The sequence below is a fragment of the Melitaea cinxia genome, chromosome 9 (genome assembly GCF_905220565.1).
Source record: "Melitaea cinxia chromosome 9, ilMelCinx1.1, whole genome shotgun sequence".
In the NCBI taxonomy this organism is placed as follows: domain Eukaryota; kingdom Metazoa; phylum Arthropoda; class Insecta; order Lepidoptera; family Nymphalidae; genus Melitaea; species Melitaea cinxia.
The window spans coordinates 3,893,366-4,037,544 of record NC_059402.1 but is presented as its reverse complement, the minus strand read 5'-3'; the positions used below and the strand labels follow the sequence as shown (position 1 = coordinate 4,037,544).

At 32.7% G+C, this 144,179-nt stretch overlaps 6 protein-coding genes, 1 long non-coding RNA gene and 1 other non-coding gene across 8 annotated transcripts; 3 read left to right on the top strand and 5 right to left on the bottom strand.

The window, feature by feature from the left end:
• Positions 1-57,725: 57,725 nt before the first annotated feature.
• On the bottom strand, positions 57,726-62,287 carry LOC123656559. The gene is made up of 4 exons (XM_045592228.1): positions 62,125-62,287; positions 59,809-60,413; positions 59,464-59,611; positions 57,726-57,942 (listed from the first exon to the last, which is right to left on the bottom strand). Exons 1-4 carry the CDS (start codon positions 62,285-62,287, stop codon positions 57,755-57,757), a joined length of 1,104 nt encoding a protein of 367 aa, XP_045448184.1. The 3' UTR covers positions 57,726-57,754.
• Positions 62,288-66,735: 4,448 nt separating this feature from the next.
• On the top strand, positions 66,736-80,772 carry LOC123656441 (ubiquitin carboxyl-terminal hydrolase 5). Its single transcript, XM_045592126.1, has 17 exons — positions 66,736-66,947; positions 69,236-69,361; positions 69,456-69,641; positions 69,920-70,026; positions 71,960-72,125; positions 72,630-72,797; positions 73,229-73,390; positions 73,540-73,643; positions 73,918-74,104; positions 74,570-74,781; positions 75,528-75,650; positions 76,364-76,478; positions 77,014-77,127; positions 78,255-78,405; positions 79,105-79,320; positions 79,959-80,068; positions 80,234-80,772. The coding sequence occupies exons 1-17, from the start codon at positions 66,843-66,845 to the stop codon at positions 80,294-80,296; spliced, it is 2,415 nt and encodes an 804-aa protein (XP_045448082.1). The 5' UTR covers positions 66,736-66,842; the 3' UTR covers positions 80,297-80,772.
• Positions 80,773-83,267: 2,495 nt separating this feature from the next.
• LOC123656218 (28S ribosomal protein S18a, mitochondrial) lies at positions 83,268-84,075 on the bottom strand. The gene is made up of 3 exons (XM_045591921.1): positions 83,901-84,075; positions 83,541-83,825; positions 83,268-83,457 (listed from the first exon to the last, which is right to left on the bottom strand). The coding sequence occupies exons 1-3, from the start codon at positions 84,001-84,003 to the stop codon at positions 83,315-83,317; spliced, it is 531 nt and encodes a 176-aa protein (XP_045447877.1). The 5' UTR covers positions 84,004-84,075; the 3' UTR covers positions 83,268-83,314.
• Positions 84,076-86,351: 2,276 nt separating this feature from the next.
• Positions 86,352-124,095, bottom strand: LOC123656425 (perilipin-4). Its single transcript, XM_045592112.1, has 26 exons — positions 123,819-124,095; positions 97,732-97,890; positions 94,899-95,033; positions 94,631-94,696; positions 94,322-94,420; positions 94,160-94,246; positions 93,978-94,076; positions 93,805-93,903; positions 92,600-92,698; positions 92,437-92,523; positions 92,264-92,362; positions 92,078-92,176; positions 91,904-92,002; positions 91,354-91,440; positions 90,942-91,040; positions 90,644-90,742; positions 90,474-90,560; positions 90,298-90,396; positions 90,045-90,143; positions 89,867-89,953; positions 89,685-89,783; positions 89,518-89,604; positions 89,253-89,351; positions 88,974-89,045; positions 86,883-87,172; positions 86,352-86,527 (listed from the first exon to the last, which is right to left on the bottom strand). The coding sequence occupies exons 1-26, from the start codon at positions 123,835-123,837 to the stop codon at positions 86,438-86,440; spliced, it is 2,640 nt and encodes an 879-aa protein (XP_045448068.1). The 5' UTR covers positions 123,838-124,095; the 3' UTR covers positions 86,352-86,437.
• Positions 124,096-125,382: 1,287 nt separating this feature from the next.
• Positions 125,383-127,549, bottom strand: LOC123656558. The gene is made up of 3 exons (XM_045592227.1): positions 127,463-127,549; positions 126,023-127,059; positions 125,383-125,394 (listed from the first exon to the last, which is right to left on the bottom strand). Exons 1-3 carry the CDS (start codon positions 127,509-127,511, stop codon positions 125,383-125,385), a joined length of 1,098 nt encoding a protein of 365 aa, XP_045448183.1. The 5' UTR covers positions 127,512-127,549.
• An 825-nt stretch (positions 127,550-128,374) lies between these two features.
• LOC123656689 lies at positions 128,375-128,607 on the bottom strand. Its single transcript, XR_006743579.1, has 2 exons — positions 128,532-128,607; positions 128,375-128,417 (listed from the first exon to the last, which is right to left on the bottom strand). It is a non-coding gene; the product is annotated as an uncharacterized LOC123656689 (long non-coding RNA).
• A 442-nt stretch (positions 128,608-129,049) lies between these two features.
• Positions 129,050-143,314, top strand: LOC123656688 (centrosomal protein of 131 kDa). The gene is made up of 16 exons (XM_045592345.1): positions 129,050-129,217; positions 129,735-129,846; positions 130,189-132,295; positions 132,365-132,454; positions 132,663-132,792; positions 133,497-133,604; positions 133,959-134,117; positions 136,102-136,146; positions 136,898-137,103; positions 138,300-138,436; positions 139,178-139,266; positions 140,250-140,461; positions 140,828-140,940; positions 141,481-141,539; positions 141,876-142,018; positions 143,179-143,314. The coding sequence occupies exons 1-16, from the start codon at positions 129,086-129,088 to the stop codon at positions 143,312-143,314; spliced, it is 3,978 nt and encodes a 1,325-aa protein (XP_045448301.1). The 5' UTR covers positions 129,050-129,085.
• On the top strand, positions 135,768-135,839 carry Trnae-uuc. Its single transcript has one exon. It is a non-coding gene; the product is annotated as a tRNA-Glu (tRNA).
• Positions 143,315-144,179: the final 865 nt, after the last annotated feature.

Sequence of the window (144,179 nt, the reverse complement as noted above, 5' to 3'; positions counted from 1 at the left end):
CATGAAACAAAATCATATCCGCCGGTCAATAGCACCCCAACTTATGTGTCCAGATCAAAAAGGGTGCATCTCTGTGTGTGTGTGTAATAAAATGATTAAATAAGCTCTCCAGACTAAATACACCCGAATCAATGATAGGCATCCCGCAACGACCTAGTTGTATCTATAGATTCGAAGCATCCTACTAAATGCACGTTGTAATAATGTAGTGTTCGGATTCCATTAGGCAAGTGAGCGTTTTAAACTTAACAAAAAAATTTATACAATGAGTTTTTTGATAAGTATTACGCAGTAAATAACTGAAGCCCATCAATGCCGAATTAAATTTTAAATGAAAGGATAATAAAGAAATAAAATAATTCTCTAAAAACTGAGACAAAACTTTAAAATGTAGAAAACCGAAGTTTATTTTTGTTGATTATATAGAAATGATGGAATATTCTGACAAAAGAAAAAGTTTACACAGCTACAATAATTGCATATTTTGAGTAGTAGGCGTAAAATAAAGGAAGGTGCTGAAGTTCTTACTTTCAAACCAACTAATACGTTGTTTTCAGTTTTAATGAGCGGTATCTCAAACACGAGATATGTGGTGGATTTATATCACGTAATATATTTACGATCGTTTGCGGCTGCTGTTATAAGAAATCAAAAACTCTTTACTTGTACACACACGAGAATGTTTAAAAACACATTTTCGCTCGCTCAATCAGTTGAACTGAGTCATGGAGTAATTTAAAGATACTTAATACCTAACCTCGATGCTCCAAGATGATTTACATAAGTTAGGAATGGGAACTGAGCTTTATGTTTGAAGGCATATATGTTTGTTATACAAATATCAAGGCTATCGCTTCTAATCGATTGCAATATCGTTCTATAATGTAATATGACGTGACCAAACTAACCGCACGAACTAGATATACATATAATAGTCTTCGCTTAATAATATTGAACTATTTTTAATTGAAATGTGTGTAGTTGAGATAACGTAGTAAAAAAATTTGCCAACAAAAATAATTTTTGGTCTTTGTATAATTTTTAATATAACCTTACGCATCTGTATCCATATGCTTTACGTATCCGCTCCCTTATTAAAGCACAAAAAGAATGCAGACAATCTGCCCGGCGGTAGATCATGTTTATTTGTATTATGCATCAAAACACTAATATCTAGAACAATCAGAGCCGTGTACTAGCATTCAAATACCAAATTACGAATATTTTGGATATGAACATACAAGGTAAGTATTTCATCATTGGCCTTGCTCCGTCTGCTGCAGACGATTTAGACAGTGTCAGACAGACACTGTGTCGCCTAGGACACTCTTCAGGACAACGCAGAGTTGCCTAAGCTCTGCGCCACCCTCTCGACCTCACAGGCTAGGCCCACAAGTACAACGAGTCGATACGTGTGGAGCCAGTTCGGCTGTAGGAGTCTTTCGCATTTTAGAGCTATGACGGAGACCCCAATCCGGGTTTCGAATGAAGTTTTCTTTCTGCAGGACCCTAATGATTTTGAGCCAGGTTTATCCCTCGGTCGCCTTTTACGACCCCCACGCAAAAAAAGGGGGTGGTGCTATTCTACTCGGCCGACACCACACGGCATAGGTAAGTATTTAAAACCATGAAAATATAATAACATTTTCATTTATGTAATATAATATTCAACTCCTCTCGCTTATAAAGACTGGTCTTAATTCAACTATTTATACACAGTTAAAATAACAGATAAAATATTCCTTACCAAATACGTATGCTTACTAGATACGAATAATAATCAGCTTAAAAACAACAATGCGCCAAGCTATAACTAAACGCAACAAAACTTCAAGTCTTCTACCTCACCCAGGGTCCTTCTTCCTAAGCCCTTTTTTTCTAATTTCAGTTACTTTCAAAGGCGTGAAGTATGATTAATATATAATTTTATTAATAAAAAAAAAATCCCGTCACTGAATAAGGAAATTATTTTCGAGTAACCACTATAAAACTCCGATACTTCTTATATACGTTGACGCGTTGGCGAAACGGTCACAGCACTGGTTTGCGGCTGTTGCGCTGACGGTTGCACGTTCGATCCCCACACATGACAAACATTTATTTTGGTCATACAGATATTTGCCATGGTCGGGCTGTTTGTGCAGTCCTTGTGGGTTTCACCACCGTGCCTCGCAGAGAACGTTAAGCCGTCGATCCCGGTTGTTATCATGTACACCCGATAGCGATCGTTATTCATAGTAGGGAATATATCCACCAACCCGCATTGGAGCAGCGTGGTGGATTAACTTCTTCTCCAAAAGCGACCTATGCCCATCAGTGGGATATTACAGGCTGAAGCGTACTTCTTATATATGGAGTCAGATACAAAAAATTTTGATTTAGATTTAAAATAACCGATATACACCGAGACCCTTCAAATGAAAACTTGTCTAAGTCGTATTTTTTTCTTAAATAACTGCACAGCAATAAATTAATGCAGACATAAAATATCGCATACTTTATGAAGTTCAAAAAGAGCTTTAAACGAATATAATAGAAAAAAAATAGCAAAAAACAAAGAAAACTTGCAAGGCTTGGATTACACGGACCGAGTGCTTATAAAATATATCGCTCTAGGTATTATCTTAAAAATAGACAGGAATTTAATTTTCTCTCTGCCTTTGATTGCATTTACAATTAACTCGTAAGAGAATAACTCTAATACTGCATCTAAGGACTGCGATACAATTTCCTGTATTATTCTATTTCGCCTCTTTGAAATTCATTATTTTTTTTAATGAGATTTGAAATTTTTAATTAAAATTACATCATGTTTTTATCTTTGTCTATTGTTTTAATTAGAAAGAATATTGCAGTTACAGACATACCTATGATCTACGCATTTGGTTCGTCCGTAGGTTGCACGATATTTGAGATCATACTTATACATGTTAATCAACATGTACTTTTTATTAAGTTTTATTGATTTTCCTAAATAACCATACTAAAAACGGCGAAGGACTTTTTAAGTGCCGTATAACTATATCTACATCTATACATCTGTACTTTCATTATAATTGTGGTAATGATGAGAGGCAATATTGACTTGTATTACAATTTTAAAATATATTTAACAAACGCGCCAGCGTAGAACTTGATATATAGAAGTGTAACATGATATTGCCTGTTCTGTTTTCTTTCTTTAAGATATAGTCTATGCCACTCAGCGACAACATAGAATTCTACTACACATAGAATTTTCAAAATTGGTCCAATAGATTTTGAGCTTGTCTATTACAAACCACCAAAAAAATTAAATAATTTCTTATTACCATATTAGTATAGATAAAGACAAATAAACAACATATGTACTAAGAGCTTTGGCGTCAAAATAATTATAATGATTTTTGTACGTCTAGACATTATAAAAGTGTAATTCAAACCTTGTTGTTTGATAATACGAGTATGACGTCTTAAAATGTTTAGGTCATTCTCTAGCGTGTCTTCGAGACAGGTATCGTTGACGGTAAATTAATACCTCTAATAAAGTAAAAGCACTCGTAGCGGGGTTATAATATCGCTTTTACGTTGCCGTGATCTATGAAACAGAACGGTCAAAGGGTGTAAGATGAAAGATGTTTTCTATTGTGTAGAAAATTAGCCTTTGTTCACTTTATTAGAAAGCGATGTCTAGAAAATAATAATGAAAACAGGTTTTGAAATTTAATGGCTATGTTGTGTCTATACTTTAGTTATTAGTATTTAAATTAAAGCTTTATATTTCGAAGTCGAGATATCTATTCAGTATAAAGAATATTATTCACTAGCCGACCCGTGCCCACTTTGTTGGGCGTTACTTATTATTTTTGTGAAACAAATATATAGTAAATTTTCATCTCACTCGCATTTCTCCGACTTAATTTACCTATATTATTATTTATCACTGAATTTTTTGTTCAATAACAATAAAATATAGCCTATAACGCCTGAATAGTGTAGCTTTGTTCTTATACTTCTGAATAGGCTAGTTTGTTAGTGAAAGAATTTTTATCATCGGATCAATATTTGCGAAGATTACCCCCTACAAACAAACAAAGTTAGAAACTTTACCTCTTTATAATATTAGTAAAGATAAAGTAATGTTAAAGTTAAACGGTTGAAACGGCGAACGATACCTACATAATTATCCATTTAAGTGGGGGAGAGAAGAGAAAGAACAAGAGCTTCAGCCGTCATCCACAATACGGATTGACAGATAATTTCCCTACTTACTCTTTCTCTAATCAGAGTAAGGACTATTATTAGGTGCTTAGGATAACAATTACGAATATTGGTGAAAAAAAGAATTCGTTGCAAGCGAGTCTTGCTAATGGAACTTTCGGTTTTCATCCAAATGGTCATCATACACACAAATATAGAGATATTGAAAAAGCATCGGACCGGGCATCGATCATTATACGCGCTGTCAGGCATTGCGTTAGATATACGTATAAAAGATTGATTTGGTTTTAATAAACGTATTACTATTTGAAACTAAAATTAAATAATTTGATTCGGAAAACCCAAAACGTTGACTTCATAATATGTAGAATTAGCTTAGGATAATTTTACTAATATATATATTTAAAAATTGTGAACATAATTTAAAGTTTCACTTTGTTTTTATTTCAATAAATTCATATTATAAAAATATATAATAAAAAATAATGAATATGAAAATACAAAATTTAAACAAGTAAAACAGCGACAAAAAGACGCCGTAGTTAAGTACGCCGGAAATTCCCATGAAATGTAACATCCTAAATATAAAAATCAATGTGGTTGACAAGGAAATAGAAACTGTTGCTACCAAACAAGACAAAATAATTGATACTAATTAGTAGCGAAAATCGTTAGAATTGTAAGCTAATATCTGCTATTGATCGTGATTATAAGCGGATACCGTCGCGTCTTATTATTTTATATGTAGATAAAAATTATTTTTGACATGACGACTAATTGTAATCATTGTAACTTAGACTTCGGTTAGAAACAAACTATGCTAATTTTTAAATATAATTACATTTAAAAAAAAAAACAAAGTTTATAAATACCATGTATGTACGCATATTAGGATTTCTAATACTAAAATATAATAAAATAATGGGAAATAGTATGCGTATAAATAAATACATATTTGAGTGTGCTCTTGAGAAACCGTCTTCAAAAGATTTGGCGGAGCCCATTTTAGATCGGTAATCGTTTACAGTAGCATCCCTTACACACCACTAGAACACAATACTCACGTTGTAACTTATAAGATATGATTTTCTGGATGGTTTCGGTACTTTTCCACATAATCTATTCAGATAAGCTATTTCTTTTGAGCAAAACATTTCTTGCCGTCCCCTACTTCAATTTAACTTTATATTTAGTTTCATTTTAATGTGATAACATTGGACACCAAGGAAAACTGCACTTTCAAGGTGCAATTACATACTTAATAAGACCTTTAATATGAGTATATACAAGTTCGTTTACTTTTCATTTTTAAAGCTTTCTTTCTTAGCCTGTTTCATTCTTTTAAATGGTCCGAAAGAGTTTACTACCAGAGTTTATTATTTTTACCCGACTGCCAAGGAAGGGTTATGTTTTTCGCGCGTATCTTGTATGTATGTATATTTGTATGTAATATTCTTTACTACCTCATATTTCCAGAACCACTGAACGGATTTACATAATTGAGGTATCGTTAGGTTCGTCTTAGCTGCCCAAGTGTTCTTAGATAGGTGACATTAAAAAAAATCAAACATGGCGGCTGCGCGAAGCCATTGTAGTTAATGAAAAAAAATTTTTTTTCTCGAATACTACAATATGGGTATCAAATTGAAGGGCACAATACAAGGCTTTTAAAAAGGTATATCATGATTATTTAAGATTCCCTTGTGAATTGGCTGTTAGTGAAAAAAGTCTTATACCACTTCAAAAGCGTTGGTAACATTCGCGAATATAATAAGACAATTTCGTATTGATACACCGACGGCTATTCCAATTAGACACGCCGTCATTATTCACGAATATTGAATGTCATTCATGGCGGCTCTATTATGGCCTGCTGTTAACTGACAGCAAACCCGATACAACAGATGTCTTGTTACCTCAACATCGAGGGTATCACTACTCGATGCATTGATTGTGTAATTATTTTATAAAGATTAAGATATGCTTTAAAGGGAGTTTATCTTTTAATAAACTTTTGCATTAGTACAATCAAAAGCCCCTGCAAATTTTACCTTACATCGTTATGTATGTGTGAGATACTTGTGCCAACCTTGTGTGAAATTATTAATTAAAGCATTACGCCATCGAATTAAGCTTGCATTAAAATTTCAACATGAAAATTTATTAACAATTTTTGAATATAAAAAATATTATTGATATTTATTAAAGTATCAACCTAAACGTAAAAACACACTACATATTAAAATACACTAATTAAACATTTAATTTTCATATGATCCGCCATTAATTATTTGTAAAAAGTCCTCTGCAGTAATTATAAAAACCACTAAGGGTGATGGTCAATTAACATAAACAACTAAGTAGAGTCACGGTGATTGTCAATTAACATAATCGAACTGCATTGGACTAAACTTCGATTACACTATTCCAAGAACTGTGTATTGTTTATTTTAAATAGCAGTTATATTTGTTATAGTAATTAATTTTGAAAAGTGTCCATTAAGGTTAAACTTTTCATCTATATCATTGAGCTATGTAACTTTACAAATAAAACTTAAAGTATATCAGATAATATGTACGTCGTATTTTAAAGTAAATAATATCACAGAATGCCTCAGTTAAAAATGATTTCGAGAGGTTACCACCATTTACAATTATTATTGATATCATTTTTAAGTCACCGTTCATCGTAATGAGTATTATAAATGAAATCAACATAGCATTTGATCTTCTTTGAAAAGTTTTAAAGTTATAAATATATGTGACGACACGCGCCTCGGAAAGCCAAAAGCAATAGTAAAATTAAACGTTGAAAAATTACCTGTAACATTTTACATACATATATAATTCTATTCGCCTATAATACGGACGGCACTTTTAACTTTTTTTAAATCTTATTAATTTTTATGTAAATATAATGTACTTTACGTTGGGGTTGCCAAATAAAAAAATAAACATCAAAGTGAATAAAACAATGAGTAAACATTTAGTCAAATATCTCGACTTAATCATGGCGTATTGTTTAATTAATTTTAGGCTATTGGCAAGGAGTATAGAGCGTTGGTGGCACGACACAATGTTCTTGCACATAGTTACACGCTGAACAAAGGACGTCAAGTCAACTGTTTGCAGTTTACTATCAGTGGCTATTCGTACTGGAAGCATTACGCAGAAAGCCTACTACGTTATACGCATACAATTTAAGTTCAGAATGCTTGCCTGCTTTACAATGGATTCGAACTGCCTTTAGGGCAAGTAGGTTAATTGAACGAACGACAGACGATTTTAAAGTCATCACGGAAAAGTCAACAGCTTCAGTGTTTATTGATTCCTGAATAAATACCATATATTTTGTATAAGTAGGTACTTTAATTAGTTTATAAATTAGATAAAAAATATTACAGATAATAGAAGTAACAATAAAGTATATATTTACTGCTACAATAGTTGTTATTATAAAGTAAAATGTTTTAAACAGAACATTGTATCTTATTAAATTTAGAATGCTTTTTAATTCACCAGAATATCGATAAATTTTCTCTTTATTCTATTATGCTTTTCTTTAGCATGGCTTCACTAGACTAATAAATTGTGTACTTTGTAAGATCAAATTTAAAGTTGATAATTTGTGATCATCAGATTTACTTTATTACAACATAATTGTAGCTAATATGTATATAATTAACTAAGGGTTGTTGATTGATTCTTATAAAAATTAAAATCGTTTTAATTCAATTAATATGTAATTTGGAATGGAAATAAATTTAAAATTCACTCCTGGGTATTATCTTCGACTAGAGGAAACTACAACTAAGTGACGCAATTCAGTGATAATCTCTCTCACTGAAATATGTATAAATTCTGTTCTATGATTATAACATCTTATGATTTTATTTAGTTAAATGATACATCGAGCCACATCAATTATTAAAGTTCGTCGTCTCTATCAATTCATCTAAGTTATCAAAATATTTATGTTTAATTAACGGTAAAGATAAATTACATATTTTTATAAAATATACTAGAAAGTATAAAACTTCTAAATAAAAATAAAAATATAATATCTAAATAAAAATAGCGGAAGTAAAAAACTTCTGTAAAACGTGCTGATAATAAATATTAACTCTTTCTCCCTTTGTGTATTGATATCTTTATTAGTAATGCTAACTTAGAGGGAAATCGATACTAGAATGGATAATAGTTGTAGCCTACAGTGTTTTGACTTTTTCTGACCTAGTGTCCCACTAGAACGTAGTGACATAATACGGTAATTACAACAATAACATTTATGACAAGAATTTCGAAAATATAAATCAAAATTGAAAAGGCCAAAAATGTGATATATTTTATTTTCCTTTTTTCCTAAAGAACCGTGGGCTCTCTTTTGTGGCTATATCGGTCTACGATTGATGTAAACACATTTTCCTTACAACGCGGCCTCTATTTCTAAAAGGAATCTGAATTCAAATAACACTTATTATATATTTAAATCATCACTTAACTTAAATTTTTATAACTATACAGATTGTGTAAGACAATCAGGTCTCTATCAGATTTATTAGAAATATCAAAAAGTTATTGTCGTTAATATAATAGTTGTTACATGGTCAAGAGAGCTAATGTGTTTTTCAGCTACATAAAAATGAGATTCACGGTGGCTAAATTTCTTATAATAAAAATAATATATAAAATATCCAACTGCTGATTCAGGGTAGAATTTTTAATTTCCCATTTCACAATCGAAAGGATTTTCACAATCAAAGTTCAGAATACGCCGGAACAGAGATCTGTTTTTTACCAATTGTAAAAAAAAAGTTTCACACTTCTAGTTTACATGCGTCGGACATTCAATTTAACTTTCATACTCTACTCACCTTAGGGTTACAACATTTTAATATAATTTATCTATTATTCACTTTGGTGTAGTGGTGCGAGTCGCTTGTCTCCCTCCACAGTGGATGGAAAAAGGGAGATACGCACCAAATTAAATGGCAAAAATCAGTTATACTCTATCTACACTATACATTTACGGTATAAGTACTCAAGCTATAACATCCGCTCTAGTGTAGACGTGCGAGTACCCTTCGTGCGTCGTCTAAAACACCGAGGATTCGCGGGTTCGATTCCCGCGCGGGATGGATATTTATATTTGTACAAATATTTCTTTTCGGTTTGGATGTCTCTCCTTATGCGTTTCGCCACCTCGTGTCTCGGAAAGCACGTTAAGCCATCGGTCCTGTTTGTGATCATAAATAGCTTATAGCGATCATTACTCATACTAGAGAACATATCCGTAATCCACCACGCTCCAATCCTTTTCCTATATGCAGAAAGCCTATGGCAGTGAGATGTTACAAGCTGAATGCCAGCTTGCTTGACTTAAAATCAATAAAAACATTAATATATTCACACAAGCAAAAGCTCTTAAATCGTCCGCTACATGCATACCTAACCAATAAAACTACGTAGTAATATAAAGAAGCATTGAGTGTATTTTCATAAAACAACGCTTTCGCAGTCGACATCAAAGGTTGTTTACAATTTTATTACACGAGCTCGCCCCGGGCCACCGGAGATCCCAGCGGTTGCCATGACAACTCCGGGGGCCGCTGCAGCCCTGATACCTGTACCTAGCTTACAGTCTAGACCGAAATATATGATGAATTACATCATCACTATCCAACGTTTATGAACTCTAGTGTGTTTGAAATAAAGTTGAAATTAGCTTACGTTAATATTGTTTGTAGAGAGAGTCGCTTAGGTCCGGAGGTTGAAAATTATTACTCGTTTATAGGATATGAAACGGGACACTAACAAAGGCGTCTTGTTGGAGCGTTTAGGGATTAGGTTTGAAGGGTTTATTAATTTGATGTGGAACCGTGCGTGCTGATTTTATATCCTTTTGTTAGGGTTTAAATTTAGTGCTTATTAAATTTTTAATATATTACTGGTTTGTACTTCTGTAGTTATTTAATTTAATATGCATTGAATTCTTACTGTCACGAAAAAGTTAGTTTTTCACATAATTACTAATTATATTTCTTAAGTTTCGCGATGTATGTTTTATACATTTTAATAAATCAATAGATATTGGCATCAACTCTAAAATTCAGTAAAAATTCACAACAAAGAAACAAAAGACTGATAGTCAGAAATAATATGATAATTTGAAAATTTTAAATTCACAGAAAGAAAATATTTTAATTACTAACTTTCCGCTCACGGCTTTACTCGCGTTCATCACACGATTTTAGCTGTTCAGTTTTTTCCAGAGAGGGGACAGACTACTCAGTTATAGCCCAGACTTCTACGAGTAAAGAGAATCTAAAGTCAATATCCAGTATGTTTTTGTTTATCTAACGCAAAAGGAAAAATCAAACTTTATTATCAAAAATTGATGTCTCTTCGTAATATATTCTCTGATTCCATTAACAATTGCGAATTATTAATTACGACACAAAATAACCAAAAAATAAAAATCAAATCATTTTTTAAATTAGATAGAAAATATTACAGATAAAACTTAATTTTTAGTAAAACTTAATTTTTAGTCTCAATAAAAATAAAAATACGCTCATGCGACTATACAACCAAGTAGTTTTCTATCGTCAGTAAACTCAACACGTGAACTTATACAAAGACGTAGCACTAGACCTTGCTACGAGGCACTCTTAGTGCTACGAAATCTACGAAAATCAAACTTGTTTTTCTCATTGCTATTGAATTGTTTACTTTACCTTCTAATCTAATTAATTAGTAAAAAAAAAAAACAATTAATTAATCTGTAAATAATTAACATTTTTCCCTCCTTATTTTGACATTTTTAATTTAATTTTTAAAACATTTTTAAAGTAATTAGTTAACGCTGTCTGTATCTAATTGGATAACCAAATAACAAATACAGCAAAAAATACTCTGAAAATTTTCCACTAATTAACAAAAAATAAAACATCTTACTGATAAAACAAACCTTAAAAAATAGAGTATCTTCGAAATAAACAAATTAAAAGAATCAATGTCTGAGAATTTAAATGGTAACAATATGGAAGTAAATAATTATAATATTTACTAGCTGACCCGACAAACTTTATACTACCATACAATTTTTTTATATTTATCTATTATTATTATTTTTTTTTTTTTTTTTTTTTTTTTTAAAAACGCTTGTAAAGCACAAGGAAACTGACAATAACCAAAATAAAAAAAGACATCCAATTTCGTGTAGTCGCTCAGAAGATATACACATACGTACAATTCTCAGGCAAATCAAAGTTAAATTAAGTTAATAATGTTACAAAAAATATTTTTTATACTACACCGTGATAAGAAACCCGATGATCTGTTCCAGAAGCAGGTAACTTAAGGCCTGTGTTAGAACAGGGGACATTAAATATATCTTTACATCTGTCATGTTCGGTAAGTAGGTTCTTATTACCTCCAAATGGGGCTAGTAGGTGACTAATTAGTGTTCTAGGGTAATAATGTAGCTGGAAAAGCCCTAAGGCGGAAAGTAATTTAAAAAAACACTTCTTTCTTTCAAAAAGTTCGCGTACATCTAATCATCATACTGGCAATAGACATCATGCATTCAGCCCAATGACCAAAGAGGTCGCTTTGCTATTTAGCCTTGTCTTCGTATGAGTATAATAGTCATCAATTTTAAATATCGAACGGCGAAGCTCAATTTCGATCTTGAAAAAAAATTAAAAAGTTCTTTACTTGATTCTTTTTAATGTACTATTTTTTTACTTACCTCACAATCGAGATGTAAAACAGAATAGTTAGCTCGGGTGTAAGCATCAATTGCTACCCCGAACTATAGGCTCGGGGGTGCAATTGATGCTTAGGCTTTAGGCCCTCGCTGCGCTCGTGCGCCTAAATGTCTCGGGCTGCAATTGATGCCTTACAGCCCTCGGCTACTAATCTACTATTAAAAATTGTACACATAAATAAATATGCATGTAATGAAAACACCATACCAATTTCATTGTTTTTCTTAAGATTGAACCTTTTTGTTAATCTATTGTCAAGACATAATAATAATATAAAACAACATTATTCGCATTTATTTCGAATAAAATATGGAAAAATTAAGATTTGATTTCGCTGTTAAAATAGCAGCACATGGAAAATCAAAATTTCATATGCATAACCTCAATACACGTGATAGTTGTTATAAATATTATCAGAACTTGAGGCTTTTACAAATCTAAGAAGTCTTGTGTTTCTGTGTTGAGCTTAGCATCTAAACAATTAACGCAGGTGTACTTGCATATAGGTCTAATTAATTTGTAACTTGAGCAAATTTCTTTAGGAAATACCTGAATATGTTGTAGTACGTTATCTGTAGACGAGATTCTTTGAAATTTAAGACTATGATTACGAATCCATCATCACCACATCACTTCAGCCTATCGCAGTCCACTGCTGGACATAGGCCTCACCAAATTCACACCAAACATCCCGGTTTTCCGCAATCCTCATCCAGCCACCATCAGCAATTTTACGAAGATCGTCGGTCCAGCGAGCCGGAGGGCGTATTAACCCCCGGATCCTGTGACACAAGTGACCAGCTCACTGCAACTTCATCTTACTAATTCTGTGGGCTATATGGATAGTTTTATTTCTGATCCTATCTTTGAAAGAGACCCCAAGCATAGCCCGTCCCATTGCACGTTGAGCGACTTTAAACTTGTGGACTAGTCCCTTCGTCAGTGTCCACGTCTCGTCACCATGCACAAAGACTTTTGTCTTCAAGCATTGCGGAATCTTCTAAGTGAAGACTCGACGAAGCCTACCAAACGCCGCCTGGCCCAACCAAATCCTCCTATCAGCTTCCTTCTCGAAGTTGTTTCGACCTATTTGAATGTGTGGTATTAGTGGACATAATCCTGAACAACTTAGAGAACGATACCGTTGCTCGATACCGGTCTCGGTATGACTTAGTTGTTAAACATAACTTTCGTTTTGTCCAAATTCATATCGAGAGTTCAAGTGTCTGTATGCTCATCGGAAAACCAAAATGAGAACCTTATAACGTCACCAAACTTAGACAAACGGTAAACTGCAAAATAAAAGAGAACGATATGCTACACTGTACCTGTACTCTCAACCGATCCAGTGCTCGTCCCCGCTCTATTATTGTCCAGCTTACTTCGCTAAGAGTTCCCGATTCACTTCTAGAATCGATCACCAAGTATAATCAAAATAATCCCGAAGAAAAACTAAATTAGAAGAATTCAGTTTTTCCTCGCGATTCAGTCACTTCGGATTTACTGTACGCAAATCTCCGATTTTTGTTACTGAACATCTTTCACTTACTAACAAAGCTCTTTATGCAGCAGCTATGAAGCTATATAAGCAGCTATATAAGCCAAGGATAACAACTATCAGTACGTGTGGGTTAGAAATGGTAGAATTTTTGTAAGAAAAATGGAAAACGGTGAATAGATATTAATTAAGAACATGAATAGTCTTGGTAAACTGTTCAATAATTTTTATTTGCTATTAATCTCCTCTTTATGTAAATAATATATTACCTGAAATGTAAAGTGTAATAATATATTACCTGAAATGTAAAGTGTAGTAATGTGTAATAAATCTCTTTCTAATGATGGTTGCGGGCCAGATCATCTCTTCCTCGAAATTTCGTTATCACGTACCAAGATTCTTCTGGGTGTGTATTACAACCCCTCATTGACTGTTGACTATTTCTCGTCTCTTGAAAATCTTTTAGAGTTGTTTACTCCTTTATATAGTCATACTGTAATCATGGGGGATTTTAATACGTGCCTTCTAAAATTCGACGGGAGATCTTCAGGTCTACGCTCCGTCATTAATTCTGCCAATATGCACATCCTCCCCCTTCAAGCCACTCACTCCTTTCCTAACTGTGTTCCATCTCTTCTTGACCTTATTCTTGTCTCCTCACCTGACCACGTTGAAAAACATGGCCAGTGTTCTGCGGATGCATTCTCATACCATGATCTTATTTTTGTTTCTTATAAAATAAAACCCCCTAAAGCTAGGTCGAGAATCCTCCTGCAACGCAATTTTAGTGGTATGGACATGAACAGACTATGCGAAGATGCTGCTAAGATTGACTGGTCTTCAGTACTTGGTGCGTCTAGTGTGGATGATAAAATTGCCATTTTTAACTCCCTACTTACCCATCTTTTTGACACTCACGCCCCGGTACGTCCCGTGCGTGTTAAGCATCTTCCAGCTCCATGGCTTACAGCTGATATTAAAGCTCTGCAAGACCAGAAAAACAGGGCCAAAGCGAAATACAAGTCCAATACAAGTTCATCTAATTGGGAAAGGTATAAGATAGCTCGTAATCGCTGCAACAGGGCATGTAGAGACGCACAACGACGCCATATTCATAAATCTGTACTCGAAGAAACAGACCCTGCTAAGGTATGGAAATTTTTAAAATCGCTTGGGGTTGGCAAAATCAAAGAGACTGTACCTTTTAATTCTTTCGACCTCAATGGTCTTAATAATCATTTCACAAATTCGTGTACTATCGATGGTACCACCAAGTCAAACACTATTGCACACCTTTCAGCCATACAAACTCCATTTGAATTTTCTCCCTTTAATTTCTATCAATTATCCGAGTGTGATGTTAAAGAGAACGTACTAGCAGTCTGTTCTAGCGCAGTGGGCTGTGACTCCGTTAGTCGTAAAATGATTATCCCTATCATTGATCACATCATTCCTATCATAACACACATATTTAACGAATCCCTCTCTTCCAGTACTTTTCCTTCCTGCTGGAAAGACGCTCTAGTAATCCCTTTACCCAAAAAACCTAATCCATCTGAGTTTTCCGAATTTCGCCCCATCTCCATCCTACCTTTCTTGTCCAAGGTTTTAGAGCGTCTTGTACATCAACAGCTAACATCATTCCTTTCCTCGAACAACCTCTTAAATCCTTTCCAATCCGGCTTTCGGAGGGGTCACAGCACGGTTACTGCTCTTGTCAAAATTACTGATGACATTAGACATGCTATGGATAACCGAAGTCTTACAGTGTTGGCATTACTTGACTTCAGTAATGCCTTCAACACTGTGGATTTCGATATTTTGCTTTCTGTCTTGCGTTCCTTTAATATATCTCCACCGGTTATTGATTGGTTTCACAGTTACTTGTATGAGCGCCGGCAACGGTTACGAGTTCAAGATACTTTCTCTGACTGGGCTAACGTCGTTGCCGGCGTACCGCAAGGTGGCGTGTTGTCTCCTCTCTTATTTTCTTTATTTATTAATTCAATCAGCAAAAACATTTCTTCTCTCTACCACCTGTATGCGGACGATCTTCAAATTTATACCCATTCTAAGCTGGCTGACTTACCCTCAGGTATCAATCAACTCAATAATGACTTAAATAACATTTATAAATGGAGCAACTCGTTCGGGTTAAAAGTCAATCCTTCAAAGTCCCAGGTCATTATCGTGGGTAGTCCAAAGCTAATTAGTTGTATAGACTGGTCACTTATACCACCTTTAGTATTTAACAATACAACTCTGAACTACAGCAAGAATGTTAAGAATTTGGGAGTAACGCTAGATCAGTTTCTCTCCTGGTCACCTCAATTAACTGAACTTAGTAGAAAGATATTTGCAGCCGTCGGGTCACTTCGTCGTCTTCAGTTCTTTCTTCCTTTGCCTACTAAAATTGCACTAGCCCAATCACTCCTTTTGCCGATTCTTGACTATGCAGATGCATGCTTCTTAGATCTTACAGAGGAGCAACTGAATAAGCTTGAGCGACTCCAGAATCTTTGTATAAGGTTCGTATTTGGCCTTCGCAAATACGACCACGTCTCCGATTTCCGTAAGAAACTCAAGTGGCTCCCGATTCGTTTTCGCAGGAATACTCATGTACTTTCCCTACTTTACTGTGTACTTTTCAATCCTGATGCCCCTCAATATCTTAAAGAACGGTTCACGTATCTTTGCAATTCCCATGAACGTTCCCTTAGATCTGATTCCAATTTACTTCTAAAAGTTCCTTCCCATAAATCCTCCTTCTATTCTAATTCCTTCACTGCTAAAGCTGTCCGCCTTTGGAATTCTCTTCCGCTTTCAATAAGACGTGCTTCTACTCCAGCCTGTTTTAAGCAACGTTTAAAGAAGTACTATATGTCCCTTAACATACAATAATATTCAGAATTTTAACATGCATATTTTATATTATCAATATATATTTTACAATTATACACGTATATTAATACTATTTTGATTATTTATGTATGGATATTTGTACTTGTATGTGTATGAATTAAGGAATCTATTATACACTATTTTTTTTTTTATTCATCCTTAAGGATATTGTACACTTCCTATCCGTCGCTACTATATCATGTCCTGTGCCCAAAGGTTATCTGGAAGAAATCGCTCTTCAGCGATAAGATCGCCTTTGTACATCTTTTTGTTGTAATTACTACTGTCTGTTTATATTTTGGTGTACAATAAAGTATATATTATTATTATTATTATTAAAGGTCTGCGTATCAAACCTAATACTTTTGACTGTAATCTGTAATGTAATGTTGTTTGAATTATGAATTATAATATTGTAATTTTGGAGGAAACTTTGTTTAACTGTAATATACTTACCAGTAACCTTTTTTACGATAGATATGTAATATATAGAAAAGACACACTAACAACCGGTTTTTATTATTATGTATTGATTCTTGGCACAGTAAAGGTGAACATTTTTGGACTACAAATGACTGTTCTGGTATGATACGAATTCATCTCACCGCGTCTTAGAACTTGTTTTGTCAACTGAATTGGATTTTTGAGTTGGCGAATCATGCTCCTTTTTGATTAATATCCACAAACATCCATTGGATATATAACGGTCTTTTGTTAAGAAAAATAATCTGCCGTAAAACCAACTTACTATAAAGTCAAATTACAAAGCAGATTATGAACAAAAACAATTTAAGAAAAAAAAAATAACTGGCATCAACTTTTTATGGGAAATGATGTAATGAGATGTTTGCGATATTCGATATGTTGTTGTGCGATATATGATGTGTTGTATAGAGTAATCAATGATTACATATCTATTAAAAGTAAAACATCAAATAGTAATTTAACAATTGGGTTTAATAAAACTAATGTGAAATTAATTAAAGAAAAAAAGAAACTCAGATTTGGGATATAGGAAATACAAGAACCTTTTGAACGAGATAGAATTGAGACTTCTTGCAAAAATAAGAATGGTGTAAAACAAAAAATATCAATTGCGTAATTATTTTTAGTGTCATGCCGTATCTAGTAGATTTTAATGCGTGTTTTATCCGCGACATTTGCGACATTCGCACTCGAACGATATTGTTTCATTTTTACCCACCTTGTTTTTGTCTTTAATATTATTTCTGTAAAATAACAATGGTTACTTTGTGAATAATATTCTATTTGTTAACGTTGTTGAATTTATTGTGTGATTTAAATTATTTATGAAATAAAATTTATGTAACCACGTGAAATGTTTTGAAAATCCTCAATTGTAAAGAATGATGTATTGTTGTTATGATGAACTGTTTTTCTTTTTTGTTACAATTTTATACCAATTTTAGGTACACTATTTTCTTCAATTTTGAAACTACTATAGAGTTATAATGATATATTGATTTCATTTGACTTAATTCTTAATTTTTTTATGATTTAATTAATTACATAATTAGTATTTGTTGTATTATATGGTCCATGATTTGTGTAAGTGTAGGCTTATAAGTGATTGTTAGTTTAAATGAGATTTATATATTTTAAATATTTTTTTTTTTTTTACTAAGTAATATCATGAATGAAAAAGTGTTATTTGTTATTTTGTTAGTAATGATATCATGATTTATTTTAATACGATTAGATTTAATTGAATTGAATCGAATTTCGTGTGATATTGATTATTTATTAGTAATTTGTTGTTATTACTTAGCGCAATCGTGATTTACGTATTTGGTGTTAGCCTATAAGTTACATTTGAATACGTTTTTTTTTTAATCAATATCAAATGTTTATAAATTGATGTAAAAATAAATCACTACATAGTATAAAACAAAGTCGCTTTTTCTGTCCCTGCATATGTATGTACGCTTAGATCTTTAAAACTACGCAACGGATTTTGATGCGGTTTTTTTTAATAGATAGATTGATTCAAGAGGAAGATTTATATGTATAATAACATCCATTAAATAGTGGAGAAATACTGTTATTTTTGAGTTTTCTAATGTTATGTCGTAAATAATAATTTTTTTTTCGCTTAAATTGCAAACGCAGGCTGAACCCTACGAGATTTATCAAAATAATGTACTAAGTATTGTACACATTGAAAAGGTCTACAGAAAACTCCGCGATGGTATATACCTATCTCTTATGGATATCCCACAATAACATTTTTTTGTCATTTACTTTTTACGACAAATAATGGCTAATTTTCGAAGCGATTTTAACCAATACAGCATTAATCCTTATCCAATTAAATACCTTAAATATGTTTTTTATTTAATATAGATCTATATGGCCTTTTACAGCATATGATTTAAATGAATATTTTCGAAGATATTACAGATTTAAAAATCGCGGTACGTAGCGTTTGCGGCGGTTCCAGCCGGCTTTTACTCTAAGTTAACGCGTGCGGGCCACGGGCAGTAATGAATAAATCAAAACTACTGGATCGATTTTAATCATTTTTTCAGTGAATGACATAGGCTATAATTATATTTTATACCCGTGCGAAGCCGGAGCGGGTCGCTAGTATGTAATAAAAATAATAAAAAAATAATAAAGTAAAACGCAGTTTTAAATGTGATTTCTGGCGCGGCAAATTTACTAAAAATCCGTACCGAAGACGCTGCTGCCCGCCTTCGGCCTGTGTGTATTTCAAGTTGGATGGTTATCCCGCTATCGGTCGGCTTTTTAAGTTCCAAGGTGGCAGTTGAACTGTGTTATCCCTTAGTCGCCTCTTACGATACCCAAGGGAAGAGAAGGGTGGCTGTATTCTTTACTACCGTAACCGCACAAAAAACTAAAAATAGTTAGCTCTTATCAAATTACTGTTGTCTAAACATCGAACCCAAAATAGTATACTAGATATGGCTACTTACACGGCTAACACGACTCTATGAGATCATTTCTTTCAAACCGAATATTTAGGAATAATTGACAGACGTCATTTACGATAATAACATACAATAAACGAAATAAATTTCTATGTGACATTGGTGAAATCATCTGTGCTCATTTGGCACTATTGAAAGCCATTAACCCTGAAGAAGAATAAGAAAAACGAAATAAAAAATAATCACATTTTTATTTCCGGTTATAATGGATCACAGAAACAAAATCGTGACAAATAATAGGATATATATTACATTTAATTATTTGCAACCACAATTCAAGGAAGGCTATGTATGATATGAACGTACAACATGTTAGTTCATTGCTAATATTTCTTTGATGTTTTTTAAATTTAAAACCTTTTGCATCTGACAGGCACGTCCGATGAAGCAAATTAAAAACTTGGTGAACGTAAAATCAAATACACATATATGTTGTGTGCAATTTAATTTTACAAAAAACTTAAAATCAATACGTTTCCCGGGATTTCTAGGAAATAGCTCGCGCCGGGCGAAGGACGGCGGATTAATTTCTATATTCAGCAGTGCATGGTTGATGTAAATACAACTATACGAGTACAACAGACGAGTATCTGTTATAACTGTTTAATGATCTATTCCTAGTAAAATATTTTTAAATAAATAAATAATCATTTATGTCTCTCACTATAACATTTTACATATAAAATGAAAAATTAAACTAGATAAAGAGTAAATAAAGTTGAGTCAAACAATAAATTAATGAAAACAATTTTATTTTTAATTTATACTACGATCAAATGTGTAAGAGTGCTCGAGAATGGGGATCACTATTGGTCAAAATGGTCAAAATGGTAACACACTGGTTTATATGCTTCTATTAAAATTAATGTTTATGTATTACATTTAACATTTGTAAAAAAACTATTTGTTGGTTTTTGGTTATTGATAGGTATACACGTGACTTCGCTCACAATAGCAGATCTTTACTTTTATTCTCTCTTCTAAGGGAACTATTTTTATAGAGGTAGGTGACATCAGGAAATTTCCTGCTCAAAATCTGGAGCAACCTCACTGGGGTAGCACCTCGACCTTACAGAAGATGACAGCTAAAAAATACTGCTTTGAAGCAATGTTGTATTCCTATGGTAAGTAAAGTGTTAACCAGACCTCCTGGTGGGATTGGGGACCCGACCTATAGTCGGCAACACGCTAGCGATACTTTTGGTGTTGCAAGCGTCTACAAGCTACGGTAATCGCTTATAATCAAGTGAGCCGTACGCTTGTTTGTCGACCTAGTTGTATTTAAAAAAAAAGATATCAAATAGTTATTTTCTTGACACAGAAAACAAAGCTTAAATCAGAATTATTTAATTAATGTATTTACATTACTGTACAAGTAAAAAAAAAAAACGTTACCGATGCCATTAACTAAAACGGAAAAGAAATATATCTATACACCGTTATAAAACTATGTGCTCAGTTAACATACTATTCCAAAGCAGAAATTAAATATGTATATGTGTATATTATGTACTTTTCATTAATTTACATATGAATAACAAATTTACTTTAAGCAAACGAGTAATGAAGTATTTGCTTAGTTCCTTAGTGTATCAGATCAAATTTGAAACGTTTCCATTTGGGTGAACCTCAGAGAGCTGTGTGTAAACTACACTACAGAACAGGTAAATATAAATATGAAGGGAGCGAACGCTTAATATCCCGGTTCGTTTTTCATTCCGACTTTGAAAAGATAATTTGATTTCGAAATATTGCTTGTCCAATATCGAATGTACCACATATTTATTATAATACTTGTAAGTAAGACCTGTATGATATTTTTTCAATTTTATAAAGGTTGACTCAAAATATCAATAAAATATAATTTTATGTTAGTATTAATTAGGTAAACATTCATTTCGTCGTTCGCGTCAAGTTTGTATTTCCTTCCTTCGAGACGACGAACGTACACCCTCGTCTGATGCCAGTGGTTGACTACCCCAGTGAGCAAGTTTTGCAAGTTCAATGTTCCAGATCGTCCAGCTCTTTCACACCCCTTAATTTTACAATCGTCTGTCTCTTTTTCACAATTTCCCTGTTTTTACCTCTACGACGGCTGATGTTAAGGATGTTGCTAAAGTTTGTTTTGATCCGCTTAGAAGCTTAGACAGCCTTGTACAATACAAGTAAAAATATAAATATATTTATTTGAATGAAGAATTTTTTGAAAATGTGTAGCGTTTGTAGAACTTTGTGTGCCAATTATGTGATAATGCGTGCCAAGAAGATGAGGATATAACAACATTGATCTTACGAGTATTTGGTAAGCAAAAAACCTTAATGTGAACAACCAGTAAATGAAGATAAAAATGTCCAACTTCTTTTAATTCTAGTACATAAAGGTCGTAGTTATAGCTCGCTCAACAAAATAAATATTGGCCTTAAGTCATTTATTTCTTATCAAAACCATCAAAACCATAATTTTACCAAACGTTATAGTACTAATAAAATGAAGAATGTGTGTAGGTTTGTAAGGACTATACTCTTGAACCGACTTGACCGTTGCGCTAAAGCGTCATCATCATCATCATCATTACAGCATATACAGTCCACTGCTGGACATAGGCCTCCATAAGTTTACGCCAAAAATAACGTGAACTCATGTGTTTTGCCCTTAGTCACCACGCTGGGCAGGCGGGTTGGTGACCGCAGGGCTGGTCACGCGTCGTAAAAACATTATTTCCCCACTTTATCCACTTACACTGACATTACGTTAATCGAAATGTTGAAGCAATAAAGTAGCATATTAGTATTTTTAAGACCATTCATTGTACGAAGGTATTATATTGGCCACAGCATCTGTTGCAGATGATTGTTGCAGCGCTAGTGTGTTGGTAGGATCCCACATCGTCGTTGATGGCTATAGAGCCCTATTGCCGCCCGGCACTTCTTGCCACAAGTGTACGAAGGTAAATTTTATATTAAAGAGCATGTTGTTTAGACGCATAGCTTAAGAGATATGGTAATATTAACATTAATGTAGTAGGGCACAGCAGGAAATATCCTCTTCAAAATTTGGGCCTGATCCACTGGTACCTCAAACTTACAAATGATCGCAGCCAAATAATACTGCGGTCAAGTAGCGTTTTTTTTTTTGTGAATAAGGTAGTCCTACTTCCTGGAGAGGATCAGTGTTAGAATTGTTAGGGTCGTCGAAGTACTTTCGATGCTTCTAGTCTTGGAGATGTCCATAGGCTACAGTAACCGGTAGGTCGTAAACTGTCATAAAAAAATCTGATAAAACGAAAGAAATGACGCCTGTAATTTTTAAATAGGGTTAAGTATATTTAAACCTTATATAATTCAGGCATATGCATTTTTATAAATGTTTGTGGAAAAATTAAAAGAAAGGATTAACAATAGATAACACATAACTGAGTTAGGGTACAGAAGAAATTCTCAAAATATGGAGCAGTCCCACTGGAGTAGTACCTTGACCTTACAGAAGATCACAGCTAAATAATGCTGTTTTCAAGCAGCGTTGTGTTCCTGTTGGTGAGTAAGGTGACCAGAGCTCCCATCACTTACCATCAGGTGAGCCGTACGTAAAAACAGCTATTTTCTTCACTATACAACAATGTTTGAAATCAGACAATTCATCATAGTACACATTTTATCTTCCATTGTTCTGCTAAGGGTAACTGGACTGCATACCATCGTTAACATATTTTTTCAAAAGTAAACCTCAAATTTTAATGCTGGATACTTCATTGTATGGAAACTAGCTATAATTTTTTTCTATAGTTATGTCTTTGGTTTTTTAGTGGTTTAGTGGGTTCCTGTGTGCCTTAGATTCAACCTCATCATTTCAGCCTATCACAGTCCACTGCTGGAAACAGGCCTCCAATAGTTTTCGCCAAAAATAGCGCGAACTCATGTGTTTGCCCATAGTCTCCACGCTGGGCAGACGGGTTGGTGACAGCAGGGCTAGCTTTGTCGCACCGAAGAAGCTGCTGCCCTTCGTCAGCCTGCGTAATAGATAGATTCAACCTATATCGATTTTATTAGTCTTTTATATAATTTTAACATATTTTAATGTAAGTTTCAACTGGATGCCAACATGTTACTGTCGAAAGTCTTTACCTTCGATTCCCGCTCAGTGGAAATTTGTTTTATTTATTATTATTTATTTATTACTTCTTGCATACATATAATATTACATATAATATTACTTTTACGTAGTAAAAAAAAGGAAAAAGAAACAACAGAACAGAAATAAAATTAAACAAATAGTAGTTACAATGACAACATGCAAAGGCGGTCTAATTGCTTTAAGCAATCTCTTCCAGACAACCTCAGGTAAAAGGAGATTATAAGTAACAAAGTGCGGGATTGTGCAAAAGTAGATAAATATAAATAGAATTATAAATTCATAAAAACATATAAACACATATAGAAGAATAAGATAAACATACAAAATCATGACAATAAATAAATTTACGTAAATCTTACTTAAGAATATCTTGTATATATTAGTACATGTACAAATATTTCTTTCTAGTCTAACTTTCATTGTTGGTCTCCCTACTATATCGGTAGATTGGAGAACACGTAAAGCTATCGGCCAGTTGTTAGAACATACTAGGTAACTATTGTTGCTCATTGTAAGAACGTTGTCCACTAACCTGCAGTAGCGCAGTTTGTAGACTAAACAACAACCCATTTAGTAAACGAAAAGCCTTTGCCAGGAGTTGATTATTTATAGGTTAATTCAGTTGATTGCAATTCATAACTATTTATAGTTAAATTAGTCTACAATTCTGCGGAACGAGTAACCACCCAAAAAATAACAATTCGATCCGTGCAGCTCGTTTTGAGGACACATCTCGCTCTCCGTATTTCAGATGTAACAAAACCCTTTCAAGAAATATGACAGACAAGTATAAGATAAAATTGTCTATTACCGCATATAAGGTGTAATAACTAAAATAAACATTTCTCAAATCAAAATCTCACCGACTCAGGAAGTGTCTTAATTCACGTAGAAGTATCACATCTAATAATAAATACTGCTCTCAAATAATATTGTGTTCTTGTTGTGAGTGAGGTAATCATACATCCTGAAAATGCCCTATATTGACAGCGGGGAAGTATTAGATCTGATTTTAACTGAAGTAGGGCACAGCAGGAAATTTCCTGCTCAAAATATGGATCAGTCCGACTGGGGTAGTACGTCTTACGGAAGACCACAGCTAAATAATACTGTTTTCAAGCAGTATTGTGTTCATTGTGGTGAGTAAGCTCCTGGGGGGATTGGGGATAGGGTCGGCAACGTGCTTGCGATGATTGCGTTGATGCAGGCGTCTATAAGCTATGATAATCGCTTACCATCAGGTGAGCTGAACGTTTGTTTGCCAATCTAGTTATAGCGCGTATCAGTATCGTATCATATATATATATATATATATATATATATATATATATATATATATATATATATATATATATCTGACAATTATATATGCTCTTATTCTTACAAGCTTCCATAGGCTATAATAGTACCGAAGGCACCCGCTTGTCTCACTCCATAGCAAAATTAATAGCAAAATTCAGTTGTACTCTAAAGTAAAAAATCTAATTTCATAAGTACTCAAGCTGTAAAAACCGCTCTGGTGTAGTCATGCGAGTAGTTGCCTAAAACACCGACAGTTGCGGGTTCGATTCCCACTTGGGAAGGATATTTATATATGTACCAATATTTCTTCCCGGTTTGGATATCTGTCCTTGTGGGTGTCCCCATCGTGCCTCGACGAGCACGTTAAGACGTCGGTCCCGGTTGTTGTCATAAATACCTTATAGCGATCGTTACTGATAGTAAGGAACATATCCGCCAATCTACAACGAGAAAGAAGCCTATGCTCAGCAGTAGGATGTTACAGAGTGAATGGTCTATCATTTACTGATAACAATTGAATAAAATGTATTTTCTATGATTAATCTGAAATATCTATCAGACTGTTTTGTTCGTAAATTGACAGAACTCGCAACTACAGTTGTATTTTAGAAGCGTTCAAACCTAACATCTCTAAGAGTTAATGTCTTCTGACTTTACATAACAAAATAAAAGTTTTTTCAAGGGTCAAGTGCTCTGTTTTGTAATTTTCCTTTTTTAATGCGTAATAATTATTTTTCATTTTACCTCATTCGATAATATATATTGATAATTATTTAAAATTACTATAACACGATTTTGTCGATATAAATGTATCACTAGTTTTCATGTATTCATTTCACAATTTCTTATTATATTTTAATCAAAAATAGAAAAAAAATAACTAGTAAATTGAGATCTAAGAATTATTTATCTATTAAAATTGCAATGAAGACCCAAATAATATTATTTAGTTTTTGATAGTAAATAATAAAATGCAATCGAAATAAAACCACTGTTTTTTTTTTTAATAAATTATATTAATTGTAACAATTAACATAACAATACTTATAATGTGATGTATACAATAACTTAAATACATACAACTGAACACATTTTTATACATTTCTTCTTCATTTTAGATTTCTTTGGTAAGTTCAGTAGACAGATCAGTTTGATATTTCAGAAGCCGCTTTTAGGAGATATTTAAAGCACTCTCAATAAAAGTGGTTCCTTAAAAACCTAACTGATACTTACTCGATTTATATATTCGTGTACATCTTCTCTTCCTTTAATTTTTCAGAACGTACGATGTAAATTTGTCACTGATTAGTGTTTGATAAAAATATTTAAAATATTTGAAATTGGAAAGATGATCCCTTTAAAAATTTTTACGAAGACAGTCAGTCATATTTTATACTATCTAGTTCAATGGTACCCATGAATACAGAGGACACAGAAAAATAGATAGCTGAATATCTGCCATACTTTATCAGCTAGTATCCTAATACTTCTCTGTCGTGCACAGGCCTTCTCTCCTGATAAGGAGCAATAGATATTATAGCTATAAAAATACAACACTGACGAATAGATTTACTATTAGAATACTAGTTATCAAAAGTTTTAGTTTAAAATACATATACGCAAAATATATTTCCTACAAACAACATAATTATGTACGTGTAATAAAAGCTTCAAGTAACAATCCATGTAAAAAGCATAACATAATAAACATGTATTATTACGAAATAATAATAATGGAACCTGTTCAGCTTTCAGAAGACTGCTTGTTTTTATATTACTTTTAAAAATCTCTTAGTTAAATATTTCCATCCCCTGTTTAAATTAAGTAATCCTGTATTTTCGTTATTTGCTTCATTATTGTAATTATCTTCGGAGATTAGTCAAACCATTGTCCATTTGATCCTATGGGATTATATTTATCAACTTTTTCAAATATTAAACATAGTATCAAATGATAGATGATTCGAACTACAAAACGTATTTATATCATTAATATTTTAATATAAGAAGTAATTAAATATAAATAAACGAAAATAAATATTACAGGTACGTACAGTACGCCTGAAGAGAATTCCCCAAAAATTATTTTACAACGCCACAAGCGACAACGATGCAAGTGGCGGCATCGGCATGCTAAAGTTTTACAAGTATCTAGACAAACTGCATAACTTCACCTGCATCAGCCCTGTGATATATACATTTCTTACACACTACTTAACATGTTCTAAGTTTAAGACCGTACACAAGCTAGGTACAAATAACTCTAAAAAATTCCTCAGCTTTCTATACTTAAATAAATATACAAAAAAGGGAGGTATACAAAAATATTTGTATATTTTACTTAATGGATTTATCCTTAGATCTGCTGAAAGTTCAGCTTTAAGCGTCTTCGCGTAAATCTCGTCTTACCCTTCACATTTTTGGAGAAATATCATTGAAAATAAAATTCGTTCCATCTTTCCTATTCAGACCCGTGAATAGAAATGGGAAACTATTTAAATCACAGTTACAACAACAACAATCAACAAACAGGACAACATACATAAATATTATTTTGAATACTCTTCATACTTCTTTCTTCTTTCATGAAAAGTCAGTCAGATTTTTGCCACCTAATTCTATGGTATGATAAAAAAAACCCACAGAAACAGGTGGCACATAACCTAATTGACATGGGTTCGTTAAGTGCTTGATTAAAATTTTTATTTTTTGTAATCTGTACATTATATATACGAAAACATTTTTACAATAAAAAATAAAAAATATGGCCATTAGGCTATTTATTTCATTCTAATTTTACTCTCTAGGTAAAATATTATAAAAATATTAGTTGTCTGTAAAGTTAGTAATAGTTTAACGTGACAACGTTATAACAAAAAATCTTTTCGGACGCATAGGCAAGCCTATCGAGTGATAGTAAATTCTATTAAATTATAATAATACAACAATACTCGTAGTTCTTCTAGTCCTTGTCTATGTTGTATTCTTGACACCGTTGTTGTTCTTGTTGTTGAAAATTAGATCAGCCAGATCATAATCAATATGAATCTATAAATTTTGACAAATTTAAATTGATAGAAACACATTGATGATGACCGAACCGACAAAATTTGATAAGAGACCTTGTAGTATTCCTACTCACACAAATACACAAAACTTATAATCAACAGTCAATCTTTATTACCTATATTCCTTTACTAATAAAATAAAAAAGTTAAACTATTATTTTATTTTATTTTATACGTGACTTTAACACAGATTATGACAACATTTACAAATATATAATTGTTATGTGTTTTAGATTGAGATCGGACACTTCATGAAAAGGATTGAAAGGACCAGTTCCATTGGATCGGTCGATTATTTAAATTTTAAAATAAATTGTCTTATTCATAACGCTTGGCGCTTTTAACATTCGTAAAATCTTCGTTCATAGGTAGGTAACAATTGTATTTGCTCGCAAACGAAAAAAAATCGATTTCAAATTACATCGACTGACATATAATAACGTAGTCCACAAAAAAATCAACAGAATAAGGATTATTAAGGATAACTCGAAGAGTACTCGTCAGATGTCGATCTAATTTAAATGTGATCACATGACACGCACAAGCTTACATTAAAATCAACAATCATAAAGATACAGTAAAAATCTATTAAATACACATAAAAATACAGTCATATTAAAAACCTCCTCCTTTTTCGAAGTCAGTTCGCAATACGTTTCATCGTCACAATATAAAATATAGGATATAAAAATTTATATTCATTGTCTTTTAGATAATTTATAACAAAGCTGATTTCAAATACATTTGAAACTCGAATAAAATTGTAGGTACTTACATATTTTCATAATATTGACAGACTTCATACAGGTATCCCGACGTTTTATAATTAAATCAATCGGATAATAAGTCATCCGTTTCTATGGTTATATAGAAGCGGATGATAAATTACCTAACTGACATAAATATTATATCTTTTTCTTTTTCTTTTGTGGCACAGCTGGAAATATCCTGCTCAAAAAAAAAAAAGACAGACAGACAATAATACAGCTAAGTAATAGTGCTTTCAAGCAGTGTTGTGTTCCTGTGGTGAGTAACGCACTTGCGATGCTTCTGGTGTTGCAAGCGTTTACAGGCTACGGTAATCGCTTACCATCAGATGATCTGTATGCTTCTTTGCCGACCTACGGTATAAAATATATATTTTTTTTTTTTTCGTTAGTAATAACGTAGTCCACAAAAAAATCAATAGAATAAGGATTATTAGGGATAACTCGAAGAGTACTCGTCAGATGTCGATCTAATTTAAATGTGATCACATGACACGCACAAGCTTACATTAAAATCAACAATTATAAAGATAGAGTAAAAATCTATGAGGTAACACACATAAAAATACAGTCATTTTAAAAACGGTTATTATGTACAATCGAGGAGTGTAATTTAACCCTAACCTATCTAACTTAAGAAGTACAACGTTAAACGACAGTTTCGTTTAAAAAAAAAAACCCTAACCTATCTAACTTAAAAAGTACAACGTTTAACGACAGTTTCGTTATACAAAAAAAAATAACCCTAACCTATCCATACATTCCTCGATTGTACATCATATCCTTAAAAACCTCCTCCTTTTTCGAAGTCAGTTCGCAATACGTTTCATCGTCACAATATAAAATATATGATATAAAAATTTATATTCATTGTCTTTTAGATAATTTATAACAAAGCTAATTTCAAATACATTTGAAACTCGAATAAAATTGTAGGTACTTACATATTTTCATAATATTGACAGACTTCATACAGATATCCCGACGTTTTATAATTAAATCAATCGGATAAAAAGTCATCCGTTTCTATGGTTATATAGAAGCGGATGATAAATTACCTAACTGACATAAATATTATATCTTTTTCTTTTTCTCTTGTGGCACAGCTGGAAATATCCTGCTCAAAAAACAGACAGACAGAGAGACAATAATACAGCTAAGTAATAGTGCTTTCAAGCAGTGTTGTGTTCCTGTGGTGAGTAACGCACTTGCGATGCTTCTGGTGTTGCAAGCGTTTACAGGCTACGGTAATCGCTTACCACCAGATGATCTGTATGCTTCTTTGCCGACCTACGGTATAAAATTTTTTTTTTTTTTCGTTAGTAACAATTAAATAATTATATAAATTTAAACCAGACGTAACTGCAAAGAAAGGCAATGTAACAAAAGATCTTAACAACACAGTAAAAAAACAGGTCTATGAAGATAAAAACATTTAAAAAATATCTATATACTTAATCCGTACAATATTGGTTGGAAATAATAAAAAGTATATAAATATTTTTAATTTACTTACTGTAACACAATAACAATGTTGTATGTTGTATTTCAAATTTTCGACTTGCAGGCGTGTTTATTTTCGAAATATTTACCGATCTTGCTTTGTATCTTACAAATAATACAAAACAATAAGGGAAAATAGCTCAAAAAATCAATGTTCTGGATGACATTTTAAAATACAATTTTTTTATTTGTACTCGTACGTAACTAAAACTATGATTTATATGTAAAGGTATCACAATATTTTTATGCTATCGAAAATATCAGGATTTTGAAATGACCAAATGACAAATATGGTAAATTAGATGAGATGAGAGATTTTATCGTGAATACATTTTAAAAATATTACATTTTTTGTTTAATTATCTTTTACACAAAACTTGTCTTGCCAATAACAAACACAAATAATACATGTATATCGGTGATGTAATCGTTTCGATCTCAGCACGTACATACACTTCGGTGATTTATTTTTATTTATATAGATAGCCTGTTATACGTGTAACTGGTAAATAGTTCTCAGCTACGATGCGTGTTAATGAAGTGAACGGTGATAATGTTTTGTTCATATAATATATTTACAATATATGCCCAAAACATGTTCACATATCCACTAGTCATTCGCTAATTCAAACTTTTTTTTACTTTCTTTGTAGTCTGAAATAATTTTGGTTCTTCAGGTGACTTAAGTATGTTAATTTAAAACTTCAAGCGCGGGGAGCTGCGCACAATTGCGAGTGACAAAAGTCGCACACACACACACACATACATGCAAAAGAGATAAGCGCAGTAGTTACAAACAGTTGGTCAATTGTGATTTTCTTTACTTTCTTCATAATCTTTTTCGTTCTTCCAGAAGATCGATGACTGTAGACTCAGAGAAGGGTTCATCACATTTTATATGTCATTTTATTACCATGAACTTATAAAATGCGGAACACTTCCTACGGGCCTATTTACAAGCTTCTTAACTAACTATTTGTTACACAAGCATACAATAATATTTAGACTGCATATATGGTACATGAGAACAATATCGAACATTTTTTAACAATATTCCAATGAAACGTACATCTTACACTTTTGTAATATAAATTCAAAGTTTAATATAATTTTAAATGTATTGCAAATATTTACGATATAATAAAACTTGAAACCAAGCTATTTATTTACAAATAATTGAGTACCACATTGAATCAAAGTTACCCTGGTATATATCTACATCATGTATTAGCAAAATAAACAAAAATTAATACTATTAATAGATATAAAAAATAACCTTAATATGAAATTAGAAATTGTAAAGTAAAAGCCATATTACATTTTTTAGCTTAAATCAACCAATATTCATTTTCTGTAACAAAGAATCATAACAAAAACATTGACGTGTTTTATTTCATTTTCTCTGACAAAACATTTTTATTTGTTAATTTAAGTATCGCAACACTTAATCAAGCGCAGATCAAGTTTTCAAGATTTTACGGTGAAATATTATTTTTTGTGACTTGATTCAAGAAGACTATTATCGTGCAACTTTTACTGATTATTACACAAAAAAAAATGTGCAATTTTCACTCGAAATAATTTACTAAACATTTAATTAAGCATAAACCATAAAGATTCGTATCATTAGAGACAGTACAAACACATCCCTAGTTATCGTATGGAACCGGAGGAGGAAAAATGTAGCGTAGAAAATAAAGGGAAGAGGTTTTCTCACTCGCCCTACGAAACGCAGCTATAATCAATATTTAGCGATGATTTTCTGTGAGAGTGTAGTAACTATAAGTTTACATTTTATGTGTTTTTTATATATAAACGACAGATAAATAATTATACTATATTTAGCTTTAAGAAGGATGAAGACATGGGGATGAATTAGTAAAGAATGTTAGTTTCTATCGAATTCTTCATGGATCTGCACTAGATTTTAATTTTTTTCTAAAAATTATACTTAATTAATAAATATAACATTAACGCTAAGTAATTTACGTAATATTCTAGTAAGTGTAATATTCCCCATTGAAAATTACGATCATCCATTTCGATTAATCGATCGAATTAAAAAAGAGAACAAATAATTTTACAAAAAAAACTGTTATTGAAATTTTTAAACACATTACATGAATATAATTGACCGATAAGGGAGAATATTCACATTTAAAGCATTTACAGCATAAATCTTAGTGATTTTTCCTGGTCCCTAACCTGTTCAATTATTTTATAACTATAGTTCTAACTTTATATTAAATTTAACTATGATACTACCGAATATCACAAACAGCTCTTCATTTATTATATATACATTTTTAAACGTAGGTACCTAATAACTATATAACTAGGTAGCGTATTATTGACTCCTATTTAGAAAACTATTTATAATTATGTAATGTGTATTAAATAGAAAAATAAGAAAGAATAAATTATCGCTGAGAATAAAATTATTTTATGTTAATCATAAACGAAAAAGCCTTTTTTAAACCTTAAAAAAACTATTTTCTAACATTTTTGACCCTAAAGAACTATAAAACTCCCGATATTTGAGACGTTGGTTGGTGACGTTGCAGACGCCATGGTCGCGGGTTAGCCCCTATATTTCGGGAGTTTTCTAATAACAATAATGCTAACAGTCCCATAGAATTGAAAATGATCATAGTAACGGTGAAAATTTAAAAATGTATGTATATTTTTTAAATATTGTTTAAGAATTGATTATATTACTAGTAACACAACATCAATTTTTTAAACTTTTACATAATATTGTCTTCTGCCCTGAAAATAACAGTAACTGCTCAGCTATGTTAAATTAAGTATTATTTATGTCTTAATTTTAATACTTCTTTTGTCATCTTTGCTAAATTAAACTTTTCAATTGTTTACCAATTTTTATAAATTATCACACACACACACACACACACACACACACACACACACACACACACACACACACACATACACACACAGACAGACAGACAGACAGACAGAGAGAGAGAGAGAAAACACACACACACACACACACACATATAACACACATATACAATCACATACGCGCACTCGCACAGGCACGCGCACACACACGTGCGCACACACACGCGCACGCTCACACACAAACGCGCACGCACACACACACACACACACACACACACAAAACAAACACACTCACTCAAACGTACGCCCAAACACAACGTTAACCCTCGCGCGGCCTACACAGTGTACGAATGTGCTCGCGCATTATAAATCCACTTACGCCAAAATCACTAAAACACACAATAAGTAATTGTCAAGGTGAGACTACTCTCAGTCAGTCAGTCAGTTCAGCCTATTGCAGTCCACTGCTGGACATAGGCCTCCCCAAGTTCGCGCCAGACATCCCGGTTTTCCGCAATCCTCATCCAGCCTACACCGACAATCTTACGTAGATCGTCGGTCCAACGGGCCGGAGGACGTCCCCCACTGCGTTTGCCATGATGCGGTCTCCACTCCAGGACTCGTCTGCTCCAACGGCCATCGGTCCTGCGACACAGATGACCAGCCCAATGCCACGTCAACTTGCTAATTCTGTGGGCTATGTCGGCATCAACGTCAACGATGAATACATCTCTCACCTTCGTTTGGATGTGTTAGGCCAAATGTTGGCCGTTCTTAACGAGTCCTCGAGTTTCTCTATGAACTTGGACAAAACGAAAGTTATGTTTAACTACCAAGTCATACCGAGACCGCTATCGGTAGATGGTACCCTTCTCGAAGTTGTTCGGGAGATTATATTTACCTAAGCCATAGTATTTTACTAGGCCGCAACAACCTCGAGAAGGAGGCCGATAGGAGGATTCGGTTGGGCTGGGCGGCGTTTGGCAGGCTTTGTCGAGTCGAAGATTCCGCAATGATTGAAGACAAAAGTCTTCGAGCAATGCATCCTGCCTGTGTGGACACTGACGAAGGGACTGGTCAACAACTTTAAAGTCGCTCAACGAGACTAATCTAATAAAGCCTCAATACTTTTTTTGTTTAAGTTTTTTGCGTACCTTTTTTCTTACTTTTTTTCGAGTTTTTTTTTTTAATTTTATATAAAGAAATTTAGGAACTAAAAGGAAATTTAGGAATACTAATTGTGCTCTTGCATAATTATTTACACCTGTTCTAGTATTTTTTAACTCCTAATATTTAACACTTCCACGCACATTTAACAATTCCATTATTTTATATTTTTTATTTGACAGTTGTCTCATGAAACTGAGCATTATGCTCTTTTGTTGCCTTAAATATTATTCTGGGCTTTTTCTTCATTCCTTTAATTTTCCCTACTTTTATATACAGATTTAATTATATTATCTTAAATATTAAGTTTAATACTACCGAAGCAGCTACTACTATTAGATTTTTAAAGTGTATCCAACACTACTACGTCTATTTATTTTTTTATTATTATATTTATTTTCTATTATATACAGGTGCTCGACTCCTAACTGCCTTCCTTCAAATGGGGGGGAGGGGTTGTATTGGTGTAACAGAACACGTTCCACGTGAAAAAAAAATCTCTATAAAAATTCTTGAAAGAGAACAGAAGCTACTAAGATAGACTCGTTCTGCATTACACCATTGGTGTGCACATAAACACGCTTTTAAACGGAAAATTTACCAACTGATGAATACAACTTAAGAACTGCGGATTGAAAAGAATTCTTTTTCCCGTAGAATGGTATTTATTGTAAAATATGTCCGTGCTTATGCGCTCATTGGGTAGTTATGCAGAAGTACCCTGCTAAAAAAGGGCTGGAATTTTTGTTTTCACGTGGTTATTTATCACCAAAAAATGATTAATAATGGTCAGTTACTGGTAAATTAGTTTTATTTCGAATTTCTTACGCAAACATTCTTCAACGATATCTAATAACAAAAGTTTTCATTATTAGTATATAAATGTTTATATTAAATTTTAAGTAGTAAAGGAATAAGTTAAACATACGCTGACCATAGTTGCCTACGAATGTTTGGAAGTTCAATTTTTTTAAACATTTTTGAATATCATATCAAAAATTGACCGCTCCAGCGGGGTTCGAACCCGCGTCTCCGACGTACCGTGTCGGCGCTCTAGCCAATTAAGCTATGGAACGATACGCCCGCTCGAGCGAAATTTTCGATATGATAATTTTAAATTACGGTTTAAGCGAAAATCAATTTTTTTTTTCTTCCAGGCAGGAAGGTTTTAATGTAACGAGCATAACATATCATGATATCACTATACGTATATTAATTACTAATATTCTACTAATGTAAGATTTTTTTTTTTTTGCTTTTTGACAATTTTTTTTTTTAATTTATGTGTTCATTTTGTACATTTTTTTTATATTCTCTATATATTTAACTTTAGAGAAATTAGGCGTTACATTATATGATACTCCATTAAGTTTTTTAAATTTTTTTTTCTTAACTTCACACATACACACACGCACACAACACACACACACACAAACACACACATACACACACACACTCACAGACACACAAACACAACACAAGCTTGCGCGCGGCCTTGTGTACGAATGCGCTCGCGCATAATAAATCCGCTAACTCCAAAATCACTTATGAGTCGTTGTAAAGTGAGACTACTCTAATAAAGCCTAAATACTTTTTTGTGTTTAAGTTTTATGCTTTTCTCTCATGGGTTTTCGAATTTGTTGTTTTTATTTTATAAGAAAAAATTTAGAAACTTATCAATACTAATTGTGCTCTTGCATATTTACACCTGTTCTAGTATTTTTCAACTCCTAATATACAACCACGCATTTAACACTTGTATTATTTTATATTTTTTATTCGACAGTCTCATAAAACTGAGCATTACGCTCTTTTGTCGCCTTAATTATTATTCTTGACTTTTTCTTCATTTCTTTAATACCCTTTAATTAGCTCTTCCTTTATATACAGATTTAATTATATTATCTTAGATATTAATTTTAATACTGCCAAAGTAGCTACTACTATTAGATTTTTAAAGTGTATCCAACACTACTACGTGTATTTATTTTTTATTATTATATTTATTTTCTATTATACACAGGTGCTCGACTCCTAACTGCCTTCCTTCAAATGGGGGGGAGGTTGTATTGGTGTAAAGAACACGTTCCACCTGAATAAAAATTCCTAGCACATTTTAAGATTTGTCTTTGTTTAAATAGAGGAGCTACTTCCATAGACTCGTTCTGCATTATACCCTTTGTGAGCACGTAAACAAGCCTTTAAACGGAAAATTATTACGAATTGACGAATACAACTGAAGAACTGCGTATTGGAAAGAATTATTTTTCCCTTAGAATGGTATTTATTGTAAATTATATCCGTGTTTATGCGCTCATTGGGTTATGCAGAGTATCCTGCCAGAGTAGCTCGTATATCAACACAAAGTAAAATTTTGAAAGGCCTAATTTTTGTTTTCACGCCGAACGTGATCTATTACACCTACAGAACCCCCCAGTTGAATAGTATAGTCAACTTTCGAAACAGGACTATACTGTAATTATATGAATACTAGTTGATATCAATGAAGCCTAATATTTATCACCAAAAAACGTTCTATATATTTTTTTCTTCCAGGTAGGAATATCTTAATGTAACGAGCAGAACATAACATATACGAGTACATATATTAATTACTAATATTCTACTAATGTAATATTATATTTATTGAAGTGAAACTTCTCTAGGCGCATGAGGGTAAATTTTTTACAGATGAAACGGTAACGTTTTGATGAAACAGCAACGTTTTTGTCGATGGTGCTGGAACGGAAATCTAAAATTTGTATAAATATAAATGAGACTAAAAAATTAGTTTGCCGAGGAAGTTTCACTCCTGAAATGTGTACTTTTTACGCATACGCTTATTTTGTTTATTTTTGCTTATAGACAATTTTTTTTTTTAGTTTTTTTTTTGTTTTTTTTTTGTTTTTTTTTTAATATATAGATTTATTTTTATTCTTTCTACAAGGTTTATTTTAGAGAAATTAGGAGTAACATTATTTGATACTATTTTTTTTTTATTTTTTTAACTTCTGTAATGGATTTATACATCTAAAACTATACTTTAAGGTATTTTACCTTTGTATTTTTATGAATATACAAGTTTTGATACTAACGTGCAGTCATTCAATTTGTATTAGTGAACAAAATAACTATCACTCTACTACAACAACTACTGTGTTAAGACTACGGAATTCTTACCAGTAGGTAAGTTTTAGGAATCATTTGGTATGATCCTTCTTAGATATTTTTTGAAAGCGATTTACTAACTATAACGAACCAATCTCCTCGATTGTATCTTGTCTTTAATAACCAATTTAATAGATGAGCGCATAATTTCAATAAGACTATTGCACTGAAGACTGTTGCTAGGAATGGAAAATTTTAATGATAAGAAATGATTGTGATTATATGCTAAAAAGGATTTTTAATGACATTATATTAATGATATTACCTACGAATAAAGCTTCAGTTACCATGCCCTTATGGCTTTTCGTAAAAGTTTAAAATAATTACCTAATGTAATATTATAAATTGTTATTATATCATTTCGTAACATTAATGTTTTTTTGCCTCTCTTGCATATGGATAACGAGTAGCCGGGTTGATTTTATGCTTCAAAATGAAAATATAAGCACGGATACTGCAGTCAAAAGAAGGTATTAGAAATAATATTTAATGAATATAGAAGATAATCTGCTGTGTTATTACAGTCAGTCAGCCAATCAGTTCAGTCTATTGCAGTCCACTGCTGGTCACAGGCCTCCCCAAGTTCACGCCAGACATCCCGGTTTTCCTCAATCCTCATCCAGCCCACAACGGCAATCTTACGTAAATCATCAGTGCAACATGCCAAACCACGTTGGCCAAGACGCGGTCTCCAATCCAGGACCCATCTTTACCAACAGCCATCGGTTCTGTGACACAAATGACCAGGCCACTGCCACTTCAACTTACTAATTCGGTGGGCTATATCTATTACTTTCGTTCTCTCGTGGATAGACTAATTTCTAATCCTATCTTGGAGAGAAACCCCAAGCATAGCCCGTTCCATTGCACGTTGAGTGACTTTAAGCTTGTGGACCATTCTCTTCGTCAGTGTCCACGTCTCGGCTCCGTATATTAACTCCTGCAGGACGCATTTTTTGTTTTCAAGCATTACGGAATATTCAAATTGAAGACTCGCCATGCATGAAAAACGCCGCCCAGCCCAACCGAATCCTCCTATCGGCTTCCTTCTCGAAGTTATTGTGGCCTAGTAGAATGGTATGGCCTAGGAAAATATAGTCCTTAACAACTTCGAGAAGGGTACCATCGACCGATACTGGTCTCGGTACGACTTGGTTGTTGAACATAACTTTCGTTTTGTCCGGGAGGACGGGTCGGTTTCGGTATGAACTTAGAGAGATTAGTCGTAGCTCCGTGATCCCCCGGATCCCCCTCCCGTTTTTAAGCTACCCGAGCGCTGCACTAATCTCATCTTCTTCGAAGTCCGGGATATTCGGATACACTCCGAATAATGACACAACAATGGTGCCCGTGGATCTATGGTGTCCCAAGTCGCAGGCTTGCGTGCACTTGACGAGTACAGCTGTCCATAAAAATTCTCAACATCTTCTCGGATCTGAGCGTGAGAACAAACGGTTCTGCAATCCGCTGTTTTGAGCTTCGTAAGAAGGCTTCTCCCCAATGGTCTTTGGAAAACTTTAGACCCCCTATTCTGCTCAATCAAAGTAGCAATCTCTCTCATATTTGAGCAGCGGATGTCGCGGCGTACAAGTTTCCGTATCCTCTTGGAAAGAGCCCTCTGTTCTGGCGAAGCAGCTGGCAACTAGCACCTCCGCCGCATCAGATCCAAGACTTTGGGAGAAATTTTGGACTGCTTCGTTGACTTCGTCGGCAGAAAGTTTCTGCTACCCAGTGTACACACCGTCGTCACCGTATTCCGATCCTCGATTCGTTGCGGTCTTATACTCTCACTTTGGCGTTGAAGTCTCCCATAACAACGTTGTAGAAGGCCGAAGTAGTCCTATGCATGGCCCTTGTAATATCGTCATACAAGACTTCGACTTCATCGTCAGAGTGTGCCTAGGTCAACGCATATATCTATATCACTTTTAGGGAGTATGTGTCAGTGAGTTTAAGTACAAGGTATGCTACCCGGGTAGGCACACTGCGGCAACTTCCACAACGTTGTTAGTGAGAGTCTTGTGGACCAGAAAACCGACGCCACCTTGTGAAAGCCCATCACCTTACGGAAGTAGAACAAGTGCCCAGAGTCCAGGATCATCGTGTCCTCATCTTCTCTTCGGACTTCAGACAGCCCCAGTATGCTCCACTTAATGTGACTTAGTTTTACTCAAGTTCGGTAAGATCCAGCCGTAGCGTGCGTCCATTAGCACCCTCCGCCCCACCGTTACTGCGGCCGCTGCCGTAGCTGGGAATAGTGGGGCTGCCGGGAACTGAGGGCCGAATCTTCTACCGCGAACTTATGGGGGTTTTTGCCCATAGTCCCCAAGGTGGGAAGGCGGGTTCGTGACCGCAGGGCTGGCTTTATCGCATCGAAGACGCTGCTGCCCGTCTTCGATTTGTGCATTTAAAAAGCCAGCTGTAGGATGGCTATTCCGCCATCGGTCAGCTACACTAGTTCCATGATGGTATTGGAACTATGTTATCTCTTAGTCGCTTCTTACGACACCCACGGGATGAGAGGGGGTGGCTAAATTCTATAATGCCGTAGCCACACAGCATATTATGCCGTAACAACACATGCTTATTATTACTAAATAAGCATATGTTGTTACATACAACATATGCATTAAAGAAAGCCAGCCCCTCTCTTCCCGTGGATGTCGTAAGAGGCGACTAAGGGATAACACAGACCATAAGGGATATGTCCAGCAGTGGATTGCGATAAGCTGAAGTGAAGTAGGTAGTATCACCTCACGGTGAGAAGGCTTTACAAATATGACGCCTAAGCTTAGCTTATTTCTAACATCCAAAATAAGGACGGCGGTCACTAGGGTCATGTACATACTATTTTTATAATTAAAAATATGTCATTATAATTCTTTAGGTTTAAGGAATCATTTTTTTATTTTATTTTTATAATCTATATTTAACAGTTTATTTTTACCTATTTACTATTACATAATATTGTAAACAATGTTTTTTTTTTCTTTTTTTTTTTGATTTTTTTTAATCCATTAATCACGTGAAAGTAGGGTCAGAAAAAAACACGAAATATCCAAAGCAAAAAATACAGGTGATTTTTGGGTAACGGGGGGAGGGATGTTTAAAACCTATCCATAACAAAAGAGTGAGGGGTTAAAATGTTGTTAAAAAATATCGCGTGCTTAATGGACGACCCCTTACTACACATGAACGTCTTTTTTTTGTTTTTTTTTTTTTTAAATAATGATTAACTATTTTTAAATCAAATGTTAACATTATATTTAGCTCGCAGTTACTACTACTTTTAGGAAATTTTTATTTACACCTACGCTCTTACATATTGTCTATAGATTCGTATTATCGCAAATTTACAATACATATTGAATGCGTATTTACAGAGATAATTGTTAAATCAATTTACATATCAAAGTGGAATTAAAATTAAATATAATATAAATGCATAAAAAAGTATCTAATAAATTATATAGTATTTTTTAAACATAATCAAAATTACAAAGTATTTTTTTAACTTCATTAATTAAAATAATGTATTGTACGTTATTTAAATAAACAATAACTAACTGTAGTGAATTTAAAATGATTAAAAAATATATTTTAATAAATCGTGCGAAACATTCCTTGATTGGTGATCTTGAAGCGTGTTCTGTTTTATGCGTAGTTTCTTCTTGAAATAAATATTAAACTTACCCTATTACATCGTCCACTATGACAGACCTGTTTTACACAAGTTTTATTAATATTTACTATAATGATACATAAATTTACAAATCTACTATTAATTTTAACTCATCACTTTAAATAAAAGTATTTTAGTCGCTTCAGCTTGTAATATCCCACTTCTGGGCATAGTCCTCTTTCCCTATGTAAGAGAAAATCAGAGCTGAATTTACCACGCAGATCCAATGCGGGTTGGCGGATTTATTCCTTACTATCTACTTACTATTATGTATGTAAAGGTCGCTATCGGGTGTAATTATATTTGACTAGCTCGTTGACGAAATTTGTAGTAACTCTGCTTTCTGCTATGAGGGTTGTGGGTTCGATTCCCACCCTGAGTCTGGGTATAATATAAATATTTATTTATATATTTATTATTTATAAGAATGTTTATGAGGCTGTTACATATAACACAAGCATTAAGTTGCTCATTTTAGGAACAGACCACCGTGTGTGTATTGTGTGCATATTTACTTATTTAATTATTATTTAATGATAACAACTGGGACCGACAGCATGATCCGACCGATCTGTATGGCCAATACAAATGTTTGTCATGTGGGGGGATCGAACCCGCAACCTCCAGCGCAAGAGACACAAACCAGTGAGTGCTATGACCGTTGCGCCAACGCGTCGTCAAAGTATTTTAGTATGTAAAAAAAACACAAAAAAAAATTATAAATGTGTGTGTTATTTCGTTGGTTATTATCTATTTGTCATAGTGTTATACCACTGTAGTTATAAAAGACTACTAAGGTCAAAAAAAATCACAAAGTAAATAATAATTAATGTCTTTAAATAAAGACTGGGTTTTAAATTTGGTGTTAAAAAAAAAGTAAGCTGTTTTTAGAGTAAAAAATATATCATACCTTTATCATTAGAAGATAAACTGCTCTATTCTCTTCAGTTGGAAATCTTGTTTTGATCGTCGAATCATTATTATAGAATAAAATTAAAAGTATACGGATCTTTTTACGGTTGCTGTCTTTACGGGAGACTATGAACGACTTCAGCCTCAATCGTTTCAAAATTTTCATCCCAATGAGCTTACGTAACTTCTTTTTTCGTCTCTTCAAGATAATTACAATTTTAACCTAAAACAATATATTTATATTAATTCATAAACTTACCAAAAAAAAAATCGCTAAAATAAATATACATTTATTCAAAGAACTGCCTCTTAACAAAATTTTCAACTTACCAGTCGCATGATGCGCATCGTAAAACAGAATTTGACACGAAGTTCAAACTTTAAACTTGAGTCTCTAAAAGATTTATACTTGATACGATTTAGACAAAATTTAAGAGCTGTTTGTTTATATTGGAATTAGTTAATAGTTTATATATTGAGTTGTAAAATATTAACTTGAACAAAAGGGCTCCTTTATTCGAGAGGAATGGATTTAATAGTGAAATAGTAGTAGTGATGAGAGAAAGGTGCGAACTGGATGAGGTACGAGCTGTGACTGTAGAAGGCCCCGGGTAAAGGCCAGGAGGGCGGTTCTTCGCAACAGATTTCCCGCCCACAAAAGTGGGTGCGCGCGTCCTGATGTTTTCTCGCGCTCGCTCCCTGCAATTTCCGAGAATTCTAGATTTATAGAATTTCCATCTACATATGTATATTTATTTTAAAGGAAAGGACGTGAAATATTTTAATGAGAATATTTATTGAATAGAATAATAAATATAAAATAGTTTTTTTTTGTATGTTTTTTATGAGGATCAAAAGTTAGACACATTTGCATATTAGAACAGAAACTTCAAAAGTAAGCTTTCTTTCTGTAGACATCTAAAGACTAGAAATAATTTATTTAGAACATAATAACGACCACTAATATTAAAATTACAAGACAAGTAATGATGCTGTAGAATCTAACCATAACCAACGACTTGTAATGTTTTAATAATTATTTTTTCAATAATAAATTACTTTATCTAATTAATTGAAAGTAAGTTAATTAATAAAAGTTGTTTGGCTAAGTTTCTGCTGGGTCTGTGGTGGTGTGGTTTTTTTTATCTCAAACTCAGCAAAAATATGGTCACATAATAACTTTTTAATTTTTATAAGATATTGTGATTGATATCACATAAACACCTAACTACATATCAACTTATATATATAAGCAGAAATCCTTCATTTCTTTTTTAAGTTATTTTTCAACAAAATGAACCCCTAAAAAGTTATAAAGCCTCCATTTTCTTTTGGTAGACGAACCTCATGAACAGCGTTTACGATCTTAAATCTTCTGTTGCGTTACAAATTATATTTATAGGGAAAGGTTTGTAGCCCATTTGTAACCACATCTCATAATACCTCAAAATTTTGAAAAACTTTTTCAACCCTTTACTTTTTTTTTCTTGATAATATAAACAATGTTTTAAAAGCTATACATAGTTTGATTATTTGGCTGTGATCTTCTGTAAGGGCAAATTACTTTCCCACGGGTGGCTACTATCTACTACTAGCTACTATGATCGCTTAACCTGTAGATAGTTTGGAAAAAATGTGTGTGTCAGCTGCGGCGACGAGTTTACTTCTTCATATCGACTGTCAAAATAAGCACAAAACAACTAGTCTACTAAAAAGATGAATACCATATCAAATAGTAAATAAAGGAATCAATGATAATTGTGTTTGCTGGCAAACGAAAAAAAACCGACTTCAATTAGATCAACAATTAATACAACGTAGGTAGACGAAAAAATTGTCAAATACGCATTATCAAAGATTACTCCATAAGTTGTTATCAGATCTCGATGAAATTTTGATGTGACTACATGATAAACATCGGCTTTTGATCAAATTAAAAATCATCAAAATCGGTACACCCAATAAAAAGTTATGCGGATTTTCGAGGGTTTCCTTCGCTTTCTCTGGGATCCCATCATCAAATCCTGGTTTCCTTATCATCATACCACACTTAGGATATCTCCTTTCCAACAAAAAATGAATTATCAAAATCGGTTCATAAGCCACGAAAATATATACATACAGTCGAATTGAGTAACCTCCTCCTTTTTTGAAGTCGGTTAAAAAACAGCTAAATATTTTATATATTTTTATTTTATTTACATGTATAATGCCATTTCCCAACCCAATAGGGTTCCGATAGATAGCATTACTACAACGACGCGTACGCACCGAAAAGTGATTTTCCTCCTCATTTTTTTTCATATCAGGGGCCTTATAAGCTCCCTTTTATCAACAAATATATCGTGATTGTTTAGCTCTTGTTTGGCAAAAAAAGAAAACATTTACTAACAATGACAACCTAACCGTTTACGTGACTCTTGAAATATTCCCTAACTAACATTAAAAAACGGACTTTATTGTGTTTTAAACTTTTCTCTGCATAATTCCATCTAGTTGCAATTGACTTGCTATTGTTATTCAAATTCTATTGAAAACTGCACAAAACTATAGCTCTCAGTCAGAGTCAGTATTTATTCTTAACTTTGTATAGCTTCTCGTAACAAGAATACCGCGCAAATATAAGGCTTAGATTTTTCAAACTAAAAGTGCTTTTTTTTTAAAGATCAGAATTTTATAACTTTTTTTTTATTAATATAATCCTGACACTTTTTTTATTCACTAAATAACAATTACAAAACACTACATCAATTTAATTTAGTATAGTACCTACTAATCTTTAAGCTTCCGACGGCAACTCTGAATTAAATTCTGAATGCTGGCGGCGAGATGTAACTACATTTTCTCTTTAAGAATATATTTTTTAAACTGAAACTTAATTAATATAATAAAGAATAAAACAAAGAATTTAAGTCTTAATTTTGTATTTATTTCACTTTGGTTCCCTTATAAAATAATTTACATTACAAACTTGTTTATCACAAAGAAACAAAATTAATTTGTCTTCCTAAGATTAATATATCTGGCTGTTATAATGTGTGCACTTCTTCTCAGCTATCTGATTAGTACGAGGAACGTGGAAAAGCCAACAGGTCCGGCGTTAAATCCCCCGACGGCTCTCAGAACAATAAAAATATATAATTCACTTCAGAGTGACATGTGGTATTAGAGCGTATTAAATGTGATGTGATGATGATGACCTCCTGTTTTTTTTTGCTTTAATCATTTGATTTAGAGTACCGCAGCCAAGTTGAGACTGCCATGAGGGCAATAAGAAATCGACGATTGAATTGAAACAGAAGAAATTTACAAATAACAAACCTATATAAAATAAATAAAGAAATACATAATTGAAACAGAATATCATAAATTACATGATTCCTATAAATAAAATTTTAATTATAAGACTACAATTTTAAAATTTTGCATAAATCTTCAACAAGAAATTGACGTACAAAAAATGTGATAACATGAAATGAAATTAGACTACCTGTAATTAAATAAGAAATGGGTCAACACATTAGAGTACAATTTACCCAAAATAGGGCGAAAACTTATCTAAAACTTTAAAAAACTACATTAAAATAAGGACAAAATTATTCGAGCGCAAGATAAAGTACATACATTCGCTACTAAGCTGCGTTATGAAAATGCTGTCTAAATAAATGAGTCAAGCCGCATACATGCTCCGTAACGAGAGCAGCGTGAGATGAATGGGATGAATGAGCTTGAGCCTCAAATATACTTATGTGCTTAGCACCTAACTCGGGGAGAGTAGTATTATAGAATGTAGTGATCCTATTTTCGTTAGTAAGAATCTATACATCTATCTATCATCTATCGTCTATCTGTGCTTTCAAAATAACTGTGTTTATTCAAGTGTAACCGAGGTAGAGCACAGCAGGAAATTTCCTACTTAAAATATGGAGCGACTGGGGTAGTACCTCTCGACCTTACAGAAGACAACAGCTAAATAATACTGTTTTCAAATAGTATTATGTTCCTGTTGGTAAGTAATGTAACTAAAGCTCCTGGGTGGAGGGGGTTTGGGGGTGGCAACGTGCTTGCGATGCTTCAGGTTTTGCAGGCGTCTATAAGCTACGGTAATCGCTTACTATCAGGTGAGTCGTAAATTTTTTTACCGACCTATCTGCAGAATGAAAAATGAAAAAAGTTGTACCTATTACTTACTGATTTATACCGATTTTTCGAGTGCGCTGTAGTCAATTACTTGAAGACCTTCTAATCATAAGAAGAGGTATTTATATGTTCCTCTCATTACCAAAAATTACTTTAGATTCATCCTTTTGAAGTATTATTACGTTTGAACTAATTTTACTCATTCATTGAAAACGATCACCGAAAAGCGTTCAAAAGTCGAGAAGCCAAAAATTATTATCAATACTCTCGACTTAAATCGGCTTATGATCGAAACAAATTTATTTAGATCTTTTGATGTGATATTAAATTCTTCATTTTAATATGTAAGCTTAATTTTTATTGCTTATAACCACTTTGTGTAGGTTTAAATACTCGAAGATTCCAAAACATTGTATATTACAGAATCTAGAACTGTCGACGGTGAAATTATAATACCTACTCTCTGAGGTGGTATTACGATGTCAATTTATTAAACAAGGCTTTGGAAACTATTTTGTAGTTTTATTTCTAAGTTGATCTTTGACGAAGAAAATCTGGCTGTCGTCTATCTTTCTTTCCGTTTAAGAAAATAAGATTAGTGAGCCTACTGATAGCATTATTCAATTTTGTTATTGACGTGACAACCTCTAATAAATCGATTAACACCGGCTGCATGCACGAAAAAGGATCATTGTCCCGCTACGCTCATTGTACCCTTGCGCCGCATCTATCTCTATTCCACTCGATAGTCCTATGCATCCGAGGAGATGTTTTGTTAAACTATCGTCCGTAAACCAAATTTACAGAGAACCAATTTTTTTTCTAACTTTCCCTACCATTTACCATTTATATATACCTACTATTTTTCTTTGTTTCACATACTAAGACTAGCTGTTAGAAGTAGCACCGCTAAATCCGCTTAATGTTAATATTTATTGTACTACAAAGCATTTAAAAACCTAAATAAATATCCATACGCAAAAATTTGTCTGATGGTCATTCATCTTCAAACAGATATCACCGCCATTCATTCACCTCGCTCCCCTTACAACCTACTGACACAGTGCCCTTTTTAGGTATTAATGAACTCACCGTAATCGTAGCAGCCAATTTATGCCAATGCGAATGCGGGGATCCAAACACGTCCCTTTCGCTTATTTCGAAAGTAACGAAATTACTTTAGTCACATTTGTAGTGTTAACAAATCTATACAAGATTTGTTTTTTTTATGATTTATGCATTTTTTGTGTATTATAATTTATATGAGTAATATAATTATTTTTTACGACAATATACAACGAACGACGTAACTTTAGTCGTATATAGAAATTTTGTTTTACCTGTTATATTAATAAATAATCCATTCATTCCATTAATTATTAATACTTACACACACATACACACACACACACACACACACATAGCTCAGTGAAGCCAATATAGCAAAGATAATAAAACGTGTATACAATTATTACAGATAAAACTAGCTGCTGCCCGCGACGTCGTCTGCGTGAATGCTATACAGCACCAAAAATACCTACGATTATACCTTCTAAAATAACATTCATTTACCCGTTTCTTCTTTAGATTTCATATCTACAGAAAATTCTCATAGATGGCGCTGCTTTAAAATTGTCTTGTCTACTTATATTCATTTAATTGTGTTTATCGGCACTTATATTGCGTGATTTTTATAGAGTGAAGCTAGCTTATATAGCATGGTTATTAACATAATAACAACAACATTCAAATATCGATAGATTACACGTTGTTACAGAATGCGTTGAGGAAATAAAGGTTCACTGCTCGTTCCCCATAGGTGATAGCATGATAATATGTAGCCTATTTGTTGACCCGATTTCTTAATAATATTCGTACCAAATTTGAAGTAAATCCATGCGGTACTTTTTGAGTTTATCCCGGACATACATACAGACAAACAGACAAAAATTCTAAAAACTATATTTTTGGCTTCGGTATTGATTGTAAATCACACCCCAAGTATTTTTTTTTTTAATTTCAATGTACAGTTTTGACTTTCCTACCATTTTATTATATGTATAGATTCTGACACTTGTATTATATCTGCCTTTTGACAGTGGATGAGTGTAGTGGAGTAGGCTCCAGTCTTCCTTCTTTGTAGAATAATAGACTTTAAGGCAGTGTATGACGTAGGCCTTTATAGTATACCAAAATATGTATCTACTTATTATTGTGTTCATTACTTAGACTAAATAATTTTGGTAATTTCTTTCTGGAACCAGATCTATCAGTAAACAAGTTTTGTTTTTTTTAACCGACTTCCAAAAAAGGAGGAGGTTTTCAATTCGACAGTATTTTTTATGTATGTTACTTCAGATCTTTTGACTGGGTGGACCGATTTGATCCCACTTAAATTTATTTGATATCTAATAACTATTTTTCGAGTTACATTGAATAATGCGTTATTACTTGACTATTTTTTCGTCGACCTACGTTGTATTACTTGTCGATGTAATTGAAGTCGCATAACTTTTTACTCGTTGTACGTTGATGATTGTAAATTTAATCGAAAGCTGATGTTTATCATGTGGTTATACTTAAATTTCATCGAGATCTGATTATAACTTTTGGAGTAATCTTTGACAACGCGTATTTGCTTGACTATTTTTTCATCTACCTACATTGTATTACTTGTTGATGTAATTGAAGTCGGTTTTTTTTCGTTTGCGAGCAAATACAATTATTATATTTTATGTATCTTGCAAATTAGTTTATACGTGTAATACTAATATTAATATTATATCTTTCATTATATCTTCATTAAAAAACATAATTAAGTGGCAAATTGAAGTCCAGGCCGCCGCTAGTTAAGGCTCTAGGCTGAGGAACCTTCTCACAATTCCTGGTTGTTTCAAGTAATACTGACTTTTGAACTCTTAATCCAACAGTCAAACGAGAGTTTTTGAAGCATTGGTCGAAACTTTTCTCTAACAAACAATTGACTGACACAATAATAGAAATAATTATTGTTGAGTCTACGTTCCACATGCTATTAATCTCGTGGGCAAAGTCTAAAAATTTGCTTAATTTTTCTTTTTCCGCCTTAATGAGATTATCATCACGTGGAACTATAATGTTAACATGTTCTACTAGCACTATATCAGGCTTATATGGGTGGAATGGGACTGTACCTATAATAACGCAAAACATTTTCAAAGAGGTCGCATCAAAGAGCAAGTTGTTGGTGGACAGCCTGGCTACTTGGTTATGACAATGCAAATACTCGGTTTTTGATGTCTACTGGATTATCCATGCCTGAGACATGCTCGGCATATGTATTGAGGTCCATCTTACATTATCTGTTACCGGTAGTTATTCGTCTTTATAACTTCGTCCATAATTGCATAAACAAAACCTTGTTGTCAACGGGATACGACCAAATATTTCGCCAAAATTCGTAACAGACAGATGACGCTGAGGATTCCAATACCTAGATAAGAGGAAAACTTTTTTGTTTAAATATTAAACTGATGTGAATAAAATTTTAGTTTTTTGCTTAACAAATAAACCTACAAATGTATAAGTTTGTTGTCATAAGTTAAATAACGTGCAATTCAAACACGACTGCAGCTTATTAATAAATTAAGAATTTTACAATTATTATTATTAATTTTACAAAGTATAGTATTTAAAATTTAATGTGAGCGAATCAAATACAAAATTAAGTTAAAAATAGGCGTATTTTTTTCAAAACAAATAATTAATTTTCCATTCCAATCTAAACTTGTATATTTTAGAACTATTTCTTGCTGTATCACTATACTGGCCATAGTATACGGTAAAAACTATTACTTTCTATGACCCAAGTCCATTTCAAATATTTGCGTTGTGGATTTACACTCAGACAAGCTTTAAAGAGCCCTCTTTAAGCTCCCAGACGTGATTATGATCACAATCATTAGATTTATTTATACACCAGCTGTACCCGCGACTTCGTCAGCGTGGTATTTAAAAAAAATATTGTTGAGTTACAAAATAAATTAATTTCTAAAATAAAAGTATCCCAAGTTACTCCTTATTACATCAGCTATCTGCCTGTTAAAGTCCTGTCAAAATCAGTTCAGTCGTTTCAGAGATTAGCCGGAACAAACAGACAGACAGACAGACAGGCATACAGGCAAAAATTGTAAAAATGTTATTTTGGTATATGTATCGCAAATATCCATATGCATTTAGTAAAAAGCGGTTATTTTAATATTACAAAAAGACACTCCAATTTTATTTATTTGTGTAGATAATACGTATACCTAATAAACAAATTAGAAAAAAGAAAATCTCAAATCGAGAAGCTACTTTCTTATTTAACAGGATTACAATACTAAAATTTATTTTTTTAGTGATCCGCTGCTTTCACAGGATTGAAAATTCGTAATAATAAAACTATATGGCTTTGTACTGCTTCGCTACGAATTATTTTTGAAAAACAGATACAGCTACTTTAATGCTCTGTGACTATTTAAACTCAATACTATATTGCAACAGATTTCAAAAGTCCTACTGCAGAACAAAGCGTCTTCTTACTGCGATTCTTTTCCAAACGCAAGTTCTGATTAGTTAATAATATGCGCTTAGGAAATAAGTAGTAAGAAGGGATCTTTTTAAAGCATGTTTTCTGTTTGCGTCCATTACCAATCAAAAACAATACGATATCTTTGCTAATACTGAACCTTATTTTATTTATCCTTTCTAATAACAATTCATTTCCATCAATACCTGTTAAAGAAAACGTTTCGTTAATCATCTTAAGAAGATTAAACATAAAATTCAGTTTAATTTTTGTTTTTGAACAGAATTTCTAAGAATCTAATTAATTTGTTCGTTATTCTTAATAGGCTTTTAGAGATAAGTATTTATTTGAGTCATAATAAAAATAAGTAGTTAGTAAATAAAAATCATTTTTTTTTTTCAACCTTACACGTGTTGCCTTGTGTATATTTGCATAAATATTTTCTTAATATTTGAAAGTTAAAATGACCGGCGGCGATATCGTGATGCACACGCTATGAAAATTCTACGATGTTTTTACCTCTAATAGTGTTATCTGTAATTAACCGACAACCCAGCCCTTCCGCCAGGGCTAACTTAATTTTCTTTCCGTCTGACTATTTGAACGAATAAATAACATGAAGCTCGGAAAAAAATTGTAAAACTGCCATATCCACAATACGAGAGACACAGTTGCAATAATCGATTTTGAGTTTTCCGTCTTTATAATAAATTACGTACTCCTAATATCTCAGGATCTACTGGTTCAAATTAAAAACTACCTTTTGTCGTGGATAGCCCGTGGATTGAAAAAAGGAATAAGCTATATAGTGCCACGACGAATAATAGCGGAAATACAATATCGATAAAAATATTGCGAAACCAATGTTACACCTGGTTTTGTGAGAGCAGTGCCACGGTAGAAAGCTAGATTAGAAATAATATATACTATTGCGTTATCTCCATAGAATTAATTGTTATTTAATAACTATGATTACATACGTCACAATTATAACAGTTATAGGGTAAACCGTATAGCTATTGCCCACTTAAGGACTTCTAATGCATTGACATCAAAAAAATAGAAAAGCATTATAACAATCAACCATTTATTACTTTTTTCTTGTTACCTGATAAATTCTCCAACAGAATATTAACAGTTTTGAGTTAAAACTTACATAACATAGAAAATAATGAAATAAACTTAAAATCTTCTAAAATGTACAGTAATTGCCCCTTTCCTATACTAATTGCCCACATCACAGCATAGTAATTGCCCAGAAACTCAAAATGATAAAATAAACTTTAAACGTAAATAAGTAATCAAAATAAAATATTAAACGTATACATTCAATAGGATAATCTTCAATATTTCAAAATAAATTGTGTTTGGCTCTAATAACTCTATCAAATAATTCTTTAGCTGATGTTGATGAATCAAAATCGCCAGAGACAGAGTCATCTACTTTAAAACAAAGATGGCATAAAAATAAATGTGAATCGGAGCTGTCAGGTATATTTTCTTTATGTTTTGGTGGAATGCAACGCACATGAAAGATCTTTGAACAAGAACTGCAAGTCAATTCATTTTTTATCACATTAAAATGACAAACTCGACAAGTAGGCCTTGGTACAATGTTACTAGGTTTTATTACAATATTATTTAAAACAGTGATCTTTTTTGATGTTGGGATTCCTCGCTTTTCCTTATTTACTATGTCTATTTCTTTTTTTAACTTTTTGGTATCAGTTCAAATTGTGGCTCAGAATGATCAACCAGTTGTTGGCTATTAGTCCCTAAAGTTGTATCTATTTCCTTAGAACTAATAGTCTCAATATTAGAATTCAGAGTAAAATTTTTATTTTTGTATTTTCCTCTGATTTTTTTATCAATATTCTTAGTATATTTATTTTCATTTTCAGTCTTTTTATTTTCTTTGGTCAACTTCTTCTCTCCTTTTAATTTTAACAAATTTCCTTTTTTTTTTTGTTTTCTATGTAATACTGCTTTAAAATTTTGGGATCTAATGGCATAAGGCTGTCGTTCAGTTTGCCCTTTTCCTTTCCTTATTGGCGTTTCTGGCTAAGCTAAACTTGCTTTTGTCACTTCTTCTATGTTCTGAATGTCAGCTTCGGATGTCTTTTTAAAAATGCCTTCCTCCAACCATCACCTGGCCTGTTATTTAAAAATGAATTAGGACGCAAGTGTTCCACCAAGAACTTTTGCACGGTATCTAAAATGTCTTCTTTATTTCGGGAAATCCTTTTCTTGCCGAAATTATTATCCAATCGTCTAAACGACTTTCTTCAGTTATAGTTAATATAGGTGATGGCCCTAAGCTAGTTTTATGTCCTGGATTTTTAATGTGGTATCGGAGACTGAACCTAGGAACACCGTACTTTTTAGCAGTTTGTCTTGTATATAAATTGTTGGAAATATCTTGTACAGCTTCGATCGCTTTCTGAAAATTATCTTTGCTATATTTAACTTTTGGTCTCTTTGGCATACTGTAAATGTAATAATAATAACCATTTAGATAATTATGCATAGCAATTATGAAACAAGTTTAAGCAGTGAGCAATTTAAACACTACTTCATGAGATGACAAGACACTTTGGTAAAAGAAATGCCCATAACAATAATTGCCCTGGGCAATAACTATAGACATTATCATATGGCAATAACTAAAATCATGGTGGGCAATCCCTAAAAATATGCAGATTTACATGCAGTGATTACCCACCGTTAAAATAACCGTAAAGAATTAAATATTACCAGGTATTCTAATTTAAAACTGAGAAAATACATATAAGTTCATGATAACTATACGCCAATAGTTTAATATCAAATAAAATGCAAAAAAATGAGCCTTTAAGCAAGTTATTCCTTATGAAAACTGTTAAGCTACTAACCTTTTTGAATAACACGTTCACCCGTCTTGATAAAATCCGTCATTACTGTTTTTTTTCTTTTAGTGTTGCCAGCAGTCAATTTTAAAAATACTATACACTAATCACAGAGCCATCTAGTAAATTCTAATCGAACTAGAATGATTCAAAGATAGAACACGAGAATATTTTTCTTAAAGTGGGCGATCACTGTCAGTGGGCAATCACTCTCTGGTTTCCCCTATTTGTAACTATTTAATAAAGAAAGGCAATTTTTAAAATAAAATAATATCGTTCGAGTTTTTCTTAACAATGTTTATTCAGCTCTTGCTCCTCGTTAGCTGTGTAGAGCAATTAATTGGAGATTATACCTATAACAGAAAATTCTTAATACCTATTTATAAAACATTTTTATTGTTAAAAACGATAACGAAGTCAAGTATTACATCGCTTACAATTTCTAATTGTAGAAAAAAACACGTTCCAATATGTATTTTCCCAAAAAAATGGAAATCTAATAATAAAGGAAAAAATATTGATTCGACTGTAATAATATCGTGGTAATTGGTAGATAATACTTCAGTGAATATCATTATTCCATTTGTCGAGAGCGCTGAAATATCATAGTTGCAGTCGCTAGCCGAGACCTTAACTGCACAATTATGTTCGGTTTGTTTTTCAATATACTGTCAAATATAAAGCAGAAATAAACTAGCTAACAATCCAAAATACAATCCTTAGCCCTCTTATCTGTTTACAAGTACATTCTTTATAATAAAAACCTACGATAGTACAGGCAGATAAATGGCACAAAACTTAAACGCATTCTATTATATGTACACATGTGTTTTGTTGCGTTTAGCATGATATATTATGTCTACGCGGCATGAAAAATTAACCTGTCTGCCAATTAAACACGTAATCAAACTTAATAAATACTGTGAAGGAGGTTGACGATATTTTGTTTGACTACAGTTACGAAATAGAAATGTAGTATGTAGTTATTTTTCTTCTCCTTAATTTACTTTTTTTTTTATTTTTTGGTTTTAAAACATTTATTTAAAAAATAATTATGTTTTATAAATGTTTGTAAGTTCTAGTTGTTATTATAGATACTTACTTGAAAACTACTCTCGATAGGGAAATTATCCGTCAACTTGCAGTTGTGTAATGTAGGGAATTAAGTTTCAATCTTTCACATATTTGGAAACGAGCCCTTTGCCAAGCAACAAAATGCTTAAAAACTATTAAAAACTGAGGTTTTTTTTAAACGGTCTTATCCACTCAAATCTGTCCGACAAAATACTTAGTATACGGTACAGAATACTGTACCGTATATTTTGTCGGACCCTCACAATATTGTATGCCAGTATTCAATGAACACTATAGTACTCTTCATTATTTGCAATACGCTTTCCAATGTTACACAAATACAAATGTTCGAAAATTTCATTTTACATTACAGATATTTATTATTGGAATTTAATAAACTGCATTCATTGCTATTCGCAATAACCTTTTTGATCGGTCGGCCATGTTTGCAATATTGTTTGAAATGTAGCAATATGAAATTCGCTTCAAACAAAATGACTTTCAGCGTAAACTATACGAATTATTTAAATAGACTTTAATTACAACTTTAATTAGGTATTTTTAATACAGTTGCTCAAAAAGTGGCGTATTGCAGGGACGTATAGCGTTCGGGATGTGGGTTATTACATACTCGTGCTTTTTTTTTTTACCTTTCCCGAACTCGTGCGTTCTCTTTCCCAACTGTCAAAATAATGTCTATTATACAGAAAAACCAACCATGAAGTTTTTACAAAAAAATCCATAGAAGTTTTTATGATTCATGCAAATACGTATATTTCTAAAAAGAAGCTACTAATTTGTTTCACTGTCAGATTTAATGATTTGATTGAATGAGTTTGGTTAGGTTTCATTTCATTTCATCTCATTAAATTTCATTTTCATTTCATATCAATAAAAAACTTCTACTGAAGACTTGGCTGTATGGGCATAGTTCCCTTTGCCTACCAGAATGGGTGAAGAAAAAAAAACTCTGCTTATATTCTACGGTTGCCGCCATTTTTCAGAAATTTTCTTTAATAAATTGCTTCATTTTTTCGCAACTGTATTAAAAATAGTCGTTCAGTACACGTGCGGAACCGTCATTGCAACTTATTCCGATTGTCAACCCTCGCCTTCGGCTACGCCTTGGCTCGGGTAGACATTTGTCGGAACTCTTTGCAATGACCGCCTTTCCACACTTGTAATGAAATATACTATTACAGGTAGGCGATAAAAATACAATTTTATGATATTAAACGCTTAGTTTTTGAAGTTAAACTTTTTTTACGTAGGCTTGACTTGGTTTTACTTCAGTCATGTGGTCTAAAGCACACTCGTTTTTTTTTAATGTACCTATACACCACAATATATAATATATAATACACCACATTTTCGCAGAACAATAAAAATACATAACATAAAGAACTTTATTATTTATACATAGTACAAAGTAATTCGTATTTTGATTTAGTTAATCAGAAATTATTAAATAAATCTATAATGACCGCTTTTGCTAAATTTATATGGATGTATATACGGTACATATACTAAAATAACATTTTTTTACAATTTTTGTCTGTATGTCTGTCTGTCTGTCTGTTTGTTCCGGATAATCTCTGAAACGGCTGAACCGATTTTCACGGAACTTTCACTGGCAGATAGCTGATATAATAAGGAGTAACTTAGGCTACTTTTATTTTAGAAATATATTTATTTTATAACTCTACGAACTGAACAATAACTTTTTATAAATTCCACGACGGACCAAGTCGCAAGCACAGCTAGTTAATCATATAAATTCCTACTTACTTTACCGCTGCCATGACACAAATCCAAACAGAAATTTTACAATCAATTATGAAATCCTTTATTCAATATATATATAAAACTGCACCTAAAATATTGCTTCTATATTACGAGTTTCTTTCTTTAATAACTTAGATATCTCATGTAGTGCCCAAATATAGTTTAATTTAACACCTCTTGCTTGTAGCCACTCTACATATGTAGGTAATGCAACAGACTAGTCAAATGTCGCATAAATCATTTTGAAAACTATAGTAATGAATTTTGAAATTCAACTTTTTTAATTTTCTTTTATATATTACTAGCGTCATCTATCCGTCTATATTTTTACACGATAAGTAATCATCAACACATCATATACTAAATCTTTCTCCGAAACATGCTGCATGTTATCTTATAAATATTATTCCGATCGGTTCAGTAGTATTCGCGTATAACTGAACAAAAAAAAAATGCGGCTCTCCGTTTATCACTATAGATTTAATGATAATTATTAATTGATACTTCAAATAATAAACAATTTACGTGTACGCTTGATTCAAACTGAAAGTAATTGCTTAACTCAACCTTATAAGCTTGTTGTCAGTTTTAAAAAGATTTCATGCAGAATTTCTTTCCGATTACTCTCTGCAGAATCTGCATTCCGAGTCAGTGGTAGTGGTATAATAACACACGTAATAAATGCATACCCATTAAAAAAAAAAAAACATTTTGCATTGTATGTAAATCATATGCTTACTATTTTGTATAATTTAAACTTTATTATATTTACAATACAGTATTGTAAAAGATACATGCCATTAAACACAAGTACATATTATATATGTAGTGTTCTTATCCCTAAAAGATACTTCTCCTTTTTTTTACGTGGGGAAAATCCATCATGGATACCCTCCAGCGCGGGGGCGCCAGAGGGTTATGTCAGACTCCTACTGACTAAAAAACCACCACGTGTGAGCAGTCGTCCGCCTGGGTGTGGCAAGATAGGATCGCGTAGCATTCGCCACCTCGCCCCCGCGGTAGGCCCGAGCAAAGCTTCCGGGCCCCGGCACAATGGTGGGGTGGCCTCGCTCACAACAAGGCCACCCCTCAGACGTGTAGGGTCGTGTCGTCCGGCAGGCCGAAGTCCCCCGACTATCGGCCGGCGACCCCACTATTACGAGGGGGGGAAGAGATGGGCAAATCGTCTCCTCCTTGCCCTCGTACGTCTGCGCCGGGGTGGGCCAACAGAGGCTTCTTCCTCTCTGGCCCGCTACGCGGTCTCCTTCTGCGTCATTACCTCTTCGCAGAAGGAAACCGCCGCCTGCCACGATCTCTCGCAGTCAAGCATGGAGAAGATACTTCTCCTAGCACAGCTGAAAAGGAAAAGTTATTGACAAAAAATACAATAGCAGATATTTTATTAAATTTATTCAACCCATAAATTTAGGTCGTCCAGATCGAAAATCGCTAACGTATCTAAAATTCCTCAGCTTAGCTCTGAATTTGCCTTTCTTCTTTAGACGTCCCATGTGTTGTAAAGTTCTGATGGCAGGTAGGAATCTGTATACCGCGTTCATTTCATCTCCCATGCAGAAAAGAAAAGAAGTTTCTACATATGCTGAAAAGATATTTTAGTCTTTTTTTGTTTTTTTTTTGTTTTGGGTTTTATATCGTAAACCTATATATATATTTTTGTGTGTGTGTGTGTGTGTGTGTGTGTGTCTATCGCTGCAATGCAATTAATTTCATTTTTGATCAAACACCTAAACGTCAATTTCCGAATAAACAATAAAAATATGGATAAAACATTTTGCACACTTTTTAAATATAATAAAGTGGAAACTTAAACAACGAAATCGACCCTTAAGATATTGTAAAAGGTCAGTTGTCTCAAAATTATTCTAATTTTTCTGAAAGTGAAACTTTTCTTCTATCGATAAGGCTAAAAGTGTAGAAATTTTAAGTAAATGATAAACAATACATAAGCTATAGAAATACAAAAATACCTCTTATATTTTATTGTTTTAACTGTTTATTTCTGTTAATACATCTGATAAAAATTAATTAAATATTGAAATATTGTTATACAGGTACATTGAAGAGAAATTAATATTACTTTGAGACTCATATCGCATTTAAAATACATATATATGAAATTTCATTTCGTATTCATTTACATTGCATGCATGCACATCAAAAGCTCGCTTAAATGTCAACATAATATTCGACCGTTCGTATAAGACTGATCGACTAGTTTTGATTTCAATGCGGACTGTACATATGTTAACAAGTGCCTTGGGCATCGATATTGATTGAACAGCCTGTCATACCGAGCCTTTGATGTTGCGGACACGGTTCGTAAATAAACAAAGGTAATATACAGCCAGCCACGTAAATAAATACATGTGGATTTACGGATAGATTGATGAACGACGGTGTCAATAGCTGCTAGGGTGTGATTGGTGTGATATCTTTGCTTAATTGCAAACACTTTGACGGTCTCTATCAAAGCTATGTTATATTGTGCACAATTGTGAAGTAGCGTAGAAAAATCAAATAAGCATTACAAAAAGTTTAAGACGTTATATCCCAAAAAAATCCTCTGTAATTAAAAAACTTCGTTCTAAAAAAATAAAGAACGAAGTAGTCTTTTTTTATACGACTAGGGCGTTAAACAATATGGCCCGGCCCACCTGGTAATGCGGACACGGCCAAGCGTACGGCTTACCTTATGGTAAACGGCTACTTATCTTCCTGTAGTGAGTAAGATAGCCAGAACTACTTGGCAGGGTCTAGACTAGAGACGGCAACACACTTACGATGCTTCTGGTGTTGCACGCGTCTATAGGCAACGGTAATCACTTACCAACAGGTGAGCCGTACGCTTCTTTGCCGACCTAGTTGTATAAAAACAATGAAAAACGGTTGCCGTTGGACCTTTGCCTGCTCACCTTACTCACCACAGGAAAACTAAACTAAACTGAAAGCATTGTCATTTAGCTGTATCATCTTCTGTTAGGTCGACGTACTTCAACGATCTCGTCTTTCTGATTAGGTATCATTTATAAGAGATATTCTTATACCTACTAAGTATATCATCTATAATCATGTAGAATATATTCGTTAAAAAAAAACTAACAGGAGCTATGAGCGGTACTACTTTTGTCTTCCCAGAACATCTTACACTGAGCTACGTCCATAAAGCAGTGATTCTGAAACATTAAAGAAGGTTCTCGTGCCACTATACCAGGGACACCACATACTGGCGCATAAGTGTCTGGACATTTCTGAAAAGTAAAGAAACAATAATATACCTAATTAGGGGCATATTAGCTCATTCAAAATGGAAGGTTGATATTATCAAGAAAAAAAATTAAGGTCAAATCTTTTTGATTTCAGTAAATATATTTTTGTTTTATTTTAACATTCATTGCATCTAATAAAAGCATTAAAAGTATGATGTGTAAATATCTATTAAACTTACTGTTGGGCACTTATGGTAACATGATGATAGTGTAGGTCTATGAAATGTGTCATTACTAATATTTTTTGGTTTGACGATCCAAGGCACAAATACTTTAACAGGTCCAGCGTATTTCAACAACTTTCTTCTCGTGTTAAATGGTTCTACTTCTTTCATCGGTAAATCAAATACGTGAGATGCAGCAAAAAAAGAATCAATTGTATCGTTTATATTATCATATTGTCCGAGCATGTTAGTATTCACTACCACTAAGTTTGTGACATTCTTATCACTAAATTCATTATTTCCATCTTTATCAAAATTATTTGATTGTTTACAAATGAAAATATCAGTTTCATCATATTTTTCAATATTCTCACAGTTGTATTTTAATAGTTCGCATTTATTATCAAACAATCTTATTCTAAAACCTACGCCATCTTGTCTGATGCCGCACACTTCGTTTAAATCCACGTTAATGCATTCGTAATTCGCACATCTGCCTGTTGCGTTAGCGTGAAACAATATACGGTTCAATTTTTGCTCATTATTTTCCATAATATTCAAACTTCCATTAAAATCTGTAAATGACTGGTCGCAATACTCTTTGTTAATTAAGCCGTAAGCTGTAATATTGAATATTTCATTATCGACATTAACGATGTCTGGACGTTAGTTAATTACAATAGATTAATTTTGAGCTAAACAAAATGGTTGGAGACAATAATGCATAGATTATTATTATATTCGAATACTTGACTAATACTATGGGCGTATCCAAAACTTTGTAAAGAAGTGGGTAGAACTAAATAGGTAAATGTACTTAGTAGAAAATTTAAAATAAATTTTTATTTACCTTCACTATCTACACTTTTTAAAAATATCTTGCGGAAATTTTACCTAATCTCAAATTTAAATTACAGAACTAAAAATTATGTTATTAGCTTCGAGTCAGAGTGGAGCATCTTGCTCCACTGTGAATACGCCCATGGGTACTAGTAAAACGATAATTGGATTACAGTTGGAAAGGAAAACATCTTAAAGGAACCCGCATATTCTGAGAATAATTTTAAGGAAAGTCTTACAAGACATTAAGGCATCAAATTGTTAGTCTTTAGATGAAAATAATATTATAATCATTATGGTGGAATTATTTACAATTTTGAATAATTGTGTTTGCTCGCAAACGAAAAAAAAACCGACTTCAATTACATCGACGAGTAATACAACGTAGATCGACGAAAAAATACTCAAGTAACTGCGCGTTATCAAAGATTACTAAAAAATTAGTTATCAGATCTCGATAAAATTTATATGTGACGACATGATAAACATCAGCTTTCGATTAAATCAAAAATTATCAAAATTGGTACACCCAGTAAAAAGTTATTGCGGATTTTCGAAAGTTTCCATCGGTTTCTCTGGGATCCCATCATCAGATCCTGGTTTCCTTATCATGGTACCAAACTAGGGATATCTTCTTTCCAACAAAAAAATAATTATCAAAATCGGTACATCTAGTAGAAAGTTATGCGGTATAATACAACGTAGGTCGACGAAAAAAGCGTCAAGTAAAAACGCATTATTAGATATAACTCGAAAAGTAGTTGTTAGATCTCAAATAAATTTAAATGGGACCAATTGGCACACACCACCTTTCGATTAAAATAAAATTTGTCGAAATCGGTCCACCCGGTCAAAAGTTCTGATGTAACATACATAAAAAAAAAAATAAAAAAAAAATACAGTCGAATTGAGAACCTCCTCCTTTTTTGGAAGTCGGTTAAAAAAAGATTCATATGTAAAAGAAGTTGGAAATGTTAGATGTTTTATTTAACTCTAGTATTAATTCATATAGTAAAAACTAGGTACTCTTTTAGGTAAAATACTTATCACAATCACATCGATCAAGTAATCCTTGTTAAAAACTTGTAGTTACTAAAACTTAGTATGCAGTAGGTACGTAAAATTATAAATATTACTCATATCAAAGAAAGAACTGCTGAGCTAACGACTGTGGGCAGCCCTATATAAATATGTCTCGTAAATGAAAAACCAATTCGGTAACGCAAAATGTTAATATTTTCGAAACAAAAATAGGAAAATGAAATCTTTTAGTTACTACTAGATACATAAAATAAAAATTAAATACCAAATTAGTAAAAAAATAACTAATAAATATAGATATCGAGTTGGATAATCGGTAGCTAACTATTACAACTAAGGTACCTAAGTTATAAAGTTAGGTTGTCTAAATTTTTTTTATCATGATCTAAACAATTGGTATTTTCTACGTAGGTTAGTAAGGACAATAAGTATAAGACATTTCCAACATACCAAGTTCGTCGATAACGCTACAACCATGTTTCATAAGTTCACATTCATTTTTAAATAGTTTCAACCTAATTCCATTTTCTTCTGTACGTAACCCACACACTGTTGCAGCCTGGACTGTTTCACAGTTCAATGTCTCACAAAACTCGGTTTTTTCAATAACCATTGCTTTATATTTTTGAAGTATTAACAGAATTATAAAAAATCTCATTTTTAGTTTTGATATTTGATTAATTATTTTGCAATCAATTTCAATTTTAAAACAAATTGAATGTTGAAATTTCTTCTATTCACTGTAATGGAATATCGTATTTTTAATTAAATTTTGCAACCGTAGTACCGTATAGAAGTTGTTTTGATACTCATTTATTCATTTTTAAGAGATGTAAAATTGCTGTGTGGCTACGGCACTAAAGAATTTAGCCACCCCCTCTCTTCCCGTGGGTGTCGTAAGAGGCGACTAAGGGATAACAAGGTTCCACAACCACCTTGGAACTTAAGAGCCGACCGATGGCGGGATAACCATCCAACTGCTGGCTTTGAAATACACAGGCCGAAGACGGGCAGCAGCATCTTCGGTGCGACAAAGTCAGTACTGCGGTCACCAACCCGCCTGCCCAGCGTGGTGACTATGGGCAAAACACATGAGTTCACGTTATTTTTGGCGTAAACTTGTGGAGGCCTATGTCCAGCAGTGGACTGTATAGGCTGTAATAATGTAATGATGAAGAGATGTAAAAACAAACCTTTCATTATTTTTCCGTAATAATTTTTTTATATAAGATAATACTTTACCTGATGAACTAATGAAAAATGTTGATAATTACATATTTATCATTGAATATTTTAGCTCGAAGAAATTATTTCGTTAAGATGACGTAAAAGCCGTAGATACAGGAAAAAATTTACCATCGTAAAAGCTATACATTTGCCATATATATTTGTTCCGCGCATAATTCTACAGCACAAACTCGCATAAATCTAGTCTCCGTGTGATTATTTTCTTTTTTTCAATAATCTTAAATTATTTCTGTAACTAAATATTTTAACAACTCGATTAGTTCTGCATCACAGCCTCGGTTCTACCTGTTGCAGTCCTCTGCTGGACATAGGCCTCCCCAAGATTACCTAGAATATCCCATCATCACAAAAACATGGTCACCTCAATATATATATATTGTCCACAAATATACTGACAAACAAACTTACGATTCACCGTGAGCGACTACCGTAGCTTATAGACGTCTGCACTCTGCATCACCAGAAGCATCGCAAGCACGTTGCCGACCCTATTCCCAATTCTAGGAGCTCTGGTCACCTTTCTTACCAACAGGATTTTGCTGTGATCTTCTGTAAGGTCAAGGTACTCCCCCAGTTTGGCTGCTCCACATTTTGAGCAGGAAAATTCCTGCCTACAGGATGATCGTCAGGGTGATCTAAAACACATTCATTTTTTTATAGACATATTACTCTATAACAACACCAAATATTTTTATGCTTCGATTCCTAAAGGGCGTAAAAAATTGTAAATTAATAACACTGAAAAATACTTTTGTGTAAATATTCCGTTGCCTTTATAACAAGCTAAATTCCGAGATAGGTATATATACAAGTTGACTCAAACTAAGTGTAAACAACCTGTTATTTTATATTTACTTGAAAATAACAACAATGTTAAATAAGAATTATTAATACTTTATGTACTACCTTATAATTAATTACTCTTTGTTATTTTTAACCGAGATCAAAAGAGAAAGGAGGTTCTCAATTAGACTATACTGATTTTATTTATTTATTTATGTATGTTAACTCAGAGCTTTTGACTGGATGGACCGATTTCGATAATTTTTTGATGATTTTAATCGAAAGATGGTGTATGTCATGTGGTCCCATTTAAATTGAATTGAGATCTAACAAGTACTTTTGGAGTTATCGCTAATAATGCGTATTAACTTGACCATTTTTTCGTTGATCTACGTTGTATTATATCTCATACTTTTTACTGGGTAGACCAATTTCGATAATTCTTTTTTTAACTGAAATGTGGTGCTTGAAATGTGGTGCTTGTCATGTGCTCTCATTTAAATTTGATCGAGATCTGATGAGTGCTTTTTGAGTATAATCTTTGATAACTTGAGCATTTTATCGACTTCCTACGCTGCATTACTTACTTACTTTACGTTAATGACTGCGACACACTTTTATGCTAATGTAGTTATTATCGTTACAAGTTGTTTTTATTATGTACCAAATATTTGAAATAAATAAATATTATTATAAATATTATTATATTATTACTCGTCGTTGTAATTGAAGCTTTTTCGTTTGCGAGCAAACACAATCATGTTTTTAAACACATTAGGTGAATATATATTTTTAACCGACTTCAAAAAAAGGGGGAGGTTAGGTTAGGTTAGGTTAGACCTATCCCATACAAATCATCGTTTTTTTTTTTTGAATTTTTAGCAGGGTGGCTAGCGATCCCTTCTAGATTGTTCAGTTTGCTATCTAATTATTTTTATAATCTCAAATTACTGCATAAAATAGCTATGAGTTTACACTATGCTATACTTTATAATGATTTACGATGTTGTTATTAAAACTGCTCAGTTATAAATAAATTCCTACATGTTACGTGTACCATATTTTATATTAAAGATGCAATTTAACGATTTAAATAACATATAGAAAGAGTGCATTTGAGTTTCCAACAGTTTTCCTGATTTCATATTTTCAGCGTCACAACGTTGATGCAAAATTTCCGTCCGGAAGCAACCAATCAGGTTTACTGCAAAGCCTCGAATCAATAAGGAAGACTCATTTTATTATGTAGGTACTGGAAGTGGTCTAAAAATAACTTGGTTGATGGTAGATATAAATAGTTTAATCGAATTTCACTATATTGTTTTTTTTTTATGAGATTTCTATTCTAATTCGAAAATTTGTAGTTTATTAATTGGGGAGAAACCGAGAAACATGTCCTAATAACCTTTTTTATCTCCTGCTGTTAAAGTCTGTGCGCAACTTTTTTGTAAGATAAATTTTATCTACAACTGGTGAAACAGGCCCTTAGTCACTTAATTATAGTTATTATATTAGTTCTTTGTGTAATTTTTAACTGCTTTAACGTTTTGCTTTTATATTAATTTTTATTTTCGTATTATAAGAATATGACACCAAATATTTATAGAGGTCGACGTCAGCTCTTATGATTTTCGTTTTATCCCTACAACAAAGTATAATATTTAAAATACCCAATACCTTTACGAAAAACTAGAATTAACCTAAATGCATAATAAGTTAATGCAAATTATCAAGATTCCCGCTGTTTTTTCATAACTTATAGCGCAAGTCTTGTACAGATAATTAATATTTTCATAGCTTATGTTCGCAAAACTATGAAATTAAAATCAAAATCAAAATGACCTTTATTTAAATAGGCTTCAAAATACCCTAGAATCATCATTTTACAAAAATTAAAATTTTAATTATTTTGTAAAAGTGAAGCTACCACCGGAATGAAAATTCTGCAGAAAAGAAACGGCACTAAAGTCCGCAATTAGTCTTTAAAAAATCTGTTTTTTTATACTTTGGTAATATCATGCATGAAATGTACATTGCATTTTACACACTAAGTCCACACATCTTTATTCTTAATCCTGCACCGAATAATAAGCTGTAGCAATTAATTTCCTTTTTATAAGAAAAAACATTCTCAGACTCAATTCAATATCGTTTGTGGGATTTTATTATACATGCGAATACTATAACCCAAAAAGGAGACGTTTACTTTACCCAGTCGAAATCTAAGTGTTACAATCTTGATATTCTTTCTCATGTTTATACTGCGACCATTACTATTTATATTAAAACGATCGATATTCTTGTGAATATACATAATATATTTATAAATATATTGTGATGCAATTATTAATATGTCTTATTCAAAAACTCTGTATAGCCCTTTTTTGGAAAATAAATGCTGTATCAATACTGCATTAGCATAACCCAGTAACAGACCATAACACTACCATTTATATTGAATATATTTTAGCTATTTCCATAGACCACTATGGAAATTGCTAAAATATATTAAATGCGTAGTAGTTAGTAAAATCGGCCAGTTGTCGAACCTTTATAACTGAGTCTACCAGTCAAGGATATTCCACTCAAGTTTCGAATTCAAACTTACCCCTAAGAAAATTGTAATATCACTGACAATAAGATGATTATTTCTAAATTATAATTTGGATGTTTAACATTGAACAACGAAAACACAACACACTTGGTTTTGTTGGCGTTAAAAACCAAGTTATTTCTGTTTATTTAAAACCAATTATGATACGATAACATTATATAAGTAAAAGTTATACATATTTTAGGATTTGCAAATTTATTGCAAACTCTTAGAAATTTATGATTGGGTAAATAATTAAATAACATCATATTTTTTATGTATTTGTAAACAACAAAACTTTCAAAACAGAAATTGATTATGGAAAAAGATTTTGTAATCGAATGATTAAAACCGGTAATAAACTTTTCGTAAAATAAAAGACATATGTTGCAACACTATACGAAACTCGAGACAAATATTAAATAGATTATCTGTTATACGTTAGGTATTTTAGACATTGTAGTTCAATTCTTAACGCCGATGATCTTTTAATAAATATAAAAAAAATTATACACGAGATTATTATCGAAGTAGTGTCATCAAAATGGCATCGCTAGATCTTTTAACACCGCATCTATCTAAAATTAAAATACCGTCATCTCAACAATTGGTTTACAAGGATGAATGTGTATATTCCTTTGACAACCCGGTGAGTTGCATTTTGTTTCTAACCTCTAGCGCTGCAGTTCATATAGGATTAAAAAAACATTAATGAAAAACGTACACTATACACATTAAAATTTAATATTTACTAATCCATACAAATATATAATTCGATGTTACCGTAATGTACTCATAACTCGATAGACATAATGGTGTATTTCTAGCTTTGATACTTAACATATTTGCCTTTGGAATACATTGTATTAAAATAAAAAAATATTAAAAATACTTAATTAATTGTGTTTATTGGTTAAGTTCAATTAAACAAAAATGTGATAAGTTAATGAATATGTCTATACTTACCTTAAATATTAAAGTTTAAGAAAATGAACATAGTTTTCTATTTCTGTATTACTTTTTCAATTAGAAAGTAATTTAAACCTAAGTTAATAAATCCTTTGTATTATATAGCACATTATAGAAAGGAAAGCAGATATTTTTCAGTTTCTTTTTATTTCAATTGCTTAATAATGTCACAATTACTAAACATTTGGAGCAGGGATAATTGTATTTTCCTTGAAGTACCTTGTATTCATGAAGTTTTTAACAGCTTGGTAGACATTAGCAATAACATTAAAGAAAGAGGTCCTCATACCATGCATTGAAAATGAACACATAATGAGTGACAGAAACACATCGAACATTACGGGAGTCCAAAATAATATATTGTACAAAAGTTCTCGTGTTACGTAGGTTTTAGCATTTGGTCGGTTCACTTCCATTATATGAATTTTTGTTAATATAACTGTTGAAATTGTAACTGGAACAAAATAGCTTATGAAAGCTAGCACAAACATGTACAACAGCATACTTTTATTGTCTGTAAAACATACTTTCGTACACTTATCATTGATCTTCGGTCGTCGTAGAGATTTAGTTACATCTGTGTATTCAAAATCGGAGTGATTGTTGAAGTTTTTTAAAATATTCAGAACGTTACTAAGGATTGAATCTATTTTATCACTTGAATTGATATATTGTTCCTTTTCGATAACTTCTAAGTAGTTCAATTGTGATGGTGTATACTTTCGTAAATCAGTTATGTTCAGCCATTTAATGTCACTGTAATTTTTGTCACATCCTACGCTATTTAAATCTAATATTGCCATGCAAGAATCGTCAATGCTTCGTACATCAGAGATTGGCATTTCTTTAACACCCATTGGATACATGAATGAAGCAATTAGTAATGGTATCAGCCACTGCAAAGCAATTGTTAAAAATGAAAAATACTTTTTCCAGAAATTGTGTAGTCTACTAAATTTTACTTTCCTCTCATTTCTTGAACTTTCTCCAATTTCTCGTACTAAGTCTTGATCCTCTTTACGCTTGAGATCTCCCAACATTCGATAGTGCATGTAATTATCAATTATGAGACTCAAGAAACTATTTACTAAAGATACAACCAGGGGACCATAGCTTATAAAAAGAGAAAAAAAACCGCATCTTGAAGATTCACTACTCAAATTAATATTAAATCCAGATATTCTTAATTCAGGGTCCCTCATGTCCATGTTAACTGGGTTAAGAGAGTAAACAGCTCGTGACAAGAAAGCAATACCGATGCACAATATAAGTATATTTTCCGATAATAGTATAGAAGAGTATTTATTCTTACTGGTCACCAGGCTTCTCAGATTGAGTAGACTTATCCCGAATCCACATATTATGAGGAAGAGACCCAGGTATAAATCGATGGTCTTGAACATTTTACGGCGTTGGTTTCGATCGAGCGTGGCGACAATTATGAGCCACCATGATTTCGCGAGCTTCCGGGCGATATACGTTATCTCTATGTAAATTATGGGGGCTGCTTAAAATGCAATTTCACATGTGAATTTTTTTTTAAAAGTTATACATTAATTTTGCGCACTATTTCAAAGTTATAAAGCAAACCGTAAAACGGAATATTTATCATGTTTGCCGTTTATTCTTAGTAATAGTCTCATAATTGCATACACAGTGTACCTGAGTGTACTTTAGTGATTAAAACATATATACTAAACATACATAGGTACTAAAAAACTTTATTGACTATTGATATTTATTATAAACTCTATTGAAAAAACTTAATTGCTTTATTCAAGTAGACTTTAAAAGCACCTATAATTCGTCATTAGAAAGCATAATATATTTTCTTATTAATTAGCTACAAATAATATGAAGTTTCCGCCAATTTGGAATGTAGATTCTAAATTTTCGAACCGAAGAATCGGTCGGAGGTCATTAAATTAATATGTATTCTAATATTAAAGTTTTATCGAATTGTTACAGGAATCAGAGACAGGGTTATACGTTTCGCTAACATCGTTCCTCGGCTTCGGTCGTAATTACGTAGAGCAGTACTTCCAGAAGACCGGCAATGCTGTCTTTTTACACATATTTAGAGACAAGATACCTGTAAGTTTTATCTTTTAACTAACTGATCAAACGCACGTTGTCTTAACGTGATAACGTTAGTTAGTCATTATAAATGAAATTTTTATTTTCTTAGATTCCAGAACCAGAACAAACTGGTGATGGTCCAGAGAAGAAGATCACACGCCTCGCAATCGGGGTCGAGGGTGGGTTCGATCCCGACTGCGGCAAGCCGAAGTTTACGTACACGGATCATTACAATGTCGTCGTTTTGCCTGGATTCCACACTTTCCCCTGGCCAAATGATTCCTTACCCGATGTGGTTAGTGCATATTTCGTTAAGTTAGCTGTTGCCTACATTTTTGCATGGAAATTAGAATATTGAATTTGTATATACTATATATTATGTATATATTGGTTATTATTGACTATAATATGGTGTATTACAGTCTTACCAACACCTATTTTTGCTCTAAAATATACAGTGAGTAATAAGCATAAAACTGCATTATATGTTTGGCTTTGTAATTACTTAAACATGAATATAATTTTCAATCATCTCTTCACTATTAGCGATTGTAATGAGATTTAATAATGTAGGTGAAGCAATCAGTACAAGGCGCATTAGAGGCAGAGTCTCCGTTTAAAATAGCTGAGATGGAAGCTTTAGCAGGCACGTGGGACGGCGAGAAACGTGAAGTATCTGTGTAAGTAAATGAGATGTAACAAAATGATTAAACTCATAATATTGTATTTAAGGTAGATCGTAGATACATTTTTAAGGCAGTAGTGGGCACTTTTTAACTTTGGTACAAAGTATAAAAGAAATTTCGTTAGGCTTACCAAATTTTTAATTTAATTATTTGAAGCTTTATTAATTGAAATTAAACAAACCCTGATAATATATCATCGTCTCTTTAGTTTATCATTTACTTAGCCATAAGGCTTACTTACTTTATCAACTGGGGAAATTGACCCTTAATGACCTTAAATTTAGTGAACTAATTTGGTGACCCTATAAACCTCTATTTTAAAACTATAGTTATGGAATATAACCTATATACATGTTCACTTCTGCAACTGTGTACAGACCCATTTTTATCACAAATTTCTATCACTTATAAAATATTAATAACACTATTGTACACCAAGGTGAGTTACAAGAAAAAGAAATTAACAAGTACAAAAGGCGGCTGGATCGCTAAAGAGCGATCTCTTCCAGGCAACCTCAACTACAAATTTCTATTAATGTATATTTATACTAGCTGACTCGGCAAACGTTGTCTTGCCGCTAAACGCTATTTAAAAATAGGGGTTGGTGGTAGAAAGGTGAAAATTTAGGGTTTTATGTATTTTTCAACGCCAAATCATAATAAAATAAAGAATAAATAATTTATCTAAAATTAAAAAAATTAAGGGGCGACTACCCTTAATATTAAGGGGGATGAAAAATAGATGTTGTTCGATTCTCAGACCTACCCGATATGCACACAAAATTTCATGAGAATCGGTCAAGCCGTTTCGGAGGAGTTTACAAACACCGCGACACGAGAATTTTATATGGGTATTAGATACAAAAAACATTTTATTTTTTTTCAATAATTATTGGCTCTCTTCGAAGATTGGACAATTTCCAGTCCATTCCTACCAAAGTTATATTATCACAATTCTCGCTTATGTTGATATGTCTTATCTTGATTTAAAGAAAAAGTTATCAAAATTTAATAATCTATTCGATTCATATTACGACACCTGAAGTGAAGATTTGTAACAGAATTGAACATTTTGTTAAGTTTTCAGGAGAGCGTATTACAATTTCGTTGCATTTAAAAAGTGGCCAAGTGATGAAGCCGAATCAGTAATGAAGTAAATTGTTCTACTATTAATTTACTTCATTACGGATATTTTCGTAACCGAAATCATAATGTATTTTTAGTAGAAATCTGAATTATCTTTAATTAAAATGAAATTTTTATTATATAAAAATTGTTCTAGTGGTTGTATAAATACCTAGATTGAAAGATACTTTTTTTCTCTTTCATTATTTTGATGGTATAGTTAGAAAACATTGTTTCATTAGTTACAATGCTCTTCATATCAGGTGTCGATTTGATCTTCATAAATATGATCACGTTACCAAACTTCATTATCGAGATCGCTGCTTGCGATCTAGCGTAAGGGCTGCCTGTTGTACACATCTTTTCTGTCGATATGTAAATTGTTTTTGGTGCACAATAAAGATTATAAATCTTCTATATAAATAAAAATGAATGTTACTAAGCACATAACTCGAAAATGGCTTGACCAATTTGGCTAATTTATTTTTTTGTATGTTCCCTAAGGTCCACGGAAGGTTTAACAAAAAAAAAAAAAAAAAAAAAATATATATATAGGTATATATTTTTACTGTTAACTTTTATTTGTTTGTGTCTTATTCTAGGTGGATCAACAGATTTTAAATTACTCTCTTTCTCTGACATAAATTCGTAATCTCACAAAACCATCATATTTAGTAGTTAACAAACAAATTCAATCACTCGGATGTTGGCAAATCCTAGAGGAAGCTAGAATTTAAAAGAAGAACTTTAGACAGAACGAAGTCTGTCCGGGCAGCTAGTAAATAAATAAATATTGTTTCAGGTACTCGGTAAATTTGCAACAGTTAAACAATGGCGTAAAAGTGCCTCCATCGGGGTGGAAGTGCGACAAGTGTGACCTGACAAATAATCTCTGGCTCAATTTAACTGATGGGACCATACTGTGCGGGAGACGATTCTTTGATGGCTCGGGAGGCAACGATCATGCTGTGAGTGTACACTTTTAATTTCATTTTTCTAGTGGCTTGAAAACAACAGACATCTATGGGAGGCGTATATCAAAGGACAACATGAAAAAAACTAATTCTTGAAATAGATAACATTGTGATTATTTAGTGCTACTTAAAAATTAATCCACCACAATCCTCCACTGCCAGTTGGTGGATATGTTCACTACTATGAGTAACAATCCCTGTCAGGTAATTATGATAACACCTGGGACAGATGGTTTAACGTGCTCTCCGAGGCCTGTGCCTGTGTGGGGAGACCCACAAAGACAGACAACCACAACATACAAATATCCATTCTGAGCGAACCCGCAAAATGTCAGTGTTTTTTAGGTGTCTACTCGCACCACAATACCAGAGTGGTTGTTAACATTATAATAATTTATGGTTTTAAGGAAGACATACAGTTTTGATGTACGTTAAAAATTAATTTAACAAACATATATTTACTAGAGTATTAAATAAGTAGAATCGTATGTTCCTCAGGTTGAACACTACCGTGAAACTGGCTACCCGTTAGCCGTCAAACTGGGAACAATCACAGCAGAGGGTAAAGGTGATGTGTATTCGTATGCAGAGGATGATATGGTCGAAGATCCTTACTTGGCTGATCACTTGAAACACTTTGGTATTAATGTGCAACAGTTGCAAAAGGTTTGTATTTGTTTCATGTTTAGTTTTTTGTATTTTTGTAGTACGTAAATATTTTTATAAAATATTATTAAATATATTGGAATATGCTACATTTAAACCAGTCGTAACCCATTTTACTGTAATGTCTAATTTCAAATAATGAGACTAAAATTTATTTTTCAAAATATTAATTCAATTAAAAATTAAAATTAGTTTGAATTTTTTTTTACTGGAACTGAAATTAATATAGAATATAAATAAATATTTGTAAAAATTGTATTAAAATATATCAAAACTACTTAACCTGCTAATATGAAACCACTTTGATGGCAAGTAATTTATACAGAAAATGTGTGAACTCATAAAAAATTTCTTCCTCTAAGTAAATCGCTTTTTTTTTTGTTATATTAGTACAGGCAAGAAAAAGCAGTGATTCTGTTTTATGTTTTCAGACTGAGAAATCCATGGTAGAATTGGAGTTAGAACTCAATCGTCGAACCGGAGAATGGAACACCCTCCAGGAATCCGGAAGTGACTTGCGACCCTTGCACGGACCATCACTCACCGGTCTGACTAATCTGGGCAATTCCTGCTACATAAATAGTGTTGTTCAGGTACGAAATTTAATTACTTTCTGAATTTTAAAATGATTTTGGGATTAAAAGTATGTTTTAATTAGGTCTGCAATTACCTTATAAATTTCCTTAAGAGTCATATTTGTAATATTTATTCTAATTTTAAATCAAGCAATCTTATTTTTAAGGTGCTATTTCGTATTCCCGACTTCATACGTCGCTACGTAGAGGGTGCTCCAGAAATATTTTCAACCTTCCCTGAAGATCCTGCCAATGATTTCAATGTACAGACGTAAGTACTTTTTTTTTTCAATTCTTAAACCAAAAAATGGTCTGGAGATAATTGGGGATAGGATTGGCATGGGGGCGTTCAAGTATTACGTATACTTTTATACACCTGATAGGTAGACCATAAGCTTCTTAATCACCCTACATAAAAAGTGGTAAATAACAAGACCATCTCACCTCTTTACATCATCTACAGTCAGCGCAATATTCTAACTATAATAACAAATAGAACCGTCTCAAAAAAAATAATAATGATAGTGTCTTTTACTTAATTACAGTGCAAAACTAGGAGTGGGATTAGTATCGGGACGCTACGCTCGCCCAGCGGATGGTTCAAGTGGAGAACAAGCCGGCATAGCGCCGCATATGTTCCGGAGGGTGGTGGGACGCGGACACGCGGAGTTTACTAGCAAGAGGCAGCAGGACGCCCACGAGTTTTACTTGCACCTGCTCACGCTTGTTGAGGTAACTAGCTCATACTGTCTTATATTACGATACGATTCAGCTTCTAGCATCCCACTGCTGGGCATGAGCCTCTTTCTCCATGTAGGAGAAGTATCGAACCTTAATCCACCACGCGGCTCCACTGCGATTCCATCTTAGGAGTCATCCTTTAAGTACGTGTGTTTTAGCAACTTTTTAACCTCACTTGGTGATTAATGGGTTGAATGAAAAATAAATACACATGACATTTCATTACAGCTCTATCCTCACTCCTCCATCCAACTCCTTAATCTTTATATGGGTATTGGCATATTGGGCCATTTATCAACTCGCTTTGCTCATAGTACAGGGGTTGCAAATAGTTTTATTGAGTACGAAAATAAAAATAAATGTTGCAATAACATTGATTGTAAATCAGCGCTTAATATCATATAATCCGTATGTATCGACATACGCACGGCAGTGTAAATGCATAATCGCCCACAGCGTCACAGCCGCCACCGCAGCGACCCGTCCGAGAGCCTGCGCTTCGCCGTCGAGGAGCGCGTGCAGTGCGGCGAGTCGGGCGCGGCGCGCTACCAGGCGCGCGCCGAGCGCCACCTGCCGCTGCCCGTGCCGCTGCCCGCCGCCGACAACGCGGCGCAGCTGCGCGCCTACGAGCAGCGCCGCGCCGCCGCCGAGGCGAGCGGGCAGCGCCTGTGAGTGACGTCACCTACGTCTAGTGTCCGGTGTCGCCACCTGCCGCTGCCCGTGCCGCTGCCCGCCGCCGACAACGCGGCGCAGCTGCGCGCCTACGAGCAGCGCCGCGCCGCCGCCGAGGCGAGCGGGCAGCGCCTGTGAGTGACGTCACCTACGTCTAGTGTCAGGTGTCGCCACCTGCCGCTGCCCGTGCCGCTGCCCGCCGCCGACAACGCGGCGCAGCTGCGCGCCTACGAGCAGCGCCGCGCCGCCGCCGAGGCGAGCGGGCAGCGCCTGTGAGTGACGTCACCTACGTCTAGTGTCAGGTGTCGCCACCTGCCGCTGCCCGTGCCGCTGCCCGCCGCCGACAACACTAGTATACGATTATAGAACAACGCCAACTTATTTTACGAGCTACTCTCAGAAAAGCATAAAAAACTTAGTCCGCAATGTTAGGCTTACTTGTTTAGTAACGACATTTAATTTCTTGAGTTGCTCTTAGCAAGTCTCGCAAGTGACAAGCTCGTCGCTCGCTTGTCACTTACCCAATCAACGTGATATAATTGATAAACACATGACCTTTATAAGATTGTAGAATTAAAATAATTAAAAAAATAATAGTGTGTTAGACAAAGTTGATGTATTGTTAACTACCTACAAATAAAACTGGTAATTGGGCATAAGATTCTATTCTCTACTAACATTGTGTGTTCTATCTGTAGCTAGACCTCCAAAATCAATAAATAGATTGTTTTGTAATTTTCAGGGACCCCTCTCAAATAGTTCGACCCCATATCCCGTTCCAGGCGTGTCTCGACAGCTTCATGAAAGAGGAGGTTATAGAACAATTCTTCAGCTCGGCTGTTAATAAAAAAGTTACTGCTAGGAAGTAAGTATGATAAAAAAAAAAACTTGTAACAAAACATTTTCACCAGTAAAACTAAGGTAGACGGTGGCGGTAAAGAATACAGCCACCCCTCTCTTCCCGTGGGTGCCGTAAGAAGCCTAAGGGATAACACAGTTCCACTACCACCTTAGAACTTAAAAAGCCGACGTTAGGAGTTAGAAGCAGATGGCGGGAATACCATCCAACTGCTGGCTTTGACATACACAGGCCGAAGACGGGCAGCAGCATATTCGGTGCGAAAAAGCTAGCCTTGCGGTCACCAAACCGCCTGGTGCATGTTGACTGTGGACAACACATATGAGTTCACCCTATTTTTGGCGCGAACTTGTGGATGCCTATGTCCAGCAGTGGACTGCGATAGGCTGATGAAATCTCTAAAATAAGAATATAGTCTAAGTTTTAAATCTATGCTACATAGATTTCTGTACAATCTATACCATTTCAAATTTTAACTATTAACTCATCTCAAATGTGGGATGATGCAGTAGATTTAAATAATTATTTTAATATGGACATAGATTTACCTATCATAAGTTTGTAAGTTAAAATTTAATTTCTTAAGACTAGTTAGTATTTAACCACATTAACAATTTATTATCATAAACGGTCATTATGAAAGTTCTCAATGGTCATGTAAATATCACAATCAATACTTTCCAAATCATAAGATAAAACTAAAATACAATAATTTACAGGATAACACGCCTTGCCACTTTCCCGGACTACTTGCTGATTCAGTTGAAGAAATTCACAATTAAGGAAGATTGGACCCCTGCCAAACTGGATGTTGCTGTCGATATGCCTTGGGAAGTCAGTATTAAAGTTATTACATACATTAAAGGGTTACATACAGTTAGAATTATTCAAAATCGATTTTTAATATTTAACATTTGTTATACACATATATTTAAGTACCCATCATTTCACGTCGATTCGGTGATTATTTTAGAAATTACACGCATATTTGTAAAAAGGTGTCTGAGCGTTTTGAAGTAAAGGCCGTACCGTATTTTACCTATCTATATATATTTATAAATGTTCTGTTAAAATTCGATCAAACTCGCAAAATAACAATACATTAATGTATTTTTTTTTATATCCAAAAGATACTTCTAGTCAAGTCTGCACAGTTAAGCATAGGAATGAACTTAAAAACTCGGTTATATATATAAAATACGAGAAATACACAGCAGCAGAAGAGAAAACGTAAGAGACGGCACTATTGTTAGAGCAGTAATCTCTTCCAGGCAACCTTAGGTAGACAAAATGAACACTCCTCATTACCTTATTTGCGAATATATTGTATGTTTCGTACAACGCCTATCTCTTGCCCCTTACCATTCAGGTCGACCTAAGTGTGTTACGTGGACGTGGAGTACAGCCGGGCGAGACTTTACTGCCCGACGCCCCTCCAGACACACCAGCACCCGTTTACGATGAGGCTCTGCTTGCTAAACTGGTGAGTGTGTGATATATTGTCCTTTACCGCTTACGCGCTTCAGCCTGTAATATCCCACTACTGGGCATAGGCTTCTTTCCCCATGTTGGAGAAGGATCAGAGCTTAATCCACCACGCTGCTTCAATGCGGGTTGGCAGATATATTCCCTACTATGAGTAACTATCGCTATCAGGTGTAAATGGTGACAACCGGGACCGACGGCTTAACTTGCTCTCTGAGGCACGGTGGGTAGACCCACAAGGACTGCACAAACATTTCAGACCACGGCAAACATCTGTATGGCCAATACAGTACAGTACAGTACAGTTTGTCATGTGCGGGGATTGAACCCGCAACCGCCAGCACAGTAGCCACAAACTAGTGCTGTGACCTTTGCGTCAACGCGGCATATTGTCCTTTAATAATAATAATAATAATCTTAAAATAAATAAAAATAATTTATTTCGGACATCTTGGATCTATAGAAAATGGTAGTAAAAACAAAATAATTAAATATTTATATCTGTCTTACTGTCGGCAATCTCACTCAGCAAACTGGCCGGTGCGCCTGTCCGCGTAGTATTTGACAGTTTCTGTCCATCATTATCCTTGTTTATTAGCCTCATCATTTTGTTTCCCTTGGGAATTAAAGTTGACGAAACATCTAAAAATAATACCTTCAGGCCACACTTTGTCATTAAGAAACATGTGTAACTTATGCCGGGAATGAACATTTTGTAAGCATTATTATATACTCTTTCCTTGCACTGTGATGTTTTAATAATATGGAGCAAAGGCCTTATAATCTATCTTATATCTTCATGGTGAAAAAGTATCAGTAGTAATATATTATATATAGTAAAGTAATATATTATACAAACATAAATGCAAATTCGAATTTTTTGTATGTTTTATTTTTCTTACGACGTATGATGCAGTTGATGATAAGCAGTTACCATTAAAAATAAACGCTTGCAACACCAGAAGCTGTAATTTAACTGTGATCTTCTATAAGATACTTCCCCAGTAGGGCTGCTCCAAATTAGTGCATGACATTTCATGCTGTGTCCCTACCTCAATAAAAACTTCTTTCATGTAATTAGCAATAGTGAGTTTGGATTATACTTATAATAAAACATTTTTACAGTTGGACATGGGATTCCCCGTTGAGGCCTGCAAGAAATCACTTTACTATACAAACAACTCTGGTATGGAAGCAGCTTCCAACTGGCTTATGGAACATATGACCGATTGGGACTTTGACAGCAAGTTTGAGCCCCCAGGCTCACAGAACACAGGTATTTTTGTTACATTAATGCATTCAGCCTGTAACATCCCACCGCTGGGCATAGACCTCTCCAAGTAGGAGAAGAATTGGTTCTTAATCTAGCATTTGTATTACCGCTTTTAAAATACCAGACTACAATATACATTTTTTTTTAAATTAAAATGGATTGAGCACACAGGGATTGTGCCAGTAACTGTCCAATTTATACTGGGATGTAGCTATGCACCTTAATAACTTTCTTTATAAGGTCTCAAGTCAAATCTATGTTTTACAAAATCTGTCGTAACTATTTAAAATCACTAGGGATGCATTACACTCACATAGACAGTTTTAGATTACGTATATAAAGTTTATATAGATTATGCCTATACTACGACATTATAATTTTCAGATACTAATGCAATGAAATGAAATAAAATAAAAGATTTTACTCACGTAACAATTTTCAAAAAAATATCTACATTTCAAAACAACAATAAGAGTCATGGTAGCAAATCAACTAACAATTTCAAAATTGCTTTATTATAACATTAGATCCATTACAAACTTAGATAACCGACCAACCATACCGAGTGTTATGCAATAAATAACAATATTTATTATTTTGGTCTTAATCTCTAGTTTCTCTATAGACATCGCCTTTCTATTATGTCGTCGGCTTTATTATTATATTACAACAAATCTAAAAAGTACATATCTTCCTAAACAGGAGCCAGTGCAAATGTAGCCGTTGATGAAGCAAGCGTGGAACAGATAACCAGTATGGGTTTCACAAGCGCTCAAGCCGCCCGTGCATTGAGATCCACCGATGGAGATGTGGCCAGGGCTTTAGACTGGATCTTCAGCCACGCCGACCAGCTTGACAGTGATGTGCCCTCTGCTCCCGTTCAAGATAGGACTCTTGGATGCAGGGATGGACCGGAGAGTTAGTATCCATTTGAATGTTTATATTAAGCCTAGAACTACATCTACCATCGTCATAACACGAAATTTATTTTCCCATTTACAATGGGAATAAATGTTGCATATGGCTCTTGAAAATGTGTGATTACAAGGCATTATATTCAACCAAATGCTACATGCCATTTTTAAGTTATATAAAAAAATTCAGTAAAATAGGAGCAGAAATCTAGACACACGATAGAAAGAAACTGAACTTAACTCCTGCCTTTATCAACTACTAGCCGACCCGTGTCCACTTTGTTGGGCGTTAATTATTTTTGTGATGCAAATATATAGTAGTTTTCATCTCACTCGTATTTCTCCGACTGGATTAGCGTAATTATACTATTATTTATTACCGAAGTTTTTGTTCAAAAACAATAAAATGTAGCCTATATCACTCCTGAATAGTGTAGCTTTCTGTTAATGAAAGAATTTTCATAATCGGATCAGTATTTGTGAAGATTACCCCCTACAAACAAACAAAGCTAGAAACTTTGCCTCTTTGTAATATTAGTATAGATGTATAATAATGAGTATGTGCCACCTCTATAAATATAATATATAAGACTATTTATTTCTGAATTTTTTTAATAGCATTTTGACATTGAATTGTTCCAGAATACAAGCTTGTGGCATTCATTTCACACATGGGAACATCAACAATGGTTGGTCACTACGTGTGCCACATCCTCCATGAAGGCAGATGGGTCATATTCAATGACAATAAGGTACTATTTCTAATTAACCAGTGTTTCTATAAAATTTTAAATATTTTTTTTTTTTTTTTTTTTATATATTTCAAGAGAACAAATGAAATTATTGTTGCTAATGCACAAATTGGTAGTTATATCAGACCTACTGGTGTATACGATTTTTGTTTTGTTTTATTTCAGGTTGCTCTCTCAGAAAACCCTCCCAAAGATCTCGGATACTTATATCTGTATGAAAGGCTGTGATGTTTAACGAGTGATCATTTGGCACCAAAAATGACTTCAAGAAGTAAATGTCTTAGACTGCGCTAATGTGTTTTAAACAATGTTAAGATGATCTTAAAATGATTTAGTCACTATTTATTTTATAAAACGAAGATTTTCAATATTTATGAAATCCCAATTTCCATAAAAAAGAATCTGGATACCAGAAATGATTGCTACTGCTTATTTTTTTATTATTAAATAAAAGCTCAATGTGTAATGCTTTACTTTCTCCGTATGTGTGGCAATGTTTTTTCTTTTTTTTTTAATGTAGTAACATTATCTGAATATTAAATTTGTTGCTAAATAAATATATAATAGTATATTGTTAGAACCAATTATTTTGAGAGAGTGTATTATGATAACTTGTGTAAAATAATTGAAATTGATATCAAACTATGCAATAACCGTAGTGTTTAAAATTTAATAGACAACGAAAATAAAAAATCTTATTATTATCAAGTGTTTCTTTTTTTAGAAAATTTAGAACTATAGAGATGACACAAGCATTTGCACTAATATTTTAAAGATAACTAATAATTTTCTTACTAGAAATATATTTTTCAATCTTAAATTCTTAACATAGTCTCATACCTTATATTTGCATATTTCTAAACGGCATTCCAATGCTGGTATAGGCCTTTCTCCGTGTAGAAGGATTGGAACTTAATCCATCACTTTGCGAGTTCACGGATATATATATATATGATGATGATGATGCTGATGATATATGAATAAATTAAAAAGTAACTCTTTCTATAATTATATTTTTATAAGCATTTATCAAGTTACTCAAATAACTTTGAATAATTTGAAGTAGATATTTCCATTATTTTAGCATGTAAACTTTTAAATACATAATGACAAAAGATATCAGCCAGTAAAAATTACAGTAATAGTAGTTTCTTAAAAGTGGTTTGAAATCTGTTCTTATCTGAAATAATATATAGCGTTATGATAACTTCACTCTCATACATTTTTTTACGGTCTGTACTAAACCACTTTTGTGCTGTGTGGCTACGGCACTAAAGAATTTAGCCACCCCCTCTCTTCCCGTGGGTGTCGTAAGAGGCGACTAAGGGATAATAAGGTTCCACAACCATCTTGGAACTTAAGAAGCCGACCGATGGCGGGATAACCATCCAACTGCTGGCTTTGAAATACACAGGCCGAAGACGGGCAGCAGCGTCTTCGGTACGACAAAGCCAGTACTGCGGTCACCAACCCGCCTGCCCAGCGTGGTGACTATGGGCAAAACACATGAGTTCACGTTATTTTTGACGTAAACTTGTGGAGGCCTATGTCTAGCAGTGGACTGTATAGGCTGTAATGAAACTAAACCACTTTCCCATTCGTAAATATAAACCGTTGGTCAAATAAGATTATATGTACAATCTTTAAAAATTTAACGACTAGTATAAACAATTGTTTATTTTTTTTCTAGACAACAGATCTTTAAGTTAAATTTTAAGACACTTAAACAATCACACTGGCATTTACAGGACTAATTTTGTTTTCGCATTATATGCTTTATATTATATTCATTAACCGATTCAGTGCGGTGGTAGATTTTTTAAACTTTAGCGCCTGGCGGCGAACAAGTTTTTCGTGGCTCCTCTGAGGCGCCAAACGCCAGGGACTTTGATGACTCCTCTCGTGCGCCATCCGCCATGAAGTGTAACTTATCACTTTTTCGTCGGTTTTCACTTGTTTTTGCTATACCGCAACCCAACATCGAACGTGAGCCGTTTAATAATTCGTTTCAAGTGTTTAGAAGTGACTATATACGTGTATAAACCGAGATGGAATGTAAGAGACTTAATTTATCAGGTGTCGTAAACCTTTTGGTACATGTTTGGCTCGATCGACTATTCAATTAATTTTGCTTTATTGAAGAATGGGATATTAACGTGCTAGTCTTGTAGGTCCTAAAATGCTCATACACCTATTTTATAGTAATTAGTATTTCATAAACAAATATTACATTATTTCTAACAAATCAATTCAATCGAAAAGAAAACTATAGTACCTATATAAATGAACACGAAATTATTTATTTGGATAAAAAGATTCACTTGGTCTAGTTATGTAGTTCCCACTGACACTACTTTTTTTTAATATCCAACTAGGTAATACCCAAGTAATACCTATTACCTAGTTGGATAATTTGGAGATGACCTAGCACTGTGAATATTTTTTTATTGTTTCATGTTATGACACACCAGCTCCCCGAGTATAGTACTTTTATTGATAATCATATTTTATCGATTATTTTTACGATTAAGTCGTATTCCCTTATTTTATTAACCAACTTCAAAAAAAGGAGGAGGTTACTGAATTTGACCGTATATATATATATATACTGTCTGTATAAATATATACTAGCTGACCCCGCAAACGTTGTTTTGCCATATATGTTGTTAACACCCTTTCCCCCCCCCCCTTATAACTTAGGGGTATGAAAAATAGATGTTGGCCGATTCTCAGACCTACCCGATATACCCACAAAATTTTATTAAAATCGGTCGAGCCGTTTCGGAAGAGTTCAATGTTTAACACCATGACACGAGAATTTTATATATTAGAAGATATATATTTATGTATGTTCGAGGATAACTCCGTCGTTTATGAACCTTATTTTTAAAGCGACTGGCAGTTCCAGAAACATTTCATAACTGTAAATATTTTTTATTACATAATTTTTCTTTTAAAAAGGCTTACAATTATTCCTGATGTATGCGTTTTCATGCAATATCCCGATGCTAACAGTGTATTCGTAATCTGCATGACAAATAAAGATTCCCATGTACGGATGACCACTGAAAAATGATGTTATTTCAGAGTTTTACAGGTAAACATTTTGGCTCCTTTCAGGCGTCCGAGTTGTCGAACGCGCCATCCGCATCCAATCGGTTAATTATTCGTACCTATTCTATAAAATAAAACAAAAAAGTTTTCTATCTCGATTTATTACAATGTACTATTAATTAATAATATAAATTATCTCTCAAATCTATCTGTTGGTTTCGGTATTCTTTTCATAAATATGGTCTTCTCATCAAAGTATGTATTAAACTTTTTATAGCCATATCTTCGTTTGGGATCCTTTTTACAATATGATGGTGTTAAATTAATCATCAAACCTGCAAAAATAAAAAATAAATTATTACATAATTTTCATTTTAGTGCATGGGCACATTTAAAGTGCTACAGACAAGACACAAACCTGCTTTCTGTGCCATCGTAACCAATTTTCCAATTTTCTTTTGTTGTCTCGGACACAGATTCGTTATACGCCGCGGAAGCATACATCCGTCGGATCTAACAAACTGGCTTAATATAAGTACATCAGTGTGCTTTACATCCAAGTCTAAAGCGCACATATAACAAGTATTTGGACAAATATTTGAAGATTCTTTTACATTTTCTGCTCTTATTAAAAGTTCCGTACGAGGAGAAGGGACGATTACGCCTTCTACTACCACTGTTGACCCTTCTTTATGCTCTCGTACTAAAAAAAATCAAAATGATTGAGGTTGAGGTTATGTACGGTACGATGTTTAAAGTACTGTTTTATATAACTTACTTTCTTTCAACCGTAATTGATTAGTTGTTGATAAAGCACGCAAAGAAGTTGAAACTATTGCATTCTTTACAAAAGAATAACTACTCTTTAATAGAAGCGACATTATTCATGACTTTTTCCTCCAATGTTATTGACAATATGTGATAATAAAAAAATTTAGTTGTCAAGTTTAAATATATGTCAATGAAACATTAATGTTGCTATGTATTATTATTATCCATGAAGTTTCGCAGTTCCACTTCACGAAAAACAAAATTGGCATAAACCAAACGCCGGTTTTTTCTTGAGAATTCAGTATTTTGTGATAATTACAGATAATAGAATTGGAATTCAGCAAGAAAATACTGCGAAATCTTTTAATTCTAGTTTACGAGGTCTAATTCCTATTCTACTACGTAGACTGGTTATGTTAGGTCCTTTTTTAACCGACTTCAAAAAAAGGAGGAGGTTACTCAATTCGACCGTATATATATATACACACACATATATATATCTCCTTTCCAACAAAAAAAGAATTTTCAAAATCGGTTCATAAACGACGGAGTTATCCCCGAACATACACACATATATATATATATATATATATATATATATGTGTGTGTATATATTTATTTATTTATTTATTTATTTATTTATTTACATAGGAAGCCAACGTAGTATACAGTGGTTTCTATCATAATTATATAGTTAAACAGAATATCTTACACTATACACCACACTTATAGGCTAACTCAGCATGCAATACACTTTAAACAGTTGCTTCGAAACTTATACTAACAATAAATATCTATCTTATGAAAAATTAACTCATCAATAAAAGTATAAAACCAACTATCAAAAAAAAAAAAATTACAACAATTAAAACCCGTGCTAAAACAGTAAAAAATATTTAAAAGAAAAAAGTTAAAATATGTAGGTATATGTAAAAAAAAACAACGAAATACAACAATTAATATGATAATACATCGGGAATTCTATGAATAAATATAAAAATTATAAATGTAATATATCTATAAGTAAACGGTTTGAGGTACAAGAAATCAGCTAATTTAAAGTATAATATGGAAAGAATGTTCATAACTTCATACAGTAGGTAACTAATTTGAGTTCAAATGTAAAAAAAGCATCTTAACTTTTCTCTTGAATGCTTTCCCAGAATATCTAAAAATATCAATATCTGCATCCTCTTTTAAAATTGAATTATACAAGTTTACGATTCTATTTAAGCATGTATTCATGCCCAAATTGGTTCTAGCAAATCTGCTCACGAATGTTTGTTTTATATATATATATATATATATACATTATATACATTATATATATATTATATAGGGGGTGGGGTTAAGAGGTTTAATAAAATATGAAATTGTGTGAGCATATCGGGTAGGTCTGAGAATCGGCTAACATCTATTTTTCATTCCCCTTAGTTATAAGGATGGGGATTGAGAAGGTTAATAAAATATATGGTAAAACAACGTTTGCGGGGTCAGCTAGTATTAGCATAGATATTTGATAATTATATTTAAAACGTTATTCATTATAGTAACAAGTTTGATTACTTTTTGTAAAAACTACTTAGGTATACCTACTATCTGTTATTCTTTTGATTTACTTAAGAGTTAAAAGTAATATATATATATATATATATATATATATATATATATATATATATATATATATATATGGGTGTTTACTTTATTTCAGTATAATTTTCTAGAATAATTAGGTGAAAATGAGAGGTCTCGTTTGTTGGTAATGCATTTATTAAATAACACATATATGAATACAATTTACAATAAATGATAAACAAAATACATTAAGACATAACGTAGTTGCGAATAATTAAATATATCGATTAGCGACATATTTCGATTGCGCACAATTAATAAGCATAAAACAGCGATCTTATCTTTAAAGACATAATCAGTATCTTTAAAATAATTATTTATATTTTATAAATATTTTGAAATTTTGTTACTTGACACGTGTGGTGAGAATAAACTCTTATATAAAATAGACTGCAAAACAGTTTATATATGTATTTAAATCCTTTGTCCTATTCTATGAGCAACAGTTGTATATTGAAATATTTTTGATTTTATTGTAAGCAAAATAATATGAGAGTTACAAAGGCAATATGGACGGTGTATGCTAAGCATCTCTTTGTTGTCATGTTTAAATTGCAAACCTAATGCTGAGAACCCAATGAAAGATATAACTTAAAAAATAACTTACATTATTTATAACTAATGAAATAAACGAATACAGTGTTACCGATTTGTGACTTGGGATTGAAACAATCGTTGTATCAGGCCTCCATTGATTGTACAGCTAAGCTTAGAAATATCTATCTGTACGATTAAAAATTGTGCAATAATATAAGTCAACAGGATGAAACGGGAAATAATGTTTTAAAAGTAGATTGTATTTATGATAATATTATACACTTTCTTCCTTGTATAAATGTGATTATATTTATAAAATAAATAATATACAATGTTGTAAGCTTCCCGGGTAACGATGATGTAAGCAAAGATTTATTTGGGGAAAGCTGAGAGGCCTTTGCTCAGCAAGCCTGCAGCGCCTTCAGCACCGTCGTGAGCAGCACTCGACAGGTTTGTTACCAGCTGAAAAAATAATTGTTAATATTATTGATTTATACTTAAATTCAATAAATAATTATTAACCAAGAGCATTTGAGAAAAACAATGGTATTAAACAGGAATGTAGTAGCAGTTGAAAAAATATTGATATAATTTTATATGTTTGTGGTTTGTTACAATTAGTGGTTTTATTCATTTTATCTATACCTAACCTACCATTGGGAGGAAAAATAATTAGGGAAAAAGATACTAATTAAAAGGTATTGTATCCAAAAAACAACGCATAACATCAAACAACTCAGTAGGTCAGATGCCAAGGAGAAAAAAGAGACATCATAATAACTTGAGTTAAATCGAAATCTTTCAAACTCTATCTTACCGATTCGCGTTTCTCATTTAAGAACTTGTCAGCGTTCTTGATTTTCTCATCGACTACTTGACCAGCGTTCTTCAACCCCTGGTCGGTAGCACCCTCGACTCTTTTAAGTGTGTTGTCCACGGCATTGCTGGCATCCGCCGCTGCCTTTTCTGCGGCTTTCTTAGCTTCTTCCTTAGCAGTCACAGCGGCTGATTTGGCCTTCTCTTTGGCATCTTCAGCCACCTTTAGAGCATGAGCCTTTGCTTCCTCTGCGGTCTTCTTCGTCGTGTCTACTGTCGCGTTGATTGTATCTGTTTAAGATTTTAAGAAAATTAATGTAATATACTATTAATAACAGTTTTTATTAGTGGAACACTGTCAACACTTTTATCGATATTATTGTTTAAGCATTAAACTTTTCACAATGATGTTTAAATAATTTAAATTAAATTTAACTTATCGTTAGTATATAAGCATATAAAGCACACGAATTAGAGTAGTTTTCTATTGACTAGAGTTGATTTTTTAAGTTACGTTATTAACAAAGCTACAAAAATATTGTAAAATCTTTGAATGTTACGTCGTATTTTTAAATAATCAATAATATTATGTATTTCGACACACACGCTTGTTGGATAAATTTGTTATTGCACGCAGAAGCATAACATTATTTTAAATTACAATCAACATTAAATTTTGTCTCAGTTATTTCAATTGGTGGCTTTAACAAAAGCACTTTACACTTCATTCACAAGAAGCACCGTCTATTTCTGTTGCGGTTTCCTTAACATTATTTATTGATGATTCAGTAAAAACCTAAGCACCATCAGACTTGCTTCTGTATATATCTACGATTTTTATACACTTTTGATTCATTGTTATTAAATAACTCTTAATTAATCGGACGACTGATTACAAAGGGTAACTACACTGGACTGTAAAGATAAAGTTTGGTTAGAAAATCTTCAATATCTTCAAAGGTATCTGACCTTGCTTTATGAAATAAAGACTAAATTAAAGAATATTTAAAGCGACATAAAATAATATATAAAACCTTTTTATTTATTTATGATAACTGTATAAAAAACTGAAAAGTTATATAATGCCCTAAGGCGGCATCTAGCTGAAGTAAATTTACATCGTTAAGACCTGCAAATAGCCCAAAACTAGAAAGACACCAAAGAAATTCAAGATTGAGTTATGGTACGAGTTGAGTATGAGTACACGAGAAAATTATGTTTTCAGACGAATCTGGTTTCTATTTATACAAGCACGACAGGATGAAAAGAGTGAGAAGATCGGGAGAGCACTAGCGGAGGCCCTTCACCTGTAAGCTGGGATTTCTTCCTAAAGCCGTACTGTGCTAGTGGTGATAAAAAATGGAACATTAACTGCAGAAAGATATGTCACTGAAATTCTGAATGACTACGTTGGTACTTTTTTAGTGAACATGGGCGAGAATGCCGTTTTTATGAAAGACAATGCCTGCCCGCATACAGCTCAGATAGCATTTGCCTATTTTTTACACATACGGAAAACCCCAAACCCCAACTGAAACGCCATTGAGCATGCAAGGTATAAACTGGGACGGCGTGTAAGTAAGCGGATTCCACCGCCAATCATGCTACGTGAAATGAAAGAAGCTCTAATAGAAGAATGGCAGAATATTCCGGGGTATCGTCTCAAAAACTCGCGGAGGCAACACAAAGTACTAAAATGCGTGAAAACGGCACTGTGAAATCTGTAAACAATCTACATTTACGAAAATACTTGAGAAACTACGCATTTTTATTTATAATAAAAATCTTAAATACCTTTTATTTATTTTCATTTAAGCACATTAAAGCATACTTTAATTTAGTTTTTATTTCATAAATTTAGGTCAGGTACTTTTGAAAATATTAAAGCCTTTCTAACTGAGCCTTTTTCTTTTCGGTCCAGTTTAGTTGAAGTTTAAATAATTAAACTTACAAATACTAATCATGTAATTTTACAAACAATTTTGAAATAAACATCCGGAACTAGATCTAATCTAGATCTAACATCACTTACCTTCATAAACAAATAATTTTGTAAAAAATATAAATATAAAAGCTGTAAAAAGTGCAGTACCTGTTGCATTATCAAGAAAAGCTTTAGTGTCATCAGCTTGAGACATGCCCTCCACCGAGGATGTTACTGTATCTACAATAGTTAGTAATAGTTTGCAAAGAAATAAAAGTGGTAAAAGAAGGCATACATACAACAAGCTAATATAGGTAAATATATGTATTAAAACGAACCATTTCTGAAAGAATTGTTATCGTTAGTGACACTTGTAAGTCGGAAAAGATTGACAAATCACCACAAACATTTATTTTACTACTAGCACGAACAAAATATACTAAATACCTTTAGCGCCTGTTACAAGTGAAGCACTCTTATCGTAAACCGAATCGGCAACATTCTCGGTAGAGTCTATTGTACTTTGAACTGTATTTGATACAGTATCTAAAATGATGAAAAAAAAAACATAGCAAACTTTATAAAACAAAAAATTAGCTAACACGCACTTATACAGCCACGCATTAATAGCCTATACGACGTGTCGCAGTGAAAATAAAAGGTTTGTTATTCTGATGTCACGTTTTTAAATAGTAAAAAAAAATTGACTAACCTTTAGCAGTACCAACAAATGAAAGGCCTTTATCAACAGCTGTTGAGGCAACGTTTTTGGTAGTATCTATTGTGCTTGCTACCGTATCTAGCAAAAAAATGATTATATAGGTACGAAAATGAAAACAGTCTTATTAAGTCATTACGAGTATAGCAACTACTTTGTACCTTTAGCAGATCCTACTAAAGACGATCCTTTATCGACTGCTGCTGCTCCTACATTCTTAGTAGTATCTACAGTAGAACTAAATGTACTCGTAACAGTATCTACAAGCGAATAATAAAATTTTATAGTTCTAGTATGTGCAGTAATGTGAAAATATAACATCTAGTTGATTGATAAAATTTACCTTTAGCAGAGCCAACTAATGTAAGACCTTTATCTAGGGCCGATGAAGCGACATTTTTAGTCGTATCTATTGTGCTTGCAACAGTACCTACGATGTGAAGTGAAAAAGATGATGATGATATATGTATAATATAAGATACTAAGTAAAATTCTATTTGCATTTATAATTATACGTATACCTTTAGCTGCCTCTACCATTGAAGCGCCTTTATCGACTGCGGATGACGCAACGTTTTTGGTGGTGTCAACAGTTGATTGCATAGTGCTTGCTACAGTGTCTAAAAGTCAGTTTATGCTTTTCAGTGATATTAAAAAAAAAAATTAAAAAAAAACACGTCGTACGCTTAATAAATTAACGTACGTATTAGGTTGCATTTGCGACAATAAAATAATTGGCAAAAAATAATAATAAATATATCTGAATTCGAATACCTTTAGCCGAGCTTACTAGCGACGATCCTTTATCGAAAGCCGATGATGCTACATTTTTAGTAGTATCTACTGTTGTATGTAAGGTGCTAGCTATGTTATCTATAAGTGCAATAAATAAAAATAATAATCAAAATAAAAAGAAAGTAACCAGAAATATATGTAATAAATCAAGATACCTTTAGCGCTTCCAATGAGTGAGGTACTCTTGTCAACAACAGACGAAGCAACATTTTTTGTTGTATCTACAGTACTAGCTGCAGTGTCTTGGAATAAAATAAAGTTAATAATGAGCAAATGGCCAAATAATGAAAAAAAAATGTGAGTACACCAATATTAGCGGCAATACCTTTCATTGTATCTACAAGTGAAGCGCCTTTATCTACCGCGGATGCTGCTGCAGTTTTAGTTGTATCTACAGTTGTGGTCACTGTGCTCGCGATTGTATCTATATATGATTAAATTAAAAAGGCCGAGTGATTAAAATTCACAACTACATACAATTTTACGAACTAAAATATTCATGAAACAATATACTATATTACAAGAAAATTAAAAAAAAATGAAGAATAAAGCAAAAAAAGTCTTTTATCTCATACTTTATAAAATATGATCGTAAATTAATGGATTTGTTTAATCCTAAATACCTTTTACGCCTCCAATCAAAGCTGAGCCTTTATCGTATGCAGATGCAGCTACATTTTTAGTACTATCTACAGTTGAATGAACGGTGTTTACTACGGTATCTATAAGGCCATTAAAATACATATATTAATATGGTAATAACTACAGCTAGTAATAAAGAATGCGTGTAGTACTTTGTGAATTATTTATTGTTTTAAAACTATAATATCTTCATTCATGTGATTTATGTGATAAATAATACTGCAATGGCTGTATGGCATTTAATACTCTTACAAAAACTAATAGCATACTATGAAGCATAGCTAATTCATGATATGTGATAGTAACTATTTTTTAAGTATAATTTATATGTGCATTTTTTTTTCGAACGCTAATAAGTCCAACAATAAGAATATAATTTCTTTAGCTAATTACCTTTTGCAGAATCCATATACGATTTTCCCGTCTCAATAGAGCTTTGAGCAGCTTTAATTGTACTATCTACTGTACTGGCTATCGTATCTACAAATTGCATTATAAAAATATGAAAAAAAAAAACAAAAACAAAATAAAGCAAAAATAAAAATTAGACAAAAAAAAAACGAATTCATAGAAGCGTTAGCACTATGTAGGTACGACTTTGAAACATTTAAAGCAGAAAATGCATCTCTTCCAGAAATGCATTGAAGGCTGATATGCACTTTGGGCTGAATCTAATTACACGGTAAGCAACATAAAACATGAATGCAAAACAAAAATAAGATTATTTATTATTAAATAGTTAAAAATAAAACCACGTGCTGTAAGCAATACAAACTGCACACAACAAACTAAGTAGTACGACATATCTCACAACTATCACGTCTAAATATTCTCTGCTAAACGTATTTAGTTTATTAAAATAATTGTTATATAAAACATTTATTCACTTTAAGCAAATATTGAGATAGAAAAACAACACACACGAAGTTTGAACTATTTCTACCTTTAGCGCTATCCACGTATGATTTAGCTGTCTCGGTTGTTGAATCAGCAATATTTTTGGTTTCTCCAACCGAATTTCTAACGGTATCTGCTACCGTATCTATTACAAATTGACATGTTTTGAAGTAAACTCAAAAGAAAAAAAATAAATAAAATAAACGGAACAAAAATTTACCTTTGGCACTAGAAGCGTATGTTTTACCAGTATCAACAAGTGACTGTGCGGTTTTTTGTGTGGTATCAACTGTGCTTTGAACAGTATTAGCAACGCTATCTAAAAAAAAAAAATAACAAATCCGGGATTTAATCAATAAAACTATAATTTATTTATTCTTATTTTAAATATATTTTTTGTGTTCACCTTTTGCGCTTGCAGCGTAAGATTTTCCTGTGTCTAGTGCAGATTGAGCTGTTTTTTGCGTTGTATCTACTGAACTTTGGACTGTATCAGTTACTGTATCTACAATTACAACATTATCGTCATGGTAGAAAACAACACTTCATTTATTTTTATTTTACTTTTAAAATATCTACCTTTAGCGCCTGTGATATAGGATTTACCGGTTTCAAAGGCTGAGTAAGCATTTTTCTGTGCACTATCTACTGTGTTCGAAATTGCATCTACAAAAAAGTAATAATTGGGTAAAATAAAAAGTAAACACACGCTAAATAATCAAACACTAATAGAAAAAAATACCTTTAGCTGAAGCAAAATAACTTTCACCAGTTTCAAGGGCAGTACTAGCTGTTTTTTGTGTAGTATCTACAGTACTTTGAGCTGCATTAGCTACTGTATCTACAATATTAGTAAAACATTTTTCAGTTAAAAAAGTTGATGAAGTTATTGTATATCTCACTAGACAATTACCTTTTGCTTCAACAAGATAGGATTTGTGGTGTTCATAAGCTGATAGTATTTTTTTTCTGTTTATTATCTAGTGTTAGTTGAAATTGTATCTACAAAAATATATTTGGGTAAATTAAAGACTTATTTTACGCTATATTTAATACGCTTCAGCCTGTAGTATCCCACTACTGGGCATAGGCCTCTTTCCCCATGTAGGGGAAGGATCAGAGCTTAATCCACCACGCTGCTCCAATACGGGTTGACGGATATATTCCCTACTATGAGTAATGATCGCTATCAGGTGTACATGATAACAACCGGGATCAACGGCTTAACGTCCTCTCCGAGGCACGGTGGGAAGACCCATAAGGACTGCACAAACACAAAGACCACGGCAAATATCTGTATGACCAAAACAAATGTTTGTCATGTACGAAAATCGAACCCGCAACCCCCAGCGCAACAGCCCACAAACCAGTGCTGTGACCGTTGAGCCAACACGACGTTATATTTAATACAGTACTTTTGAATTCAAAATATATTTAGCAGAACTTGCATAACCTTTACCAGTTTTAAATACGCCACTAGCAGTTTTTTTGTGTTGTATCTATTGTACTTTGAACTGTACTAGTGAACGTATCTACAATAACAGCATTATTCTAAGTAAATAATTGTATAAATGAAAAAACAGTGGTTATCTATTTTGTTTCAATACAAAAAAAAATCCTTTCACTCCGGTAACACAGGATTTACCGGTTTCAAAGGTCGACCTAGCATATTTTTGTGCGCTATCTACAGTGTTCAAAACCGTATCTAACAAATTTTTGCATCAAATAAAGACTCAATTTAACTATTTTGTAACTAGATGACAAAAAAAAATACTTTTAACAGATGCTAAATAATGTTTTCCTGTTTCGAGTGCGGAGCTAGATTTATTTAGTGTTGTATCTACTGTACTTTGAATGTTAATAGCAAGTGTATCTACAAAATTGAAATACACGAAAAGTGACCGTCTATCGAAAGAAATATGAAATAAGTTGACAGTAATACAATACCTTTTGCACTTGAAGCATACTGTTTACTGGTATCTAACGCAGATTGTGTTGTCGTTTTTGACGCGTCTAATGCACTTTGCAAATTACTTGCTATGGTATCTAGAATTACACTAATATTAATAACTTCGTCTACTTTTTAACAAATGAATAATAAACAGAATTACGTCGTCTACCTTTAGTGGAAGCTACGTAATCTTTGCCGGCTGCAAATGCAGATTGACCTGTTTTTTGTGTAGTATCAACAGTGTTTTGAATAGTATTTGCTGCTGTATCTACAAAAATTATAAAAAATAAAATGAAATAAAATAAAAATCAGCTGTAATGTGATAAAATAAAACGGGTTGATTTTTTTTACCTTTAGCACTTAATGCGTAAGATTTGCCAGTATCATAAGCAGACTGTGCTGCTTTTTGCGTACTATCTACTGTGCTTTGAACTGTGTCTACAAAGTAAAAAAAAATGTATAAAATATTGTTGTAGGCTATGTTGTTTAATTTTAAAAATCATTCGATAATACCTTTAGCACTAGATGCGTATGTTTTTCCAGCTTCAACTGCGGACTTTGCTGTTTTCTGTGTGGTATCTACTGTGCTTTGTGCTACATTTGATACTGTATCTATAGATATAAAACATGCTTAATTTCTAAAAGAGAAGAAGTATTTCTACCAATCCAATCAATTAGAAAGAAACATGCGAGGTTTAAAATATTTAGGATTAAAATAAATTAAAATTTTCCCAATCCATATGCATTTTGGTGCTCTTAAGATGTGCGTCGTAAGCAACTTATTCGTAACAGATTTACTCGTGTATGTAAAAAAAAACTTACCTTTAGCTGTGGTTATGGCTGATCCCGCTGCTTTTTTCGTGTTGTCTACTGTCGTTGCTACAGTATCTATAATAACGTAAAGGGAAGCAAAATAAATGAAAAAAAAAAAAAAAATAAAAATAAAAAAGCAAGAATAATAAGCGATAACTATAAAAACATAATAATGATTAGAACTATAACAAAGTTACAAACTACTACTAAATGTTACGTAGAAAGTGGAATATTCCATTTGCGTATTAAAATTATTGAATAAATTAATTTTACCTACCTTTAGTAGTGTTAACAACCTTCTTGCCATCTGCTATAGCTTTGTCGGCGGCATTCTTCGCTTCACCGGCAGCGACTGATACCTTCGCTAATTCTTTGTCTACCGCATCAATTGTTGCATTCTTGGCATCGGCAGCTATTAAAGGATATAATTTCTTGTATAGTCATATATTGGTATAAATATAAGTTGTACTGGACTTGTAAGCATTTAAATAGATGTTAAACATTTCTTAATCTCATACTGTTCTTTAGGAGTTTTCTAAATACATCTAAATTGGCAGACATATATTGGCGTCTTCTTATCACATTTTTTTAAAACATTTTTAAACAACTTTCATCAGCGTTTAGCGGTAAAAAAAACAACAAAACCAGTTTCCTATCATCAGTTTTTAGCGCACAAAATTAATTCAGAACTATTAAATAACGACGACTTTCACGTTTTTAGGAAAATACTAATACTTGAGTTAAACGAAATCGTATTTGTATTAATGACCAACAGTCGTCTCGGAAGTGGTAGTGGTACGACCAGTGCCCGAGCTGGCTCGATAAAACGAGTCAAAACTGGATTTGTAATTTTATTTCTAAGCTTCACCACATAAATAAACATAATTTACAAGAAGTTATAGAGAATTATATTACTGGTATTATTAGAATAGGTAGGTACATATTTACAACCGGCCTCAATAATAATAATCAATGTAATCTATACGTAACGACAGATTTCTTTTAAACTAGCTGTGCTCGCGACTTCGTCCGCATGGAATTTAACAAAAAAGTTAATGTTCAATTCGCATAGTTATAAAATAAATAAATTTATAAAGTAAAAATAGCCTAAGTTACTCCTTATTACATCAGCTATCTGCCAGTGAAAATCCTGTCAAAATCAGTCCAGCCGTTTCAGAGATTAGCCGGAACAAACAAACAGACAGACAGACATACCGATAGACAAAAATTGTAAAAAAATGTTATTTTGGTATATGTACCGTGTACATACGCATTTATTTATTTATACTGTATTGTACACCACAACTACATTTTAAACAATAAACACATTAAAAAAAAAAAACATTTGCAGACTGTGAAATACAATGGGTGGACTTAGGGCTATTTAGCCATTTCTTCCAGACAACCCATTTAATAATAATAATAATAATAATATATACTTTATTGTACACCAAAATATAAACAAACAGTAGTAATTACAACAAAAAGATGTACAAAGGCGATCTTATCGCTGAAGAGCGATTTCTTCCAGATAACCTTTGGGCACAGGACATGATATAGTAGCGACGGATAGGAAGTGTACAATATCCTTAAGGATGAATAAAAAAAAAATAGTGTATAATGGATTCCTTAATTCATACACATACACATACAAGTACAAATATCCATACATAAATAATCAAAATAGTATTAATATACGTGTATACCTAATTGTAAAATATATATTGATAATATAAAATATGCATGTTAAAATTCTGAATATTATTGTATGTTAAGGGACATATAGTACTTCTTTAAACGTTGCTTAAAACAGGCTGGAGTAGAAGCACGTCTTATTGAAAGCGGAAGAGAATTCCAAAGGCGGACAGCTTTAGCAGTGAAGGAATTAGAATAGAAGGAGGATTTATGGGAAGGAACTTTTAGAAGTAAATTGGAATCAGATCTAAGGGAACGTTCATGGGAATTGCAAAGATACGTGAACCGTTCTTTAAGATATTGAGGGGCATCAGGATTGAAAAGTACACAGTAAAGTAGGGAAAGTACATGAGTATTCCTGCGAAAACGAATCGGGAGCCACTTGAGTTTCTTACGGAAATCGGAGACGTGGTCGTATTTGCGAAGGCCAAATACGAACCTTATACAAAGATTCTGGAGTCGCTCAAGCTTATTCAGTTGCTCCTCTGTAAGATCTAAGAAGCATGCATCTGCATAGTCAAGAATCGGCAAAAGGAGTGATTGGGCTAGTGCAATTTTAGTAGGCAAAGGAAGAAAGAACTGAAGACGACGAAGTGACCCGACGGCTACAAATATCTTTCTACTAAGTTCAGTTAATTGAGGTGACCAGGAGAGAAACTGATGAACCATTTAGTAAAATTAAAGCGGTTATTTTAATATTACAAACAGACACTCCAATTTTATTTATTTGTATAGATTGTATATGTCTTGTAAGGAAATTCAGAAAGTGAGAGATATAAATTAAACACTCGATTAAACATGTTATTGAAATAAGCCGTTAGTGAGAACTCTAACAAGCAAAAAAAAATCAACAAACAATACAAAAAACAAAAAAATAAAAAAAGAATCTTACTCTAGCAAGAGTAAGATTTTTTTATTTCAAATTCCTTAATCACGTAATTACTTAGCTTGTTTTTAAATAAACTTTTTGCCATTTTTTTTATCAACATACGCTAATATATTTGATAAATAGGTACGTATAATAACCATAATATAAAAATATAATCACTTATGAACGCAGGATAGAAAATGAATTCCTAAAAGCGTTACACATAATGTTTAAAAAATAATAAAATACCTAGCGCTATATTTAAAGGTCTGATCGCGCTGTTTCAATCACGTTGTGTTTACACCTAAGAGAGGCACTTCAAAAAGTTTAAAGAAGTTATATGTTTATCTTAATTCTATTAATAATAATTTTTATCTCAGTTTTGAATTCATTGGGTAAATTTTTTTCATTACCTAATCAATACCATCCTCGTGTCTTAAAATTTTACATCATAAAAGGCAAACAAACCACGATCTAATTTTATGTCACTACCTCCTCGAGAATAGATTTATGTTATAAAGATGAATCAGCCAACTCTAATACTCACCAGAGGTAGCAGCCTCAGAAGCCGTCTCCCCAGCCTTCTTCAGGTTTTCCTCGACGACGTGGGCGGCTTCAGCGGCCTTCTCCTGGGCGATGGTCTCCGCATCCTTCTTCTTCCTCTCAAAGATAGACGCCGTCTTCTCTCCGATGTTTCGGAACGCGGCTATGGCATATTTTTATTAATTTTCGCTTTATACATAAAGATTATAATTGATATCATTGGTATTTTAAAGTTATTTAGGCTGTGCTCGAAATATAATCAACTGTCATGGCTAAGACAACGAGTTCGAGCTTTACGAATTCCTTTAGCAATAAGATCAAGTACATCAAACTATCCAAAATTGAAGGACATTTTGACTCTATTATACGCCAAGTCGCTTACGTTGACTACCATTAATTATAAAACAAAACATTGTTGTATATTTCGGACACAGAACTTACTTAACCAGGCTATATAAAAAATTATACTTTAAATAATTTGATAATTTAATATATTTAAATACAACACAAAAGCTTGCAACATTCAAACTGAGTCATCGATCGTTACATTGAAACAGTGACCGTCGCATTAATTCACATGTAGCACGTAATAGACGCATTAGCTTTGACCTTCACATAATACTCTATTAAAATTTAAATAGTTTTTCGATGTATATTAGACTGTTATGTTTCATATATTTAATAAACTTGAATTCACAAGCACATTGCATCACACGTAGGTATCTATAGCGCAAAAACACAGCCAACAGGAAAGCATTTTAATTAATTTTATTAAATGTTTATTAAAATTAAACATTGGAAAATATTTAAAAGAACAGTAATTTTATACAAATTTTATATAAGAAAGGAAGAAAATTAGTTACGCAAGAGTGCTCAGTTTGAGTTGAGACGCTGTATCGAGTATCGATCCTAGTGTTAGGTCAAAGCTCCCCCACCGGCCCACCTACTTGATTTACGTTTAGAAGTAATGGGAACTCTGCATTATGACATAATATACTGTACTTCTATACTGCGGTGCGGTACTAAGAAACATAATACTTTCCTTAAATGTATTATATACATATAAATATAAAATAACGGCTTGATGTCTAAATATAATATATAAATAAACTTAATTTATAGATAATAAAAGTTTTATAACATTGTAACGGTTATTTTAATGTCATTAGTTTCATAGACCTTTAAAGGTCATTGACCCTTAAACTACACCTTTCTTTACTTTTAAAAGAAGACAATAGTGGTGTTAGCAAAAAAATGTGTAATTATGGTACGAGTACAATAAATATGATAGAGTTGCACATATTTTATGAAATGATTCAAAGTAATGATCCTTATAAAACAAACATGTCTAACTCACCAAGGTTCTTGTCTATCGGACAGCATGGAAATACAAATATTAATTATTTATTTAAAAATAAACTACATATTATTATACTAATAGCCTACTAAGTCCATGCCAAAGGTCGATTGTCTAAAATTAACTACGAATGCCTAATAAGAGGAAGTAAGAAGAAACTTTATTTACAAATAAAAATGTGTTGAATATATTCCTAATTTTTACAATTAAATTATAATTAAACCTAGCATATTTTCTCCGCCCAGTACTCTACGTATAAAATAATGTACTTTTTTATACTATTTATTTTTATGTTTACATGGTATGCTACACGTTGATGAGTCTAGCTTTTTATATTATGTTTTATGATACATTTCCAAGTATTTCATGCACTTAGCAATAAAAATATTAATTAATAAATAGCACATGCATATATTCAATATTATACATGATATATTTGCTATAATAGCTATGTGTTTCATTTAATAATAACGTAAAAGGTTAGTTGTTGAAACGGGAGGTTTGTGAGGCATTATACTAAGCTACTATAATAAGTCTGCTTAATTGGATTCTTGAACACATATTGATATTTTGACCCGAAGAAAACTAACGTATATACGCACGATACTTGTCAAAATATATCGGGTCTTTAGGAGCAATAAACTTGGCTTCAGACAGATCGGCCTATTGCAGTCGACTGGTGAACATAGCCCTCCCCAAGTCACGCCAGACATCCCGGTTTCCCGCAATCCGAATTCAGCCTACACTGGCAATCTTAAGTAGATTGTCGGTCCAGTGGGGCTTAGGACGTCACACACTGCGCTTGCCAACACGCGGTCTCTACTCCAGGAGACGCGGTCTGCTCCAACGGCCATCGGTGCTGCGACAGGTGATACTTCAACTTGCTAGTTCTGTGGCCACACTTACAGTTACTTTCGGACTCTCGCGGATAGTCTTATTTCTAATCCTATATTTGAGAGAAACCCCAAGCATAGTCCGTTCCATTACACGTTGAGCTACTTTAAAATTGTGAACCAGTCCCTTCCACGTCTCGGCTCCGTATGTTAACACAGGCAGGATGCATTGCTAGAAGAATAAACTCTTAAAGCATTGCGGAATCATCGAAGAACACTCGAAGAAGCCTGCCAAACGCCACCCAGCCCAACCGGATTCTCCTATCGGCCTTCTTCTCGTAGATGTTGCGGCCTAGTTGGATGGTATGGCTTATGAAAACATAATTCTGAAGGGTACCATCGACCGATACCGGTCTCGGTATGCCTTAGTTGTTCGTTTTGCCCAAATTCATAACGAGACTGACTCGTCGGGAGTAATCGTTTAAGCATTTGGCCTAGCTGATCTAACGTCCCCGCAAAGATGACGATATCGTCGGCAAAACGAAGGTGCGAGATGTATTTGCTCTTGACGTTGATGCCTCGTCCTCCTCAACCCAACGTCTTAAAGACATCCCCCAGCGCAGTGGTAAACAGTTAAACTTGGCTTAATGATATTAATTAATGTATAATGATTCCGAATCGTATTATATTAATAATTATTCACTGTATTTAAAACCTTTTTATCTATGCTTTCTGTTAAGTATAAACATGTAAAACAAACATTTGTTAAACTACGTGTCCTTAATTAATATACTCGTACGTTGAACGTTGAACTATCGCTTATGTTGAAATGTTATCTTTATTCAAGTCAAGGTAACGGAAAAAAAAAACCTAAAAAAGATGATGTTTACTGCATGTTTTCATTATTTATATCGCTAATGTTTAAACTTCAATGTTAATTGCATAGATAACATTTCGCATTCACGATAAAACATTTTCTTAAACGTCAAAATAAGATCGATTACAAAGGAATATTTTTTTTAACGATACATTTTATTTTTTTATCAAAGTTTCGACGCCTCATAGTTAAGGTACTTATGCCTACTACACCTTGTGTGATTTTTAATAAACAACAACATAATACGAAAATAATTTTTTAAAACAAACTTTTAAGTTTTTATATCTGAATATTCAATCATTTTTCTTTACATTGACAGAAATGGCATTCTACTGATCAGTTGTCAGTAAATCCAGTCAGTGTTTTCACGCACGCTCGATAAAAACAAACTTAGTTTACAATTAACATTTAAATGATTAAATGAATTTTGTAATTATGTTTTCGCTTTGATGTACCTACCTACATATATAAACAACTAGCTGACCTGGCGAACTTTGTACCGCCTTCTTTATTTTTTTCTTAAATATAATAATTAATATATCAAAATAAAATATTGCCTATCTTTCAAGTTGGATCGAACTGCACATGGTGTGCGAATTTTATTATAATCGGTTAAGTGGTTTAGGAGTCCATTGAGGACAAACATTGTGACACGAGATTTATATATATTAAGATATGCGTGGTAATGTGTAGTTATTTATGTAATTCTTACTACAATACTAAAAACCTCTAGCATAAGATTCATTGTTATAAATATCTATTTTGGTTTTATCGAAATTTTATCAAAATTTTATCGAGACTTTTATCTCGACAATACGAATAAATCTCCTTCACGTCTACGTGACATTGGCTAAATCAACCGTGCTCGATTGACACACAAACTGTGTTATAACCGTATCTGTTATAATTTCAAAAAAGCGGTAATTGTGAGATTTTTATCATACCAAAAGGCTACAAGCCAGCGTACGGTACCGGGTCCGCCTGATAGTACGCGGATACCGTAGCCTATACACGCCTGCAACGTAAAAAGCTTTACAAGTGCTTCGCCGACCCTACTTCCGTACTTATTAGGTGCTTTGGCTGCAATACTCACCACATGACCTCATGTAAGGTTGAGGTACTTCTCCAGTAGGGAAAACATTTTCCTACTGTGCATTACCTCAAAAAAATTATTGTAATAAGAGCAATTGTGATTTACACAATAGACAATATAAAAGTGTAATTTAAGTATTTTGTAGCGTAACGGTTACATAACCGCTGGTTAAATAACCAGATGTGAAGAACGAATACAGTAGGTATCCTTTTACGGTAGGGATATGACCTCAACCCATTCGCAAACCGGCTTGTCAGCGAGCGAGCAAAATATTTCATTTATAGCTATTTATTTATTTATTTTCATATAAGCTATAATTACAAATAGCTCTGCTAAGAGTCTTCATCTGCGTTAGACGAGATTCAGTGGAAATTTCGGGAGGTAAAACGAAACCGCAACTTCAAACATCTGCATAACCAATTTTAGCCCGACAGTCTAACAAACTTTCATCTATCTGTTATAATTTTTTTTTTTTACGAATTAACATTCGAATACGAATAACGAAATTAGGAATTAATTTTTGCGAATAAATTTAAAAAAATATATAGGTACAAATTCTCACTCGGACCTCATTACAAATACGAACTTGAATAGTGTTATTTAAAATGCATCCCAGTAAGGTGAATGTTTTTGCAAGGTAAAATATTATAACATTTAAAGAAAATTATCATGTTTAAGTTTTTGTAGTATGTTATTAAACATCTTTAGTTTTTGATAATAATAATAATATTACTAATAATAATACTAAATAAAGGTATTTTACAAAATTATTCGAAATTTATTTTAAAATAAGCTAGATTTGGTAGTGATACTTTTTGTTTATATTAACAAAAACTTTATTATAATAAAAGTAATATTAAAATTTACTCGTTAAATGACAGAAATATATTGTTTTGTGGAAAAGGCATATAGATTTACTTTTACTCGTATTATAACTCTTATTTTATTTGCTGACAGCGGTAAATAACAAATTTCGGATCATTAGGAGCAATAATCTTAGCTAGGAAGAGTGACAGGTTGTTAGCACCAATTGTTTATATGTCACACGCGTATGTTGGTCCAGTTTGAGACTAAAATAGAGCTCAGTCGGCCAGTTGCGATTATTGCTCCTTTGTTTAACGAGCCGTGCCATTATTTTATTCCTTTGTATTCCATTGTATTACAGACATATGAATTGCTGGGAAGCCAATATTATTTATGGAATTCCAAGTGTAGCTCGGCTTAGCTATTAATTGAATATACCTAGAAGTATAAGTAGTAAGTAGAATTTGTATATTAATATATTTTACAGAATTCGTAATCACATCTTATCGAAAGTGTCAGTAATACCCATCGGGTATTCTTAAAAAAAAACATTTCAAGGTCGTCCTACCACCTCAAACTCATAGACAGAAAAAATCATTTCTTCAAAAAATTATATTTCTTTAAAACAAGAAATGTTATTAAGAAGGTAACTTGTGCTAGATGATAAAACAGAACAACAAAATTATCGTAAAAAACAGTAAATTGAAACAAATAAATTTAACGCAAGCTGGTCGCGGTCGCAGCGAGTGTGTTGACGTGATCTCCGGGCTAATCTTGGCTATTGTGGGTATAAATATTTACCCGTTAAATATATCTCATGAGATAAGAGCTTCCAACACTTGCACTGTTCACATAATCCCGATAATTACTTTATTTCAAGATGCGAGTTAAAGCTATATTTATTTATATGTGTTCTTAAAAAAATAATAACATACATATTTAGATATGTGTAGAATGTCTGATAAGTACATGTTTGTGTATGTATGTAAGTAGTCATGTGGAAAATATTTACTGAAGCAGGCTTTCGGTTAGAAAACAACAACCTATGACTCATAAAAGGGAACAAATCATAAATAATCAATATTTACCAATTTGACAAATATTGAAATCGAGTTTTTAATCCGACCGCCAAAAAAGGAGGAGGTTCTCAATTCGTGTATATATATATATTTTGTACTTTACTTCAGAACTATTGACTGGGTGGATCGATTTCGATGATTTTTTTTTTTTCTATCGATAGGTAGAGTATGTCATGACGTGGTCCCATTTAAATTTAGTTGAAGTCTGACAAGTAATTTTGGGGTTATACTAATAATGCGTATTTACTTGACTATTTTTTCCTCGCCCTACGTTGCATTATACCGCATAACTTTTCATTGGGTGTACCGATTTTAATGACTCTTATTTTAATAGAAAACTGATATTTGTCTTGTGGTTTCATTCAAATTGATCGAGGTCTGATGAAGACTTTTGGAGTAATTTTTGATAATCTAAAAAAAAATTATATATTATCATATACATATATTTATACGCTAAAGTTATATGTTTGCCTCCCTTTTTCAAAAAAAAAAACCTCACAATTACTCCATAAAAATATATATCGCATTTTATAGATAATTCCTTGCTCTACCGGCATCAACGACAAAGTTTATTATTGCTTTTGTTTTTGTAAATTAATTAATTATTAAAATATGACGGCTTTAATTTTGAAACAATGTCAACTTGACGGTCGGTAAATTTATTGTTCAATGTCAAATCAGCTCACGTGTAAGTAATTTTGTAAAGTGATAATTATACTTATTTGGTGCGAATTGTTCGCACGAGTATAGCTATAGTATGTGTTATACTATAGATACGTAACATTTCCCTGATGTGTACTTTTTACCATTATAAAAACTGTAACCTGGAGTTGACGGTGTTGGTGTCACATTTAATAATGTTTATATTGTAAGTCTGTATTTTTTATGTAAAGCATTATTTTGAATACTGTTTGTCTTACGTTACTTAAATAATTTTTAAAAAACGTATAGGTATTTACTTGACTATTTTTTCGTCGCCTTTTTTTCGTTTGTTAATAAAGTTTGGATGAAACTGATTCGTAAGTATAATCTTGTCAGTTATCAGTAAACAATTTAAATAACGAAACTGAGAGAAATTGAAGTTCATTATCAATTCTTTTTTTTTTAAGTAAAATACGAGTGTGAGTTTTAGATCTTTATAAGTTAAATATACTTTTAAAATAATGCGTAAATTATTTTTTTGGCATTAACATAAAAACTAACACGTATATAATTCATATAAAAACATCTGGACTGAATCATTTCAAACTCTGTTGAGTTGTTGTTGAGATTATTATTAGACACACTTCATAAAACATGCACAATTGAAAAATAGTATAGGAAAATAAGCGTCATCTATAATGTTTTGTTGTTTAGCAGTTACAAGTGTCGATACTTTTAAAAATATCACTGATTGTGAGATAAATAATATTTAAATGTAAATGTTCACGAAATTAACAATAAAAAGCTTTTTGCATATTATATAACATTGCTTTTCAATCTGCGAGTCTCGACCCCCAGAAGGCTTGCGAAGCCTTACTCGGGGTATATTTTTATAATTATTTATTTTAATATTTTTTTTACCTACTAATAATAGAGTATAGGACGATGGGTACATGATGTACTGCGTAGTTTCACTTACGTTTCAGATCACTTCTGCGCTCCTAATAGCCGTTAAGTTATATTTTAGATATAACTCCTGATACTTGGCGCGTTCAAATCAATAAAAAATTCTTTAGCTTTATTATAATGAACCCTGAAGATTTAACTGAGGTAGGGCACAGCAGGAATTTCCTGCTCAAAATATGGAGCAGCCCGACTGGGGTAGTACCTCGTCCTTACAGAAGATCACAGCAAAATAATACTGTTTTCAAGCAGTATTGTGTTCCTGTTGGTGAGTAAGGTGACCAGAGCTCCTGGGGGGATCGAGGATTGGGTCGGCAACGCGCTTGCGATGCTTCTGATGTTGCAGGCGTCTATAAGCTACGGTAATCGCTTACCATCAGGTGAGCCGTACGCTTGTTTGCCGACCTAGTGACATAAAAAAAAGAACCCATGACAGAAGATTGGGGGCCCTTTATGACTCAGGGTGGACTTTCGTTATAAGGGTTTCTCTTAGTGAGATCGCTCCTTGCCTTATAATGTTGTCGAAAAGTTTAGTTGTGAAAACTCGAGTTTTTTAAAAGTTCTACCAAAGTGCTACTCATTCTATATTTATTTTTATGCTTCGAAGCCGCGTAAATCAATACACTCGAGCGCTGTTACTTTTATTTTTAAACTATACAATTCCAAGTGTAGTTTCGCAATAAAAAATTCAAACCGGAGCTAAAATTGATCGGCCACATGTAAGAATAATCGAAATAGACCACACTGTACAGTGGTCCCGCGCTCTAAGAAGCGGCGGTCATAGGAAGTAATTCTAAGAAAAAAATAGGTAAAAAAACTTTTTAAGTTAAACGGTTTTATGTTAAACATACATTGCAATGTTTAAGATAAATGTACTAAAAACCAAAAAATAATAAAATAGATACAGTCGTGGGAATTATAAACATATGCATAGACTAGACTAAAATAAAACCGTGTTGTTAATTCGCATTTAGTGCTTTATTATTGCAAGGCCCATCTTAAATATTGAGGTTGTATAGTGCACTGTATTCTTCTTGTCAAGCCCTTTTATTTGATACCCATATTGGTGGGATTGATAAAAAATTGTTATCAGACATTTGGTAGCGGCGGCCAGCTTAGATTTCAATTTTGCATAGTAAACTGTATTCTACTTGTTGAGACCTTTCATTTGATACCCATGTTGATGGGATTGATAAAACCTAAGTTATCCGCCATTTTGTAGAGGCCGCCATCTTGGATTTTAATTTTATATAGTACATTGATTAAACTGGTTGAGCACTTTCATTTGATACCCATATTGATGGGATCGATAAAACCTACGTTATCCGCCATTTTGTAGCGGCCGCCATCTTGTATTTCAATTTTTTATAGTATATTGTATTCTGCTTGTTGAGCCCTTTCATTTGATACCCATATTGATGGGATTGATAAAACCTACGTTATCCGCCATTTTGTAGCGGCGGCCATCTTGAATTTATAATGATAATGAATAAACATAATTGTATTGTCACCAAAATCCAAAGTGTATACAAAATTTCAGATTAATCGGTTGACAGGAAGAGGGTAAAATTTGAATTACTAAATTTGACCCAAGAATAATAAAAAATAAAACAAACGGGGTGAGCTAAATAAAACCGTTTAATTACCGTTGATATTGTGTGTTGAACGTTAGTAAAAGTATATTTTGGTGACATTTGAGGTAATTTACAGCTAAAAGACAGTATATTTTTTATACAAATACATTTATTCGTATAAAAAAAACTGTAAAAATAAAAAAATTAAAGGATAATGAAGTTACTGCTGAGTAATTATATATTAAATTTTAACTCATAGATTTTATTTATTTATTTTAACCTATTTACCTAAACATATCCAATATCAGTAGATAATAAAGATTTATTTTTGACAATTTTCGCAAACATGATGTAAGAGGATCAGAATTTAATAAAAGTCTGTGAATTGAAAAGGTCAGTGTTCGTCAAAACTCGTGACATTCTACGAGTATTCTCTTGTCTAAACAATTTCATATTCTTATTAGGTGACTCTGCAGCTTCTTCAGAGAGCTTTCCTATTAATAAAAGGGCAAAGTCAATCACATCAAACCCGTGAATCAAAACTTTATGCACAGAATTAATAAATTATACCAAGGATACGCTTGGACAAGCTTCTCAGCAGTTTTTAGAGCGTATTCTTTTAATTTCTTCGTATTGATTTTGAACGACAACCTGATGAAAGACATTGCAGCAAGCGACAAAATATTTCGATCAGTTTCAATCAGTTTATCAATCCCTCTAATCCAGCTGGTATTGCAGTTTTGAAAAAACTTACGCGCCATTACTTACATTACATTACGGTGCCACTACGCGGTTTGTCAACCATTATACCCAATTGATTCCTAAATTGCTGTTGAACAAGTGGATTTTTCTGTGCAACATGAGCCTTGTCTTCGTCGGTAGCACCATCACTACTATTGTCACTATTGGTGTAGGGTATTGAATCAGTATTTTCAACAGACTGCGTAGCCGCAGTAAGGCTGCACTCTTCTACAACATTGAGCCAGTCGCGATGCTTTTCAACAATCTTCGACTTTGATCGGTTAGCCTCCTTCCAAAATATAGATAACCTGGTGCAAAAGTATTTCACACTGCTCAGTAAACTGTCGGAATCCACATTTTCGGACGGAATAGATGACCAATGAAAGACTCTCCAAATCTTGCCTATTTACGACACGCTCCCCTTTATCAAGATCCAAAGGTCCAATAAATACATACGAGTTGCACTTATTAGAAGTACGTGGAAGAATTAAGAATATTTATTAGACTAAAAAAAATGTAGCATTTTCCTAGCACTTGGGAGACCTTCTTCGTACGAGCTACCTAGAAGAGCTCAGAACACTATCGTGCACCTAAATTAGCTTTCATTAAAAGCTTGAAACATTAAAGAACATATTGACGTAAAATACATCTCTAAAATTTTTTAAGAACTTAGTTAAAAGCTTACATAACAAAGAAGACATAAAAAAAGTAATAGTATTTTTATGCCCGTCGTCGCACCAGCAGTATAACTAACATGTCATAAGTTAAATAAAATTAAAAATATGGTAAACTAGCTGACCCGGCGAACTTCGTATCGCCTAACAGTCGATTCTTTAATTTTATTATTATTTTTTTTTAGAATTTTTCTATCCGTAAGAACCATCCTCGTACTTCAAGGAATATTTTAAAAAAAGAATTAGCGAAATCGGTCCAACCGTTCTCGAGTTTTGCGCTTAGCAACACATTCAGCGACTCATTTTTATATTATAGATGTTGTACATACATTGATCTCCGAACTCCATTATAAACAAAAATCTCGATGGTATTTTTCCTAAAATTGAACAGGCACAAATATAGTCACTAATTAGTTCACTGATAACACTAACGAGCGCGCTCCTTGGATGTTGTCACTTTTGATGCCAAAATTATAATGATGTTATGACTGAATCAATGTTTCTTATATAGTGTCGTGTAGTATGGCTACTAGTGAGTATATGAATAAATGAGTGATAAGGAAAAGTAAAGACAGCACAAATCAGACGTCGTTTTTACAATCCAATGACCTATGCTGTGTGGTTACGGCGATAAAGAATATAGCCACCCCCTCTCTTCCCGTGGGTGTCGTAAGAGGCAACTAAGGGATAACACAATTCCAGTACCATCTTGGAACTTAAAAAGCCGACCGATGACCTGCCCAGTGTGGCGACTGTGGGTAAAACACATGAGTTTAGTAGTGGACTGTGATAGGCTGAAGTGAGTGTGAGTGACCTATGACGGTATTACTATCTGGGTTGAAAATTTTATAAATGCATACTTTTTGCGGTAAAACGCTAGTATAGTCACGAAGCTTTGAAATTTCACAAGTTATTTTATATGCGATATAATATTTATATTTCGTGCAGTAATTTAAGCACAGGCCATATTTAAATTACTTAAATATCCAAATTTAATACAAGTTATGGTACTCTTTGAAAATTCTTTTATATTGTATGTGAGTGAGATACTTTACACTTAAAGAAATATTCGAGTGATACTCTGGTGATTGATTGATTCAGCCTGTTCCACAGCTGGGCAAAGACCTCTTTCTCTATATAGAAGGGTTGAAGCTTAATCCACCACGCTAGTTCATTGCGGGTTTGCAGATAATTAATTTTCTTACAGCGAATCTCTATCAGTTAACTCTGTTACTGATTCCTAAATTTTCATCATATGACGATAAAATGTATTTACAATTTAATTATATACAAATACTATACTCTTATACTATACGCGAGTAATTCCATTAACCCATAAAACTATTTACTGAAACAATTCCCAGTAGCGCTGTCAGCCGCCAGACTGTCTGTGTCTATAATCTAGCTCAGAATGTCTGTATGGCTATCGATCGCTCGCTTTTGATTATTTTGTGACTGCATTGCTCATTTACAGCCACTGCAGAGGTTTTACTCTTTGAAAGTTAGGAGTGTCATTATTTATTTTCGTTTTTACATTATTTCACGGTACTTGATAGGAAAGACGTGTTTTTATGGGAACAGTAATGTTGAATTTACTATCACAATTCCGCAGGGGAAAAGCAATCCTAACCTTATTATTTGGTTTCTAACTTTGTGAGTTTTAAATATATGTTAAGATCTATTATTTACTTCTAGTTCTATGACGGTATTTTTGCGGTACCATTATTTTTTAAATTTAATGTTACTTCTGTTGTTAAGACTATATGCTTTTAACGGGTACATTTATTTAAAGAGGTCACTTGTATCGAGACAGAATACGGAAAGAGACTACAGATCAAAGCATACAATTTAGACATTCGTCAGCACAAATAGCAAAACCTATATTAGAAAGCATATTTTCATATTAAAAGACTTAAATGTAAGAAAGGCATAAATTATAGATATATAGAGCATTGAAAACATTATTAGCCAAATCATCTCACGTATCTGAGTATTGTGTTCACCAACATATGTATAATATAACCTAATATCATAAGTGAGACATATTTTAAAACTTTATATAAAGCGAATGAAAGTATGTACGAACAATTTATAAATAGGAGCGAGGAGAAAATTGTCTACTTAAATAATATCCATCTGGAGGCGTGCTAACCGAATATCCGGTCTTCGCATACGATGACCTCATGGCTGTGATGTCAGTTCTCGCAGAAAATGTTTCCGACTAATTCTTTAAGATTATAGATTTCGTCTTTGTAAAAATAAAACAAAAATGAGTAAGTAAAGTTTAGGAGTATAATGGTAAATTATAGGTTAAATAAGATAACGAAAAACTCGCACATTAAACAAAAAATTAGCCAGTCTCAGTAATTACAGTCAATTGCTAATTGTCATTATGTAACGTTTAAAGACAATGGAATGAAGTAAGAAATAGTCTTAGGTCTTAAAATAAACGTTGTTTAATTAACAAAACATGGCTGTCTAGGTTTCGATAGTTTCAATGTCCTCCAATAGTTCTTCAATAACAATACATATTTACCAATAGATCCAGCCCAGTAGTAATACCACACTGCTGGGCATAGGCCTTTTTTTCATATAGGATAATAGTCAGAGATTTATCGAAAAATATTTCTCTATATTTTGTTAGTATGTTACATAATTATGATGACATAATTATAACAACCGAAACGGGACTTTATTAACAAAGGTAACATGCATACATAACACAAATGTAACATCCATGCATAATACATAACACATATACATAATATGAAAAAATCGCATACTATCTCTATGTTTGCTAGAATTAAAACGTCTTACGATCATGTCACAATAGAATTGTACTGGTGATTATGTGGAAAGTTTCAATACTTTGATAATTTTAAAGGGATTAAATATAGTTTAGTAATAATAACTCAATCATTTAGGTATTGCCTTGACGAAGTGCAGTGAGCAGTTACACAGATAAGTCGTAAGTCAAATGTAAGATAACTCCATAGATAAAGCGATATTCATTGCTACAGTCCCACGTCAACAATGTGTTTCTTTTTAAATGAATGTAGGAAATATATTTGTCTAGACTTTATATTATTTTTCTGTCTTTACGATTTACGTATTAGGGTTAAAAGGCTTTAGAGGATACAGGCGTTGTGTGTATTGTGAAAAACGAGTCTTCAATAACTTTATATTGTATTATTTCAATTAATTTTCATAAGAAATGTATTTACAGAATTAGTGGTTTAGAAGAGTAAGTAATATACAAAACTATCGAAAGATAAGCTTATTTGATGGTCATTCGAGAATATCTTTTTGATTTCAAATTATATATTCGCTTACAAAAATTCAAGTTATTAAAGTAATCGAGCAAAGATTGCTTTGTTTTAAAATAAAAGAACTCTCAACTTAATTCTAGCGTTTTAAAATCTGGCATACATAATACATACATATATTTTAAACTTTATCTACGTTTTGTTCACGACTGCTATCTTCAATGTCAGAATGGAACCTCCTACAGTTTATAAAATATGGACCATATGACTGTGTGGCTACGGCAACAAAGAATATAGCTCCCCCTCTCTTCCCGTGGGTGTCGTAAGAGGCGACTAAGGGATAACACAGTTCCACTACCACCTTGGAACTTATAAAGCCGACTGATGGCAGGATAACCATCCAACTGCTGACTTTGAAATACATAGACCGAAGACGGGCAGCACACAACTCATGAGTTCACGCCATTTTTTGGCGCGAACTTGACTGCGATAGGCTAAAGTGATGAAACCATATATATAGCTTAACTATCTGTTCCTGTATATTAAAGAAAGCGTGACTGAATAATACGCTTTGCAGTAACATATTAAAATTATCAAATCCTACGTTTTTACAAATATAAATACATTAACTATCAAAATTTTGATATTTTTTAATTTTATACCATAACTAGCCGACCCCGCAAACGTTTTGCCATATATGTTATTAACCTCCTTAATCAACCCCCCCTCCTCTATAACATACTCTATGGTCAAATGACATGACATGACTATGGGGTATGACAAATAGATGTTGGCCGATTCTCAGACCTACCCGATATGCACGCAAAATTTCATAATAATCAGTCCAGCCGTTTCAGAGGAATGTTGTATACTACAACTAACATTGTGACACGACAATTTTATAATCTATACTAATATTATAAAGATGAAGAGTTTGTTTGTTTGTTTGTTTGAATGCGCTAATCTCAGAAACTACTAGTCCGATTTGAAAAATTCTTTTAGTGTTATATAGTCCATTTATCAAGGAACGTTATAGGCTATATATCATCAGGCTAAGACCAAAAGGAGCGGAACACCAATGAAGAATGTTTCTTAATCGGGGGTTCTTTTTTCCTTTTGAGAGCTTCGGCTGCGTGCGCTGTGAACACAGTTAAAGTTTCGCAAAAATCATCTATGGCAAAATTGATCCTCTTTAAAAGTTCTAAAAAAAGTCCGCGACAGCATATATCTATCTTTTAAGGTTGGCTCACTATAACTTTTTTTATGCTAACCAAGTTTGTTCTAAAATAATGCATTATTTGCGAAGATGTTTTTATAAACATGCTATTAATCCTTATCTAAATAAATACGTTATTCATCACAAGCATTTAATTTAAAACAAAATAGCCTTTTACATAATTCGATTTCAATAAGTACCTCAGGAGATATCGCAATTTCAAAATAACATCGCAGCAAAATACTGATCAAATATTGCGCACGCCAAGCGGACAAAGTCGTCAAAAACTAGTTATAAGACTCCAAGAGTATAAATAAACAAAAAAGAAAGCGTAATTTGGTCATGATTTTAAGCTGATAATCATATTTTAAAGGAATAGATCTTCAATATTCTGTCACTCAAATTAAAAAAAAAAAACATCCACCTTGCCTGCGGCAAAGACAAAATGATTAAATTACCTAGTAGAATGTGTGTTATTCTTATTATACTAAGAACAAAGACTACGTTCTTCTAATAAACGTATAAAAATTCTTCTGGTAAGTAGTAATACAGGAAGAACATTTATCGATTATTAGGTCATGTTCTGTCTATAGCGTTAAAAATAATGCACACGTGTTCTATATGTTGCTCACTTGATATTTAAAATAAATAATAGGTATACATATATAAAAATAAATAAACTTAAATAAACCATTACATTAATAAAAGAATAAGGTAGCTTTTTTGGAAATATAGTTTCATTAAATTCGTATTCTTCGAAATGTAACATTATCCAAATCAATGATGATGCATAACTGAAGTGATAACAGCAACTATAGACCCATGTTTGTAATGATATATACATTTGTGTTTGTTTATTGAGTGTATTGCCTAACCTTCCTGACCCCTATCAAGGATTTACAATTCCCCATCCTAATGAGGCCGTTGACTGTGGGGCGTTTATTGTTATTATAATATTATCATATTTATGTACTATTGAACAATCTTAATAAAAGTGAGTACCTATAAAAGAGTATGAGTCTTTATGGATAACTAGCTTCTGCGCGCGACTTCGTCCGCGTGGAACAGAGGCGCGCGCAATACTTGATCATTATTTTGCTGCGATGTTATTTAAAAACTGTGATATCTCCTGAGATACTCATTTAAATCGAATTATGTAAAAAGCTATTTTATTTTAAATTAAATATTTGTGATGAATAACATATTTATTTAGATAAGGATTATATCATGTTTATAAAAACATCTTCGCAAATAATGCATTATTTTAGAACAAACTTGGTTAGCATAAAAAAGATTATAGTGAGCCAACCTTAAAAGATAGATATATGCTGTCTCGGACTTTTTTTTAGAACTTTTAAAGAGGATAATTTCTGTCATATATGATTTTTGCGAAACTTGAACTGTTTTCACAGCGCACGCAGCGGAAGCCCTCAAAAGGAAAAAAGAACCCCCGATTTTGAAACATTCTTCATTGGTGCTCCGCTCCTTTTGGTCTTAGCGTGATGATATATAGCCTATAACCTTCCTCGATAAATGGGCTATCTAATACTAAAAGAATTTTTCAAATCGGACCAGTAGTTTCTGAGATTAGCGCGTTCAAACAAACAAACAAACTCTTCAGCTTTATAATATTATAATAGTATAGATTACCGGAACGAAAACATCTACTTATTTAAAAAAATATCATTTGTAATTTCAAATATACTAAGTACGTTCATTATGTATGTGCATAAACTAGAAAAAATATCACGCAACGATGCATGGGAACAAGTTTTTCCACGAAAACAAACGTACATATTTACCTTAATTATTTACTATACCCGCTACTTACTAGCGATATAAAAAGTTCCACTGTATAGACATGTGATAGACACGAATGTTTTATATTCAAACAATGACACATAAATGAAACACTAGATTTAAATTACCGAAGCGATAAGAGTCCAAAGAGTAATTAAGGGCATTGCTTTGTTAATGTTATTTATTTTCAGAAACACATTTTATTAATTTAATATCAATTAATAACTCTACTAAATTGATATTTATAAAAGTAGATAATTATGTGTATTGGACTGTATTGACCCTGTGTTGGAGGTATGAGATGTTTTATATTCTATATTTTACCGATTTATAAGAAAGAGGCGCTTTGTTCGTTTGTATTTTGATGTTCGTCGATATTTTCGCGCGTTCTTTTTTGTCAACGACATGTCATGTTAATTGATAATTGATTTTGACAATACGAATAGGTAAATTTAAAAGGTGGAATTTAATAATAATTTATTATAAAGTCATTATGTATGTTCTTATGTAGGTATAGTGTAGGTGTAAAATATATTTTACCTAATGACAAAAATTGCTGCATTGGATGTTAAAATGTTATGGTAGGTACTATAATTAAATTGTGATTGTACAGTAAACAGAACGAAAGAATACGCATTTGGACCTCGGGACAGATTGCTATTATTACATAAAATAAGTTCGAATTAATACATACTTACCACATTCCAGCAATCCCTGCTTATATCATTCTATCTCTTTCACGCTTATAAAATTATAACACGCTGAAGAGAGACGGGAGTAAAATTATGAGCCTCATCTTGTCGACCTTGATGATGTCACCGTTTTGCTTACAGAATTTGTTTTGATTGTTCTTACTTCCACGATGTAAAGGTTTAGACTTTAGAGTTTGGTATAATGTCAACACGTATTATATTTTTATGTTGTTTTCTAATTTGTTATTGAAACACAATTCTATTGTTTATGGTTTTGATATGATATTAAAGGTAAATTACCCATGTATACGAATGTGTAGCTAGGTATGTTTGTTCGGTGCCAGTGGAAAGCTAACAGCGTTGTGACAATTTAAAATTGATAACCAAATAGGTATTTGTCATTTGCTTCATTTCCTGTTTGTTTATAATCTATATAAGTAGCTATGTAAGAAGCTATTGTATTTGTTTATTTATTTTATTGAATAAAAAAACGCATAATTTGTAGTAGTTCCTAAAATCAGCATCTGCAAAACAAACACATCAAATATATTAGAAGGTCAAAAATATCGGTTGTTACCTTGAGGAAATTTTGCGCGTGACTAATATAACATTTTATAAATATTGACTTCCTTATCTCAGGTAATGTTTATTGGTAGGTATACGACGAAGATAAACGTCTAACAGTAATATATAATAGGTATCAGAACGGCACTCTGAGTCACAAAATCCGTATCAACTGCGTACCGTGACCGTGCCCGCTTCTGCAGTGCATGTGTACCGAGGTGTTTGAGTCGCCCACATGCGTAATTCCTGAGTGGAAATATAACGTTGTACGTGGGCCTCTTTCACTAGTCTGGCTAGCAAGTCGCTAATAACGTTTATCTTCCAAATAAGTTACTGATAGGTACTAATCACGAGGATTTTAAATCATGTCTATAGAGTATGTTACATTTAAATATATCACATTTAGATTAACTGTGTCGAGTAGAATTATCTGGCAGATAAAATAGTTTGATGGACAAAGAAAAAATATATTTTTATTTATTTATTTATTTATTTTATAGGCAATCCGACAGCGTTATGTTAGCTTATTCTGTGTTACAATAGTATGTTACAATATAATTTACAAATATGGCCAACATAGGATCACACTGATATATAAAAATATTATTCTTTATAAATTACATAACTAGACACTATATTTAAAAAATAACAGAAAGTAATGAAAAGTAAACGGCTATGTTCCGTATCCTCCACTGCAGTTAGAGGTGAGTGTAAGACATGAAAAGGTGAATGCGTGTTCGTGTAGGTGTGTGCATGTAAGACGAAGGTGTGTTAGTGTGGGTTTGTGTATAAATCTGTAGGTGCTGGTTTTGAATATTTTTGATAATACTACGAAAAATGCATCATTTTGATTTCTTTTTTAAGTGCCGTCTTCGTTCTTAGGTAAAACAGGTCTAAGTTTGGATACTGCGTGTTATACGTATTGACAATACGGCAGAGGACCGAGTTACGTGCGTAATTAGTTCTTACTCGAGGTGTATGGAACAATGGTTTAATATGTCTAGAGCGTCTTGATGGTATTCGGAATTCAATCTGGGATAAAAGCTCACTGCAATCTATTTTCCCACTCACGATATCATGCAATAGGATAATGTCGTACTGCTTACGACGTTGGGATAGGGATTCTATTTGGTAGTGTTTACATGAATCAACATAGGTGGGACAGATTCTGTAACTTTTGAAATTTAAAAGTTTTATAAATTTTTTCTGGAGTGATTCAATCCTGTCGATGTGTACATTGTATACAGGGGCCCATATACTACAATAATATGATAAACTTTTATCAGTAGGTAAGCGCTACACATTGAACAGCTTAGTAATACTGGTTAAACGGACCCTGTTTCTTACAAAATTACCATTCGGGAATCATTGGCCTACTATATTATACCACTTATCTTTCTTCTTCCTAAATTCTGTCACGGTTGCAATAGTTCGTAGGTCTAGAGTAGTACGTAGTACTCTGGTTTTGAATAAATGTTGATATATAAACTGGATACGTGAAAAGAGCCGAAATACATAGATATATGGAACACCGGAATTGACACCGGTCACACGATATGGTCACGGTGTTAAACAAGCACCGCTGACATTCCAATTGTAAAATGTGTCTCTAAAATTGATCCCGTGCTCGATGTTGAAAGAAAAATGTAAGATTTAAAATAAATTCTGATACAAATAGATCCAGAACCAGAACGCGGTTAAACAATTTCAAATAGGATATAGGATAAGGGCGAAATAGGATTAAACCTATGCATTGGAAAAGGTAAAAACATTTGGAAACCTTCCCTTCATAGGAAAGCTATTTCTAATATCATTATTAGGACATTCGTAACCTATTTTATTAAGATAATATAATACACATATTAAATAATTATTATTAACTAGCTGCACAAATCGCAAAAATGATTAAAATCGATTCAGTAGTTTTGATTTATTCTTTACTGCCCGTGCCACGCGGTAACTTTAGACTAAAAGCCGGCTGGAACCGCCGCAAACGCTACGTACCGCAATTTTTTAAATTTGTAATATCTTCGAAAATATTCATTTAAATCATATGCTTTAAAGGGCCATATAGATCTATATTAAATCAACAATGTATTTAAGGTATGTAATGTTATTAGATAAAGATTAATGCTGTATTGGTTAAAATCGCTTTGAAAATGGCCATTATTTGTCGTAAAAAGTAAATGACAAAAAAATGTTATTGTGGGATATCCATAAGAGATAGACATATACCATAGCGGAGTTTTCTGTAGACCTTTTCAATGTGTACAATACTTAGTACCTTATTTTGATAAATCTCGTAGGGTTCAGGCTGCTTTTGCAATGTAAGCGGAAAAAATGTAATTATTTACGACATCACATTAGAAACCTCAAAAATAACAGTATTTCTCCACTATTTAATGGATGTTATTATAATATAAACCTTCCTCTTCTATCACTCTATCTATTGAAAAAACCGCATCAAAATCCGTTGCGTAGTTTTAAAGATTTAAACATACATAGGGACATAGGGACCTACGGACAGAGAAAGCGACTTTGTTTTATACTATGAAGTGATAAGTGTACGAAATTTCATACACCTCAGTTAGCGCAATTGTCGTAAAAAGGGGTACAAAATTTTTGATTCACGTATTAATATATAGATAACATTTATAATTGTGACCGATCCGCCAACCCGCAGTGGAGCAGCGTGGTGGACTAAGCTCCAATCTTTTTCCTACATGGATAATGAGGCCTTTGCCCAGGAGTTGGATGCTACAGGCTGAATCGAGAATTGTGACTCGGTATTCTATTTGATTTAAAATCGTATCATGAAAATTATATCCTGGCTTTATTCCGGCTTTTCCTCATTTCAAACTATAAATAGTTAATTGTATTTGTATAATTGGATTCAATTAAAAAATTAAAATATAGAATGTTTATCTGAGGCAAATTAATCCTTCCAATGTTTTTCACGGGCAATTATTTAATAAACAATTATGAAGATGATAAAATTCTGTTTAGTCAATATTCGAAGCACTACGTATTTTTAATAGAATCAATCACCAGTAGACACAATTACTATTTAATCAGCTATACTTTGAGAGAGAAATATAATAATTACTTTTATTAATTTTATCAGCAGCGCTGGTTTAGAATTAAACTGAGCCTAGTAGCCAGCAGGGTGCCATGAAAAAAGTATAACATAACAATGGTTATGAATTTATCTCGTGATTTTGAGTGCTAATAGCAATTTGGTACAGGACGTGATATTTTTTCGCTTGTTACTATCTCAAGTATAAACACATTACAGTAACACACTGAGCGGCAGATGAAAACAAACACATTTTTCTCTTTTCTTTTCTATTTTTACCGATATACATATAATATAAATGTAGCGAGACCAATTCTATATATGTATAAAATATTTTTAAGCAATAGTTGTGCCGTACAATTGCCGCTATGACCCAAACAATAAATTTAGTCGATGATTATCTTTGATTATATTTATGTGTTTGTCTTTTGTATAAACTGCTAATCTCAAAAAGTAACCAACCAATTTTTATGAAATTATCTATAATCTATAACCTACATAATACATAGTTCTGTCACTTATATAGATTAAGCAGGGTTCATTATTGTACATTAATTAATACTGGAAGATTTCGGCTATCTAAAATTCTGTATTTCTTTAGAAATGTAGTAAGGAGTACGCATTGACGCACATGTAGGTGAGTCCTTGTGTGATTTTAGTCGTAGAAGTCAAAGTCTACTGAAATAAAATTTACATCTTTAACTCTAAAAAAAAATCTTATCAAAATATTGAACTCTGCAATTTAATTTTAGGTTCGATAACTTTCAGTAATGCCAAGTTACGGAAAAGTAACATAAGATGTGCCGCGTTGGCGCAACGGTCACAGCTATGGATTGTACCTGTTGCGCTGGCGGTTGCGGGTTCGATCCCCCTACATGACAAACATTTGTATTGGCCATACAGGTGTTTTGCCGTGGTCTGTGTGTTTGTAAAATTCTTGTGGGTCTCCCCACCGTGCCTCGGAGAGCACGTTAATCCGTCGGTCCCGGTTGTTATCATGTACACCTGGTAGCGATCGTTACTCATAGTAGGGAATATATCCGCCAACCCGCATTGGAGCAGCGTGGTGGATTAAGCTCTGATCCTTCTCCTACATGGGGAAAGAGGCGTATGCCCAGTAGTGGGATATTAGACTGAAGCGTAACATAGGATGAAGACAGGACGACAAAGCACGGCTAGCTAGCTAAGAACTAAATCTGAGACGTCACTCTAAATTCAATTGGTAAAATGGGTCATAGATAATCAAAAATGGCGAAAAAATTATCATATTTACTGCCAAACACAAAAAAAGACTGAAATTACTCTAAGTGATTCAAATTTATAAAAAAAAAACCGAGCTTTTAAAAAGTAACGAGTTTATTATTAAATAAGAAAAAAATATTTGACATGCAACAATAAAATAAAGACTGGCAATTTAATAATGGTATGACAGTGCTTTAAAATTAAAGTTGTGTTGGTCATCAGGGTACAAGATAGGGTTGCCAACTGTTGAAAGGACCAACCCGGGAGACTTTGGGGAAAGAAAAACTCAATTAATTTTTAAATTTATATTTATTTTGCTTTCTGGAAGCATCTAATATTTTACAGTTTTTCATTATAAAATCGTAAAAGTTTTTACATGTAAAATCGAAGTTTGTGAGTACTTGTAATTCTGCTTTTATTAAAGAAATACTCATTCGGTTTCTTTCCTTGCTCCATGCTTGTTCCATTATGCTGAATATACGTTCGCAAGAAGCATTGGAGACAGGAATGGAAAGAACAAACGTGACCATTTTTTTCAATTCAGAACAAGGATTTCTATCTTTCGATATAGTAAAGAAGTCAACCCAGCGTAGGATGCGTATAATTTTTAGAAAAACCGGAAAAATTATTCTTCCCCGGGAGGTCGGCAGATTAACTATTATTTCCGGAGTCTCCCGGGCGATCCGGGAGGGTTGGGAACCCTAGTACAAGATGATAATAAACGGTAGAACCATTCTTGATTCCAACAAGGAAGTGTGAGATGCTATTTAAATTATTGAAAACATAAAATAGTATATTTATTTTAGAAAAATAAACTTATGAGTAATTAATTGCTATAAGCTACACGGGCCTTCTGACGAAAAGTACATTTCAAGGTCGAGTAAATTGGGAAAATTAAGACAGCTGCTATGAACTTACGGAAATAGATGGAACAAGTATAACAGAAATTCCTCACCTTTTTCTATCTTCTGCTCAATAAAACGTACGTATACGTACATAGTCTTTCATCATCATCATTAACATCATCTTCATATACCATAGAATGGGGATTTGGATAATATTCGAATAAAAGACAAAATGTTGCATATTATTAAAAAGTAAAATATTTTTAGTATGGTATTACATACGGATGATGAAAGAGTATCGATTCAGGCGAATGTGACGCAAACAGCGCAGTGTCCACGCTGTGTTACCAAGTATTTGAAATATTTTTCAGGTGTTATGTATAAAGTGCTTTTATAACGTTTTTTTCGCCAGTTGTTGCTACCACTATTATATGGCAATTAATAAACAAAATAATAATAAAAAAAATTGTTCATAGTCTTGTTGATTCTAAAAGTCTTTGAAGTAAAATTTTATTTGAATGTCCCTGTCTTAACTCGAGAAATCAATCATTATTCTTCGTGCCCCTTTGTAAAAATGATTATGCCAAAAATGTGTTTTTGCTACGTGCCTGTAACAATTATAATAAGCATTGTGAGAGTTTAAATATATTCAACATAAAATTAGTAAATGTAAGAATAGTTTACATGAATTATTATTTAGGGAACAATTATTTTAACTGTTTAATAACTGTGATTACTTTAATGTCAAGTGTTTGTTATAATTTTCTGTGGCAACTTGATTCATTTGTGCTATTCTTGTATTATTTTTATTGAAGAGTATTGTGATAATTGTTCGTTTCCCAAATAAAATAAAAATAAATAAAATAAAAACGAGTGCTTTAGACCATACGACTGAAGTAAAACATTCTATCTCTTGCACCGTTCGGTTCGCAAGATCACAATTCACCAGCTAACTCCCCAAGTCAAGCGTGCGTAAAGAAGTTTTACTTCGACAAAAAATTGTTTGTATCACTATCAATACCGGTCTTATTTATTAATTCAATTTTGCTTTTAAAAGTATGCTTATATGAATCAAGTCACTAGACAAGCTTTAATTGATCATACTTATTAAAGTTAACCTTTCGTTCGTCATGCATAAAAATTTAAAATATCTTTTTAGAAGGCCGTGACGGACAAACTGCGTGAACAAACACTTCTGTATCATTTGTTTTGTTCGTGTGAGACCCGTTGCGTACTAATTTATATAGTTATTGCAAAATTATGCACATTTGTATTCTTGGCTCAAATCCTTGATAGGTAATGCTAATGAATGTGATTTGTTAATTCGGTGCGTTCATGATATTTCAACAAATTAAAATTAATTCATAATTTCGTACTGCGTAGTTCTTTAACGACTTTAGAAACAATCTGAGATTTTGCGTCTTACAGTGTGAAAATAGTTTGTGACTCAGAACTAAACATTTTCTCGTCTACTATATCCTTAATTAATAAAATAGGTAACAAAGTCCGTTAATTGCTTAAATGTTTCTAGAATACGTATTTTAATGATGTCAAAACATCGTAAAATACACGTTTAAACAGGCTTTATATTTTTTAATGGAATTAATTGTTAATATACTTGAAACACTAACGGAATATTTATTTCGTTAACTTAACGCCTTAAGGCTAATATCGAATGCGCAATTATTGCTTCAAAGCAAGATTAGCCTTCACTCTTAAGATACGTTTAATATCTTTGGCATACAAGAGTATTACCTTCAGTCTCAGACACGAATGACTCATCGACCTAATGAACCATTCCTTTAGTACTCATTAACGGATTTTCATTCCAAAACAATTGTTATCTCTTAATGCGTGGTGGAGGGGCATCCTTTAACAGAGCGCCATTTATTTACGCGACTGCGCAAAACGTCTGGTTCATATTTCAGATTGGATAGACAATATCGGGACAAATAATTGTTTCCCTACAAACGAAAAAAAACAATTTCAATTACATCGACTAATAATAGAACTTAGGTAGACGAAAAAATAGTCAAATAATACCTACGCATTATTACAAATAAATCAAAAAGTACTTGTCACATCTCAATTAAATTTTAATAGGACAATAAGGATAAGGATAAATTAAACATAGCGACAAAGATTAATTAAACATAGAAATTGACGATTAACGCATTTTTTTTTTTAAATGAAATAAATATAAAATATTATTTGTTAAGGTATACATAACAATATAATGAAATTATATTTATTTTATGACTTTAGTGTACAAGTGTAGGCAAATTTTATTTATTTATTAGATTGGCAAAATCATAAACACCTGCTGCTTTTATACACAAACAATTTTTACAAATAATTAATTTCATTTATTAATTTCATAGGATTGTAAAATTATAGGAATTTATTTTTAACTGGTTAGGCGTTTAAAAGTTGTAAATCCAGAAATATTGTGCGTCGCAAATTGTATTAAAATGATAGTAATCTTGAAAACACATACTGTCATAACGATTTAGTTTAGCTACACTAACATGCAATCTACTTAAAATAAGCTAGAAGCAACAACCAACTAGTATCTACTCAAAAATAATAGACATTATTATAATATTGTAAAATATTTTATATCTATTTTAGGTACGATCTAAAAATATGAACTTACCCCAAAAGGAATTTAAATAAAAAAACAGTTTAAAATGTACTTTATTGGACATTTACCTAATTAAATTAAAAAAAAATTATCAAAACAAAAATCTTACCTGCGATTCCGCTGAACATTTTTGCTGTAGATAAAATACCACACGATTAAATTTTTCTATAAATCAAATCACAAACAAATGATTTTTAAATAGTTATTTAGTGCTGCACTAATTCTACGGTATCTAAAATCACGAAATCTGATCAAATCACCGTAATAATATCCGCAACCTTCAAGATCGCACCACAAATGCAAGAAAAGGCGAAACCCGAACTCAGCCGAATACTATTTAGTTTCCGACTGAATTATACAAGAATCCAGCTACTAGCAATGTGATCGAATCCGGTTATTTTTAACTCTTACGTAATTGTAAATTGAGTTTTGTTATTGCTTTGACGATTAACTAAAAGTTAAAAAAATTATATAATACGAGTGTATAGCATTTCCTTTCAAATATATGTATTATAATCTTTATTAGTAATAATCGTATGTTTTTTTATCTATTTTTTGAACTTACTAATGTTGCCATTTTAAATTGTAATCTTCGTAAGTGGTTGCCTAGCAACGATTGCATGTCACCAAACAATTTAAAATTGTCATAAATTTTATTGATGTTTTCTGGGTCTCCCTCAAAGAGTAAAGTAACTTGCTTATACAAAAGAGTGCCCTCTTGCAGGTTTTATTGTTAACTGTGAACACTAGCGCCCTCTGCAAAATGATTCCGTCAATTATAAATATATATATATATATACACCTATAAATGTTCAAATTATGTATTCGTATTGGTATTACTCACTTTTGTAAATATTCATAAAAAACGCATTATTCAACATGTTATAAAGCAGAATTTTACGAATACAATAAAATAATAGTATAGAACAATATAATAGATTATTGATTTAAATATACGTTTTCTATGAATATGTACACAAAATGAGTAACAAATGAAAATTGCTAATAATTTTACCTACCTATTACCTATTATATTCTTTGAAATAAATATTGTTTGTTAACTAGTAAAATATATCTGTAAATATATTAATACTCGATAGGGAAAAATTGGTAGTTAATTAAACATGTTCAGTTTGTTTATTTTTTATTTTTATTATGTTTATGTTTTTCATAATACAATTTTGCAGCAATTTTGGTCTCATCCTCACCATCATATCTAATTTTCCCTGCTAAAATTCTATTTACCGAACGACACCAACTATAAATTAGTAATTTTATCGTTGTATCTACAAAAAATTTTTTTAATTTGTCTTTATGTATTTTACAATTAAATGGGAAGACCACAAGAGTATCTGTCAGTAGAACCATGTTTTGTTTTACATAACAAATCTGAACATTTTTTGACAATGTCGATGTAACAATATTTTGAATATTTTGGAAGCATTTGGTTAGTTCATCCGATGGGTAACAAAGCCATTTTTTATTTTTATTATATTCTCTTAATCGTATGTAAGAATTATTTTTGTTATCTTTAGTAGCTATCAATGACGCTTTGCAATTATTACAATTTTTAACCACACTTTGAAGACATTTCGTCAAAACCCATCCGCATACATAATTGCTTTGACCTACATCAGCTACAACATGATCTTCAAATAAACTTTCGTTAATAATTATTTCTTCGCCTTTGGGAACATCAGAATTACAATTTATATTTTTATCTTTTAAAAAAAAATCTAAATTTTGTAAGTATGCATTTGCATCTTCCTCACAATTGGATTTCAATGAATGGGGTGAATTGTAATTATTAATTAACAATGCTTTATAAGCGTCTTCAAACGAAATACTATTTGGTGCATTATTTCTCACCCCATAACTTCTGATGTTCCCAAAAAAATTTTCTATTGGGTCTTGGTTGAAATGTCTAGTTAGCACAGCGTCAAATGAATACTTTCTAGAAAGAACTGTCCATAATGCTTCCATGCCCTCAATTGTTTTTATAAAGTTCTTTACGGATGGAACTGTTGTGTCTACAAATCCATTTTTAGTTTTTTTTACAAATTTAACAGTTTTTAAAACATTTTTAGCTTGTAACCAGAGCTGATGGTGAGGTGAATTCCTTCTGATAGGACCTTTGTATATTTTGCCATTAGGGATATGAAAGGTACTCGAGTTCATGGAGTCAAATAAATTATCCAACAGAATAACGATGTCTATCATTTGGCGACATTCTATAGATAGGTCACCCCGCCCTGTCAAATGTTCTGTAGCCACAGCAACACTATGGCTAAATGTTTGTACTGCTGTTTTTACTCGCATTTTGCTCATTTTTTCTGGATTCACGTGCTCCTCAGTAATTTTTTGCAGAAGTCGCAGTTCTCCATATGATTTATCAGCAGCATAAAGCATTTCCAAATACTCCCATTTCATTATTTTTTCCTCATTATTAATTTTGTATTTCAAATTTTTAGTTATTAGATTATTTCTTATTCCCTTTATTAGGTGGGGAACGTCATACAAAGGTATCAAGCTTTGTTTATTTATTTGTATGACATCATGGCGCCACTCTTTACCTTTTTTGAAATAAATTTTTTTTGTATCATTTATTAAGCTTGTAATTGCGCTTACATTAACAGTGCTTTGGTCGCACACAGTGTTCAAAATAATAAGTCCTGTATCCTGAACATTTCGAATGACTATTTTAATGATTTTTTTTAGTTCATAAGTGTTTAAGCTATTCGTAAAATAGTATGCTACTGGCTGTTTGAAGTTTTCTTTTATACCTTTAATCATAAATACAAGGACATGATTGGCAAACTTTTTTCCTTCCTCATCAAAACCTTGCAATACATCCTTTTGTGTATTATAATGAATTTGTGGTGTTATTGCCATTTCATCAAAAATTAATGAACATAAACAATCAGAGATGTCTTTATCAGCAACAGTTTTCTTAATTTTTTCAAATAATATGGTATTGATACCAGATTTAATTTTTATTTTTGCCAACAAGCGTTTCATGGCTTTTGCTGATGGCAAAGTAAAGAATTTGGATAAAACATTATAACATTTGGGACTTTTTTTGTACATTGATAAGCACAGTATTTTTTCATCAGTAGTATAACGTCTACCTTTTGGTTTTTTGGACGTTTGATACACTTGCATCTGTGTAAAAAGTTTGGCAGGCCTTGTCATGTCCTTGGTAAATTTGTAGAACAAAGGATTTTTGGACAGCTTCACAGCATTATTTAATCTTGCTTTAAGATTTGTCCCTTTTTTTCGCAGTCTTGAAATTTCAGATCGCAAACTACAAATTTTATTATCTGTTGAAGATTTTACACCTTTTTTCGTACCTGTAAACAGAAAAACAACAATTAGTCATACTATCATTGTTGAATGAAAGGAAAGTTTATATTTATAAACTTTTTATATGACCCACATTTAGGCATGGGTTTCTTTTCACAATGAAGGGGATATAGCCCATGAGGGTTGGCAGACTTTGACATGTCTATATAGTAGATATAGAAAAAAATGGTAATTTCTTAGACAACCTAGTATCTAAGTCACCGCATTCAACCTTTCATTGCATTTACTAGTTGACAATAATTATATTACCAATAAGTATTTCTAAAAATGTTAAGTCACGATGAACTTCATCAATAGTATTATAATTACATTTTATGGATAATTTAACATTGTCCTTTACGTTTCTATTATTTTTATGTGTAAAATATGTTATGGATTAGTCATATTTACGTTTTTCAGATGGTTTATCATATGTGATACAGTAATCATGCTCCAGCATGGCAGCTTCAGCCTCATAACAGGTTGCATTGACTGAAATGAAAGAATATTCTTATCAGTAATGACATTATTTAATGTTAAAATTATTACTCCTTTCAGAATAGTTTTTAAAACATAGATACTTAAAAATATATATTCTACAGGTACTAATAGTTGCCCACAGCTTCATTACAATAATTTATGATCTCATTTATGGCTCACCTTAAGTGAGTTTCCTACAGACTCACATAAGCCTTAAACCCACCTTAAACCAGTCCTGTCACATAATACTTTTATAAGGTACGTCTACTAACTATTAACTACCGCTGCCTAATTTTAAGATTGTAATAAATAGTAAATATTTATAATAGTAAATAATGCTACATATTTTAAAGAACCGAGAACCAGAATATTCTTTACACTAAATATATATATAAAAACAAATAAGTATACATTTTTAACAAAAATTACCTGTGAAAGAAGTTGAAGGCCCAGTAGATAAGCTTTCAGAAACAGAGCTTATATTTGTTTCTTGCTGTGCAATAGCAAGAATCCTACCTGAAAAACAATAACATTTATAAATGCAGGTTTTATTCTGTTGTATCATAATGGTATTCATTAATGTACAAACATACAGCAATACTTTTTTTTAATTTATGGCACCATCTAGACATATATTTCTTCTAATACATACACAGAGGCAATAAAAAATCTAACTTACTAGGTAAATGTAAAGATGGAACTGCTAATGCATTTAACCGATGATTACGATTTCGGTCTTTATTTGTAAAATGAATGTCACAAAGTTTCCTCTTTCTATAATCTTCATAATCATGACGTGTTTCCAATTTTCCACCAACAATAGTTACCCATGTCCTAAACCGCTTAGGATATTTGGCCGGATCCGGGAAAACATGGAGTGGAGCACCTGAAATTGAAATTTACATTTATATTAGAAGTTGTTTATTTACTGATACTGGTAAATAGGGAAGATATCTAAAAAGAAAGTTAGATATGACCCCATGATTTCGTTTCAACTTACCAGAAGGTTCACATCCTAATTCACAACGTCTCGGCATCTTGATATAATCCTAGCACAAAACAACACAAGAGAATATTATAGCGTCCTTTTCGCAAAACAAACACGTTCTTTTATTAATGTCTTTTGAAACTTAAAATATTATACCGGCCACTCTGTTAGTACAGGCAGCGAATTGGAATCTCGAATCGGGGCGAAGTCCTAGTAGTTTTACGGAGGAATACGAAACTCAACTCAACGTAAAAACTAGAATTCACAACCAAAAAGCCACAAAATTGAACGAGCACAAATAACCACGATTACACGCAATGAGTTCTCGCCATTTTGTAAAAATTAAATTCATAGGCAAGTTAATCTACTCTTTGATTATTAACGGCTAAGATTTGATTTTGATTTAAATTATTATCTGTATTTATTAACTGTTTTTATTATCTGTTCACATTTTATCGGAATCATTAAACAGATGGCACCACTATATATGAAAATGAAGGTTACTATGCAAGTGTCCACCCCCTGGTCTCCCTAAAAGCTACGATCAATTCAACAGTCAGGATAGGATGTCGAAAGATAATAATAGCCTACGGCTTCTTGGTTCGCCAGTAAATTTAACTTACAGAAGTAAGAAAAAGGAAGACAGAAAGAACACAAAAAATCGTCCACGGTCTGCCCTACAAAATTCTTGCTCACCGGTAAATATTTATTTCGTTTTTAAATAAAAATTTCAATCTACGCTGTTTTTTCAAACAAAACAGTTATAGTTAAACAATAGTACTACAATATCTATTATAGTTTTCCTTCTATCTGTACAAAATAATATAAAAATAAAAAATAAAATCTTTATTTAACTTTGTTGTGTACATAACTTTTTACTGTTAATTTCTATTTATAACAGTTACATTTTTTGGTATAAACATAATAATGCCAAATAATTTAATGTATAACTATATAAATTAAAGGTTTATATGTATATAACTTAAAGGTTTTAATAATAAATAGTGCTATTGTATTAATTATCTCTCACGAATGATTTTATTAAAAACTGTGTGATCAAATATTTAGCCTGTACGTAAATATGACCTTTAATAACAGATCTAAATGTTTATGACCAAGTCAGATTTTAGTTTAATTTAAAATTAGTTTTAAATATTGTACAATAGACCACGGGATACCTAGTTGTGTATTAATACACCTGTTTTTTTTATACAGGATATTCAAGAAAGGTATAAAAGACCTTTCTCAGCCGATACTAAGGATCGTGCACCTTCAACTAGGTCCTTCTTGAAAGCTTTTAGCGCTGAATTGATACAATCATATGACAGTAAGAATATTTGTGTTTAATAAATTAATATTTTACTTTTATTTTTTATTACCTTAGTAATAGACGTCTGTATGTATGTTTTACACATTTTTAAAATTTATATCTACAAAAGGGTAAAAATAGGCTTCCATAAAAAGAGGCAGTATTTATATCACCTTAGATTAGCTGTTGCACAATTATGTTAATAATTCCTATTTTTCTGTTTACCTTTCTTTTTGATGTCATTATTAAACGGTTGATTGTTATTAGCACCACCATTTTATTCAATTTAAAAATTACATTGTTTACTAATCAATTTACTGTAACTTACTTTTTTATTAGTAAGTTTATTATCAATTGCAGATTCACCATTAAGCGTGAAAGTGTTACCACCAACTGAAAAATTGTTGTCAAACTCAAAAGATCAATTAGACCAGACCATCAAAACTAATAGAGACATAAGTAGTAATGCTTCGGACTTTGGTTCAGAAGATACTTTTATGAGTCTAGGTACTAAGATCAAAGCGAAAGCACAGTCCGGCTTTAAACATAGAAATAGTAATACAAAAAACTATATAAAGTACCGAAACATTGCTAAAAAGGGTCGTAAACAAATGGAATCTTCATTTAGTGATGAAAGAAATAATATTGATAATAATTATGGCCTAGAAGTCACAATAACAGAAAAACCAAGGTCACCTTGGCCATCAAGAAATAAAGATTTGATTCAAATGAGAAATGCCCCGTCTCACGTTAAAAATAAAAATTACGAAGCATATTTTTTCTCAATTGATGGTGACATTAAGACTACAGATGGATTATCAGGTCGAGTATCTTTTGCTCCTGGTAATTCAGAAATAGAACGATCTTTGGATCCCTACACACATAGTCTTGGCTTAACCAAACAGCAGTTGTCTTTAGTTGAGGAAGAGTCAACACAGGACCTTGACAGTATTCCTTCTCAAACTATGCTTGACTTGTCACGAAAATCCTCTTTAGATAATGATGGAAAAAATTTAGGTCACGATGATATCACAGATGTTTCAAAATATAAAACTCAAGATAAAATTTGTAACTACTCAAAACCAACCGCCTTAACGATTGATACTCAGAACTATAGCAATTTTTATAAAGATTTTCATAATAGTCAAGATGCTGCTAAAACTAAATTTTCTAGTACCGCTATCCATACTGATACAAGTTCAAAAGATTCAGGCTATCCTGATAGCGGGCTAAGAGAAGAAAAAGCCATGTCATCGAAGTACTCTTTACCTTCAACATCATTTTTCCAAAAAACTGATTTTAAATTAGAAACGCAAGATCATCCAAAGAGCTTAGAGTATCCAATCACTAAAGAGTATTGCGATGATTTGGGGGGAAAATGGATGGAGCCCTTAAATCATAGCCGTTTGCTTTATAAAGATTTCTTCTTGAAGAAAGAAGGTCACGTCGCTTTGCCACCGCAGAACACACCTACAAAAAATGAAGGTACTATTCCCGGTACTAGCAAGCATGATTCTGACAAAACTGAGCAAGAAAATGATAATTTAGAGTATCCTACATATCTTTTGAATAGTACAACAAAGGCATACACTTCTAAAGTCATTGAAGATTATAAAAAAGAATTAGAAGCCATAAATAATCTACATGAGCTTACATTAAAAGATATAAAAACAGATGCTATATCTCCAACGCCTCTTAACATAGATGAAATGTTCGAACAACATTCTAGCAACTTCTCTGATGATAAAAAGGAATTAAGTGAAAATTCCCAAGTTGATTCTAATATAAGCGATATGCCAACTACGAGTGACAAAAACTCCTTAGACATGCATAAACAAGATGTATCTAAAGTTACTACAAAAGAGTTAATACAAAACTATTTAAAAGTAAAGAACGATTACACAAAGGAAGGTACTTCTAAAAATGTTAAAAAATTTGATAAGAAACTAAATAATATGAATTCAAAACTTGAAGAAAACTCAAGTTATAAACAGTATTGGAATAACAGGAACACGAAGATCCTAGCTGATAAAAGCAATTTACCTGCTAATATGAGACCTCAAAAGAACGCATTTACAATGCGAACACCACTGAGCGCAAGAATAGATAGCGTTCAAAATGATAAAGATATTGAATCTTGGATGTCACTCTCTGCTCCATCTCCACGAGTACTTGCAATAGACAACGTAGAAGCTAAAATCGAGGAGCCAGCTGAGCCAAATTCTAAAACACCTGAAAAAGTTGAAACTGAAGTAAAAGTGCCTAGTCCTGTATCAACATCATTAGAATCTCAGGCACCCAAAGAGCTTAACTCAAAATCAACAGTTCTGGATATTTATTCGATGTTAAAAGAAATTGAAAGCTATGGAGATAATCCTGTAACCTCGGTGACGAATTCAAATGTTACAACAACCGAACCTGAAGCTAAAGAACAAGAAAGATCCGATACTCCTAAAGATAATTTCATGTAGGTACATACTATAAAATTAGTTTCTGCATTGAAAGTAACATTTTCTAACGTCATTTAATTTTACAGGGAAATTTTCGAATTTCTGGAAAAAGTAGAACAAAGTGCAAACGATGCTTTATCTGTTGTAACAAACTCAACTCCTCAAACGATTCCAAAGTAAGTAGATAAAATTGGATATAGAATCGTATTAAAAATAGCACTCACTTCCGTAATCTAATTTTCTCGTCCTATGTATTTTGGATATTTTTTAAATGCCCTCGAATTAAATCAATAATGTGAATTATTAAAATTTTTGGTACATTCTTTTATTTTATTTGTATGGCTTTGAACTATATGATGGTATTCTATTTGTTTTTACTGACAGATTAGAAGCTCTTCTCAAGCTTCCTCAAACTGAATTAGCGCAAAGATTGGTAACTGCATCATTGCAACTGGAAGAAAGGTCTTGCTGCATCGCGTTACTACAAGAAAGTCTCGCTAATCACAAGGAGCAGGTGAGAAAGAAATTATTATATAAAGTATAATATGGTCCAATACTAAAAAATTAAACGATTTAGGGCCTATTTTTATAGTTGCCCAAAGGCTTAAAAGATTTAAAGCCTGTTTTCGTGTGTACTGAAGTTAGCTGACGTATAAAGGCATCTAAAAAAGTAGTTTTAGTAAATTTTTGGTTTATTTTGTTTTCACCAAAAAACTCAATCTTATCTGCCAAATATTTGCAACTTGTTAACACAAAAGTTGTAGTTTATGAGCTGAGATAATACTTAATCAAGTTGAGGTAACGTTAATCTTAAGGTTGTACCTCCTGCTGATAAAGTTAATGTTATGTGTTTAAATGCAAGATAATCTTTATCGATGGTCGGTGAATAAGCTTACAATATACTAAAATAAATTACTTAAAAGGCTACATGACGTTTTAAGAAATCATGTAGAATCTTTAAATATTATTTTGACCACTTTAGTAATGTATTAATCCTACTAATATTATAAAAATGAATATTTGTGAGAGTGGATGGATGTTTGTTACTTTTTCACTCCTACTGAGCTGAATGCAATAAAACTTGGTACATAGTGCGTGAATAAATGGAGATCAAGAAAAACACATAGGCAACTTTTGGTCTCCCCATTCCTACGAGATTGGAAATAAGGCGGGTGAAACTGCGCGACGTAGTACATAAATATATTTTTTGGATTCTAGATGATATCTAAAGTAAGCAACTTAGAAAAGCAGTCTCATCGTAACGTCACTAGAGTAAAGCAAGAGTGTGAAGAAACTATCAAGAGGCACCAGAATTTTATAGATCAGGTACTCAAATTTTACGCTAATGATTAATTCAATTTAAAATAGATAAAGTGGCAGACAGCTTAAACAAAATAACAAAAATCGCCAAGTTATGCATATATCCAACTGAGATTCATTGTCATAATAAGCATGATTTCAGTGATTATAAAAGAATGGTACCCTCTTATTATAGGTGAGTAAATTGGGTACCACCTAATGTAACGAACAATGCCAATTAATTTTACATTATAATTCCTTATTTAACCCACCCTTCCTTTTTTCGTTATTAACCAAAACATCCCTTAGGTCACGTATCCTTTGTTTTTCTAAACCGATAATAAATAATTTGTACTGAGTAAAATATTTCTTTGATTGCAGCTAATAAACGACAAGAAAACTCTAAATCATCGCATCGAACAATTGGTTGACGAACGTCGTTCTCTAGAAGATCGTTGGAAGAGATCTGCCCAAGCGCTTGAAGAAAGGTACAAGTTGGAACTTCGGAACCAACACGACAAAATGGCGGCCGCGCAACAGGTAATAACTATACTGCCTAGATTTCATTACTCCAGGTAGGGCATAGCAGGATAGTAATAATGATAATAAAAACTACATAAAAAAAACAAGAGATAAGTACAAAAGGCGGCCTTATCGCTAATAAGCAATCTCTTTCAGGCAACCTTTGGGCATAGGAAATGATATGTAGATTGTATAGGTGTTAAGTTTTTATCTAAACTTATACAATACATTCAGACAAAAAAAAAAGAGTGTAAAAATAAAAAAAAGGATATATTCTGCTGAAAATCTGGATCAGACCGACTGTGGAAGTACCTCAACCTTACAGAAGATAACAGCTAAATAACACTGCTCTCATGTAGTTTTGTGATCCTGAGGTGAGTAAAGTGGCCAGAGCTCCTGGGTTGGGTCGGCAACTCACTTGCGATGCGTCTGGTGTCGCAGGCATTTACAGGCTACTTTAGCAGCTTACTATCAAGGGAGCCGTACGCTTTTTTACCGACTTAGTCGTTTATAAAAAGAAGTTTCCTATTCATAACAAGGGGATAAACAAGCAGACTGTACCATCTGATGTGAAATAGCTATCGTCACCCATGGACATATTTTTTAGAGGAGAAACGGGTGCGTTGCCGACCTTTAAGGAAAAAGATGTACACTCGACGCTTGCAAACTAGCCAATTATAGCGCTCAAGGAAAACCGCAGGAGGAGGAGGTAAAAATGATCGTGAAAATCGCACATTGGATGTAAACCAATTAAATTTTATAGATTATACCTAGTCCTGCAGCTGGGAATTCTGGGGTTATTTGTTCCCTTTTATTATTATGGGATTTTCCTTGCTCTGAAACAGCTGATTATAGTCTATGGTCCGGTGTATCCATACTAGTATATATATATATATATACTAATTACTAATAAGACGACGTATTGGTTCGAATTGAGAAATTCTTTTTGTTTTGGATAATCCAGTTACCGAGGAAGGTTTAGCCCATATAATATTTGAGTACGTTTTTCCTTAAATGGACGCCGGCAAAACTGCGGGCCACAGCTAGTTAAAAGACATACGTAACTCTAGAAAGAAAAAAATAATCCACAAAATTTTAATGCCTAGGTAGTTGGATTAAATAACGCGTTTGTTTCAATACTTTGGCGAACTAATGTTTTTTTTTTTAAACATATTAAAAGTCGACGGATAGAATATTTTTAGCTTTGACAGTAACACAGATTTTTTTACTATAAAATTTATTTATATATTACATGATATATTATCTAATATATAATATTATACAATAAGACCAATGTTCCTTATAGAAAAAAAGAGCAATCACTCACAAAGGTCGTGACAAGAGAAATTGACAAGGCGATTAAATAATGCACACATATTTTTATTGATATTTTTAGACCTTAACTAATTTATTTATTTCATATTGTATTAAATTTATTTTATCTGAATTATTTAAAAGAAAAAAGTATTTTGTGATATAAAAATAATGCATAAGTTAAATAAATATTCATTAACGATGACGTCATCCAGCATTCATTCCATCGATATTTTGTTGTAATTCTTTAAAAATCTTATTACTCTTAAAAATGTAACTAATTAAAAAATCAAATTTATACGAATCATTAGTGAATAAAATAATATAATGAACTAATTCACCTAAAGAATCACATCCCGTATGGTCTAGTGGCTAGGATACCTGGCTTTCACCCAGGAGGCTCGGGTTCGATTCCCGGTACGGGAAACCAAACTTTTGTTTTTAGATATAAACTTTTATTGAATGTTTTTTTATTTATTTATATTTCTTTATAAATATGAACAGCACAATTATTTTTTTTGTTTTGTAAAATGATAATAATTCGATAAAGTATGCCTTTATTTACCAAAAATTCATGATTTGTTTCCAATTTTATGATAGTGGATAAAGAAATAAATCGACTTTTGAATAACGAAATGATAAAAAATAATGTGTATGTAAACTTAGTAATAAATGTTTTACTTTTCAGGTTGCTAGGCAACGCTGGGTGCGACAGAAAGCTGAAAAGATAAAGGTAAATAAAAGTAACTGATATATTGACCAGAGCTTCTGGGGGAATTGGGGATAGGGTCGGCAACGCGCTTGCGATGCTTCTGCTGTTACAGATGTTTATAAGCTACGGTAATCGCTAACCACCAGGTGAGGTAGGCTTGTTTTCCGATCTAGTTATATAAAAAAAATTGTTGATAACATTTGCTAAAAATATTTAAAAAGAGAAAAAGATTTATACTGGTGTTTAGGTTGTTTCATGCACAATATTGGATGAAAATGTTTTATTATTTTTACAAAAAAAATATGTCCTCGTTTAAACAGTTTGCTTAGTAACTTGTCATAGTGCATATTCATTGACGAACGTTGATTAAAATTAAAAATATATATATATTGATACTAGTATGAAATATTTAAGCTATTTCGTGTACAATATTTAATGAAAAAATAATTTATATGTATTTAAGTTTTACACGAGGAGCTAAAATCATTATGTGTGTTGAGTTTAGTAACTATTCATAATAAAATAATCAAATGAAATAAGCTTACGAAACATCTGTACTATTTACAATATATTAAATGTCGAAAAACCAATAATTTTCCAACGAATACTAATAAAGAACTAACTTTTCTATCACTATTTAATAGCGTTACCTTTTTGGGAACAAACGACTATAACTCATCCTATTAATATTACTTATTCTATAAATAAATCAGGAAAACATAAATTAATTAATTTTTAACATAAAATATCAAGTTTCCACATATGATTTCAGGAATTAACAGTGAAAGGATTAGAGGGAGAACTCCGCGAGATGGCAGAACGACAGCAGAAGGAGATATCCGACTTGAAGATGTATCACGCAGAACAAAATGGCAGACTTACCGCTAAGCATGCAGCAGAGTTAGAAGAATTGAGAAGAACTCTAGAAGATGAGAAGGAAGCCGCTCTAGTGAAAGAGAGACAACTTGCCAGTTCTAGGTGAGTTACGATTCACGATTCAGTCTGTAACATCCCACTTCTGGGCATAGGCCTCTTTCTCCATACAGGAGAAGGAGCTTAATCCACCACGCTGCTCTACTGCGGGTTAACGTGCTCTCCGAGGCAAGGGAGGACCCTCAAGGACAGAAAATCAAACCGGAAAGAAATATTTGAAAAAAATACAAATACCCATCCCGAGCGGGAATCGAACCCGCAAGCCGCCTGTGTTTAGGCACGTTCTCCGCTAAACCAGAGCGGTTGTTAGGTGAACTAGGTAAGAGGAAAAAGTTTATTTTAAGCTTATTGACTAGTTCGTTGACACAGGAATCAAGTTAAAGTTACCTTAAGAATAGATCAGCGTGTTTGTATGCTACACAGTTGTGGTTACTCACAAAAGAAACAAAACCGACTTCATTTGCATCGATAACTAATACGACGTCGGTAGTCGGTAAAGTAGTCAATTAAATAGGCATTATTAGGGATTGCTCCAAGAGTATTCGTCAGATCTCGATCAAATTTAAATGGGACCCAGTGACAAGCACTGGCTTTCGATTACAAAAAGAATCATCAAAATGGACACACAAAAAAAAATTTTTTATACTACTAGTTCGGCAAACAAGCGTACGGCTCACCTGATGGTAAGCGATTACCGTAGCTTATAGACGCCTGCAACACCAGAAGCATCGCAAAGCGCGTTGCCGACCCAATCCCCAAACCCAGGAGTTCTGGTCACCTTACTCACCAACAGGAACACAATACTGCTTGAAAGCAGTATTATTTAGCTGTGATCTAAAATACAATCAAATTGAGAAACTCATTTTTTTAAGTCGGTTAAAAACAACCAGTATCAAATTTTGTCGAAGTATTACACTATTTTTAAATTAAAAATTGCTTAAATATTTATCAGCAAAGTAAGCTTAATTGTGGTTTTAGTTCTTTGATTTTTTTTTTGTAAAACATTATCTTAAGTTATATAGTGTTCTATAGTCTGAAGTTCCTAAGTGTATATTATTTATGTATGTTGTTAGTGTATGTTGGTCAAGTTTAATGTAGTTATCACCTATAATCAGAGTTACACTGAGACTTTACTGTTATTGTATATATACTTGAAATATGGTATATACTTTGTTAGTATTCTATAAATAAATAAATAAAACATCTTTCCAAACTTTAGCATTTATTATGTTTTATTTCAGAATGGAGAAACAAATTCTTGAGCTAGAAGTAACGTATCAAGAACAACGGACTCGTCTCGTCGCGGAGATGAGGGCGGAGAATGACCGGGTAGCCGCCGAACTAGTCGAGAGGGAGAAAATACAGAAACTGAAATTTGGTACGACTTAGAATAATATTTCCTTAATTGCTATCTTGCTGATCTCTCATTGTGTTCCAAAATTTGTGTTAATTATTGTGAATAGTTATTATTATAGAACAAATAGTTTATTAGTTAATAAATTTAAAAATCTCTCAATGGAGTTATGTTGGCTTTAGATTCCTGCTTATTGATCAGTTGGTCTTGTTAAAAAGTTTGTGGCAAAAAGTTTGTATGTTAATATTATTAAAAAGGTTCGATGTCAATATATAGACTTATGTTGGCTGTTTTATAGGAAATATCGGCCAATACTTGGCCGAAGTTGAAACTTAAGAGAAATTAAGATTTTTAGACGAAACTGGCCAAAACCGAAAACTAAATCGAAATATTTTAGACGGGCATTAGATTTTTTTTATTTATTTAATTTAAGTAAAGCCATTAAATACAATATTACTTTTACAATATTATTACCAACACGAATATTCATATGTATTTGTTAAATATAAGAAAACAAATTAACCGTAAATCCATTATCTTCTATAATATAAAAAGTCGCTGAATGTGTTGCTAAGCGCAAAACTCGAGAACGGTTGGACCGATTTCGCTAATTCTTTTTTTAAAATATTCCTTGAAGTACGAGGATGGTTCTTACGGAGAGAAAAATTCTAAAATAATAATAATAATAAAATTAAAGAATCGACTGTTAGGCGTTACGAAGTTCGCCGGGTCGGCTAGTTATTTATAAAAATGTTAATTTTCAAGAAAAATGGAAAATGGATCAAGAACAGCTATTTGAAGAAAATAAACGGAAATTGGAACAGGCTATTGAAGATGAGAGGGAGAAAATTGTGGTAAGTCGGCGTTAAATTAGATTTTTCTGTAGGTAACTATCATGTTTAACAAAAATAATCTGTTTAGTGGTCTTTACCGCCAATGAAGACAAAATTTTGTAATATGCTTAAATATAGTACGTTTAATAAAAATTATATAGGTTTCGAATGTAAATATTTCTATTTTTTTTTTTTTTTTTTTGGAAAACTACTTTATATATTTTATGACAAAACTTGAAATTAGGTACATTAACTTAGTTAAACGTGTACGTGAATTTTAATTTCTTTTTGTTCTGTTAATATATTTCTTTACTGCCAGGAAAATTCTTTATTTTTAGTTACTACAGGGTCGTATTTTATACCAGGGTTGTACCAAAATATAAGGTTTCGTTATATGCATTATTATGACAGTGTTAAAATATCTATGTAGATTATATCTTAGCATATTTTAAATTAAAGAAATCAAAATGTACATTTGAATTTTTAAAAAATCATATATTATTGTGTAATGTGTAAATGTTCTTTATTGAAATATGCAATAAAGTATATTATTATTATTATTATTAGGTGTAAGTAATAGCAACGCACGCACAAACGCGCAAACGCACTAGTCGTCACTACGATTTTCGAGGGTTTCCCTCGATTTCTCTGGGATTCCATCATCAGATCCTGGTCCTCTTATCATAGTACCACCCTTGGGATATCTCCTTTCCAACAAAAAAAAAGAAATATCAAAATCGGTTCATAAACGACGAAGTTATCCCCGAACATACATAAATAAAAATATATAAATACGGTCAAATTGAGTAACCTCCTCCTTTTTCGGAGTCGGTTAAAAATGTATGCCGATTCTTCCCTGCAGAATCTACATTTCGAATCGGCGGTAGCTTTACTTTTACAAAAATAATTATTTAATTTTAAAGTTTTAATTTGTAAATTGACGATTCGAAAGTGCTCTTGGGGCCTATTTGAATAAAGCTGTTTTTAATTTTGATTTTGATTAGGAGCAATTAAAACAAAAACGAAACGAGCTCGAGCAAGAGTTCGAACGTTACAAGAAAGAATACGAAGCGAGTCAGCAAGTGCTCTTGAGGAAGAGAGAGACGGAGATAGCGGCGCAGTACAAGTTGGAGAGAGACAGAGAGATAGAGAAGGCAATAGAGAGTATGGATGCTGAGGCTCAAATGGGGAGGAAGGAGCTACAAGACGCGATGAGGTAGGCTTTGATATTAATGCTTTGATTTATTTATTTTTTCAAAAAGTTGTATTTTGCCCAACAACAAAAACATAAACATTCAGCCTGTAACATCCCTATGTTAGGCATAGGCCTCTTTCTCTATCTAGGAGAAGGATTAGAACTTAATCCACCACACTGCTCCACTGTAGGTTGGTAGATATGTTCCCTACTATGAGTAACGATCGCTATCAGATATTTACAACAATGGGACTGATGGCTTAACGTGCTCTCCGAGGCACGGTGGGGAAACCCACAAGGACAGACATCCAAACTGGAAAGAAATATTCGGTATTTTAGGCGATTACTCGCACCTCTACACCAGAACCGTTGTTATTTTACTTCCAGACGTAATAAAGAGCAGTACGAGATAGAGCTAAAAGAACTCGCAGAGACAGAGCAGGCGACTCTCAAGCGGTACCAACAAGCGCAGGCAAGAGTGAGGGAGACGGAAGATCGATGTTTGTAGCTGTCCTTTTCTTTTTCTACTTACAACTTATCTGTTATTGCATAGAAAATATTGTATAATTTTTTTTTTGCCTAACTTTGTTCATCTAGTCAAACTCGAAAAAAATAATTGTGTTTGCTAGCAAACGAAAAAAAAACTGTCTTCAATTACATCGACAAGTAATACAACGTAAGTAGACGAAAAAAATTAACAGACGCACTAGTCGTCACTACAAATTTCGAGGGTTCCCTTCGATTTCTCTGGGATTTCGTCATCAGATCCTGGTATCCTTATCGTGATAGCTTGGGATATCTCTTCCAAAAAAAGAAGAATTATCAAAATTAGTTACAGAACATACATTAAAAAAAATATGTACGGTCGAATTGAGTAACCTCCTCTGTATATATATTCGGTTTTTTTCGGTATTTAGTCGGTTCAAAATTAAAATAAATTGTTATTTTAGGCCTGCCAAATGATAGATTGTAATTAAATTATGTAATGGCTTTTTTTCTTTTAAATGGCTTTTAATCAACGTTTCGACATTTTTCTTCAGGTGCGGAACTCGAAGTTACAATCAGTCAACTTGAGACGAGAAACAGAGTTTTAACAGAAGTAAGTTCTGGCTTGAAGGACCAATATTTTTATTTTTAAAGTAATCTTTATTTATTTATAATAAATAAAATAATATTCAAATGCTAAATAATTAATACTAAATATATATTACTTGTAATAAAATAATACATACTTGCAGTAAAAGTGGAAAATTCAAGATAAAGTATTTTTATAGTAAGTAGGTTATTTTAATCTTTAAAGAAAGATATATATTGCTGTACCAAAGTTTCAACAACTTTAAGGCATCAAATTGTGATAGCCTAAAATGATTCGCTATTAATTATTATGTTTAAATTAGTATGACATAATTATATTTAATTATTTATTTTCTATTAGAAAAACTCCCAATTAGAAGCGAGGGCTGAGGAAATAAAGACCAGTTGTGAGGAATCCTGGCGAAGTAAAGTTGAGGAACTAGAGAAGGTCATAGAAGATATGAAAAAGAAGCATGATGAACAGATGCACCAACTGTATGCCAAGTGAGTTTAGATGTTACTTAAATAAACATTATCGTAACTTTTTCAAGTAAAGCTTCTTTACGAACATTTGACTTGGGCAGAGCGTTACGAAAAGTGCGACCGGGCGAGGCGAACAAAGCAAGAGTGAGGTGCAAGCACACATTTTCTTTCTCTCTTTTTCTCTCTCTCTAGCCAGTTACGTTTCGTATATCTAAGACACGGTGCAGGCCTATTATGCAGAAGTTTAACTTCAGTTGTGTGGTCTAAAGCACACTCTTTTTTTTTTTAATATAAGACTAGTTCGGCATATAGACGTACAGTCCACGTGATGGTAAGTGGTTGCCGTAGCATATAGACGCCTGCAATACTAGAGTCGTCGCACACATGTTGCCGACCCTACACCTGACCATCCCCTGGAGCGCTGGTCACCTTACTGACCACAGGCACAATAACGCTGCTTGAAACCAATGTTATTTAACTGTGATCTTCTGAAAATTATAGTTAAAAATCAATAGATAGTTATATCCTACTAATATTATAAACGCGAAAGTTTGTATGTATGGATGTTTGTTCCTCTTTCACGCAAAAACTACCGAATGGATTTTAATGAAAGTTTACAATAATATAGCTTATATATTAGAATAACACAGGCTATAATTTTTTAAAGTTAGTGAGTGAATTGTCCAAAATATAACGATAATTGTCAAGTAAGTCGAGAAAAAAAAACAGCCATCTGCGAGCTGTTCTGGCGTGCGCTGCAATAACCGTAGAGTTTACATGTATATAATGTATAAGAGAAATGTTTATCTTAATTAGTCCTACAGAAAAGTCCGCGACAGCATATATCTATCTTTTATGAGTAAGCCATTATCGCAAAAACAGTGAGCCATAAATACAGTAAAAATTGATAATATATTGCTAATGCACATTTGGTAGTATAACAAATTGATTTTTATGTCGCAGAACCAATTTTGATGAATTTTGGTATAGATATTGAGAAGATTATAAGCTACTCGAAGTACTTACTAAGCCTGCGCAGACGAAGTCGCAGGTACCACCTAGTGTTATATAAAAACATCTAAAAATCGATGAAGTAAGGAGAATTAATTGAAAACGAAAAACATTCTTAGTTTCATATTTTAAACATTTTTAATATGGAAATCTTTTTAAATTTATATTAGGGTTAAAGTAGCAGTCGCAAGAAAAGACTCAGCCATACAAGCGTTAACCCGAGAGACGGCGAAGTACCAGGAGAAGATAACTCTACTGGAGCAGAAACTGCAACAACAGAGAAAGGACTTCCTGAAGTCTAAATAGATCTCATATTGTAAACATTTTTGAAATAAAACTTCTCGCACGCTTGATCTGCTGATGAATGTGTGACGAGAGCGTTACGAAAAGTGTAATCGGGTGAAGCGAACGAAAGTTGAGAGATATATATAAGGTAGTTGGAGCTAATGAAGTTTTACATCAGTCGTGTGGTCTAAAGCACACTCGGTTTTTTTTATTGATCTCATTTTATATTAAATAAAAAGTAAGGAGGTAAGGAAATAAGTCTTGGAAAAATAAATGAGACGAGTACATTTGGTGGTATCTTTTTTTGAACTGACAAAATATTTTTTAATAAATTATAGATATTAGTGTTCAATTTTAAGTCTGTAAACTATGAACTAGTCTTTATTTATTTATTTTTATTTAAAAGAAAGTTAATACTAGACTGACTGACTGACTAGACTGACAGACTGAAAGATTTAAATACCAAAGCTTATTAAATATTTAGTAAGATTAAGTTTTTTTTTTGCTTGTTTTTTTATTTTTTAATTATATTAAATAAATACATTTTGCATGTAACTATAAACCTATTTAAGTATGATGGGAGAATTTTTGTAATATCTACGATTTTATTTTTGTGTTACCCACACATTAGGAATTCTAAACATTTTTGATATGATATTCAAAAATGTTTAGGGAGATTTTTTTTATTATTGACTCAAAGACAAAAAGAACGGCTTGAAATGTTAAATAATTATATAAATTGTCACAAGCTTAATTTAATGCAGAAAATTGCATAAGTTTTCCTTTGTTTACAAATGCATTTGTCTATTGCCCTATCATAGTATTTAAGCTATAGAGAGTGGAGTTAAAAAAAACTCTATTGTGTCGATGGTCAATTGAAAAAGTA

Coding starts and splice junctions, on each gene's coding strand:
- LOC123656559 (XM_045592228.1), bottom strand. CDS start 62,287: ATGGTTATTGAAAAAACCGAGTTTTGTGAGACATTGAACTGTGAAACA. Junction 59,612..59,808: donor GTTACCATAAGTGCCCAACA/GTAAGTTTAATA, acceptor TTTACTTTTCAG/AAATGTCCAGACACTTATGC. Junction 57,943..59,463: donor TAGTACCGCTCATAGCTCCT/GTTAGTTTTTTT, acceptor ATATCTTTTCAG/CATATGTAGAAACTTCTTTT.
- LOC123656441 (XM_045592126.1), top strand. CDS start 66,843: ATGGCATCGCTAGATCTTTTAACACCGCATCTATCTAAAATTAAAATA. Junction 70,027..71,959: donor GAGAAACGTGAAGTATCTGT/GTAAGTAAATGA, acceptor ATATTGTTTCAG/GTACTCGGTAAATTTGCAAC. Junction 72,126..72,629: donor CGGGAGGCAACGATCATGCT/GTGAGTGTACAC, acceptor TATGTTCCTCAG/GTTGAACACTACCGTGAAAC.
- LOC123656218 (XM_045591921.1), bottom strand. CDS start 84,003: ATGTCGCTTCTATTAAAGAGTAGTTATTCTTTTGTAAAGAATGCAATA. Junction 83,826..83,900: donor TCAATTACGGTTGAAAGAAA/GTAAGTTATATA, acceptor GATTTTTTTTAG/TACGAGAGCATAAAGAAGGG. Junction 83,458..83,540: donor TACGATGGCACAGAAAGCAG/GTTTGTGTCTTG, acceptor TTATTTTTGCAG/GTTTGATGATTAATTTAACA.
- LOC123656425 (XM_045592112.1), bottom strand. Junction 94,247..94,321: donor ATACGCATCTAGTGCTAAAG/GTATTATCGAAT, acceptor TTTACTTTGTAG/ACACAGTTCAAAGCACAGTA. Junction 94,077..94,159: donor TTACGCATTAAGTGCTAAAG/GTAAAAAAAATC, acceptor TAATTTTTGTAG/ATACAGCAGCAAATACTATT.
- LOC123656558 (XM_045592227.1), bottom strand. CDS start 127,511: ATGCTGGAGCATGATTACTGTATCACATATGATAAACCATCTGAAAAA. Junction 127,060..127,462: donor TGATAAACCATCTGAAAAAC/GTAAATATGACT, acceptor TTCTGTTTACAG/GTACGAAAAAAGGTGTAAAA.
- LOC123656688 (XM_045592345.1), top strand. CDS start 129,086: ATGTCGAAAGATAATAATAGCCTACGGCTTCTTGGTTCGCCAGTAAAT. Junction 136,147..136,897: donor AGAAAGCTGAAAAGATAAAG/GTAAATAAAAGT, acceptor ATATGATTTCAG/GAATTAACAGTGAAAGGATT. Junction 141,540..141,875: donor GAAACAGAGTTTTAACAGAA/GTAAGTTCTGGC, acceptor ATTTTCTATTAG/AAAAACTCCCAATTAGAAGC.